This window comes from Seriola dumerili, unplaced genomic scaffold, assembly GCF_002260705.1.
Source record: "Seriola dumerili isolate Sdu_G_001 unplaced genomic scaffold, Sdu_1.0 BDQW01000668.1, whole genome shotgun sequence".
NCBI lineage: Eukaryota > Metazoa > Chordata > Actinopteri > Carangiformes > Carangidae > Seriola > Seriola dumerili.
In genome coordinates this window covers 656,852-796,114 of record NW_019174923.1, presented here as the reverse complement: position 1 = coordinate 796,114, position 139,263 = coordinate 656,852, and the positions used below count along the sequence as shown (strand labels likewise).

Here is a 139,263-nt window from a genome sequence, read left to right as displayed (position 1 = left end):
GATACCAAGGCTGAAGAGAGAAGCAGGGCACACAGATAATTGATATATTGCGATCTGGTTACATAATGTGTGTTGTGAATTTTGATTCCTAACTTTAATCCACTGAAAACAAGTTGTCTTAGGTTTACAACTCTAAACAGCAGCAACAACACTGTGTTCAGTACCCAGAGATCCTGCACAAACTGTCCACAGCACACTCATGCTAACCACCCCCATGAGTAAATGATACTTTATACAAATGATGGGAGACAGTCAAAACATGATGATGGTGAATCCAGCTTTTTCTGGACAAATCTGTCGCCGTCACTCACTTTCTGCTAAGACACAGTTTATATATTTTTTTTGCATCTCTCTTATCAATAAAGATATATAATTTTGGGAAATGGGTAAATTTTGAAAGTCTCTCCTGTTGTCACCTGTCCTCATGATTTGGCTCAAGATCCCCACTGGCTTCCCACCCACTAAAGCCTTCTGTTCCCTCTGAAAGCACTACAGCCAGAGAATGAGGCCAGGTCACTGAAGGATGCCTTCCCCCGTGTTACATCAGCCTTTAGTGCAGCTTTAAAATCAAGATGTGATGCCACGTGTGAGACACAGTCATACTCACTGAGCACAGGTCATGAGCAGGATGGCGATGCAGCTGATGACTGACAGGACCACAGCATATTTACAAGACGTCTGCACCAACTCAGTGTCACTGCCCCCCCTGGTGCGGGTCTCCAGAGTTTGGATCCCACAGCGCTCCCCGTCATAACCCTTCATACATCTGCAGAGTGAAGATTGATCAAGTATATGTTAACATAGAATAGGGTGAGAGTAAATAAATGTGCTTCAGATGTTAAACTTTACACAAAATAGTGAATATGTCCATTTAGTCAAAATAAGGAAAGATAGCAATAAACCTATCTTAAAAAAAAAAAAAAAAACTAATATATAAATTTAATTATGTATTCATGTCATTTTTTGTTCTTGCCTGTTGGAAAGTTCAGCAAAAAATGATGTGGATTATTTATTCTGATGATAAATCGTGATCAACTTGCCTCTGACTAAACCACGTGCTCATATTCACCCACATGCAAACACCCAAAGTGAACTGATGCCGTACTTACATGCACACTGGCTCCTGCAGGCCCTCTATGTGCTTTGCAGTAACCATGAATACAGTAGCCCAGGTGGGTGGAGGTGCAGGGATCCTCTGCGGTGGTGAGAGTTGCCGTGTATCCGTGGGTAAGACCATGTGCTCGGGGTTCAAAGGAGTCGTGCTTTTGCTCTTGTGCCTGCTCCTCCTCTTGCCTTTGCCTTTCCTTTTCTTCCTCTCATCTTTACTGGGATTTAATTCTGTAGCAGGAGAAAGGTTCATTTTAGGAGTTTCTCACATATAGTTTCAAGCATGTTTACGTGATGAATTTTTCACATACATACACAACATCCCTGACTGTGACTTTTTTGATCAACAGTGTAAAGCAGATAAGGAACAGCGAAATTCTTCACTTTCTCCATTGCATTCAGAAAAAATATATTTACTGATCACAAATGGCCCAGCATTTCAACAAAACAAAAATCAAGTTCAAGAGGAAAAGAGCTTGTTTTGATTTGTCATACCATGAGGGCTGAAATTTTCGTTGTCCCCTCCTGAAAGCTCTTCATCTATTTCCAGCTCGTCATCGTCGCTCAGCAGAGTCTGGAGGCCCTCCCCAGAGGCCGGACCCCCAGTCACTCCAGCTAGTCCACTGGAGTACGTGGCCTCAGATCCCTGAGCGCCCAACGAACTGCAGACTACTGTAAAACCAACAAACACACAGAAAACAAACAGACTAATGAGTGAGATCAAATATACATAGAGATATATATATTTTTTAAAAAAGATAAGCAATAGGGAGCAATTAGAGTCAAAGTTTACATCATGCAGTTTAATGTGGTGACCCCAGTATTTTATATCCACAGATTTGGAAAGATCAAGAACGTTTTTTTAAAGCTAGATACCAAACTCAGACTAGAACCTGTTGCCATGAAGGGATGAAATGAATTATAATTATCTGGAAGTTTTATTTTTCTGCAACCAGAAAAAGGACAAACATCTGAGATTGATGAAATGGCATCCAGTTCTTTATTCCTATTCTATGGTCACCAGGAACCTAAGCTTGCCTGGTTACTTTCTATTGGCATTGTATTCAGAATCTTTGTCCCATTTACATCTGACTTATCCATTCATCTTAAAATATCGAGCGCAATCTGAGCCCGCTAATTACATACATGCTGTATTGACACTAAAACAAGTACAACCAGTCCACATCCTGAACAATGCTGTACCTGAATGCATCATTCACACACGATGAGAACAACAATGAATGAAATTCAAAGACTAATGAAGAATTTGAAATATGTTGACCTTTCGCAGCATCTGGTGCTGTTGTATAATGATCTGGCCTGGTAATGATTCAGATCCATCCTGAGAACAGAGGCGCTGCACTTCTGAGACGAATTCTTTTCTCTAAAACCTGCCTGACAAGTCCTCACTTGCAGAGACATTTCTTCCTTGCTTGCCCCCCACCCAGAGCACCCCATTCCTCCTCTGTCCTCATGCCATTTTACATTTCTCCTCTTTCCATTTCATTGATTTTCCTGGCCTGCACACACGCCAAACACACACATACATAATAAAGGTACAAGTCCAAACTTACCGAAGCACAGGAGACAGATCAGATGGACAGAGGAGAATGTATACATGGATGAGAGTGGTATGAATGTGTGCAAATCTTGACGAGGTTGGGGGGCAAGCCCAAGGAAGAAAATGTCTCATGCAAGTGAGGACTTGTCAGCAGGTTTTAGAGATAAAGAATTTCGTCTCAGAAGTGCACAGCGCCTCTAGTTTCTCAGGATGAGCTCGAATCCATTACCAGGCCAGATCATTACATTATACAACAGCACCAGATGCTGCGAAAGGTCAACATATTTCAAATTCTTCATTAGTCTTTGAATTTCATTCATTGTTGTTCTCATCGTGTGTGAATGATGCATTCAGGTACAGCATTGTTCAGGATGTGGACTGGTTGTACTTGTTTTAGTGTCAATACAGCATGTATGTAATTAGCGGGCTCAGATTGCGCTCGATATTTTAAGATGAATGGATAAGTCAGATGTAAATGGGACAAAGATTCTGAATACAATGCCAATAGAAAGTAACCAGGCAAGCTTAGGTTCCTGGTGACCATAGAATAGGAATAAAAGAACTGGATGCCATTTCATCAATCTCAAGATGTTTGTCCTTTTTCTGGTTGCAGAAAAATAAAACTTCCAGATAATTATAATTCATTTCATCCCTTCATGGCAACAGGTTCTAGTCTGAGTTTGGTATCTAGCTTTAAAAAAACGTTCTTGATCTTTCCAAATGCTGTGGATATAAAATACTGGGGTCACCACATTAAACTGCATGATGTAAACTTTGACTCTAATTGCTCCCTATTGCTTATCTTTTTTAAAAAATATATATATCTCTATGTATATTTGATCTCACTCATTAGTCTGTTTGTTTTCTGTGTGTTCTGTTGGTTTTACAGTAGTCTGCAGTTCGTTGGGCGCTCAGGGATCTGAGGCCACGTACTCCAGTGGACTAGCTGGAGTGACTGGGGGTCCGGCCTCTGGGGAGGGCCTCCAGACTCTGCTGAGCGACGATGACGAGCTGGAAATAGATGAAGAGCTTTCAGGAGGGGACAACGAAAATTTCAGCCCTCATGGTATGACAAATCAAACAAGCTCTTTTCCTCTTGAACTTGATTTTTGTTTTGTTGAAATGCTGGGCCATTTGTGATCAGTAAATATATTTTTTCTGAATGCAATGGAGAAGTGAAGAATTTCGCTGTTCCTTATCTGCTTTACACTGTTGATCAAAAAAAGTCACAGTCAGGGATGTTGTGTATGTATGTGAAAAATTCATCACGTAAACATGCTTGAAACTATATGTAGAAACTCCTAAAATGAACCTTTCTCCTGCTACAGAATTAAATCCCAGTAAAGATGAGAGGAAGAAAAGGAAAGGCAAAGGCAAGAGGAGGAGCAGGCACAAGAGCAAAAGCACGACTCCTTTGAACCCCGAGCACATGGTCTTCACCAACGGATACACGGCAACTCTCACCACCGCAGAGGATCCCTGCACCTCCACCCACCTGGGCTACTGTATTCATGGTTACTGCAAGCACATAGAGGGCCTGCAGGAGCCAGTGTGCATGTAAGTACGGCATCAGTTCACTTTGGGTGTTTGCATGTGGGTGAATATGAGCACTGTGGTTTAGTCAGAGGCAAGTTGATCACAAGTTTATCATCAGAATAAATAATCCACATCATTTTTTGCTGAACTTTCCAACAGGCAAGAACAAAAAATGACATGAACACATGATTAAATTTATATATTAGTTTTTTTTTTTTTTTTAAGATAAGGTTTATTGCTATCTTTCCTTATTTTGACTAAATGGACATATTCACTATTTTGTGTAAAGTTTAACATCTGAAGCCACATTTATTTACACTCTCACCCTATTCTTCATGTTTAACAAAATATACTTCTTGGCTGATCAATTTGTTCTGTTGCCTCTCACTCTGCAGATGTATGAAGGGTTATGACGGGGAGCGCTGTGGGATCCAAACTCTGGAGACCCGCACCAGGGGGGGCAGTGACACTGAGTTGGTGCAGACGGTCTTGGTAATCATTGCTGTGGTCCTGTCAGTCATCAGCTGCATCGCCATCCTGCTCATGACCTGTGCTCAGTGAGTATGACTGTGTCTCACACGTGGCATCACATCTTGATTTTAAAGCTGCACTAAAGGCTGATGTAACACGGGGGAAAGGCATCCTTCAGTGACCTGGCCTCATTCTCTGGCTGTAGTGCTTTCAGAGGGAACAGAAGGCTTTAGTGGGTGGGAAGCCAGTGCGGGATCTTGAGCCCAAATCATGAGGACAGGTGACAACAGGAGAGACTTTCAAAATTTACCCATTTCCCAAAATTATATATCTTTATTGATAAGAGAGATGCAAAAAAAATATATAAACTGTGTCTTAGCAGAAAGTGAGTGACGGCGACAGATTTGTCCAGAAAAAGCTGGATTCACCATCATCATGTTTTGACTGTCTCCCATCATTTGTATAAAGTATCATTTACCCATGGGGGTGGTTAGCATGAGTGTGCTGTGGACAGTTTGTGCAGGATCTCTGGGTACTGAACACAGTGTTGTTGCTGCTGTTTAGAGTTGTAAACCTAAGACAACTTGTTTTCAGTGGATTAAAGTTAGGAATCAAAATTCACAACACCATTATGTAACCAGATCGCAATATATCAATTATCTGTGTGCCCTGCTTCTCTCTTCAGCCTTGGTATCACGTTTCCCAATAGTTGGAGGTATACTAAGAAAGAGACCTGATGCCAGTGGTTTTGAAATAAAGTCGTCTTATTTATCTTTATCCTTTAAAACTGTTATAGGGCAGATCACTGAAGCTTTAAGTGGATACGGGTGAGGGCCATCCACACCCCGGCAAATCCCAACACACATTAGAACCCACACATTAGAAATGCTTCTTGGCACCCAGACACACTGACACATCAGAAGGGCACATAACACACCCAAACACACCCACACTATAAAGGTATTGCTCACCACCCTCAAAAAGAGGCCTCAATATCCTCTATAACTTTCATGTCTCATTCTTACTTTTATTGTAGACTAATAGTGAAATCTACAATTTTGCCACAAATGGTGAAACATAGATGAAAGCGTGTCTTACTCATCCTTTATTTTAAATGATCTAGTATTTCCTGTAATAGTTTGACAACTCATTTCCTGTACAATCACAAGGTCTGTATCAATATGTAACCAAATCACAGCTATTATTTGAATGTGGGACAAAGTCAATAGTCCAAGAGAGTGCAAATATAACAGCAGCAGTGCAATTAAAGCTTTACAGCCCGTGTGAGCCAGCAATACTGAAGTCGGGGGAGGGTGGAGAGAAAGTGGAACTTATTAGTGTGAGAGCGAAACTCCATCCAATTTAAATTCTGATCAGAAAACAAAAATAGAGTTCATTTTAATAATCAATACATACCCTTTATGGGCTGTAATCCTTTGAAATAACTGCCAAAACACAACAAAAACACACCTTAAATTTCATTTGTCTAGACAGGATCAAAGCTGTAACTGATTCTGCACTCCCGCCTTTCAAAATAACTTTACTGCGATCATCTGATAATCACGAGAGCTATACTCAGCTTTTATACTCACGATGAATGTGTTTTTCAGTTACCGGTCACATAAAAACTACCTGGCATCCTACCTGGGAACTGGGACAGAGCAGGAGAAGTTACAGAAACCTGTTGGTGATGTCGTGGTGTGAGGGCGTTGAGTTCCAATGAGGTAGGTGTCACGTTGTTGAGCTTTTGACCCACTTGTGTACTTCGTTCCAGGTCAGCAATTACACTGAGTTCACACTGCGTCAAATTAAATGACATCCATAAACATCTCAATACCCCCAACAGTTCGCTTAACTTCACCCCTGAACATCGTTCGCCCTGTCATGGCTTAGCAACCATAAAGCTATCAGCCTTCAGGTTAGCCCTGTTAAAGTAGTGTGCATGGGGTGGTAGATTGTGTGTAAAGAGTTTGAATGATGGTTTTATTTTTTACCATCTTCAAAACAAGAGAGACAACAGCAAGGATGTAAGGATTAAACAGTGTTTGTTTGCTCTAACTAATCTTTAAACGTTAGCATGTCTGGCCTAAACAACAAACAAGGACCCAACAACAAATTTTTGACTCAGGACCCCTGGAAGGTTAACCTGGCCATAAGCTTTAGTCTTTAAACATTTTATCATTTATGCAACCATCAAATGCATATTTGACACCATTCTCAATGTAAAATGAGTTAGCTTAGCCATTAAAAAGTAGGTTTATGAGATTTCTATTTACATTAGCTTAACTAGCTTGTTAGCTACAGTTAATTTACAGTGTAAATATGAAGTTCTAGAATGGAATGCTTGGCAGGATAGCAACAGTAACTAAGGGGGCAGGGCCTATTGAACAGTGAATTGCTTGACTCAAAATGGAAATCCAAACCTTCACCAATCACTGTGTTCATGTCATATGTTATGATGCTGTAAAATGACATGTATTTCCCCGGGGTGTATATTTTGCTGCTGTATTTCTCCCAAAAGTCTTGCCTCGGACTTAATCCTCAGAGGGTGGTGTCTAGCCTCTGCTCACGTGAATATTAAGCCAAACAGGAAAGAGTGGGCTCAGAGAGTGACAGAGGAGCCCGTATACGCTTGTTGTTGTTATTGAATACAGCAAGTTGCATCATGAAGAGAGGAATCCCCACTAGAGAAGAATTAGTCAGGATTAGCCAGGGGTGTCTCGGCCTATCCCATCTCTGCACTGCATACCAGCGTAAAGAAAAACCACACGCTCGATCGTACACATTCACCTGTGTGTCCAAACAATAACAGTACTGACACACTGACTGTACACGTGATGACCTTGCTGTAAGAGCTTACTCCATTTAGATGTGGTCAGATCTCACTGAGCAACACACACACACACACACACACACACACACACACACATACACACACGTGCAGACTTCACGTGTTTAGATACACTGAAATTTTTCGCCTCAAGACAAATAATGCGGTCGTTCATCTTTCTCCACAAAGCCTGCATGTCGCTCACTGTCAACCCTAAAAAAAGCAAGTCTGACTCACACATAGGCTACAGTGTTATTTACATGCTTATTCATTTGCAGGCTTTAAATTCTTTTATTCATGTGTTTAAGGAATAATTAAAAAAAATTTTTACAACTTTTCATAGTTTTCATTGTAGTAACCAAAGCAATTACTGAGATATGGGATAAGATATGGGAACTGGGAGACCAATAGACAGGTTGCAAACAAACAAAACAGTTAATCCAGATTATTTAAACTACTTTATTTTGCATTAAAGCTAAAATGGAGAAAGGAATTCTTGACTTTTACTTTCAATGTTTAAGCATGTCGTCTGTGCAATTATTTTAAGCTGTTTTAAATTAACATCTACATGGTAGTTTTCTAACTAAATGGTTTCACTTTTACTTTTAAAATGTCATTTCTATGTTTTCCTATCTGTTGACCTTTGATTTCTCTCTATCTGTCCTCAGCCAGCTGCACGATTCAACCACGAAGCAGACCAGAGGAATCTGAGGACCTGACAAAGAAGTAGAAGTGATAGACTGCTTCATTAGATGCTGTGTAAAAGAAACACTGTCCAGTACTTGTTAGAATGTAATTTATTCAGTGTGATTATTTATTGCTAACGACTGTATGAGTCTTTGTATGTTGGACTATTGTTATGATGTCTATTATGTGCGAATGCTGAGCATTCAGCCCTTTGATGATCTGTAGGTTCGGTTTTATTTATTGCACTGCTGTTGTTATAGGTCAGAGAAATGCTCTTCATCTCAGTCTGGAAAAGGGATGGAATTTGATCGCTAATAAAGTTTCTCAGTGTTATATGAAAGTGTTATTTATTCATGCGTCTCTGCCTGACTTTTCTGTTTACATTCCTATCTCTGGATGCATCCCATACCTTAGCAGCCTGCTCACACAAACACCTCAGCCTTTTAGCCAAACACAGATTCCGCAGACAAGAATAACCCTGAGACAGGCTCTCAGAAAGCTCTGTGACTTCACTGAGGAATTCAAAGAATCATAAGAGCAACACAAAAGCATGAGAGACTGGAAAGTCTTTTGAGGTGTCTGTGTGACAAGCTGGACCATCAAATGAAATTGTACCACTTCATTGCTTGAGTGTAATTTTTAACAGCTGATTTTGATGAAAAACACAGATATACAATATGCTGTACACAAGGATTAAACCACACTCACAGACACACCATCCATTGTGTTTTTGACACAATGGATGGACACTGCAGTGTTTTCAACAATCAACTGACGTCTAAAGCTGGATGTGTAGACAATATACTGCTGCACAGGTGGATTGGGTTAAGAAGCGGGGGCGTGTCTGGTATGAACTATTTTGGGACTATTCAGGTAACTTAAGTTCTCAAAGTCTTTGCAAACAAAGACTTGAACATGTTTAGATGCTTCTGGACAAAGGAGCTCAGAATAGACTGTACACAAAGGAGGAAACACAGTTTCACAAGCATAGCATTGAAAAAAGATTGAGATAAGAGCTTTAATGAAGAGTGTTAACACCAAACAAACTTCTGGCTACGCACTGTTTGAGTATGAGGTTAACCTCACATGACCCTATTCATGGAACTGTGTGGGATATTCATCTCCAAAGATAGCTGACAGGTGTCACTACACTGCATGATTTACATAGTGTTTATGAAGTCACCAGTCCATATTCTGTCAATATTCTTATACTTTTTGCAATTATGGGTAAATATGCATAATGCATATTTTGGAAAAAGTAGTTTGAGGAGAATGTGTTAGGTAGCCAGTTTCCTTTTTCTATTTCACCATAAATAGTTTTAACTTTAACGTAATAAAAATCATCCTGTTCCACACTGTATATATATATATATATATATATATTCTGTATAAGCTTGTTTCACCTCTTCATTTGAGCTGGATGATGTTTACACTTTTTATGGCTGCATCATTATATAAAATGAGAATATTCTAAGTGTCTGGTACATCATTCTATACTGTACACGTTTCCTTAAAATTTGACCTGACATATTTGGTGTCTTTGGGAGCTTCTGGGTCTCCAGTGGTATTTAAAATGAAGTTCTGTGGGTTTAAGTGATTCACCATCAGCACGTCAGTGGAATTTACAGTAGGATGTTAAGAAAACTCTTAAAGGACAAGTACAAAGTACGACCCCTTAAGAATATAGGAATAAGTTTAAGTCATTAAGAGCAAGAGAATAACTTTAGGTCAGTTTTCACATGTTGATATTAGTGTTGAGAAACATTGTTGTAGGTTGTATCCCTCTGCAGCAGCTCAGCAAGGAAACACAGTGAGGGAGTTTGGACAGATGAAACCTCATATTAGCTCCACCTGAACTTTTTGCATATTATTGCACAGTACGAGGAAGGTGGATTTTGACTCATGTTTCTTACAGTCAAGTTGCATCAGGAAAGGCTTGCTTCATGGCCAGTAAGGAAAGGAGGAATGATTACAGTGACCAAAAACTCTCTCAGCATATATACTGTACTGTATTGAAAGATTTTTTTTTATATGTCTTATAAATTTGGCGTGCCATGTGCTGGTGCCTTTAAACAGAGCCAGACTGTTTCCCCCTGCTTCCAGTCATTGTGCCGAGCTAACTGACGCACTAAATTAAATGTATTTTCCAAAACAATTCATCTAAAAGTCTGAACCTTTCCTTTGAGTCTTTATCTGAAAACAAATGTAGCAAAATGGACAGTTGTCTCATAATCTAACATTCGGGACAATGTGATACAAGACTAAATTGCCATACAAAGACTCTGACTCACCTGCCAGGATACAACAGTTTCCAGTTACCTTCATAAAACAAGATTTCACTCTGTGTTTGTGTGTGTGTGCTGTTGCGTCACTAGTGAGGGAAAGGTGAGGCAAGGTGGGCAGCTCATCCAACACACACAGGTGATGCAAGTCCAGGTAAACATTTACTCTCGCGCGTATGTGTGTTGGTGTGTGGGACAGTGATCACCATGGCAGAAATGGTTATTTAAACACGCCAAAAACAGTCATAAACACTCGTGCATTCATCCATTTGACAAATATAAGTTAATATGGGTGTGGTGAGCTTTGATAGTTTCGGTGGCACTAAGGTGGGCCTTTGAGCTTTTGTGGGTGGCTATGGAAACAGAGTAAACACACAGGCAGATGGTTGGTCAGTGATAATTCACTTACAGCTCAAATAAAGGACATGCTGGAATTTCCTGGGCGTGGTAACATTTTTTCCTTCACCTTTACAAAGGAGCAGGTCAGTTGCCAAGGACAGAATTTTTTTTTGTCTTTTGTCTTCCATTTTTGTCTCTTATGCGGACCTCTAATTCAGCAAAATGACACAGATTGACATTGGTTTTTATCCATGCTAGGGGTGTGGCTGTATGGACAGCAAAGTCTGTCAGCCCACCACTTTTGTCCAGATTGAAATAGCTCAGCAACTATTGGATGGACAGTGTTGGGGAGTAACAGAACATATGTCAAAGTGTTAAGGATATAATAACAGTTTAAATAGGTGGCAATCAGAATACAGTTACATTATTAAAATCAATAGATTACATGAAGCGATTACCTGTTTCAAGCGTTAACTTATTCACTCTGAAATTTAAAAGTATTGTATTTGAGTTGAACACTTGGTTAAGTTGAACACTTGCCTACCTAGCAAGCTACCGGCCGAGCGAAATTCCTGGTGACTGTAGATCTGCCTGTTAGCACTGTTGCCATGGTAGCTAGCTTGTCTAGCTAACATACAAAGCACAGAGTGTGTGATTTATGTTACTGTTATTTACATCTTTTTCAGCCTTTTCATGCTGTGGGAAAACAGCGAAGGTAAAAAAAACGGCCTTTTGTAGTGCCATTCTTATTTTAAGTGGATTAGTTGCAAGGCGACAAAGTGAAAACAAAATATTCTATGGAACTATAAATTTGTGATGTGTGTGTATATATGTATAGGTATAAGTATTTGTATTTGACTTGTACTTATAAGTATTTGAAATACATTACTGATGAATCCCCTGACTTTTCTCCTTCCATTAAGCTGGCATTGTAGTTCTTTGATGGATTGCCGTGAAATTTGAATTAGACAGTCATGTCCCCCTCAGGATGAATTGTAAAAAAAACTTTGGTGAAACTTCAGCCTTGCCTCTGGTGCCATCACTTGGTCAACATTTTAATTTGCCAACCTACATACAAAGCTAATGACAGTCCCATCAGAAGTTCTCAGCTGTGGATTGTGATTAGCGTTAATTATCAAATGTCAGATAGTAGAACATGTTTACACAATAAATTGGGTTGTTCCTAAATATAGGATTTGTTTTTATTTTCTTGGAAGATGTGACGTGTGATGTGATATGCTTTATTTGTGATTAAGGTGTCAGTGACTTTGCTGAGAACTTGGACTAAATTTAGTTTGCAGTTTGAATGACATCTTTCTCACCTGCCTAAACAAACTTAAAAAGAAAAAAGACAGCTCATACCATACTGTATGTGCCTGAATCATGTTGAGCCAATTCTTCAAATGTAGCTCTGTAGGTTGCAGCAAATTTGCTTCACCCAGAAGTAATAGTAGAGTTTAACAACCTGGGGTCACATAATACACCTCAAGTGTTGCAAGATGATCACGAGGATAGAAAACTTTGTTTTTGTAGGAGATGTGTTTTCTACTTATGTCATTTCTGTCTCAGTTGTCATTAGTTTTTTCAAGTCTTACTCTTTATATAGTCTATGGTCTTAAGGTTAGATTCTGAATTTTATGTGCACCCTTTTCACTGCAATACTGTAAAAGGTGGACCCAAGGAAGAGTATTCATGCCGTCCCAACAACCAATAGGTGTCAAAATAAACAGGAAACATGGTATGTTTTCTATTTATCTACCTTATTAATCAAAACTCATTTTTAGTTTTACTTTTAGCTGAGTGAAATGATCCTAACCCCCGATTGGAATCTCCTTTCTGTAAATTACTGCGGCACTAGCTACAGCAGAGAGCACCACCTAGTGATGTAGCATGAAATCTGAGTCCCAGGTCATAAAGAGCGGGTGTAAAGACATGATTAGTAAGCTGAGCTGACACAACAAAACCACAAGAATTTAAAGTGGAGCAAATAATGCAGAGGGAGCAAATGTTTCAGGGAGACAAATGGGCTGCAGTCAGCTCACAGGAATGAAGGAACAATAGTATTTAAGATAAGGGAGACAAAGAAAATGATGAATAATCCGCCCAATAATGTTACTGTGCCAACCTTAATGACAATGGCAAACATTTCCTTTTACTGGAAGTGGAAGTGCTGACATGTGGTCACTGATAATGTCTCCTATAGAGGCATGTTTGCAACATTGCGACACTTTGCACGTTTCCTGTATGGGGTCTTTATATATGGAGAGTTGTGGTTCAGAGCTTCATGTTCTCTGCGTTGACATTACGGTAATTGTCTCATGCAGGGAACAGTTAGAGCTTTATCGACAGATGACCTCGAGAGGAGGAGGGAAGAAAGCACAACACAGAAAATATTCTGTTTTTAATTTGAACACTGATCTTGCACAACATGAAACCAGAGAACTGAAACACAAACACAAAGAGATGTGAGGTGTGAGCTACAGAAATGAGAAGGTATTTTGAAAGAGATATAGTTCTACAATATCAAAAAAGAAAGAACAAAAGACAAGAGGCCTTTCATATTTCTGACTCTGCCTTTATGACAGGAAAATGTCATTGTGTGTGGTTTTCAGGCAGTAAAAACATCGATCAGTGGTGAGGAAATAATTCAGCCTGAGAAGTGACCTTTAAGACAAAACCTTTCCAAGAGACTTGAGCTGAAGCCTCAGTATCAGTTTATGCTTTCGATGCAGGAAGTGGTGAATCTGTCTGGTTGACAGGTTGAATAATGCCGCTGCGTTTATGCTAAAGATGGCTCATTGGTCTCAAAAAAAAATAAAAAAAATAAAAATGTTATGTCTTGTTTTATTGCAGCAGACGCAGATATCTATGAAGAGTGTAAATCTATCACATGAATTATAGGATAAAGTGAATAGAGCACAAAAGAAGTCCAAAGATAGAAGTGGTAAATTTGCAAATACAAATTCATTAACAGTGGGGGCTGATTATATTTCATTTCTTCTTCATTGTCTTTTTGATCCAGTTGATATGTTTTTCTGAGAGGAAAGTGTACACCCCGGGCTTTTTAATCAGGCCACACTTCTTTCCGAAAGAAGTGACTCCAATTAGACCTTCACTGCACAACAGCGGGCCTCCTGAATCACCCTGTACAGACAGAATAATGCATGACAGTCATTTCCAGGCAGATCAGGCAGTGATATGAAGGGTGGCAGTCTGTTTTACTTGTGTACTCACCTGACAGCTGTCGGCATGGTTTTTGCCGTCTGAACCAGCACATATCATGCCACTGGTGATGACAGGTTTGCGGTTGTAGTAGTCGGGAGAGTTGCACTTCACTCTGTCGATCACAGTCACATTGACAGACATGAGGACGTCTGACATGTTTTTGACAGCGTTGTTCGTTTTCCCCCATCCAGCCACCAGACAGCTGCTGCCAGCTGCTGGATCCCTGACAGTGTTACCCAACTTGAGATATTTCACTGTCTTGGTTTGCTTCACCGATTTGTCAAGCTGAAATTTTAAAAGAAAAAACATTATTTATTGATGCTGACTTTATAGATACATATACATAAATGGATGGCTGTGATGGATTGATGTGTGAACATAAATGCTTTCTTATCTAGTATCCATCTTGAATAAGATTTCCACTCATAAATTTTGAACATCAAAGTATCTATAATAACATGGGGGGGGGGGGATTCAAGGTTTAACCAGATTATTGTTTGTATCATTCAGTGTTTGAATCACAGCACAAATAAAGTAGGCTGTTCTGAATGTCAACCTGTGCTACTAACAAATCAGTTTCAAAACAGAACAGACTGAAACTTTAAAGGTCTCATATTGTATAAGGTGAGATTTACATGTCTTTTCTGATAATAAAGCAGGTCTAGGTTCTTTATTAATACTGTGAAAGTATCAAAGCGCTCAGTCCACAGAGAAATGCACACAGCCTGAAGGCACTCTGCTTCTGCTGGACCTTCATGATCTCTGTATTAAAACATCTTTTAAGGATTAAAACAGCCACAGACAGTCAATTCAAGGAAAGTGTCTTGATCGGTAAAGCACATTTAAAGACTACACAAATTGATCGATGTGATGGATGGTTATCAGGGTTAACTGGGAAACAAAGGATTGGACATACAAATTACAGCAGTGAAGGCAACAAGAAATGAAACTTTCTCCAGTTCGTGGGTTGAGAAGAAAGACTTGATTTTGGATATTGTTCACATTTGTAGGAAACAGAAGATAAGCAGTGAAGATAAGCAACTGCCTGACTGCACGGGCAATTACTTGATTTGGACCAAATGTGGTTTGAACGGCATCTCTCTCTCTCCTGCCCAAACAAACTAAAGAAGCAAATATTGATTTCAAACAAAAGCTGTTTGAAATATGCGTCACAAACAATCTCACGCCACTTTCTTACAGTTCTTCCTCGAGCTGGTAATTCACTGCTGGTTACCATAATGTCACCTTACCTTGAGCAACATGAGGTCATTGACAAAATCTTTTGCATTGTAGGAGGGATGAGGAATTGACTTCTTAACCTTTCGGACCTGCCTGGATTTCTTTTCATTTGCTTTGATGGAGTGCACCCCCAGCAACACCATCTTGATACTGCAAGGCCAGAAACACAGTATTGCATTAGCTTACAGTTCACATAACTGTGACTTCATCACAATTGCCTCATTATAGATTCCTGATCACTGTCATGTAATTGGCTTTTAGTGAGTGAGCCTCAGAGACACATGTAGACCCACAGTGTTGGTAGTTGATTAGTGTTGAATGGAGACTTCGCCCTCTAACAGAACTGATATGACTGTGTTCCAACTGTTGAAGGTGTAAAACGACTCATGGGTGTGTACTGAAATAAAAGTGTAATGTTTATTCTCACTCCTGCTGAGTTACACTGAGAAAGACAGAATTGTGCATTAACAGATACTTTCATTTCCGATAAGCAAATCTTCCTCCGACGAGGCTGCAGTTTCTGCCCTGAAGCACATTTTTCCATGTTTGCCTCTTTCAGTCTGCGACCAGTGGTTCTCAAATGTCATATTTTTACTTGTTAAACCTTGAATAGTATTTTGTAAAAAAACTGTACTGTACATTTGTCTTACATGCAAAACCACTGGCAAAGGATCAATTATCCATTATTTCTGGATTATTATATATTTTATTAACATGATAAGGATGTTTTTGTTTTTGTTTTTGTTTTTGTTTGTTTACAAAAATGTTCAGTTTTGCGAAAATCTGCTTTAGTGACTCAGTTCCATGTAACAATGTGTGGACATTTTTTGTGATGTCACTAAAACTCTAAATATTGGAAGATTAAATAATCAGTAGGCTACACAATATCTTTTACACCGTCCATTGAGAATAAACATTGGTTTTAGTGCATATTCTGAAATGTGGTAATTCTAAAAACATGCAGACGGGTGGCAAATTGAAAGAAAAACAAGTGGAGGAACAGGATGTCAATGCCCCCGTCACTGAATGGTTTGATAAGTATGAAAATGATGTGAATCATATGCTATGGCCTTCACAGTCACCAGATCACAATCCAATTAAACACCTGTTGGAGATTTTGGACTGACATGTTAGACAGCGTTCTCCACAACTATCATCAAAACACTAAATTGTCATGGTTTGCCATGGAAGACACTTTTTGTTAGTTTGTTTGGCCTTTTGTTGGATTTCCTCTAATTTGTCCCCCATGTGTATGTATCTTGTTCTTACTTTTTACAGTGGGCAACAGTCAGGACCCACGATGGATTGATCAGTATCCCTCCACAGATCGGTTTGTTGCTCTGCAGCAGAGCCATGAAAGACATCGAGTGGGGCAGCACCTCGTTCCCACCAATAATCTCAGAGCCATGGCCTAAGACAAAACATATTCAGATAATTCATTTTAAAAAAAAAAAGAAAAAAAAGTGAGTCAGTAATTGGTCGAGCAAACAAAACATAACACTCTGCACCAGCTGCACAGTGATTCTGAAAGACAGCATTACTTTGCATTCTGCATGTTTACATGAATGAGCAGGATCTCACAAAGTAAATCATTCACATACAGTATATATTTAAAAAACAAATACTACTCACTTGACTGGACATTGAGGAGGACCATGAAGGAGAAGAAAACGGTGAAACCCCTCAGACACAACATGTTTCCTCGTCTCTGTCTTTGAGGTGGTGACATGAAGTGAAGCCCACCTTGATGCACATACTTGTATTTATGTGTTAAGCTCAAAGGATGTGGTTTGACCGTGGAAACGCATGACTCAGCATAATGGACGCAAGCATGACATGAGAGCTAATGCGAATTATCTTCATGCAGAAGTCTGTGGTAATGGTTAATGTCATTTACGGGTCGTCATACCCAGGCTGTGAGGTGGAGGTTTTTTTTTTTTTTAAGTGATGCAGCTTGCATCATCTGAAAGTCGAGGCTGTTGATATTTTCTCAGCGACACTTATGAGTGATTTGAATAACTCTATGTTATTAGTCAGAAGAAGGAAAGACTGATGGAGAAAAGTGAAACCTCTGAATTGAAACAGAAGTGGTAGAAGTGAAATATCAAGAAATGCAGAACAAAAAAACCTCAGAGGTAGGGTTTATTACTGGAAGAATTGAAAGCTTTATCTTATGCTATATTAAATAAATACTTATACCCTTTTGGAAAATATGCTTACTTGATCTTTGGCAGATCCATACAACTCTCATGTCCGTGCACGAAATATGAAACTTTAGCCAACAGTGGGTTAGCTTAGCTTGCTAGCTTGCTCAGTCCAGTGGTAAAAAAAAATCCACCAGCACCTCTATATCTCACTAATTAATGTGTTATGTCTTGTTCATGTAATCAGTTAATTAATCAAATAAACAGCTAATTGACATTATGATAAAACTTTAACAGATGTAAAGTGTCGAGTGTTAGAGATGCTAGTAGACAGACCAGCTAGCTGTTTCCACTTGTTTTCAATGTCTTTCTGCTAAGATAACTAGCTGTGGATGACTGTAGCTTCATATTTATGGCACAGGTATGAGCAGAGGCCGTCTGAAGCAATAATTCAGGGCAAGAATTTGACTCCATCCCCGCCCACTCTGTTCACACAAACCTGGCTAATTTTGAAGGCTAACCCTACGTGTTTATTTGACTAGTTTCACATTTCTCGCATCATCTAGGGGGGAAAGTTATCCAGATTACAAAGTACAAAAATGAGTGACTTCCCAACAAACATGAAAAAAAAATGCTCAATTATAATTTTTTAATGATAATTAAAGGAGAAGGAGAAAGTGGAGGCTATGAAACCCAATATAGGCTGTAATTATATGATATTAAACATTATAGTTGAAGGGCAGAGGCCAAAACTATCCTCAGGTCACCAGGAAATGTTTCACGCTCTCGATGTGATGTCTGCCACTGTGAGGTTAATCTTCTCAACTAACTCTCCACCAGAAAGCAAATAAGCATAGTTCCTGAAAAATGTGCATCTTTTGCTTTAAAATTCTTCAAATGAGCCAAAAAAGAAACTCCAATCATGTCAGCTGTATTACAGTATTCATTTATTAATGCACAGCCAATAAAGACAACTACAAGTTGTTTACAATCAGGGAATCTGCAGGTCTTGAAAAGTCTGTATGAAGCATTGAATTCAGTTTGCTCATTAAAAAAAATCATTTGCTGTAGACAGTAATATTGGTTATAAAATGTTTTGTTTCTCTTGTTGACCTGTCGTGAATCTAAGAGGATGCTCTATTCTTTTTTTGTGGATTTCCACTGTCTAGCTAGCTACAGTCGTTAGGAATCTTATTGTCTCATAAGTTTAGTGTCATTAATTAATCATTTCAAATCTTTTAATCCGTCCATCCATTCCATTACGCCTATCCAGGTTCAGGCAGCATTAATTAAATTAATTACAGTGCATTCAGACAATGTTCAGACCCCTTCAATTTTTTCACTTTTTTTTTCTTTTTTTCGAAATTCATTTCCAAAAAAGCACCTAAAAGACTCTTAGACCGTGAGAAACAAGAATCTCTGGTCTGATGAAACCAAGACTGAACAGTTTGGCCTCAATTCTAAGCGTCACGTTTCGAGGAAACTAGACCTGACACTCAGAACTGATTGTCCCTCTGGTAGTTTCTCCCTTCTCCCCACACGATCTCTGGACTGATGAGGGAGAAAAATATATAATTTCTTTTATTATTTTTGCATAAGACTGCAACATAATACAATGTGAAAAAATTAAAGGGGTCTTAACACTTTCCAAATACAGTGTATAACATTATGAATTATTGTTATACACTGCTGGGAAGGACTGCAAAAATTTGATATATTAATAAATAATTCTAGGTCACATTGTCCCTACTGGTTTTCCATCTTACTTTCATACATTGAATGGCATTGCATTGATTGCTATTGATTGGGAAATAGGTAATAAATTGCATTTTAATAGATGTGGTATTAAAAAGGTCTTAAAACATGTTGAACTTCACAGGAATCCTGTACAGTACATTTCTACTGTCGAACAAAGTGCTGTTCAGAACAGAACGTCATGTAAAATCCCAAATGCAGCACTTAAGAAAAATTAACGTAAAGGCCTGAGACACGTGAGCTGCAAGATTTGTGGTCAAAATACTTTATGTAGAACGTGTTCATTGCCTAAATCATAACTCCTGTGTTGTAGGCTGAGCTTAGATCTCAAAGCTGAGGCCCCTAAGGCCTAGCTACATTTGACACATCAGATATGGTTTATTGACACTGTCTCCTAAATATAATATTAGAAAATATATAGAATTTTATCTGATGTGGTCAGCATGCATTAAATCTAAAACCAAACAAACATAAACATAAAATACAAAGAAAATACATGTGTGTAAATCCTAAAGTTGTGTCTCTGTACTTTCAGAATTTGCTTTGCTTGTCACATTAATGTTTCCCTTTAAGCCTTGATTTGAAATGAAATTTTATCATAGCATAGTTTCACTAAAATAATGTTTTTAGTCAAGGCTTTTAGGCAGCTTTTAAGTAACGTCTGGCCAGGGACACCAGATGACGTTTTCACATTTGCTAACCTCCTGCATTTAAAATAAACTTAACTAAGTAACGGGATAATCCCTGTGTGAAAAAAAAAAAAGCTTCACTCACACAGAGTCTTAATACTCTGATAAAACTACATTTAGAGACCATATTTCTAGCTACCTTTGTTGGGTTTACAGTACTAACCCAGGACTTAACTCAATCTCGAAGGAAAGAAAGCCTCATAATATAGATCACACTTACAGGTAAACCTTTGTGAACACTACAATCAACCGTGTGTTCACTGTAGTTCATTCAAGCTAACACATTAGCTTATGCTATGGCATGGTACATTATCTCAGTAATGACTAACTTGGGTTCACTCTATTTTAAGATCATAACCCTTTCATTTCTGAAGCAAACTTAATAGAAAATCAAGATTAAAATTAGAAGAGAATAGTTATTAAATAAAATAAATTAAATACTGGATAGCAGAAATTACACATTTGATATGCTGATATGTTGGGCCTTCTCTGAAGGTCTGAAAGGCACAGAGGGTTCCCCACTGCTGTGTACTGTGTGTACAGTATATACATCTAAACTATAAATCAAAATTGTAACTATCAATCTACAGCTCAGTGGAGTAGTGCGTCATTACTTTGCATATTGTGAGTCACCTACTATGACTTCACGTGCCGTATACTCATTGGTCTAGTTATCAGTCGTGTGCCTTAAAGGTTCTGTAAACGAGATTTTAAACGATAATATAACAGTAAAAAACTATATTTTATGTAAATATATGGTGGAATAATGGCTTCAGTCACACCCCCTCTGCTAAAGTGCTCCAGCTTGACTAGGAACTGGCTTTTCTTCTCCTCGAAGCATAAGTAAATCAATGCCTACACAGTGTTACATGCCTGTTCTCATTAGTGACCGGCTACAGTAGGCGTGATAACATCAGCTAACTTGTTGTTACTGATACCATGAATGTGTGTGGCAAATGTTGCTATCGCTAGCTGGCTTACTGCAAGCATTGCTGTGGAGCATATCACAGCAATGCTGGTGTGCGCTAATGGTTGTGGCTGGTTTGTTGTTCTGATGACTCTCGTGTACACAGAGTAACTTTATTTAGTTGTGCTTCTTGTTGTGTGTTTAGTTGTCGCTTCCACTGGGCTTGCTGACTGAGAACTATGGGGGGGGTGTAGTGCGACATCTAGTGGCAGTGATGAAAATTTACAGAACCTTTAAGCACCTGAGATCAAAGAACAAACAATAAAAATGACTTTTATTGATACACGTTCAAAAGACGTGTATCTATGACCACGTTCCATCTGTTGTTTTTGTGTTTATATTCCTTGCATATTAAACTATTTAGCTTAACTTAAACCTTTAGCTGATGACAGGCACCAGGATCAGCACGATTAAAGCATGAAGCATGAAGCATTTTCATGTCTGTGTTCTCATGACTTACCAGGTGACTTCACCTTCTGATCAAAAATTTGTTTTCCTTAAACCGATCAGTTGTGTCCAATTCCATATTTTTTCATCAGCCCATCACACCATTGTGAACAATGTTAGTAAAGGGTTGAACAGCCTTTCTCTGCCCTCTAGACCCCAGTCTCAAGGATTCCTCGATGGCGGTATAGAATACAATTTTTCCCCTCCTTTAGTTGATTCCTCTTGTTTTCTCAGGGATCAGCTCAATAACTGTGTCCACAGTTAATAAGTCCACTGATGAGACCTCATGATCTGCATCATCATCATCATCATCATCTGGAGAAGGAAAAAAGGCCACGTGAAAGACGTATATTTGAAATGCATGTTTGTCATGAGAAGTGTTTCAGTATGTTCATTTTCTTACCCAAGAAAAGAGGTTTGTCTTTTCTCAGGATACAATAAAGAATCCACAAGGGAGGACCCAGAGACATGAGCTTCAGTGACTTCAAAATGACAGTGATGACTTTGGACTGCTGAAAAGAATCTGCTGTGGAGGAGAAAAGATGTCCACATAAATAATCCCAACAGAGGCCTACTCCCATTTAAGAACAAATGCCTATTGTTAAAAACTAGAGGCATTCAGTTTATAATCACATGTCAGAAAGGGTTTATATTTTTGTTTGATTAATTATTATAAAGCATTAATTGATTATTTAATTTCTTGGTTATCAAATATATCATAGCATACGAATCACGCAGCAATACAAAACAGTCCATACAAAATTAATTACAAAATGAATTAAAATAAATTACATTCGTACCTGTTTTCACTTGTAAAGCTGTGGGGTTACTTTGAAAGATCATTTTTCCACTAGTGACACTGTCGGGCCGAACAACAAAAGCAGCGATCTTGATGAAGTACTCAGTGGCTGAAGTTAAGTTGGAGATGTTGATGCTCATGGATGCAGAGCCACCAGTGTAGGAATAAAGGAGTGTGTCACAGGTGCTGTTGCATGCCGTCACGTTGTAACCGTGTGGTGTCATTTGCATAAAAGCAGATACGTTCCAGCTAAGATTCAACTGATCAGTGCTCACAGAGTCCACCGCCACTGGCTGTGGGGAAACTGGACCTGTGAGTGAGAGTGAGCGAGTCAGTCAGATTAGTTTCACACCTGTAGTCAGTTCATAATTTCACATGGAAGTCTGTTTCACCTTGGGGTTACACTATGGCTGTTTTAAGATCCAGTATCACAAAAGATGAATGGTTTGGGTTCAGGCAGGTGGGGGTAAACACAAACACAGGTGTTACTAATAACATCAGCTATGGCTAAATGGAATTCGGCCATCTTTCATTTTATCATTTACACCTGTGCTTTTCCTGCTCCTACCTTCCTCCTCTACCATGAATAATGATGACACTTAAACAGGAAAAACAAAGCATCTTGTACCACAGATAGATTCTCTGTGTCATGCTACACTATCAAGAAGCTCAGGTAGGACAGGGTTTTTTTCAGTGTGCCATATTCAAAGAGTTTTATTGTTAATGTAGCGGTTAAACCACAACAAAATCACATGCAATCATGATGTCTGCCAAAATTAAAGCCCTAAATACGGGGAATTGTTGTATGGGTGCATATGCATGATGTTTCTAACTTGTAAATAATAACAATGAAGTATTAATCACCCTGACAGACGAACATGTGTGGCTCATCACAGTAGCGAGCCAGCAGCTTCTTCTCTTTCTTCAACATGGCCTCCAGACTTGCACACAGGCCTTCATAATTTCTCCTGTACCAGTATTCATAGCTCAACACCTCTCCGTTCACCCAGGTCCAGCCACTGAATATGCTCTGGCGCTGCAGACCAAGCCAAAAGCTGGCTTGGTTTGCATGTGTGGCATTGAGGAGAGTGAAGTATTGCTCTTCTGCATTTAGGACAGCGAGGTCCACATGGTGCTTCTGACAGAACTCCCGGGCTTTGGACCAGGGCATGGGTGTCTGGATCAGGTTGTAACGTGACGCGGTCTGACCCACTGCAAAGCCATGGCACACCACTGAGTCAGGGGAGGAAAATGGATAAGTTATTAACAGCTGTGTTCTGACCTGATTCCATGGCTGTGCATCCATTATTGAATCGGCCTGTTGAACTGTTGAGTATATTCCAACAAAATGCAGTCCAACATTTGTTTTTGGTGATACAAATTAGTACTAAGACAATACTAATATTTTGTATAGCATGCTGTAGTATAATGTCTGTGCAGTCTGAACTAAATACTAAAGTTCTTCACCTGCACACTGTAACTTAAAGAGACACAGAACTACTAAACAGAGAAATTACTACTAAAGAGATAAACACAACAACAAAGAGATGCAACATCTTTTGTTACGTTTTTACACTGGAGCCCTTTAACATGTGTGTGCCCAGGGGCCTGTTGCCTCATACAGTCCCCTGTCCTTAAGTGCACCTCTGTCTGTAGTTATACAGTTGCTGTCAGATTACACTCAGTCTGCTGCTGGTTAATTTTTGTCCAGAGCTGCTCTGATAAATCATATAGTCAAAAATAACACAACTAATATAAATTACAACAACTGTTGCACTTGGTATTACATCGTACAGGACTTCTTTAAATTATGAAACATAATACCATATTACAATAATCTCGTAACATGCAAAGATAAAGATTGTTTGGAAAGAGTTACCCAGAACAACCAGTCGCTGTAGAATCGGCGTCTCACAGGCAAACATAAAGAAGAATCATGTGTTTTTTCCTGGAAGGTGTGATTTATTTTTTTCATTGCTTTTCCATCTGGCAGCATTTCTCCAAATCTTACTGATATACTGAATACTGCATATTCTCTGTTATGTCCAACCCATCCACTCTTCCTCTCTCGCCTGCCTCAGACTCCCTCTGCTTGGGAAGTTTATATCACTGTGGGGTGATGCAAGGAGGTGGAGGAAGTGGGAGTGCCCATGTTGCATGCTCACCTGTTTCCTGAAGTGATCTCAAAGAGAAAACATGTAGAAAATGTGTCCACTCGCTTAATTCTTGAAATACTCAAATTCCTGCTCATTTTATTCCATTTAAACATTTCTCTAATTCAACTTCAGGAAAATAATTCTATCTTACTTCCTGATTAAAGTGGTGAACAGAAACAACAGACTGTGTGAAACAAAGCGTGTGAACCTGCTGAACAAGGCAACTGTAACTCAACACCAGGTGAGAGGTGCTGAGCTTTTATAGGAGGTGCCAAAATACTGTTATGTAGCTCCACCCCGCAGCCTATTTTTAGACTATGTATGACTGCACTCTGTAACTTTGAATTTCCAAACTGATGATTAGCACAACAATCTGCAGCTTCTAGAGGTGCAAGAAGAGGAAAAAGGACACTTAAGTTTGGGGTGATCTTACACCGTGTAAACCAAAATGACACTTAAAAACTGGTTTGGTGTGAAAAAGAAGTGTTTACAGGAAGAACAAGCATCTTATCAGTTATGAGTTGTGCACCCTCTCATCACAGGTATATCACCTTTAAAGCGACCTCATTGCAAACAAACCATGTAAGTGATATCTCAGCAGCAGTCAGGAGACTTGTTTAGCCAAGTTATCCATGAGCTGATGCCAAGTGTTTCTCAGGATCTGGCACGGATGGTGAATGACTCTCTCTCTCTCTCTCTGTGCTGTTGGTTTAAAGGTTTATGAACTGCATGTTTAGATGATCATAAAGTCAGAAGCTGTTCAGGAGTTTGTGTTCCAGATTTAGGGCCGCAGCAGACACACAGAGATACACACTCGGCAGCTGCTGCAGGCCTCTCAAAGCGTGTTTAGCACTTGGATGACTTTCTGTCATTGTTTCACTTTTGCTCATATGTGAATTGCTCATGTGCATTCAGTTTGGATTTATTGGATTTTGATTTTACTTATTTGTTTTTGCACTTGCAAGTAAGAGAATCCAGATTCACAACTGCGCTGTAAAAACAGTCACTGCTTAACTGTTAAAACATTCTAGTTACTTAATAATATGATATGATTATATGATTTGTTTTCTGTAAAGTTGCATTTCTTATATTGTGGCCGCTGCATTTAACCATCTGTATCTTGGTGAGAAGTGTGGTGGTGTTGTCTGAGAAACAGATGAGGTGACAAAGTGTAAACCTCACGTTGCACCCACTCTCTACACTTTAGTGTCTGTGAACATATAAAGCCATAAGACATATCAGGTTAGATGGGGGTCTTGCTTTTCTTTTCTTTTTTTTCAAAGGAAGTTTTCACCACAGGAACAAAGTGTTCTCACAGGCCTAATCATGTACTTGCAAGTGCAGCATCTCTCAACAAACAGGTCTTTGCTAGGAGAACTGTCTTCTAGATACTAACCGTAACAAATGTGCTCAGTTCAACGTGGTGGCAGTTCGGACACATCTGGCTCGCCGTGGGGGATGACACACATCATCAACAAGTGAACAAGTACGTTCACATAAGACTGATAAAGTGGGAGTCACAAAGCAATCAACCTCCGCTTTTAATTCATGCTTGAAAACACATTTTTATAGACTTGACTTCCTGTCTGCTTTGATTCTTACATTATGGATGGTTTCATGGATGATTGTGGCAGCTGTGGCTCAGGAGGAAGGAGGCGGGTCGTCCACTAATCAGAAGGACGGTGGTTTGATCCCTGGCTCCTCCGGTGCACATGTCAAAGTGTCCTTGGGAAAGATTATGGACCCCAAAATGCCAAATTGTGAATGTGTGTGTGTGTGTGTGTGTGTGTGTGTGTGTGTGTGTGTGTGTGTGTGTGTATGGTAGAAAAGCTATATATGTGTGAAGGGAAAAGTTCTATATGAATGTGTGTGTGAATGGGTGAATGTGACTGGAAGTATAAAGTGCTTTGAGAGGTCGTTAAGACTAGTGTAGCCCTGTCTAAAATCATTCAGACTACAGTGCATAGAATCAGTAACACAGCAAAAAAAATAGTTGTATAAAAACCCAAAAGTTCATAATACTAAAACTGGTTAAAATATGTACTGGAAAAATGCATAAATATCATATGTACAGTTTAAAAAGTTGTGCTATTTATAGTTTAAAAAGTTAAATAAATATTTGTAAAAAGATTTATGTTACTTTAAAAAATCGTTATTCAGGAGAAAAGGAGTTTGTTTGGTCTAAAATCTGTGTAATCAGCCGTGCAACCTAACCTGTTACCAATTTAATGTATGTCAATCTGTATTGTCATTGGGGCGGGACAAGTGGCGCAGGTCAGGGTAGTGTTGGGTTTTCGCTAGAAGAAAGACAGACGTACTGTTGTCCGGAGAAAGGAGAGACGAGCAGCGTGTTGCTGAGAGTATTTCAAGTTTTATCTGCAAGGTCGACTACTCGTGGTCCTGATAAAACAACAGCAGCATAATCCGAAAAAAGGTAAATAAGTGTGTGCCTTCTTGTTGTGCTGTAACTAACCGTTGTAGTGATAAGACATGATGTGTGATGCTAGTTAGCGACCTGCTGGTTAGCTTAGCATACCATGTAAATGTGCCTTGATATCATATTGATACTGTAGCATTGTAATGCTTCCCAGTTAAAACGGACTTCACGTTAATTCGCCATGAAATAGCGTTTGGTTTTGTGGCTCAACTGAGTTAATATGCTTAAAGGAGATGTGGAGAGAGAGAGAGGCCGGAGCGGGTTTCCCGGTCTTCCGGATTCTTCGATGCGGTGTACTAACTGCTCAGCTGTGACTGCCATTGCCCCTGTGACTGCTATCCCCACTAACAACTCGTTTGGGATTCGTGAGTACTAACTGAACTAACTGAACTTGTATGCACGTGCTTTTTGTTTCTGCTCATGTCAGAGAGAAGCGGCCATTAAAGTTTTTAGGCCTCACCACACCCCAGTTTCAAATCAGGCCTGCACCAGGGTTAAATCTGATGATTAAGAGGTGAATGGGTGTGTGGCCCCACAGGTATACATTGAGTGATTTTGATTTTTTGTATGTGATTGAAACTGTGTTTTAAGGTCCTTATTCTACTTGAAAGAAAGTTAAAAGGCGTTTTGGTGTAACTTAGAAGCCCAAAAAGGCATTTTTGTTGAATTTAAAGGAACAAAAGGGAATTTTTTACTGAACATACAGATATAGAAGAGAATTTTGAAACCAAAAGGAAAAGGGAATTTATAACATATTGAGTATTGTTTATATTTTATTTCACAAAGAGAGTACCAAATTTTATTTTATCTCATTATGTAAATAAATACCTGTAAAAGGATTATTGCATTTAAAGTACAGTTGTGTGGTGTCCTTATTAATTTTGTTGAGGAAGTTTTGAAATCAAAATTGTGGTAACAATCGAAAGAGATAAACTAAAGGGTAATGTTACACATAACAGTTCAACAATGACCCTGTCCCATTGTACTATACACTCAATAGATAAATATAACATAGCTACATGGGACATGGGTTACACTAGAAAAGCACTTTATAAATGCAGTCCATTTACCATTTATATACTGTTGTGAATTTTTGTTCGACTCTCTCAGCACTGGAAACTAAAGTAAAAATAAAATCATTCCCCCTAAGGGAGCCACAGAAACCTTTACATTGTGGTGTGTGAACTATGTTAGTGTGATCGAAGAGTTGATTTGGTGGTAAACTGGCTTGGTAATGTGGTTAGCTCAGAGCAGGAAATGTGCAGGAGCACACAGTGATACAGCGGCATTACCAAGAAAAGTGAGCGGACACCAACTTGCAATACAAGTCGGACCAAATAACAACGTTCAATACAGGTCTGACCACAACATTCACCGTCTATGTTGCTGACGCTGATAATCAGAGGTCCCAGATGTGAAAGCACTGGTCCACTCCAGCAGAGAAAATCTGAGTGCTGTCAGGGTTCAAGGCCACGTGCAGGACTCGACGAGAATGACCTGAATAAAACAACAGCAGCATGATTGAACTTTTAACCTTTAAAGACCTTGTTTCCCATATAAAACAAACGGTGTCTTCATGTTTATTTGCACCACTATTACCGAACACAATTAATGCAATTTGTGTATAATGTATAACACGGTTACATCATGAGTGTTTTGAGGAATGTCTCTGACAGCTAGCTTTTTGGGTCTTAATTCACAATACATCAGGAAACTGTGACATCTCATATCACATGTCATTTTTGACATGTTTCATTCATAGTTTCACAATGACTGGAAGCCCAGGACGTGAATGAGTCGGCACAAAGCGGCCATTGAATATCATATCTCAGGGACAGATGACAGATCGCAGCAATGGGTCAACTGTCACACCCAATATTACTCAGCATGCATAGTGATGCAATACATTTATTCCTATGAGGGTGATGAGAAGTTGTTAAATCATGAATGGTATTTCCGGCTCTCCAACCTGTGAGCTGGTAGACTGGTGTGAGGGAGGGAAACTCTGAGGTCCAGCAGATGATTTGGTGATGAGGAAGGCCGTGACCTGTGACCAGATATCTCTTCTTTTCAGCCCATCGTAGGGAACAGATCTGCAATTGGAGTCATCAGGAGTCGTCTATCCGATGTGTATACACATAATAAATAAAAAAAAACCTTGGCTATAATTTGAGCACCTGTGAGTTTGTGCTGGCAGAAGTCACGCAAGTCCCCGATTGTGTGTCCCAGATTCTCACTTCTCCGTCTTTCCATCCACCTCCTGTAGCGATCGTCTTTCTCTGCCACGGACACCATCCCATCGCCTTAACACGCAAACACAATGAACGCACAAGCAGGCGCAGCAATGGTCAGCAGATTGTCTGCTGGTTTAAACAGACCGCCCGGCTTATACTTGCAGGATCAACCGACAGTATTTCACCAACCGGTATCACGCTGCTTAAGTTTACACAAGCTTCAAGTGCACTGACCTTAACGGCACTGGGTTGTGTCATTGTAGTCACTGGTTGTTTTGACCTTGCGAGCCCTGCGACGTCACCATCCCATATATGGAGGAGGCCGTCCGTGGAGCCGCTGGCCAGCCAGTCATCTCCTGGCGACCACTGAAGGCTGCAGATCCCCTCCTTCTGGACAGCTGCACCCACTAGAGGTGCAGGAGTCCGAGGGTCAAGGTGATGGATACGTCCGAGAACAGAGCCGCTGTTAGATTGGGGACACTGTTATTTTCCAGCATAAATACTGAATTTAATAGAAACATTATACTGATAGTAACCTTTCATACTTAGGGCTAATTTACCATCATTTATTTTAGCTGAGGATTAAACTTTTCGTTTCGATTCAGCCTAAAACGACAGAAGGTTTTGTGTCATTCCTGCTTAAGTGAAGTTTATGAAGTTAAAAATGATACTGTGGATTGTTTAAATTAGTCCTTTTCTGTGTAATATGTAGTATATATGTAGTATACTGACAACACACACACCAACTACCTGCTGAGTAACTGATGTTTCCAGGAAAGGGCTCCGACCACAGACAGGTGTGATGGTAAACACCTCATATTCTGCTTCTTTTCAACATCCCACAACTAAAGAGTCAGAGAGACAAGTCAGAGAGACAAGGCACCACAAACCGTCATCCTGCCGATTCCGCTCGCTGTTGCACTTCCCCCAACAGAGGCCGCCCCTTCACCACAGCCTGTGTGAATCACTTCCCACCATCTGTGTTCTCATTTACTTGAAGCTCCAAAGCACTTACCTGTATCTCCCCTCGCCTGGTCCCGATGCAGAGGGCTCTGCCATCCCTGCTCCAGCACAGAGACGAGACTGACTGATGGCGGCGTGCTCGTCCTGTTTGTGGACTCGGGTCCAAATATCCCACCAGAGCACGGGTCTCTAAATTCCAGAGGTAAACAGAAGAGCCCAGTGCTAATGCAATCATACCTTTACAACTGCAGTCGAGGACGTTAGTGTCTGAAAGGGAAGAGAGAAGGACCACAGAAGTGTGACTGTGTTCAAATACTCACAAACAGACTCAGCCTTAATTGACAGTATTTTATTTCTTTGTTAAAACTCCTGATGTGTTTCCTCCAATCAGGAGATATATTTGCTGTCAGCTTGCTGTGCCACGATGCGTTCATTCATCAAAACAAAACTACAGTATGGGGTGTTTTTAGTGGATTTTTTTTTGAAGCAGTGGGGTTGTGTGACCTTATGAAGGTCAGGCAGATAGGAGGAGCTTGTAACTGGTTCTTAAGAGCTCACTGGCAAAAAATACAAGGCCAGATTATATAGAAATACCCAAGTCCCCCAAACACAAGCCTCAACACGCTCACATATTTTTTTAAATCAGAAAGCAAAAAGGTCTCTTAATTTTTAAAAAAACTAATGTAACTTTTCATATTTTTCTTGGTTATACTCAGTGTGTATGTGATTTTCCTACATGAAGCTCTAAAGCCGTCTCCAAACCGCCATAAGGCTGATTATAAGGAATAATGCAGGAAATGATTTAGCCTCTTTTAGAAATGAAACTATATTTGTGACCCATTTTTCAATATTAACATGTTGAGTAGGAAGAAATGAGCTTGGTGCTGAGTGGCACAGAAAGCATAGGAAGTACAGAGAGACTGACTAACACACTGTTCTTTACATGGGATTTGTTGACCAGGGATTTATTGTAGAGTTGTTTTTCCTCATGTATTTGTAAGTATGAAGCAGGATTTGCATCTTCTCTTACAGTAGTCGTTCTGCAGTGATGGTGCTGCCAACCTCATCACTGACTTTCCCTGCAGACTCACAGCAGCTTTGTCCAGAACAGCAAACGGCTGCAAATCATGTCTTCTCGCATCAGAACCTGCAGTGTAAAAATATTATGAACACAAACGCACACAGCTACACAAAACAGGTACGCAAAGTTTCACATCAGAAATACGTCTCTGGTTTACTGTTGATGGTGTCACTTCTCTCACTCATCTGAAGTTTAAATAAAACAAACATTACTACAGAATCGCAGCGAACACCCACATTAAAAATTATATATTAAACATTTGTTACATTGAATTAATGGTTATTGACCATATTTACTCTCTCTGCTACACTGCGGCTAAGAGACACACACACACACACACTTTAAAGTAAAAATGGAAAGTCTGTCCATTGATGACTTAATTACAGACTTAAACTATGATTTCTGTACAAGATTAATGTCTGATTATCACACTCCAGATAACAATACAATCATATCAGCAATCATAAGCATACAGTAGAACCTCCCCACTCCTGTTTGTGTTGCTTAAAAATAGGTAAATGAGCCATTTGTTCTCATTTCCTGGTATGACATGCAGTATTGTGTGTGTGTGTGTGTGCGCGCGCTCTTGTGCGTGCGTGTGTGCGTGTGTGTCTTGAGACACTAAAAGGAAAAATATTCATGCTTGTACCAGTCTGTTGTGCACTGTCATGCTCTTGAACTGCAGCTGTCCACATCCATCCCTGCAAAAGAATTTGATTATTGTTATTTGATTTAGTGTTTTGCTCAATCTTTGTATTATTTTTTCAAACGTCTAATAATAGGATTTCACCAGAGTTAGCATTAGCAATGATTGTGCACAGTTTTTATGACAGCGATAGACCATATTTACGTATTTATGTATTTTGCAGCATAATGACACTATACTCCTTTAGTAATTACTGATGTTACACCTGTTTTAGCTTTATGTGGGTAAAGCCGGGTTATGTTGTTAACTTTTAGTGATCTTGCTTTTCTTATTTCACTTAACGACAGATTTTTATAACTCAGCCATTTCTAACTTTAAATCTCCAAAGAACTTTAAGAAACCAGGTCCTTTATCGTGTTTCTCATTTTCTGTCCTGTGACACAGTTTGGCGTGAAGGTTAGAGGAGCAAGCTTTTGACTGAAAGGTCAACAGGATTGAATCTGGGTGGGAAAAGTGAATGAGCAGGGCTCAGTGGCCAGCAGGTCATACTGTGGCTCAGCGAAACTATCCTGAAAAAATAAAGGTTAAAAAAAGATTGTGGCACAAGTACAAGTTCCTGGAACAAACCTGTTCTGAGAAATTTTGTGTGGTAGGATGCCTCATTGCAGAGATGGTGTGTGGCGTGTTCGATGATGTGACAGCCCCACAGTGGGACACGCCTCTCTCCAACGCTGTCTCAGATTAGGACAGATAATATCACAGAAAAAGTGACATTGACATCCATCATAAAACAGGTATGGAATAAATCTACTGTGTCCCTGTGGTGAGGCCTGTGGACTTCACAGTAAGGAGAGCAAAGAATGGAGCGTGAGGGTTTGTGGCCATGGCCCTGCAGGGACAGGTTACCTACAGGTCTTTGGTACTGGAGCACGTACAATAATCCTTTGTATTCCAACAACAAAACAAAGAATAGGGACATTGCTGATATCATTAAAGGGGATTAAACTACCTCTATGTTCATTATTCAAATAAAAATAGGTGTAGATTTCAGTTTACAGTCAGTACTCAGATTGGGGGCAGCTACCGGTTGAACCACAAAGTGTTACTCTGCAGCACTCAGCTGTGATATGCAACACTGAGAGCTAGGTGTTGTCCATGGTGGTGTGAAGTGCAGTTGAATGTAACGTCTGAAGCAAGTTGCAGGGCACACATTGCACTTACACATAAATTACCTAAAACTTTTGAAGCATTACTGCATTTTTTTCATATTCAACAAAAATTATAAACTGAAGTTAAAGCATATTTTGTGTGTTGAGCTTTTATCAAGGCCTCTTGCATGCGCAGTGGGAGGAACGTAAGGAATGTATTTCTTTATGCCACTTGAATTAAAGTTGGCTAAATATTTCTGAGGACTGTATGTCTGAATGCAAATCTCTCCTCCTCAAAAATAGAAAAGTGAGAGTGAGAGACAGAGAGTGACAGACAGAGAGAGTGAGAGACAGGGAGAGGGAGCGACAGAGAGAGAGATCAGTATCAGAGACAGACAGATCTTCTACATTCCTCTACGGTGTGTCTGTTGTTAAAGTCATACCATGAAGGTTTCCATGCAGGACTCTCTGGGCCGGTCCTCGGTGTCTCGGTGGAGAGTCCAGCTCCAGTCTCTGACAGACTGCGTCAAACTCAAAGCTTAGCTCACAGTGCCGCCCGGTGGCCAGAGGTGTACTCACAGCAGGGGCCTCTCTGCTGCTCCTCCGGGTGATCCGCCTCCTGAAGCGCTTGTATAACACGTGATGAGCGTCGTTTTGGCCCTGAGAAGACGAGGAAATAATTAATTAATTAATTAATTAAAAAAAAAAAAAAATCGTCTCAATAGTCTCGATCACAAAACAAAACCGACACGAACTTCATACTGCTGCAAACGTAAAACCACAAAACTTCACTGGAGTCAAGTAAGCCACACAAAGAGCAAAACTTCCGATTAAAAATTTCAAAACAAAAGCACTAACATTAAGCTCTGACTTAATTTTCCCTCTTTAAAATACCAGTCAATGTCTAAATATATCATGGTGTACTGTAATTGGGCTGCAACCAATGATTATTTGCATTATTGATTAATCTCCTGATTGTTTTCTCAATTAATGAGTCATTTTGTCCACAATATGTCTTTAAGTAGGGGGGGGGGTCCTTTTGTTATTTCAGTCCAACATAATCTTCACTTTTTCACAATTTTTGCTTAAATACAGCTAAATGATTATTAAATGATCAGAACTGTTACCAGTTAAATTCTGGTTGATTGACTAATCAATTAATCAACTTATTGTTACAGCTTTATAGTTCAGTGCTGTATCAAACAAATCCACACAGTAATTTATTTTTCTGAAGTTAATTTGAATGCATTTTCTCAATTAGCAAAAGTCATTAGATTATTGCTGATAACTTACTATGTGGATAGTTACATTTTCAAAACAAAACGTGTTGCTGTAGTAACTAAAATATTGCTGAAAAGGTCATTAGGTCTTTTGTGTTCCTTCAGCAGTTGTTAGAGTGTTGAGCAATTCATTACTAGTGTTTTTTTATCATGAATATCATAATGCGAAAGACCCCTTAAATATTGTACAAAAATTTAACTTGACATCAATTTTTGACCAGACAAGCAGCAGGAAGGAAGTCCAATTGTGTTTTTTTAAGTTATTTTAATTTTGCAGAACAACTTGAGTTTGTTTTCATGGTGATGGTACAGAGACCTGGTGCTTTCTCACCTCACTTCACTCAGTTGTCACAGTGATAATCCTGTTTTCTTTTATAAACAAAATTTAATTTGAAAAAAAAAACGAATTTCGGCAAAGAAATGGTAAAAGGCTTTCATATATGACTTATATGATTTAATATGACTTGAATTGTTGTGCACGCGTTTCAATACTGGTTTTACTTTTGAAAGAATCAGCGCTCAGCTTCCGGTTCTGTCCCGGTTTTCTTCAGCAGGTTTAACGCAGCTCCCTCCTCCGGTCCGCCCCGAGACTTTTGGCAGGAGCCCCCCCACCATCCCGTCACCGATCACGGCTTGTTCTTCCCCCTCCAAGATGGAGGCCTTAGGGGGCTACCCTGCCAAGTCCTCCAACCCGAAAGCTAAAAAGTTAACGGTGCTGTTGAGCATGACAGTCGGTGTGGGGTGTTTATTCCTCCTGCAGACCCAGCTGGTGAAGCCGAGGAAACCCGAGGATTTTTATTCTTTCGAGGTCAAAGACGCGAAGGGGAGGTCGGTCTCCTTGGAGAAGTACCGAGGAAAAGTAAGTCCACATCATCACCAGTCCTTTCACTTTGAGAAGAAATCTGAGCAGACTTTGTCCAAGTTATCCACTGTGTGTGTAGTTCGGGTTTTGTTGGATAATGCGTGTCTCTTAAACGCATTTTAAAAACACTTACACCCTGTTTTCCCTCCTGTGCAGGCGTCTTTGGTTGTAAACGTGGCGAGTCACAGCGAGCAGACAGAGGCGAACTACAAGTCTCTGCAGGAGCTCCACAGGGAGCTGGGCACCTCTCACTTTAACGTCCTGGCCTTCCCCTGCGGCCAGTTTGGGGACACCGAGACCGGGACCAGCCGGGACATCGAGGCTTTCGCAAAGTCCACCTACGGTGTTACTTTCCCCTTCTTCAGCAGGATCAAAATAATGGGCTCAGAGGCGGACCCGGCCTTCAAGTTCCTCACAGGTTGGCAGAAAGACATCCAACATCTGTGTGTTGCACACTAAATAACATGCCTGCACAAATATATTTGAAAGGAAAGTTCACCACCACTATGTTTAAAATCTAGATTTTTCCAGTTCCTTAAGGATAAAATGATGACTCCTGTATTCATGGCCACACTTAGGAAGTGCAGCCTGAACCTAACTTTCACTGCACCAGACTTTCCCAGATCTTGTAACTAAATGTTATTTTTATGATCGAGTAATATGTCAGATTATAAACAAATACTTTAAGTTCAGACCTGGAGGCAGTAGTATTCAGTTTATAATGAAAAGGTCTTTGCATTTGGGAAGCTGTAACCAGCAAATGTTTGATATTTTACTATTTCTTATTTCTTTTATTAACACCTGCCTTCCTTCCTTCCTGCCAAAATACACAATTACATTTTCTCAGAGAAGAAAAAGAAACACATGTTTACCACTGTAAGATTTCACTTTGCTCATTTGTTCCAAAATTGTTAAATAAATATTTATGGACATCCGTCCCAAAGCACAGATGGAGAGCTGTGAGCTCCTGAGGTTACTGGAGTGTAAAATCTGGTACTTCTTCATACACACTGAATGGACTTTGCTGACTCATGATTTTGTGTGTAGTTGCTGCACACAAATGTATCGGTTAGCATTTCTTAAGTACATCTCAGTTTAACACCTTAAAGCTCTGCTAAACTAACAGTCAGCTATACTGAGGGATCTTTGACTTTGGCATCGATGTGATTAGCAGTACGTCCGAGACCACTTTCCCATTCAGATTAATTAGAAAGTGGTCTCAGATTTTTGGACCCCACTGTAAATATAGTATTTACAAGTTGATTTATGATTGATGACTGGTGGAAACAATCAGAGCAGCATCAGAGTGAATGACTAAATTCAGGCTGTAAGATGCACCATAGATTACTGTAAAAGCGAATGTGTTATTTTCCAGATTCTGTGAAGAAAATCCCAAAGTGGAACTTCTGGAAGTTTCTGGTGGATCCAGACGGGAAGGTGATCCGGTTCTGGCGAGCCGACGAGCCCATGGAAAGCGTTCGTCAAGAGGCCACGGCGCTGGTGCGAGAAATCATCCTCAAGAAACGGGTGGAGCTATGATGGAGCTTATTGACAGATACCGGACATGCCGCTGTGTTATGTCTGTGCTGCCCGACAGCCGGGAATAACCAGTGATCGGTGACCAGTGGTGGACTGTGAACTGTGGTTGGGCGACGTCTCGCTCCAGACAAGATGTGTTTGTATTTGTCTGTTTGTGTGTGTGTAATTGGGACCATCCTGTGGTTAATAATGACAATGATGATGAACATTCCTTATAATGACCACTGCTGCGGCCGAAGGATTGTTTGAAGTGTTGGATTTTCACACGTTCAGTTTGGCGTAGTCTGTACTTTGTCTGTACTCTGCATTGTTTACATTAAAATCCATTTCTTGAGGTGAAGCACAAGATTTTAGGCCATGTTGACTGATTGGAGCCCAGCAAATTTTGAAACATCCATCCATCCAGAAATAAAATGATTTGATTTAGATAATGAGCCCAGGATTTTTGATGTTTTAAAAGCAAGAAAAAAAGCTTATAGCTACTTAATTAACGGATAAATGAATCCACATTAGTATCCAGAACGTTGATACTAATAGATATTGGTGCTGATTTCCTAAATATTACAGTTGATTTTTCTGTCTGACATTTTAAAAGTTATTTCGTTGATGACTGGTTGAAAAAAAAAAAAAAAAAAAAACGTCAACAGGAACTCTCAGTCTCAGAAGTCCCCCCGTGTTGCTGGTGTGGATTTAAATGGGCAGCTGGAGGGCAGCAGCAGGTAAGCTGGCACACACACAATCAACCAGCTAACAAGACACTGCCTACCAGACACCCACAGTAAGAGAGCTGAAAAACAATAACATCTTTTTTTTTTTTTTTAATTTTGGGTGATATTTTCCGTCTAAATTGTTCTGTTTAAGTTTAGTCTTTGTGAAACCAGAAGCTCAAACATTGACATTAATCCCCCACCTCAAGATAAACCTCGTTCTCCGCTGTCTCTAAACATCTCCAGGTATGATGTCATTTGGGAATCAGGATGCTGGCATCTCTTTGAGCCTGAGCGTGCAGGGAATGAGTAATAAACGCATGCATGCAGTCAAATGTAACTGTTAAGGTAGCAGAGCAGTGTGAGCTGGCAAAAGACACGTCAGCTAACATTACACTGCCTCCCAGCCAGTCACAACTCACAGGCCTGTACTGTATATGCAAATGCATGGATTTGACTATGAGGCGCTGATGTTGAGCTGTGTTAAATGTACAAAAAAAAAAGTTTTCTCATTCATCTGCTGCCAGCTTTATTCCTCTGTTGACTTCTTGTTTTACAGGTGAATGAAGAGGAATGTGTGGCGACTCTTTGAGGTCCGTTGGTAGCAGCAGTGAGGAGTGCAGCTGGCAGCTGTCAGTCAGATAGTGCCACAGCCAGCAGCGGTACACTGCCACACTGTCGCCACCAGCTCTGGAGCTTTTGGGGGTGGGGGGCAGTCAGCATAATTAGACATATAACTATTTCCCTTCTTACCTTAAAGGGGCTCTGCCTCCTCTTTCCTACAAAATCTCTGAACATCTCCCTCATATTGTCCTGGTCGTGAAAACAAACAAAAGATTCAGTCGAGGTGATGCTCAACATTATCATCATCATCATCATCATCATCATCATCATCATCATCAGGAACAACTGTCTCACGTGCTAAATTACAGCTTAAACAAAAGTGGAGTTACTACTTTCAAATAATTATTCAGCTAGTTGAGGATTGTTAATATATTTTGCTGTATACTTTGGTTAAACGCATGTTGGAAGTAAGGAGGAGCAGTCATGTGTTTGGAGTTTGAGGTGGTTGCCTGGTAGCAACAGCAACAGACCATAAGTGAAAGCAGGGAAATACTATATCTCCATATTAGACTATAGGTCTATAGCTTTTTATGTTAAACGAAAAGCTCACCCATTCATTTGGACCTCCAGTTGTGAGTTTCAGTCGCATCTTCTGTTCCCATGAGTCTCGTTTCCTTCCCCCTGAGCCTGTGTGAGGAGGCTGACCTGGTCGTGCCCGGTGCACCTGTTGTCTCCTCTCCTGCACGGGCTCCGCTCCTAAATACTCTCCCCGGGCGGACTGCAGAGCGGGAAGCGACGTCCTCTAATCTGCTATTGGCGGTTAGATGTAGAGTTTTTTTTTTTACTCTTATTCAGGGATTCCCTCCGCCTCCTGGTTTCTCCTGGAAACAAATAGACACAATAAGAAAAGAGCAACGCGCTAATGTTTTAAAGGTGAAGGCGGCAGCGTTATCAGTTAATAACCCCTACAAGGACAGTTTGTTATGTCAGACTCATCCTGTATATTATAGCCTTTGTCATTTGGCTGAAGACAATTACTCTGAAACATCAATGATCGTGATTCGCTGGTATAAATATTAGAAAACTGTATGTAGCACCTTTCAAACAAAGCAAGGAATTAAAACGTTTAAAAGAAAATAAGAAGGAAAATCTAAATGCTACCATAAGGAAATTTGTACTTCATTAATAACAATAGGCAGAAAAATAGACAACAATAACAACATTATGATAATGATAATGTTTATGTTTTAGAAACATTTTTATTAAGCAAACTAAAACAAAATAAACGCGTTTCAACAAAATATTTTATTTTACAGCTTAGTTTATTTCAGTAAAACCTAAGTGAAAACAAAATTAATTTACGATAAATAAAATGAAATAGAATAATTCCAAAAACTTCAGGACATTTTTATAATAACAAATAACAAAAGCCAACACCATTAGATAAAATATATTTGATTTAATAAATATTTTGGATCAATCTTATAACCCCTGCCACAGCTCTTGTCTGACAGGCCGCCGTGTACCCGCGGGCCGCACCGGTTTAATGACGAGCTGCTGTGGCGCTAAGTGGGCTGAACGGCGCGAGCGGGCGCACGTTCTCGCCACCTGCCACTTCCATATGCGCTCACACCGCGAGCTCGAGCCTGACTCAGTGCGACAGGTGCGTGCTCTCAATGACACGGAAGGGAGCAGCTCCATCAGTGTGCACCAGCAGGCGGCCATGTACCCAGGGCTATAGCCCTATAATAATAGAAAAGAGCCATGTAGCCTACTCCTCAATTTTTCCATTATCAACCAAAATCTATAGGCTGTACGTCTGACAGTTGCATGTCACTTATGACCCTTGAAAGGCCATATATATTTAAATTGTGATACTAAATTATAATTTGCTATTAATCCATCTTTAGAGGGCTTCTCCAACTGGCATTAAACAACTAAGCCTATTATTAAACCACATTTTTGTTTACAAATATTAATAGATCTCGAATAAATGTTAATGATTCACTAATGCAACTATGTGGGTTCTGTACCCATGTCTCTTGTTTCCTTCATTTTATTACCTCAGAAGATTATAAAGTGCTGCAAAATGTGAGCCTGTGCCTACATGAGGAAAAGGCTGATATGAAAACCCTAACTTTGTTGTGGAGGCCTCGCACCTCTCTAATTCTGCCCACCATCCTCAGCATCCCTCCGCAGGAAAAAAAAAAATAGGTCTAAATTATTTTTTTTTCTCCGCCCTGTTTCCCGCGGGACTCTGTCTGGTTTGTAGCCTCCACCCAGGTTTGGGCTTTAGTCACCTTAGAGACTCATTGTGTCTGTATTTTCCTTTCCCCCTCCCGCACTGTCCCCCCGCAGTTTGGCGGTAGCTTAACCGGTCAAATGTGTCAGAGCCAGGCTTAAACAAAGCTTCGCCCCCTGTGCCCGCTCTCAGCAGCGCTGCTGGTCAACGACAAACGGATTTGTTTGCAGTAACAGCGGCTCAAGGCGCGGCTGGCTGTCGAGCTAAGCTGACGTGAAGGTTCGTGCGGTTATACGAGGGCCTGAGGTTTGACATTAGGCGTCCTGTTTGCTTTACGATGGCAGCAGGAATTTAAATTGTTAACGGTGACAACCAGTGGGGTCAGGGTTTGTCAGATATGGTACCTGCATGTAAGCTACACACTGTCTGTTTATGGTCGTTTTACATCTCTTTAGTCGTTCTGCATTTGTAGGCCTATTCATTTAGCGTCTGTTGTTGTTTTGCATATACTTTTACTTATTTTGTGACTCTTTGTCTTAGTTTGATTGACTTCCCAACCATAAATATTAACCATAGATAGATAGATAGATAGATAGATAGATAGATAGATAGATAGATAGATAGATGTTAATAGGTTTGTGGATTCTTGTTCAGACAGTACTGCTATAAAGTATCACCAGATCATTTCCCTTGTACAGGCACATGAAGAGTGTAAATATTTTAGTATGAATTATAGCCTATATATATATATTATATGTAGACTATATAATCACTATTGTTGTAAAGATAAACGTCTTTACGTCGATGAACATAACATGTACCCAGCTGTTGGGTTGTCTGTGGAGTCTTAAATGCATTATCCAAATTTTATTACTTAACAAAAAATCCTAACTTCCCTCTGTGATGTACCCTTCCATGATCTTACAATGAAATGTTAGGCACACTCCCAGCTCACTATCAGGTTCCTCTTATCTTAGTTTGTGTTGTTAGATGCAGTGTTCACCACAGCAGCAGCAGCAGTAGTACTGTAAATTGTCCCCCGTGTGAGGGGCTGCAGCGCTGCCTTCACTGCTCTAAAGTAAACAGACTCAGGTCTGGGGAGTTTAAACAGGTGTCTGAACTGAGGTTCAACATTGTCCTCTGGACCACTCTGCCTCACACTAACTCGCTTTTTACAGCTAAAGCCCTCAAGAGTGAGGCTGAAGGAAGATCGCATCACAGATACAAAGGTCAGAAGGTCACATCCTCTTAAGATAAGTTCATCTCTTCTTATTTTGATGAAGTTTAAAAAATACAATTCTTTAGGAAAGATGTTGCAGCATTAGCACACATAGGCTAATCTTTTTTCACTGGGGAAGTTTATACAGCTTAAGTACTACCAAATAACAAGTCATGCAGTCTGGAAAAAAAAAATCGATTTCAATTTCCAAAAAGAAGGATATAAACAAGGATGTTGGCTGCGATACATCATGACTCAGGGCCCTTACTCCAGACCACACAGTCACCCAGACAAAGACAAATGGGAAGGAAGTCACTGTTTCTTAAAGGGGGTCATGGGGTCACATTTGTTTCACTGCTCAAACAAGGAAAACTGTTTCTTTCCATTTGTTTAAATATCACCTAAATGTTCATTCCATGATTAAAAAAGATCTCTCCAAGTCAGCTTTATAGGCTTAAACGTAACTTTTATTCAGATGTGTGAAATCAATTGTATTTTACAAGACAAAAACATGTTGTGAGGTGCAAAACTAAACATGACATTGAGGCATGTAAACAAACACAATGTAAACAACAGCTCTGGCAGTATTATTTCCTTTGTTAAGCACCACCTCTGACTGATTATCTTAGAAGCTACCTGAGGAAGACATAATTTAATCATTTACAGATATCACTACAGATTATTAGTTAAGCATTAACAGTCGTTGCCCACCCACACTTCCCTCCCCAGTTTCGAATAGACCTTCAAATCACTAATTAGAAGCATAATGGATCCGGTTTTCTGGTTTCAGCTGTGGTTGGGAACCCAGCGAAAGCGGTATCCACCTTCCTGAGTCCTCGAGGTGAAGGCGCGTCCATGTGGAAACACCCGAGTCCTTATGGTGCAGTGTTCTCTGATGGAAGTTCTGAAAGATGAGACGCTCTCTTCAGCCTCTGTTCCGTCAGTCCTCATGCTGCTGACTTTAGAAACATTCGTCTGTAGGCCTGAGAATGTCCCAAACATGCGTATAGTCTCTGATTCCTGCCGGACTCCCGTTCCAGGAGCAGTGCCGTGCAGGACAGCGTTGCAGCGTGTGCTGATGTCCCTCAGCATCTCTTCCACTGAGTCGGAGGATTCTGTTTCATATCCTTCATCCAGTCGCTGCCGCTTACAGGGACTCAGTGAGGTTTTATCACCACAAGGAAGCACTGCTTCTCTTGCCTTTGGGTCTCTGACTGTCATCAGTTTCTGAGGGAAAAATGGTGGAAGTACAAGGCAAACAGAAATAAAGGTTAGATGAAAATTATGACAATACTGGCATGAGAGATTATATAGTATCCAGGATGAGACTGTGTGCACTCACTTCGAGCACTGAGGCCAGGTGCTTTGCTCGACTGGCCAGCTGCCTGAGGTGAAGGTTTCTCTCCTGAAGGGAGTCGATCTCTTCCTGTCGTCTGTGAAGAGTCTTGTGGAGCTGCAGATACAAAAAACTAAATCTGTTCACTCATGCTTCTCAGGGTTGAGATCACATTTAAATATGACCTTTTCGTATGCACTGCAGTCATCAAAAAACCCCAAAGATTTACCTGATGGTTGACTTCCATGGAATGATCCAGTGCCCTGACGTGACAGTGGGCGATGCCTCTCCAGAGAGCTCCATCCTGGGCAGGTGGGTTGCCTGTCTCTGTGGATGAGTTAATAAGATTGTCCTCTGGAGAGAAGTCCTGCTGGGGGGTGAGGGGAGGTATGACACATCCCTGAAATGGTACCAGTTCAGCTGGAGACAGACTGCTCTCCAGTGTGGTGGGAGACTCTGACAGAGGAGGCAAACATCCAGGGATTCAGCCGACATGACTTTAGAGGATCTCTTCAGGTGATGATGATGATAATCATGATGATATAGTAGCAATAGTGGCTCAGCACACACATTCAATGCTGAATTTTTGATGTAGAAATGTTTTCTCACCTGCCATAAAATCCAGCGCATAATCTCCAAAGTCATCTGCATCAGATTCATTCACCTGTGGACGAATAAAACTGACGATTAACACACACATAGATGTATTATGAAATAATCGTTCGATTAAGAAATCATAACAGTTCTACCTGGAAATCCCACCAAGCATTGAACTGTGGCTTTATAACTGAACACGTCCAGGTGGTCATTTCAGTGAGTGTTCAGAGGCGTAATGCGTTACGTGCGAACGGTGATCTGTGCCAAAGAGGCAGTTTGTGAACAACACTCGTGAGGGTCCAGCCAATTAGCAGTAGCCTGCGTGTCATGAGTAAACTACAATGCCATTCGTGCAGGATTCCAGCACAGCATGTCAAACATTAACAGCCTGGTGATGCAGATCTGGCCCCAGATTTTTTTTTCTCTCTGGTAGATGTAAAATGTTGGAACTGCGTGGATTTACACGGTGATTATTATTATTATTACTTATGAGGTGTTTCCCCTCACCTGAGAGCCGAGGGAATCGCTCTGCCGTCTCACGACAGAGGCGCAGTCCTCTAAATCATCCCATGCGATTGTTGAAAAAGCTGCAACACAAGAAAAGTGTGACTGAGTGATTCAATCCCTCGAATTTATTTCTTCACACGTGATTTCTTTTTACGTACACGCATAAAGATGTTGCATGAAGTTCAGCCATAATGTCAGAGATGCGCATACCTTGTTCAGTGATGCAGGGGAACTCAACGTAGACAGTGAGTGGACTGCTGCTCCGTGGCAACAGCGCTTTATCCTACAGGTAGAAAGCGTTTTAATCATCTTTTCAGCTGCACAGAGCTGTGCTGTGTGCCTCATTACAAAGACAAAGAGTTCATACCTGTTTCACTGCAGCTCTCCTCCGCTGCTGGGTCATTTGGTTGTAGCAGAAAGCGCCAAACACCTTTCTGTCTCTTGGCATCTCCATCAGTTCAACTCTGAACGGAGCTCAGAACTGAAGGGACATGATTTGATATAGAGCTGATATAGTCGACATTCTCCCGGTTTGCATCTCTCCATGCCGCGGTTTCATACTTTTGGCCCAATCAAACGCACCTATTTGGTCTCCAGGGAGTGACAGCGTCCTCGGAGATTGAAGTGGTGCAGATTAACGGTTTTCTGGTCTGAAGTGTGAAGTGGTACCGCGCATAACGGCGCCGTTGCAGCAGGTGTTCCCTGCGTCAGATCTGCCCTCCCTCTGCCTGCGGCCAAGTATTCCCAGCGCCCTGGCAGAGGCGCATGGAGAGTTTGCCATGGTCTCTTCAAACCATATGTTTTATTTAAAAGAAAAAACTAAACATTCATCGTCATGGCCTACATAAGCACCAAGACAAATAGAACAGCCGATGAGTTTGTGAAGACTGGTCGACAATTTATAAAATCACGGATAACACCACAGTGATTTTATTGCTTCCAGACGGAGCAAGGCATTTAATGTATATGTCCATTTATTATTATTAACACTTTGATAATCAATCCTGCTTCGTTTCCGATATTAGGTTTTAAAACGCGGATGGCCATAGAATTAGGTGCGTAATTTCTGTCCAACTGTGCGTAAAATGTTTACCTAAAGCAGGTCAGGTCGATGCCTGTTGCCACATTTAAAGCAAAGTGGAAAAGGAAAAGGGTCATTACAGCAGACAGCTCGGTAAACACTCGTGACAAATGCCTCTATTGGTAAACAAACAAGACTAAGTCCCCTTGCACTTAACGCTGAATGCACCTGTGTGGTCGACACTGTGTCAGCAGCATGTAGGTGCAGTGCTGCCGGAGCACCGACACTTTTTTCACCAGTGTGAAGAAACAGAATTGTTGTTTAAGCGCTTGAAGATCCAAACATCTAAATACTAAAGTGTGTATCACGCAAGAGGCAATACAAAGACATTTAATGGTCAAAGTTGTCATACTGATATTTGCGGTAAACTAAAACAAAGAGAATTATCTTATTGAAGTAGGATAAGATTTTTCTGCATAATGCCTTAAAATCACCGTGAAATTGGGAAATTTTGCAGCAGTTGCCCCCAAAACTCTAAAAGTTATGCTATAGAATTAAGACATATGCCTGTAGCATCATTTTGAAAATATTTCACAATACGAATTAAAAATTACACCACCACTCATTGATTCTTTTTTTTATTAGCCTATTATAATTTTCAACACAACATGCAAGTTCTTTTGGTCAGCATATTAATTAAATTAATTAATTATTGTTGTTTATTATTTATTATCAACTATTGTTTTTACTAATGAGCTACTGGACAGATGAATTTCCCCTAGGGGATAAATAAAGTATCTATCTATCTATCTATCTATCTATCTATCCATCTATCTATCTATCTATCTATCTATCTATCTATCTATCTATCTAAGAACTCATTAGCAGTGGCTTATAACACTTTTTTAAAGTGTCAAATCAAAGCAGTGATTGATATAGCTGCTTTTTTTCATCAATTCACTATTTTTAAAGTTGACAAACCAATGTCTAAAATGTTTTTGCTGTGAATACAACAGCTGTTATTTTCTGCCCCTGAAAAAAATACTATGGCCTTTTTGCTATAACATTAATAAAAACATAATATCAAACAACCCAAGATACAAATAATAATACACAAAAACTAAATAATCTACAGTATATCTTTGTAGTGCTTCTATCTGACTATGAGCTTTGTAGCGTGTTGTAGCAAATGTAGTATGTTTTATAAGATTAAACAGTCTCCTAAAATCATCATTGAACTCTCTTTAAACAGAGGCAAGTTCAGAACAGGTTTCTCAAAAATAAAGCAATCGGTGAGGCTACTTTGCATGATTAAAAATGATAGTAAACTTTTTGAAATAACCTGTTTATTGATATCTGTGCAGTTTTAACATATTCTGTCTGGTGCAATGCGTTCAAAGGCCAGACTGTTGCTTTGATCCGAGCATTAGGCCGACATGGCGCCAGCATAGTTCCAAAACCCATCAGAAGACAGGATGGTCTTTACATGCTTCAGTGTCTTGGTTTATGTGTATCCCACCAAGCAGGTGAAGTTATAGCATATGTCATGCTATAGAAGGAGGGGTTATTAATCGCTATATGAGGCTGGGATTAGAGCAAGAATGATAATCAACATTAAAAGTTGTATTATCAACACATATGTAGGCTATTTAGGTCTATGGTGTGAATACAACCAAAATCCCATTCAAGAAACCCATCGATTTCGTGATAAGGGAACCGAAAGTGCAAAAGAAGCCACAAGAATCAGTTACACTTTGAGAAAAGTAGGCCTATTTATTTTTGCTATTATCACATAGGGGGCCCTATAACTTCACATTTACAGCACGTACCACGTACTGTAGCGTTGTTTATTATGTCACTCTTACAGGATAGGCCATCTGCTTGAATTATTATCTCCTTGTAGTTTACCTTCAGCAATAAGCCAAAGTGAGCATGATAAGATTTTCTATGTCATCAAGACTTCCTGACACACTCATTTCAAAGGTTGTTAAACATCAGCTGAAATTAATTTCATATTTCATCACCAATTCAGACGAACAGAAATTCATTTACTGATCATTTATTTCATAACATCAATCAATTCATCACAGTACATTTTTTCAGGTCCTTCATTAACAGGTTGCCACAGTAACATAACTTATAAACCTGCAGCAGGTCAGTGCATATATAGTAAATGACAATCTTGATTTAGAATTAATTTAAAACAAAAACAATAGCTATAACAAAAACTTACTATCAATAAATATAAAATAATAATAATAACACATTGTTAAACATTCAGTGGCTGGTATCAAGTATGAGTGATTGTCTGTGAGATATACAGTACATGAAGTTTAGTGCACAGGACTGGATGAACCCCAGACCCTACTTCTGAGCATCACCTTCATCTTAACACATATAAATGGGGCACTTTATTCTCACTTCTGTGTTTCTTCTGTGTTTGTTAAAATAACCCCTAGAATAATAAACCCCAACAGTGGAGGGGAATTTGGCATTTTGCCAGTTGTGGCATGCTGCAGTCACATAGTGGACATCAGCTCCAATATCTCGTGGTTTAATGACACCAACAGCTTCAGGTTGTCCTTGCACTCCCGGGCCAGGTTGTGGTTGTAGTTCTCCTGACCTACAGGCTGGAAGTGGCCCTTCACTTTTAGAGAGTGGTTTTCAGAAACCTCAGAGCTCTCAGGTGGTTGGACAGAAGCTGCTTGGGTACATAATGCATTCACAAAACTGTCCCACCGGTCTTCCTGTGACTGGGTGGTTGCATCAACAAGCCCTTGTTCAGTTTTCAGTAACTCACTGGCTAGCCTCAGTGCACAGCTAGCAGTCAGAGATGGTGGGTATTTGTTAAATGCATAGTCTGCTAAACTCAACTCGCATACCTTTCGTGCAAGGTTGCTGCACTGCCTGGGGCTTTTTGTGTCTAGATTCATTCTTGCAAACCTGTCGCCACCTGCGTTCTCAGTCAGAAGCTGCGCAGCCTCAATGCAGTTGATGTAATAGTCCAGGAAAAAGGCCAGGGTGGGTGCAGCGAGCTGGAAATCGAGACGGAGGAGGATGAGGCACTCCAGGTTGCAGAGCTGCTCTTTAGTGAAGGCATCGCAGCACAGTGACAAGAGATGGCTGATCCGTGGTGAGCAAACTTCCACCTTGGTGATGCAGAGAAAGGGAGATAGTTTATTTGAATGAAATCCAAAGGTGCAAACTATCTGTTTACCTCATTTACTTCACTCAAAGACGCACCTGTTTACTGGCGAGAAGAAGTGCAGTAACACCCAGTAGCTGGAAGCAGTCAGCAGCCACCGCGGTCGATGCCAAGAACCTGTCCATGATGTTCACTGCTAGGCAGCAGCACTCAAAGGACAGACGGAAATGTTTATGTACAGGGATGAGCCAGCTCACAAGCTTACACCGTGCCTCTTCATTCAGCTGCAAGTAAACAGAATCCATTGCAATAAGCACCAGAATGAAAGTAGTAATTTGCTAGTATTTAATACATTTTGAATTATTTTAATTACATAGAAATATATGCAATCTTTTCTGCAGCCTTCATTGTTATAACAGGATTTCACAAATATTTCCATGTCATTGATTCCAAGTATTCATGCATTCAGCCACGTCATGTCATGTGCTTCTTTGGTTCCACAAAACAACAACAGTTTTGTGTCAATTTCAGTAGACTATTGAATCTTATTGACAAGATTTTGATAATCAGCTATGGTAAAACTATATGATTAGTTATCAAAAGTTCATAGTCTTGGTATTACCAATGACATCATATTGCAGATGTTGATCTCTTAATTAGTGTAAAATGTGAAAATCAGGCCTCATTTTTGGCAGACAACAAGTCAAAAATGCAAACATGTAGCCTAATTCATACAGAATGTTTTTTTGTTTTTTTTTAAATCACATATTTTAATATTTCTATAGCCTATATTGTGATTTCCATTCACCATGTGTAATCTACGAGACCCAACACTGTAAAGTGCCTTATAGCTTACTTGTGGCTGGCGTGCCAAGCTGTTGCAGGGATGAAACTGCGCCTCCCTCTCCCTCTGGATACTGTAACCGATGTCTCCGTACTGGAGGTACCAGCTGGACAGCTGCTCTGCAGGAGGCTCCGGTTCATCTAAACGGAGCGGGGACACATTTGTCCGAGCCGGAGGTGAAATCGGGGAGGATCCCAAATCTTCCTCGAAACCTGAGTCACTCAGTTTGGACATGAGTTTCTGTTTTCTGTGCCTGGCTGTCTGCCGCTGTCTAACCGGTGTGAGCGCGTCTGGAAGAGAGAGAGACGCGCCGTGCGTCCGTCTCCGTTTGTAAACAGTCTTGAATCCGCTGTCACCAGATGACACCATCTCCACTATCTCTCACCGAAGCCTGCTTGCGCATCGGCTGCCCTTCTACTGGCTGTGTGTGACTGAGGCCAGGTCACACAGCAGCAGTCTCCTGGGGGCTGGATGTGGGATGGTGAGGGGAGTTCCGTCAGCTGACGTCAGTTTTCCCGGGGTCTTCCCCGCTCTTGCAGCACGCCTTTCTCCCGTCGCCCCGGGCGACCGAGGCTAAACAATCCCTTAATAATATGATGGGATTTGACCTGTGTACGCTTTCTTTCATTTGTAGAAATATAACCACTCAAGTGTAACTACTCTTATATTCATAAAGTCAAGTCTCGTGTAATCCTAGAACACATAGCTTACATGTGTGAAAAATTACATTGTTATTGAATTACATTTTCATTTTTAACTTGACTGACTTCTATAATGACTTTAATATTCAATAATAATAAGTTATTTTTCTGCACCAGATGCTTTGAAGATGCAACACTATATTCCAATTATGGATTGTGCATTTAAAGGAGAACCCAGCCCTTTTTTAAGAATTCACACTTCTCATTCCTGTGCTCCAGAGTGCAACATTTATTTTCTGACAACCAGCTAAAACTGTGCATACATTGCCCTGCACCTTTAACTGCTCCAGCCTGAAGAAGGCAAGCAAAGTTTATCAGCGTTTATTATGTTCTTACAGCTGCTTTTACACCACAGCCGTGTGTGTATTAAATTCACACACAAACATTAAAGTTTGAAACCTTTCTCTGTCTCTCTCTCTCTGTCCAGGTGACAAAGAAGGCTGCTGGTGCTGCTTCTGACACGGCTGCCTAGATTACCAATGTTGGTATCGTGTACGGGCCAGGTGCTCACCTGCTCTGAGGGCTCTGAGGGCCTTGCAGGATGGCGGTTAGATTGATAAGGGTGCATCTTTGAGGTGGACCCCAGAGGTATCTGCCATCTCATTGAGGCATAGTGGTCCCAACTGGAGGGGAAGCACAGGATGTTTGGCTTGACTGACAACCACAGTGATCCAGAGGATTTCCCAGGAGGAGTGGAGGGAGAGTCTCCAGAGGCGAGATTCACTTCAGATATCATTGTTTCCTCTAATGAGTATCAGATCTATATTAACACACACTCCTCTCTATGATTATCTTTCAGCCGTATTCTTGGACTGAACTCTGGCCCTGCAAACTGGCCGAGTGCCAGTCGCCTGGTGGAGGCCATTTGCAACCAGTTCTGCTGTCTTCACCCAGTGGCCACGTGTCCAGAGGGACCATGAGGACTTCGTGGTCCCTCATCCTCAAGGACTACGTACGTCTCTATGTACATTAGAGAGGCAGTGCTGGCCAGCCTATGGTTGATGGCTCAGGCCATCAACATCCAGGTCTTTGAATTGAATTGAGTACTCAGTTTGTCATAAAGCTATGTTGGTGTGTTGTAACCTGTACTGTGATTTATCTTTTAATGAAAGATGAAAATACTAAAACAGTCTGTGTTTGTATGTGTGTTCCAGGTGCTGGCCAGACTCTCCTTTCAGCAAAGGATCTGTCCTTGGTACAGGTGGAAGAAGGACAGCCCTTAAACTTCAATGTCCCCAAGGGGCAGCCTGGGCCCTCCAGCAGGGGTCTGCCTTCTCCTCCTCCTTTTCCCCCAGACAATGAACAGCCTGGCCCCTCATCCAGTGCTGTTGGTCCTCCCCCTCGCTCCAGTGCCACTCCCCCTAAAAATTCAGTGTTGATTGGAAATGTATTCCTGATCAGTTGTGGCCTAGCAGAAAAAACTATAGTAGTTATGAATTATGTTAATTATTTACACAGTATGTTTATTTATTTAGCTTAGCTCTCGTTAAATTGACCGCTGCAGCCTTTACTTTGAAGACGAGCTGTCTCTGTTTCCGGGTCTCGACTTCCTTGTTCAATTTTCATTTTTCATTATATAACGTGAACAACTGCCGAAGAATTAAACTTCATGCACGGACCCTTTTCACTGCCAGTATGTGCATCTGTATTTTCCTGCAAAGAAAATGTTCAAATAAAAGAGGAAGCTTTATATCACGAACACATAGTCTGAATGGATAGGTTTAGTGACTGTCCAGTGAATCTGGGTTTTTACCAAGTTCCTTCTTTGTGAATATTAAAATATCTTTATCCGACATTCAGTTTAGACAAATATTAATTTCAAAGCGTGGATATGAAAATGCCTCTGTATGGTTACATTTCAACACAAGGAAAACATCAGCAACATTTTTTTCTACGTCACATGACTGGGTCGTGTCGTAGCGTCATCGCCCCTCACGGAAGTCAGCAGCATTGGCGATGGTGGCGGCCTCGTCAGCCTAGCAGCAGGAAGAGGATGTTTGCTTCCAGTGAAAGAATAATATCACCTGATTACAAGTCTTCATAACAGAGTAAACCGCCCTATAGTGTTTCTGCTGAGCTTGCTGGGATTTTGACAGCTCTTTCCCTCGCCCGGAGCCGGCTTCTGTGAGTCTGAAGCTGGGCGGATAAGATGTCCCTGTTCCAGTCGGCACTGGATTTTCTAGCCGGGCCCGGCTCGTCCGGAGCGGCCAGCCGGGACCAGAATGACTTCGTCGGACAAGTCGTTGAGCTCGGTGACATGAAACTGAGGATCAAGAGGGTGATCGCAGAAGGTGAGATGGCGTAACTCTACGTGAAATGTTGATAACGGCTCGCGCGGCTTGGCATGCTAGCTAGCTAGCTGAACGGGCTAACAAACCTCTATAGGTAGTCAGTGAAAATAGCTTTAGCAAGTGCAGAGCTATGAGTCACCAAGTAAACACCAGTTGATAATTTGGTTTCGTATGTCCAACAGGCGCCAAATCAATTTCCAGATCATGGAGTGAGAAGGTGATGCGGACAACTTTTAACTTGTCTTGTCTGTTACGTTACCATCTGTTGTTGTTGAGCTGCAAGTTAAGTCACAGCGAGAAACATGAATGTACGCAAGACTGCATTTTACTTGTCTATCAGCTCTCAATCTGTTGTTAGCTACACACCTCAAGCCTTATTTTTTTTCTAGGCAGGAAGACATGTTTGACTCAAGAGAAAGATCACTGTAGAGGAGACACGTCGACATGCAGTGATAGAATAAAACTATCTGTAATGACAGTGTTGTTACCCAGACTCTTCGTTAACAGGCTGTGTTCAGGACTCTGTTAGTTTTAATGTGAATGAAACTAACAACCAAATCAAAGCATCTACAGAGCTTTGTCAGACTCTTCCCTCTGTCATCAAGCGAGAGACTGGTTTGGAGCCAGTACTCCTCTTTCCCTGATCCCCCCCCCCCTTTTTTTTCTTTTATTCATGTGTTTCTGGCTTGAGCTGCAAAATAAACAAATGAAAAGCGAAAGATTAAATGACCAGGAAACCTGGTTTTTAAATTTCTGAATTAGTCCTGGGACGATCAGCATGACACTTTTAAAGTTTGACTTCTTTGACTTTTCAATATATAGTTTTCTAAAGCAAGTCTAAGATGAATGATCTTACTTATGAGCTACATATTAATTACAAAAAATACCATTACGGCTGTCCCCTCATCATGTGCTGTAAAATTCAAAGAAACAGCTACTTCAGCAAAATTGGTTTATAATAATGTGTGAGTTTGAATCTGACACAGCCTGTATTTGTCTTTATGCAGTGACTCTGGTTACAGGACATGTGTAAACCCACGGGTCATGTTTCCTCTCTGTGGCAGCAAACAGTGATTGTTGCTGTTTCATGCCCCCTGCAAAGTGGCAAGACAGTCTTGCTATACTATCGTACATGGTTAGTTACTTGCCATAGTGGCTGGTAGAGCAAACAGTAAATGATTAATGTAAACAATTAATATAATGTTAGTCATTATACGCTAAAGTAAATTGTTGTTATTTAACTTCCTGTAGGTACACTATCAACTTATTGTTTCTGCAACAATCCTACTCTAATCAACAGTATAATCAGTGTTGTGATTGCACATCATCAGCCATGATAGTTGGCTGGAGAGAGATAAAACTTGTAAAGTTAGAGCAGATGCCAAAACTCAAGATCATTTTACACTAAACTACTGCCTTTTCAATTCCCGTCCTGCTGTTTGAAGGCCTGTTCTTTGTTGCCGTCCCTCACTGAGATCTTTGGTGAGAGAATACAATGGCTGGCTGTAACAAGATGGTTGTATTTTTTTTTTTTTTTTTTTTACAGCTTTGACTAGTTTTGCTGTGCGTTGTACCTGCCGCATGGGCAGATAGGCAATCAAGGTTTGTTCCACTTCAAAGAATCTTTTTGGTTTGTCATCATTGTAGTACTTAACTAAGCTTGACAACCACAGACTCTGTCCTCTTCAGGTTAGTGAGGCAAAGATTGGGATCTTCACATTCACTTCACTTTCTTTTGCCTTTCATGTCCCCTTTCTGAGCAGGTGAAACAGTAGACCAGAGAGCTCTCTTTATTCAGAGCTAGACTGGATAAGGATAAGATCTGCTTCTTTCATTTTATATTCCTGTAATTATTTAACATGCGCACAAAGATTCTAACCTGAGTAAGATTTAACAACATAGGGAATGATAAAGAAGGAGTGTTACCCCACCTCTCAGTATTTCTCTTGGAATGGCTTGGTAATTGGAGCAAAGGAAATTGAGCTTTTCATTTCTTTTCATTCCCTCCCTTTGCCAGAACAAAACAGAGGAAGACATGTGATCCCCACAGGGACGGGTGTGAATTCTCAAAGCAAAGTCAGTGGCATTGCTCACAGATGTTGTTCCAGTGGATAAGAAATTATGTACTGAAGTGATAGCTGGCTGAATGAAAGTTCGGATAATACACCTGGGTAATCTTCCCTGTGTAAATAAAGACCTGATTGGAATCTTGAGTGTCCTCTTTTGGGTTTTCACAGAGCAAAGGAAGGCTGGTAGTTGATTTACTCATTGCTATGGTAACCCTGCCCTGGCCTTGTTTAAAGTGTGGCTTGCTCAGTACATATACCTGTGAGCACAAACACTTGATGAAAAAGTTTCTTGTCTGCCAGCCACAGTGACTTAAGTCTCAAAATTCAAAATGAAGCCAGTGCAAGAAAAGAAATGTTATGTACTGATGTAGGAAGAAATTGTCATAGTTGACATATTGTAAATGTCACGGACCATAAATTCCACCCATAGTTCAACATCTTTGTACAAGACCTTTGTTCACAGCTGTGAACAGATCGATATTTAACTCAACAAGTACTTACCCATCGTTAATTATTTAAAATTGTCCATATAGAAAATGTTTTTAAAAAGTTTCATCTGTGCATCTATTGTCATACTATTGTGACACTTAAAATTCCCTGTGTGAGATCAGTAAAGTTTAGATTATCTTATATTATCTTTAAGTGACTGGGCTTTAAGTAGCACAGATTTCCTCCATGAAATACATTGTAGTGAGGGCAGGGTTTTGATCTGTATGCCTCACTGGTGTAAAAATGCATGTCCAGTTGTGTGGATGTTTGTGTAAGGCTGATCATACTGGTCATGAAAAGCTGATTCTCCTTCCTCTCTGATAGCGTGCTAATGAATACAGCAGCGCTTGGCAGATTATCACCAGTTCAGGTTTCAGCCACACCTTCAGTGAAAAGGTGGAGGTTCAGCCGGGCTTAGCGGTAGCCTAAATGTTAAGGAAGTGATCTTGTGACAAGAGACGTCAAGTGTGTTGTGGTGTTCTTCAGCAAAGCATTTAAGCTCCAACTTCTACAATGTGGCCACTCAGTGGCCGAAAGATAAGACAGTGATTATTGTACTTGGCAGCTTGTAGGTTTGACTGTTTGTGGTTGTGTAGGGAGCAGGGTGCTGCTGGAATGTTTTGTGCTATCTGAGGTCATGAGGTAAAAGTCACTGAGTTCAGTATACTGTGGAGTGGGATGTATGGTGTTCTGGGGGCATTGAATATGTTCCCTCTCGTTTGTTTGTTTTTTTTTATAGCTGTCCTTAGTAATCCCAAAGACGAGTGACATATCAAGTGTGGATGTGTTTGTTTCAGTACTCAGTTGTACCATAGACCCACACAACCAGTGCTTTTTTTGTGAGTTGTCATTTTTACAATTATGCCATAACAAATTCAACATTAATTCAAGGCAGTAGCTGCATTAGACCATATTACAGCACATCCCACACTGCACCACATAGTTTCTGCAGTGCACTGAACATCTGCGATTGATGAATTGATGATCATGTTTCATTTTAAGAGCTTAAGAGTCATATGTAGTATTCATGTAGATAGAGACAAAGTGAATTACATCCTGGTCGCTCTTCTCTTCTCTTTTCTCAGGTGGATTTGCCTTTGTGTATGAAGCCCAGGACATGAGCAGTGGTAAAGACTATGCCCTGAAGGTAAGATAAAGAAGTAACCACAAAGGAAATTGTACCCGTTACTACTTATTACATGTTGAGCCACTCTTACATTTTGGCTGTACCAGTCAGTATTGCACATTCCTTCATTAATTCACTCCCTTCTTATTAGGCACGCCAATGTCTATAAATGATGTACTGAATCAGCAACATTAGCTCTGTGCACACTGATTCTGCCTTCTACAAAACACACTTGTAAAACACATTATTAGTAAATACCAGTCAGTGTGTAAATTGCTGTGTATGCACTACATTACTCCATATGAGTGGACTTTATCATCTTAACCCTTCGCAGTATAACACAGAGAGGACTTTAGCCCTTTTCCTATTTAGACACTATGCTATGCTAACTGCATATTAAGAAACTGTTTAATGTGCTAATGTGGGCTGCTAATATTCTGTCGATCCCTTTGCTCAGGAAACATTCCTCAAGCATGTTGTTTCTTATAATTATGGCAAAGTTTTGATTATGCAGGGACTCTATACTTAATAAATTCTATACTCTATACTGTACGTGTTGTATGTGTAATCATGCTTTTCTCAACTAAAATTAAACACTGCAGATTGTGAAATTTCTTTATTGTTGGTGTTTAGTATGAAGATTTTGGGCAGATAGGTTCAGTGGTCTCTTCTCTGTAACACTGCTGGTTATGTAGGGTTAAGATGCTACCAGAGGTATTAAATATCAAGGTGTTAAATACTGACCATGTTTGATTGTGTTTGCTTGTGAAGATCCATTTTAGTTTGGTCCCTGCGTCAATGGTGGCCACTGAGCCGGTCGGTCTCTGTAATCAGCATGAGCAGTTAATGTGATAATCTCTTATTCAGTTTGACTTGGCCTTGAAATCCTTTTTCTCATCTTCAAAGCGAATGATGTGTAGACTGTTGATGAGCAACAAACCAATGGTCTGTGTCTGTGTGTGTGTGCTATTGTTTCAGAGGCTGCTGTCCAATGAGGAGGAGAAGAACAAGGAAATCATACAGGAAGTCTGCTTCATGGTATCCATTATCATTTCCAGACCAGCATGAAAAGACAGTTTTTTTCTTAAGATCACTATAGAGCGTTTCTTTTTTAACACACAGCAGATGGTGACATGTGACAAAGGCAAGTTAAACTCTCACCCATGACTTCATAAGGTTGTGGAATGCACCTCCAGCGTAATAAACTGTCATTACTACTGTTTATTGGCAACACCACACAATGCCAGGGACTAGCATATAATTACAGTGTTTAACTTGTGGTTTTACACAAACACAGACTGCTATGTATTATGTGGTTCTGTGCTTACAAGCTTGACATTTGTGAATCTTTTCTCAGTTTTCTTATCTCTAAAGGCCTGAAGCATCCACTGCACTTCAGTGCTTCTGGAGCTGTTTTATTTTATGAAGCCCCAGTTTTTGTTTTTTTTTAATGAGAAAAACTGAGTCAGTGGAGGGGACCAATGAACCTTTTGGCGAGCAGCTTTGAAAAATGCTGGGACATCTCTTGCACAGTTGGGCAATAGTTGATTCATGCTGTGAGGCACATTGTGGAGGCACAGGCTATTGGTAAATGACACACTATGTTCCTGGATCCATTGCAACATTTGTCTTTTCAGAGCGTAGTTATTTGCATAACGTTTGATGACTTGAATGCTGATGAAGCAGAAAAACAAACTTTAAAGTCACCGGGTGAACTCCTCCTATCACCCCACTATAATCTCTTCCCAAATTGACCGAAACAAGCTGCAGTACAGTTTAGGAACAAACTGCTCGTTTGAGGCTATGCATCAAAGTAGAATTGGTTAGAGATTTCTACCCAAATCTGTGGCCACAATGACTCATTAAACTCAAAGTTTAATCAGTGACTGTGATCAGTGATTTCTGTTTGAGATTCTGAAATAACTGACCCGAGGCCAGGCCTGACACCACAGTCGTGTACATGCTGTATGTTCCTTGACCCACTGGTTCCATAGAAAAAGCTGTCAGGTCATCCCAACATGGTCCAGTTCTGCTCTGCTGCCTCCATCAGCAAGGAGGAGTCAGACACTGGACAGGCCGAGTTCCTTATCCTAACTGAGCTGTGTAAAGGTAAATACACACACACACACGCACACACACGCACACATACACACACACTTCCAAAGACATTTTCCCAATACTTGTACTTCTGTTCCTCATTCTCTGTCTGTTCCGTCACTGCTGAATCAGTGCTTACTCATTCTTCCAGCTAAAGTGCTGTAAATCTGAGGTGCCACTACTGTTTCCCAGTAACTTTAACTGAAAGGCGTTTGTGATGAAACCGTTTCCCGTCTGTGGCCTTTCCGCTTCCTTTCTGTTCGTTTTCGTTCAGCAGTTTTTCAGCTGTAAAAGCAAACAGCTCTTTACTTACGCTTGAAAATGATGTATCAGTACTACTTTCAAACATTTCTATGATGTATGTGAAGCATCTTTTAATTCCATTATTTGATTAGGTATTTTAATCCATGATGCAAGGCTTCCCCTTTTATCTGCAGGGTCTTATATTTTCTGACAACTTACAATCAACAGTCAAAAAAAAATCCATGTGGTTAGTAGCAGGTGTCACTTTCACTTTGACTGATGTGTTTTCATTCATTCATCTCTGTGTGTCTCCTCTGCCTCAGGTCAGCTGGTGGACTTTATAAAGCGGGTCGAGCAGAGAGCTCCCCTGTCATGTGACACTGTACTGAAAATCCTCTACCAGACGTGCCGCGCCGTGCAGCACATGCACAAACAGAAACCTCCAATCATACACAGAGACCTCAAGGTCGGTCTGTCCTTGGTGGTAGTATCTATAATATGTGTATGTGTAGGTGATTATATGTATAAGATGCTGCAATTTAAAGCAAAACAATTGGTAATACTTTAAATCAGCAGCTATTACGATCACTAATTGCTAATTATAAATGTATTGATTGACATGCTTGCTGTTTACTTGATGTGTTGCAGATTGAGAACCTCTTGATTAGTAACCAGGGCACCATCAAGCTTTGTGACTTTGGCAGCGCCACCACAGTGTCACATTACCCTGACTACAGCTGGTCGGCACAGAAGAGGTCCATGGTGGAGGATGAGGTGCGCACACACTCAAACATCAGTTCAGGCTAATGTCAACACATCCCTCCTTATACAATACATTGATTCTTCTTTTTTTTTGCTTCAAGTTTTGTTTATCTCCAATAATATTGAAATAATCTACATGTATATATTAGTTTTTTCATCCCTGATATTGTCAGTATATTTCATGGTCTTGATTTTAAGAAGGTTGTTTTACACCAGGTGTCTTTAGTACATGTTTTGAGAAATACAGAAAATATAAATATATAAAAATATAAATATTTCACATCAGACAAAGGTTTTATTTGCACTATAAGTTTTAACATAACAAAGAACAGCCAGTTTTCTCTGAATATTATATTCTCTAATTTCATTATGAAAGTCAATTTTTTAATTGAGAGAAAAAACAACACATCCAGAAGTCACAGTGGATCAGTGGTAATACTAATATGTTATTGGACAGGAACCAGAAACCTTCAATCGAATTAACAGCTGGAGGTCCAGGAAGGACTGATCAATGAGGTTAATTATATTTATACCATAGCCACACAGACACACACTCACACACAGGAGCTTTGCCACAGATGACCTCAGTGTGCAGGACCCCAGAGATCCTGGTCTCTTAATGTAATAACATGGGTGTCCATCAGGCGCCTATTTTCAGGCTGGTGGCACAAACAAGATGCTGGAGGAAAAAGCTTTTTATGATCGGAAATCTGAAGTGGAAAAAGCATGCTTACTTCTTAATGTGGGGACAAGTAATTATTTGTCCTCAAAATAATCAGAAGGTTTTAAGATAATTTGTTCTAAAATCAGCTGTGTTTATTTTGTTTTTTTCTTTCTGTGTAGATCACAAGGAACACAACTCCAGCATACCGAACGCCAGAGATGATTGATCTCTACTCCAACTTCCCCATCAATGAGAAACAGGACATCTGGGTCAGACCCCTTTACTTTTCTCTCTTTGCATTTGTTCTGCTGTCAGCTACCATGAGGACAATAGTGTTAACCCGGGTCCAGTCATGTTACAGATCGTACCTTTGCCTCATCTGAGGTAGCGAGACCCAATGTCTATAAGACTGGTTCTCTGTGAAGCCAAGACAATCAAAGATCCAACCACAGCAATTTCTGATTCAGGAGATGCTGTGACTGTTTTGTTAAAACAGCAAACAACATTGTGTACTGTCAACAGACCATAGTCACAGTCTGTTGGTGAGGAATAAAAGTTGTGTTTTCCTCTTAGGTTTGGGGAAAGCGGTATTTCCTTTTATCAAACGAGAAATAATAACATTGACCTTTCACACAAGAAACCCACAACAGCAACACAACAACACGACTTTTTAGGCTGATGATCACTTTCTGCACTTCTGTTCATAAAATGACTTGGGAGTTTATTATTTTTTCTGCTCTTCCACACAGGCCCTTGGATGCATCCTCTACCTGCTGTGTTTTAAGCAGCACCCATTCGAGGAGGGGGCCAAGCTACAAATCGTCAATGGGAAATACTCCATCCCTCAGAACGATGTCAAGTACACTGTGTATCACGACCTCATACGTACGTCCTGCCTGTCTTTCTGCCGGCTCGTCCGTGCTAGTTTATTCTCATCAATCCGTTCATCCGTTTATTCATTCATTTATCTGCTTCTGTGCTTGCCCATGAGTCACAGTTGGCACCACGAGCCAAATATACTAATGTTTAGGACGGCACCTCTAGACGTAGCGTTCATATACTGTAAAAATTGAAGGCAGGTTAATTGGGTAAAATTTCTAAACTAGTAAATCAAGTTGAAAAGCTCCATCTGGTGGAAAGTAATGTCCATTTCCTGCAAAGTGTCACACATGAAAATGTAAATTTAAAAAGTAATACATTTTTTTATCATTTTGTTTGAGTAATGAAAAATCAGTTACTGATTAACTGTATATTTTCTTAAGTTTCTTGATTTTTCATAACTGGTATTACCATTGTATTATCCACAAACCTGACCTCACAGCATTTATAATCGCCTTCTCCAGCAGGCTCATTTTTTGTTGCACCACCTCTTTAGATTTTAACATCCCCCTTCAAATTTCCTTCCTTCCTCCCTCCAATGCACCCCTCTCCTCCTCCTCCTCCTCCTCCTCCTCCTCCTCCTCCCACTCTCCAGGATCCATGTTGAAGGTGAACCCAGAGGAGCGTCTGTCTATTACAGAGTTGGTCAACCAGCTCCAGGAGATAGCAGCAGCACGCAACGTCAACCCCAAGTCTCCCATTACAGAGGTAGGTGTGTGTGCATGACTGCATGCAGTGCTGTTGTGAAAAAAATACAATGGCGCTAGATTAAAGAAGTTATACTACAGTAAAAGGTCTTCTTCACTATCAATTAGTTATTCCATCTTTAGCTTGTAGTTCATGATGACTATGCTGTGCTGTTTTGTTGCAAGCAAAACCTGAACTTTTTTCTATGTAAGTCCTGTTGAAATTGAAGTCACTGCCTTCCCAAATACAGTTGAAACAAACACAGATTGGATTTTGAGGAAATATCAAATAACAAAGAAAATATCAGCACTGAAATGGAGCTAAGTTTTGGTTCTGGCTCGTTAATTTGTTGACTAAGGGACAAGAGGAAATGACAAAACACCTAGATTAGAAAGTGCCTGCAGCAATGAAATAAGTAGACTGGTAACTGATGAAGGAAATTAGACTTTCCATTTTGTTTAATAGTGTGTGGTTTCTGAGTTAGTCTAATTTCTAAATGCGAATTCTTGAATTCACCAGACACCGTGGGTAGCAGTTATAATGTGTCTGCTTCGGTTTTCAATTTTGAGTAGAGGATTACTTTCACAGTAAAAGTGTATTTGAGTAATGTGGTGAGTAAACGAGTTGACTGGCTGAGCCACAGAAGCACATCCTCAGTGTCTGCGAGCCTGTTAGAAGGGTATTGACGGGGCGACTGCACAGCTTCCTCCACCGTGTGCGTAAACGTGCACGCACACTCGTACGCTCTGAAATTGCAGATGTGGTGACACTTGTTTAGCTTCACAAACAACACACACACACACACACACACACACACACACAGAGTGGCTGGCACAAAGGAGTCTGTATTCTCTTCCTCCAAGCTCCTTTCTTCCCAGCTGGCGTCGTCCTAGTGGGTCCAAAGAAACAGAGAGACGCAGAGGTGGAAAATGTGTGAACTGAAATTCAAAATAAACATGAACCGATACCAGCGCCTCATTAGTAAAGCAGGATTGTGGCTGGCAGAGTCACTGTTGTGTTGAGGCAGATACTTCTTCTTTCATCTACCACCCACAGAGGCTAATTCAGCACAATCAGATTGAAGATTTTAGCCGCGGTTTTGCAGCAGAAAAAAAGCCAGGACCAACTTAGCAGCCACAGCTTCTTATGGTTCTTACCACAAATCCACAAATCCTGGTACTTATCACCAAATCCTCAACCACAGTTGTCATATACATAAAGCTGATTTCAATGTCAAAAATCTCCAGGTTTGCAGTGACTCTTCTTTCTGCTGACAACTTTCTGTTCTGCAACATGTGCCTGGTTGATGGAGTCAGTGTTTGTATCTTGAACTAAATTTCTACTACAATTAAAAAAGAAATATGAATACTTAAGTGCTTTTTTTTCTCCCTTGGGAACAAATTAGTTAATTAGGGAACAGTGTTTGTCTATATCCCAACCAATTTCTTACTGAAGGCAGTCCTGATAAGGCTGGTGTGCAGTGTGAAGGCAGATTTGGCGATTGCTGATCTGATTAAGGTTAAGAAGGGGTTTCCCTGCTGGACATGAGGAGATTATAATCCTCCTACTTCTCCTCCTTCTCCTCCTCCTCTCTCTGCTGCTTCTTGGCACAGACATATGGAGAGGCAGACTGTGAGATGGAGCACAGAGGAGGAAACTTGTGAAGGAAGAGAACAAAGATGGAAGTGAAATACTGAGAGGGAAATGCGCTAGACGTCCCAGAGAGGAAGAGAGACACAGTCTGGCTGCTTTAACACAGACCCAGACGCTCCAGTTCTCATTGGAAAATTATTTTTATCCAACACATCTCAGATGAGCAGTTTTACGTTATGTAGTGTCTGCTTTTTGGAAATCTTTGGAACTGATTGGAACGGATTTTTTCTGTTCCTCTATTTGTGATCCTCTGACCGTTATTTTCTATCAAGCTCCATTTTTATTCTTTGCTGGGATGTAATTTGGTATTTTAAACCAAAAAAAAAAACATTTTTTAAGATGACATTTTGTAGGAAGGTTTTTGTCTTTCTGATGATTTTCTTATCTCCCTCTTTTTTGTCATCTTAGTTTTAATTTTGTGAACTACCTGTTACAATGTTGAGTGCGTACTACTGTTGGCGTCCAGTGTATGATGGCTATGAATGTCTGCAGCTGCTGGAGCAGAATGGAGGTTTTGGCAACAATGGAGCCCAGCCGCCGATGCAGGTCCATAATGTCCACAACAATGCAGGTGAGGGAATGTTTAGGTGACAATGCAATGCTCTCAACAGGGTTGGGCCCGTGTTTGTTAGAGAGATTGTGGGTTTGTGTATGTTTTTTTTTTATAATGTTTCTTTGTTTCAAGTGTGGATACATTAGCTATGCTGCACTCCAACAAACTGACAAAATAACTACATGTTATGACTTAGAAACAGCTGTACAGCTGTTTTTCGAGATACGATTGAACAAAAGACCTAATTTCACTGAACTTATCTTTTCTTACAAGCCCTAATTTCTAATCAGCCAGGAGCACATGTTCACACGCACATATCCATACCCCCGAGACACCGCCCGTATCTCTGGAAGTCACGCATGGCAGTAGGTAATCTGGTTGGTTCGCCCGTGACCACCCGACTGCTGCCACACAAAATACACACACAACAGTTGCTTTGTATCCAGGGTCCTGTGAGGAAACTGAAAAGTATCTTCCTCCTGAGACAGGGGGTCATGACTAACAGTCAGTAGGTCAGTTGTTTTTAACCAGATCCAGATCCTCATGTGTGATTGAAATTAAAATTATGTAACCGAGCCTTTGCATGGTGATTTATAGAATGACGATCAATACAGCGGACATTTCATAATGAGATATTTTACTCTCAATCTCTCCATTCTCAGGATTTCTTTTTTTTGTGAGTCAACATGGTTTCCACTGCACTGTTTCATTGTCAATGTTATATTCAGTCGCTCTGTAACCCTCTAACCTTGACTGATGCGTGGCCATGGTGAAATGATGAAAAGCAAACTGTAAAACAAATATACAGCCGCAGACCAAATACTGGCATTTGGTACGATGACCGGTTGATTGTCCACCCTGCAGTGTGTCTGAAGCAGGCTGAAGCAAAGTACGCAAGCTCAGGAAGCAGCTCAGTCTCTTTCTTTGGATATTAAAATGAGATCGTTAAGAGAATGAGCTGAAGGTACTTGGTGACAAAATTATATTTTATCTTTACATTTCCTTTAACCGAGCTTAACGGGCTTATCATTTTCCCATGTATACACACAAACAGCTATACAAACGCACGTACAGGCTGAGTACTGGCCATTAAGAGGATTGCTGCACTGTCAGTCAACCATCTGTCGCAAGGTAGAATGTGTTTGCTCTTTCCCTTGAGAGTGACACCAGTCCTCGTGTCCATTCATACCTCCAGACCTGAGCAATACATGATGTTGAATCAGTCTGAGTCTTCTGCCTGTTGTTGTGTCTCAACATCAGGTTATAAGATAAGAATTTGAAAATGAAAATATTACAGATTTTTTTTATGCAAATATTTTGTCGTCATTGTTGTATTAACTGTGTCAGTGCTTAAACTATGGCAACAAACGCAAATGCATCTTATTCAGCGTTCTGTCTCTTTCCCCTGATGCCCATAGGCATGTACGATCCTGATCAGTCGGGCAGTGGCCTCCTGGACATCTTAAGGGGGGGAACAGAGCGCTTCCTCACCAACATAAAGGACACTTCCTCTAAGGTGATCCAGTCAGTAGCCAGGTAAGGTGCTTCAACCATGTTACCATGAATATCATTGTTGTATTTATTCATATTTTAGTTTAAGTCTTTTCAGTTAGTCGTTATTGTAATTACAAATCAGCTGACTGTGCTTCATTCATATAACCAGACAGTCAGTTTTTTCCTTACTTGGCATAACATGGACATGTGTTGCTGAATTGATCTCATGATTTCCATAATGATAATGTTTTTATAAACTGTGGAGCTGACTGAACATTCAGTTGAACTTTCCACATTTTGCACTGGCTACTTCACATCGGTCTATTTAATACTTATTTAACCCAGACAATTCCACCTCCATGTTTGTGGTGCTGTAAGGAAATTTGAATGCAGGCATCCACCAAATAGCGTAAACATTTTCTAAACAATATGTTGTAATTGTCAGTCATCCTGTTTCACCTGCCTGACGTAAATGTCGATGATTATTATTATATTTCTACACTTGCAAACTGTCTATATAACCATTCATAATCATACTTACCCTGCCCCCAGATTTTCCTTTTAAAAGGAACATTTTGCTACTTGGCTCTCTGCCTGAAATGTGGTTCTCCACTGTGACAGCAGGGAAAGACAAATCTTATTGCAGGTTATCTCCCTTTGTAGTTCTTTGACCAGCCACTGGCATGAGAAGAAGTCAGTGGACGATGGGAGTTATCTAGTCGGCCGGCCTAGATCCAGTCGGCCTCTGTGACTGATACGTATAAAAGGGTTGAAAATATGAAGCAAAGTGTTCCTTAAATAGCCACTCCATCCAAACCCGTTAACGTTTGATGTTTCATTTTGTTATTCTATCATCAGTTTGTTACATTTGTTTGGTCGTTTTTGTTTATTTTTTTTGTTGTTTCTTTTTTCTGTCCCAATCCCTCATGGTCCCTCTATGTGTCCATCACCTAGCAGCCCAAGGTAAATATGGGTCGGTGAAGTGCATCAACTCATGCGTCGCTCTGTGTGTCCCACAGTTTGTGTTTGATTTAGAGGAAAAATTGAAAACAACCAACTATGCATTTTTTGTTGTGCTGTGTCCGTCATCACAGCTTGCTGATCCTAACATCACACATTCAATAATTCAGTTGAATGAATGCAGAGCGTGATGTGAATTGGATAGATGGATAGAGTATCATTTTTAGAGTGAAAATAAATTGGAAAATGACATCAGCGAATAACAAAACAAGTGAAACGTATGCTCTATGCATGATAAAGGAAACTATTGGCCCAATTAGTACCAAGGCATTGAAATTAAACCTAATCGTGCAGCAATGTTGGCCTTTGTTTGACAAGGTAAATACCAGAAAGCAGTCTAAATTATACACTATACTAATCATATAATTTGTATGTTTAATTTATAAGGAAGGAATGAATGAGTGAATGAATGAATGGCAGTTACGGTTTTAATATGGCTCCACTGCTTACTAAATCACCATTTCAGCAGCATCTGTGTCTTAACTAGCATCACCTGTGTGTCCTAACACCGTACAGATAAAGCCGAGTGTCATCAGCATAGATCATAGATCAATTTCTTTGCTTGGCCTCCAGTTTGTTTGTCCTTAGGAAACGTGCTGTGTTGTTTTTGCTGCTGTCATTGTTCCAATATGATTTTGTTAGCCGTAAAAATCCAGTGTAACCTCATTTCTACTTTAATTATATGTTAATATAAGGCTTAACGTGAAGGAGTAATGATTCTTCTGAGAGTATTCTCATGTGACAGCAAGCATCTGCCAGATGCATGTGCCACTTTAAAGACTCAGAAGAAGTTCAAAAGATGAACTGGGGACTGTCTTTGTCTAATTTCCATATCTTGTGGGACAGCCTTCATCAGAACTGGTTGAAATTCTGTATTGTGTGGTAGCCCTGGTAGAGATGTCCATTCAGGCATCACTCATTTACCTCTCCATCCTGCAACATTATGGAGTCATATCAGTTTATTGTAATACAACGCTTTCTTGTTCCTGAACCGGCTTGTGTCACTAAGCTGTTTGTTAATGGCTGTATTTGTGCAGGCTCCCAGACCTTAGTCTAAACTGTTTTCTTTCTCGTTTTATTTCTGGTAGAGATTTGTGTTTTGTCCTCCCTACCACTTTGTGTATTTTATCCTTTTATAAGTGTAGTTGTAATTTCTCTTACAGCTATGCCAAAGGAGACCTGGATATTTCGTACATCACCTCTAGAATAGCAGGTAGGCACAGCACCCTCCATAAAGCTTTCTTACTTAATTATTTTTGTCTCTTTCTGCATAATTTTGACATTAAGTCATTATTTTACATGTGTACATTTTACATCACATACATTTTACGTGTGTGTGTGTGTGTGTGTGTGTAGTCATGTCCTTCCCAGCGGAGGGGGTGGAGTCAGCGATAAAGAACAACATTGAGGACGTGCGTCTGTTCCTGGATTCCCGTCATGCTGGCCACTATGCTGTCTACAACCTCTCCAAACGATCATACAGGCCTTCTCGATTCCACAACAGGGTATGAAGTGTGTGTGTGTGTGTGTGTGAGAGAGGATGGTTTGTTTACTCTAAACCAACACAGTGTAAGTTGGCACTGTGATACACAAGTTTAGTTTTCGTCTGAAGAGGGTTATTTTTTCACTAATGTGCAGCTAAACAAGATTCGTGTTATTACAGGTGTGTATCTTTATGTGTGTGTATGTAGGTTTCAGAGTGTAACTGGCAGGTGCGCCGTGCTCCCAACCTCCGCAGTCTCTACAGTGTGTGTAAGAACATGCATCTGTGGCTCAAACAAGACCAGAGGAACATCTGTATAGTTCACTGTCTGGTAAGTAGCCTCTCGCCATTAAGATGACTGATGATTTAGTCTGTCATGCATGATCAGGCGGAGAGAGATGATAAGAGGAAGACAAGAGCAAGACATGAATGGATGATAAGGGGGAAAAAAAATAAGGAGGAGGGTGACGGCTGCCATATCTGTAACTGTTACCTTCACCTTTTCTCCCTGCAGGATGGCAGGGCGGCATCAGCAGTGGCCGTTTGCTCCTTCCTGTGTTTCTGTCGCCTCTTCACCACAGCGGAGGCTGCTGTCTACATGTTCTCAATGAAACGCTGCCCACCTGGCATAGCGCCCTCACACAAGAGGTAAAACAACACCAACATAGAAATCATGAGGTGTAGAAAAGGTTGTTTTGTCTCAGTTTTCAAGCTTTTCCATCTTTCTACAGCAAAACATTCAGTTGTTAAGCAAAAACCAACAAGACATGACCTTGATGTTGCTTTTGATTGTTGCAGGTATATTGAGTACATGTGTGACATGATGGCAGAGGAGCCCATCATCCCCCACAGCAAGCCCATAACAATTCGCTCCATCGTCATGACACCCGTGCCGCTGTTCAACAAGCAGCGTAATGGGTGCAGGCCGTTCTGCGAGGTGTACGTTGGAGATGAGAGGGTCCTCACCACATCGCAGGAGTACGACAAGATGAAGTAAGTTAATACACGCAAAAGGATAACTTTCAGCTTTCCCTTGATCTGAAAAAGATGTTTAAAAACTGGTACTCTATCATTCATTCTCTCTCTCTTACTCTTTTGCTCTTTACAGGGATTTTAAGATGGAGGATGGGAGAGCAGAGATTCCCCTCAATGTGACAGTCCAGGGAGATGTACTGGTGGTGATCTATCATGCAAGATCTACACTGGGAGGACGCCTACAGGCCAAGGTATAAACACACGCAAGCTTGAGTGCAATTGATCCTAAAATACCCGCGATGACAACTTAAGCGGACACAGCATCTCTGTGGAAAATGACCCTTCAGAAGCCCCGTGACTGTGCTGTTGCATTCGTGGTTTACTCACATTTTAAATTCCATTCTTTTCTGTTTCAGATGGCGTCCATGAAAATGTTTCAGATCCAGTTCCACACAGGTTTTGTGCCCAGAAATGCGACCACTGTCAAGTTTGCCAAGTATGTATAGAGTCTTGAGCCTGTCTTCTGAATGAACATCATCTCTTCTGCAAATTTCATATTTACTGTTTGATTGCATCGACTTTTCTGATCAGCTCACTCTGTTGTTGTGGAGGTGTTAAAGTGACTTTCTAACTTTTATGGCAACATGAGTAGTTCTGTTCATATGGCCTCTCCGTAACTTCTCCCTTTTCCCTCTCTTTTCCCTTCTACCTGTTCTCCTGTCAGGTATGACTTGGATGCCTGTGACATCCAGGAGAAGTACCCAGACTTGTTCCAGGTCAACTTGGACATTGAGGTGGAACCCAGGGACAGACCCAGCACTAAGACTCCTCCATGGGACGGCTTCCAAACCAAGGGCCTCAACCCCAAAATCCTTTTCTCCTCTCGTGATGAACAGCAGGAGATCCTCAGCAAATTTGGTAGGTGGACTTAACTAAAAAAATAAAAAGCTAGACTCTGGGGTTGGGAGTGGTGGGGTTTGGTTTACTGTATCTACAATAATCCATCTGTTTATCAGTTCACTTATAAATCTATATGTCTTTCTTCTTTTCTTCCTTCACTCCCACTGGTAATGTGTTTTTCTCATTCACATATAACTAAACATTGAACCTCAATCACTTCAGGTAAGCCAGAGCTGCCTCGTCAGCCAGGTTCCTCGGCATTTTACGACTCAGAGACGCCCCAGCCAGTTCAGACCCCCGAGGGCCCCAATGCAACAGAATCAGAATCTCCTGTGAGCACCGATACCAACGCCAACAACTTCTTCCAGACACTGGACTGGGAAGGTACTGTACTTGTGTTCTTGTGATAATATTTTGGCTTTAAAATTCCTCCTGAGTATTCTGGTTAATATCCTCCTTCCTAAAGAGCAGGAGCGTGCTTTGCATTTAGTTTACTTCCTTAATTTTACCATATAGGATTTACACCATAAAACATTCTCTAGCCTCCTGATTTACCACCGCCTTCACTGAGGGAATGTGCCCTTCAAATTTCCACTGAGCTGCTTCTTGTATCTGTAGATGTGAGCGGCCCTCAGGATGCCTCAGACAGTCAAGGAGGGGGATCCGTGAATGACCACGAGGACTTGAGTGATCAATCAGAAGGAGAATCCTACTCTTATTCTGCCCCCAGTGGGGAGCCGCTGTCACGTGACCCCAGTGAACCGCTGTTTGATGCTGACTTCGAGGTGAGGGAATTCTTGGATATGATGCCATCGAGACAGTATGACGTCCTATTTCATGCACCCTGACAGTGTTAAAAAGTACAGCCAAAATGCTTCATTTTGCTCCTCCGTCATTCCATTAATGTCCATATCTTCTCTCAGACCTCCCCTCCTACAGCCCAGGAATCTCCCGTTGGTGACACAGCTGATCTCTTGGGGTTGAACTCTGACCCCGGACCTCCTTCCATGTCCTCCAACTCCTCCTCTGCTCCTCATCAAGGAGTCCAGGGAGGAATGAAAGCCGCATCCAGCAACAGTGACCTCCTCAACGACCTGTTTGCACCCCCTGCTGGCCAGACAGGAGCAGTGCAGGAAGACTTGTTCTTCAGTGGGCCGACCAGTGGGGCCACACCAGACTCAAAACGTAAGGGTCAAGGCTTAATACGTGCTGATTGTGTTATCTTAAAAAAAATCTTCCAGTTATATTTCCAGTTATATATCACTGTGTCTGTGTTGCAGCCATGGACGACCTGTTTGATCCGTTTGGGATGGGGGCTGGCTCTGGTGTTGGCTCCAGTGTGGGTTCCTCTCGACAGGCCTCGGGACCGGACCTGTTTGGAGACTTGTTGGGTTCTGATAGTTCAGCCACCAGCGGGTTCAGTTCAGGTCACAGTAACCCAACTCCTGCTTCCAACACCAGCCTCTTCAACCTCAGTAAGTGCATCGGCTGCTGTGACATCACTCGGCGTTATATCCCAACTGTCCAAAGTTCCTCCGCTGCCTCATCATATCTCACTGTCGGAGACCTCCGTACAGTGTCTTAAAATCTCAGTTTTTGGACGTTTGTGTGTTAACAGATAAGCTAGTAAATGATGCCCCTAAGATGACATCATCAGCCAGCCAACCGGACCTGCTGGGTGGGTGGGACAGCTGGGCAGCTGGCACCACCACTGGCATGAGCGCTACCACCAGCAAACCCAACTATACCAACACAGGTATGTGGAGGAAAATTATGTAAGGGTTTGTTAGCTGACAGAAACATTACTGAGCTCTACGAATGTCCAGTATTATCTAGAAAATTATGAACCCCAAAAATTCTAACTCACATATTACTCATTATTACTCTGCTTGTAGGTTCTGGTGTGTCGTCTATGTCAAAGGCCAAGTCTCAGACCTTTGATCCTTTTGCCGACCTAGGAAACTTGGCTTCCACTTTACCAGGTAAAAGTCCTGGTCACATATTCAGTTTCCTGTAACTGTGCAACAACACTGAGCGTGAGCGGTGTTTCAAAAGGTGAAAATAGCTTTAAGAGAAAAAACTTAAAGATTCATCTCAAGTAACTGACTGTCATTCCTCCGTGTTTTCTTGCAGGTTCCTCCAGCAGTAATTTTTCTGGGCCTTCGTTTAGCACAAAGGCTCCTTCCTCCTCCACTTCTTCCTCCGCTTCCTCCTCTGCTAAGCCTCAAGCCCAGCCCTGGCAGTCTGGAAGACCCACCTCAGCCCAGGGCAAACCTTGGATGCCGGGATCAGGATCCGGATCTGGATCCGGATCCGCACCCAAAGCATCCTCAGCTTCTCAGCCTGCAGGCTCACAGCCCTCCAAACCAAACTACAACCTCAACTTCTCCAGTGTCATCGGTGGGAGGGAGGAGAGAGGAGTGCGTGGGCCTGGATTTGGTAAGAGACACCGAGTAGATGGAGAGCTATGGATCATTTTAAAGTTTAAATTTCCTCAACTATCACTCAAATATTTTCCAAAGCTTGTGGAAATGAATAAACGTGACTAGTAATAAGCACTGGAATTTACCAGCTGATTAAAATTGAAGTAACTGTAATATTCATTGTGTTGATGCTAAATCTTCTTGGGAATGGAGCGAAGGTGCTGAAATAATCTTCAGTCTTATCCACAAAGGTCTCATCTTGTATAACAAACTCTGCTTGCATCTTTTCATTCCCACATATTTTCCATTATCGCCCAATTAATTTCTCTGTGCTGTGTCGAAATGCAGGCCCCAAGCCGAAGGTGAAGGAGGATGATTTTGAGGACCTGCTGTCGACTCAGGGTTTTGCCTCCAGGCCTGATAGGAGGGGACCGAGGACCATCGCTGAAATGAGAAGACAGGAGATCACCAAAGACATGGATCCACTTAAGTTGCAGGTAACAAACTAAATACATGTGTGAAGGACTAAAACAAACACTATTCAAAATAAATGAGTTGATGAAATGTAGATATAACTGGCTTAACACACCGGATGATTTCACCAGGCCTAAATGGGATCCTTAGTCACCTTTTAGTCAGTGGGTAAAATTAGATAGACCAACATGGCACTTTTTGGCAGGTGGTACTCAGAGCTTTACTTCACAAAGTAGCTTCTTAGCGCTAACCAGTATTTGCCCTTTTCCGTGCTAAAAATAGTAAAGGCTTGCTTCATTCTTAATGCTGCAGATCTTGGACTGGATTGAGGGGAAGGAGCGAAACATCCGAGCGCTGCTGTCAACCCTGCACACGGTGCTGTGGGAGGGTGAAACCCGCTGGAAGCCCGTGGGCATGGCTGACCTGGTCACACCCGACCAGGTGAAGAAGTACTACAGAAAGGCTGTGCTGGTTGTCCATCCAGATAAGGTACAGTATAACCTGCAGCTTAGGCATTAAGCCAGGTCAGTTATAGGTCAATATTTCTACTCTCATCTTGACTGTTCTTTATTAATTCACAAAACGTATGCTCTCGCTGTCTCTGCAGGCAACAGGCAAGCCTTATGAACATTACGCTAAAATGATCTTCATGGAACTGAACGACGCCTGGTCAGAGTTCGAGAACCAGGGATCCAAAGCACTCTTCTAAAACCCTGGTCTGGATCCCAGCTAGACCAGACCAGACCCGACTGGACTGGATTTGGCCTAAGCAAACAAGGGGTTAGACTGGGCCAGATTAGACAGGACTGAGCCCACATTGGGCCTTAGGGGGCAAAGAAGCCTCTGAGAGGTGTCCTCTCTACCATTCCCTTCACTCCCTTCTCCTTCTTCTCTTTACGTTTTTCTGTTTCTACAGTCAAGGGAAAAAGACAGTTTGCCTCATGCCTGACTGTATTAAAAACCTCCTCACTGGTTCATGAGCCGCCAGTTAAATGTCGTGATCGTTCACTGCCTACCTGTACGACTGCCTGATCGGTGCTGCAAAAGAGGGAGGAATGGGTGACAATCACAGGAAGAAGACAAAGAGGGAAAGACATCGGTTAATACAAGGACTTTTGAAATTACCAAAACGATTATCATGGCGGAGGTATTCACATAAAAAAAGATTTCATGATCCTACACTAATAAAATGCTGTGGCTGGTAAGTTTGTCATTTGTGGCTGGCACGTTTCAAACAACCAGTCATTTAGCTGACAGGTTAAAAAAAAAAAAAAAGAAAAGAAAAAAAAGAAAATGGCTGTCAGACTACATGGAAATTTACAAAACTTAATTTAAAACTTTTAAGCTCAGCTGCCTCAAAAAAAAAGAAAATAACCAACACTGCTGATGAATATTGGAACATAGCAGCCACAGCAACCAATGGACAAGAAAACCCCTGAATTCCTAATGCAGAAGCAGGATTTTGAAACAAGATCTATTGATGATGCCCAACGATACATTGAAATGCTACTGCTGCACCTTTTGGGGTCAACAATGAGTTGGGTTTGTTTCTTGAGCCTTTTCTTCTCCAGAAGGACGAGACTATTGCCTGCTGAACACTACTAGTGCTGCTTCTACCATTGCAGTTATTGCTACACACACACACACGCACACGCACGCACACACTCCTCAGATCGACGTTCAAACCCACATCCTAAACTTCTAACTTCTGACAAAGGAGCTGAACTCGTTTCGGAGCCCCATATAAACCAGAGCGGGCCGGCTGTTTGTTGTTTTTGAAGTGCTCTTTGAAATCCACCCACTCGGGCTACACTGTGTAGCTGACTGCATGCTCTCCCACACTGAATCTGCAAACATCAGGAGGTGGGGTGTGTTTGATTTCAATCCAGGGTAGCCCAAAGGGGCGGCGGCTCTTTTATCGAAGTGCTCTTTTTCTTGTAGCAGAAACAGAGAAGAGTCTACACCGGCCTGATTTTTTTTTTTTTTTTGCTGAGTGGCAGCGCTCATACTGCTCATTGCTCCATCATCACTGTCATCATTAACCCCCCCTCTCTCTTTGCCTCTGTAAGCCCCACCCACCTCCAGCACCTACTTCAATGGACATTTTTTTATGTCAGTGCATAGGAGGAGATGAAAAAGTGAAGGAAAGAAAAGAGAAGATGGTGATTTAATGTTTTCTCTTGGTTTTACTCTTGCTTGTCTGTTTTTGGGTTCGTTCTGTGTTTGTATTGAGCTTTTCGTCAGTTAATCATCACTTCATTGTAAATATGAATATTATCATCCATCAAGTGGCTTTGTTAAGATTACAGCCTGGGCAACTGATTGGTTATTGAGCTTCACGCTAGACTGTGTGAATGGTTGTGTGATTGTGTGAGTGAGTGAGCGAGTGTGTGTGTGTGTGTGTGTGTGTGTGTTTCTTTCTGGGGGAAGACAATGAAACCTTGTCATCATGCTTTCTTGTCTGTAATCACAAGCTTTTCTGTATTAGTTTTTCAGGCCACACTTTTCTTTTTGTGGAAGTTTGTCTTTTCCAAAATCTTTCCAACTTTTGCCCTTTCAATCTTTTTTTTTTTATTATTATTATTATTATTTCACATTTTACCTCATGGACCAATCAAATCTCCTGTTTTCATATTTATTATTATGTTTTGTGTTAGGAGGGTTGGGGGTTATAATGACATGTATTCATGCATATTAATGGCACAAGTAAAAAAAAAAAAGAAAAGAAAAATCAGATAATATATAAGTGGAATGTGCTGAGTGCAAGCGGGACAGTTGTTGGTTGATCACAGTGAGACTCTTTGTTGCTGTTTTCATTCCAAAGCATCTATTATTAATACGAATGTGCTTTTACAAATATATATATCCTCTCTGTTGTTATGCGGTATGTGTTTATCATTTGTCTGTCCTGTCTGTCTTTTTCTGTTTTTTACTTTTCTGTTCCTTTTTTTTTTTTCTCTTATGGCAGAACTGAAGTTGTTGCTTCTGTTTTGCATTTTGACATTTTGTTAAAATTCCAACACGAGGGGCCAGTAAACATAAGTAAGAAAAAAAAAAATAAAGAAACTGATGCTTGACATTCAGTTGAAACTCCTGTTGACAGTGTGATCATAGTATTAAGAGGGAGGATTGCAAAACCACATATTGGCAGTGTTTACTGAACCAAATTACATCATACTAATATGAATGTAGATTTCAATGCAAAAACAAATGATTAAAAATCTTTTGATCTGAGGCAGATATTTTGGTCTCATTGTCTTTATTTTGGAGATCATTATAAGAATGTATTGGAGAGTAATTATCTGTTCTCTGGTCACATTGGGAACGTGCTACTTTTTTTTTTTTTTTTTTTACCTCCGCCAAGGAGGTTATATTTTCACCCGTGTCTGTTTATGTGTCAGCAGGATTACGCAAAAACTTCTGAACCGATTTGCACCGAACTTGGAGGAGGGATGGATCACTGGCCGAGGAAGAAGTCATTCAATTTTGGTGCATATCCAGGTCATTCAATATGAATTTTGTGTCTCTGAAGTCTGGTGTATGTTGTTTACTGTTTGCCTTGGTGGAGTTATGTTATGTGCCCTTCTAGTCATGTATGTCATTCCTGTTCTAGCTTTTATCATCTTACTCTAGGGTTCTGTCTGTGACCAGTAAGTATTCATTATTTGATTGATTAGCAACTTATCAAGTATTGCTCATTTCTAAAATGAACAGCCGAGCTAAGTTGAACGCTAACTGAAGATAATATTATCAGTGGTTTGAAAAAAATGACTGAGGTTTTTTTATTCTCTGGCAATATGTTTTTGAGTTGTTGAGTAACAAGCCCAATTCTGTGCCCGTCCCTGTGCTCATAAATAAAAGCATATTTTACTATCGTTACATAACCTTCTAAAATAAAATCTCTACAGCTTCAGCCAGATTTTTCTTTACCTCGTTCACCTAGTTAATTATCAAAAATTTATTTTACAAATAATTTCCCTTGGATTAGTCATAATGGCAAAATGTGAGATTTAAATTGGCTTCACATTCACAACCAAAGATAAATTAGAAAAAGATGATCTTTTACAGAGGCTGCATCTTTGAAAGCAACCACTGCCAGGAAAGTTTCTCTGTTGCCGAACGCCTGACGCGTTTCTGATTGACAGTTTCCTTCCTGTCTCTGTTATTCTATGAGTGAAACAGTATCAAAAGTGAAACACGTACTCCAGCATCACGATGAGTTACAGCTTTATTTCAAAGTTGGATTAAGTCAGACCGTCAAACAGCCCACGAGTGATCCTCATCTCAAAGATCACATAACATCACATCTCCCCTCCGGACACATTGAACACAAAACTGTAGCGCATCATACGGTCTATACAAAACGATTTAAAAAAAGGAGAAAGTGAGGGAAAAAGAGAGACAAAAAAAACAAACAAAAAAAAAAACAACCTCTGAGTTCGTCCCCTTCATGTCCGCCATCCTCCAGAGGCCACTGGTGCTGTACAACCTAAAACTCTCGGGAAGTGTTTTAGCATCAGACTAATGTAAGCTCTGGCACTTAGTGGGGGCAGTGAGGAGAAGTGGGGGACAGAGAAGGGGGCAGAGACAGAGGCTGGGGTGAAAGTTTGGAGCTCTGACTCTGAGTAAAGAGAGCCTGTCGAGCAAAAAGCTGTGATGTTGAGATGTGAATCTGAAAAAACAACAAAAACATTTGTCCCTCCCACCCGTAAGTATGAACATAGGCCCGTGTACAAACTATAGCCTCTTTCACTGATGCTACAGTATTCACATGCATTGAGTGTATGCAGTGTGGAGGCAGATGTTCTGGAGAGGTGAGAACATGTAAGAAATACCAGGCACTGCCATTCATCTTGTTTTAGGACTCTCCACCTCTCAACAACCTCTGCTTCCACTGCTGATGCAAATTCACTGTACATGCCTTTGGAGAGAAATACAGATTAAAAGGAGCCACAATATGTTTGTTTCTACATCTGCAAACTTATGACGAGTCCTAGTCTGTCCTGCTGCCTTTGAATGCAGCGCGTTTGGCATATTGACATCTGGTTTGGTGTTTTGACAGGAACCAAGACAGGAAAGGCACTTCAAAGTGTGGATGTTCCTTCGATTTCCTGTCCGTTCTGTCATAAGCCCTAAAAAAAATTTAAAAAAAATAAAAAATAAAAAGTCAGCTGGTTGACTCCCTTTAAAGCTATGAGTCCTCCAAATGACCAAAGGGGAATCTGAAACACAGAGAAGAAGAAAGGTTAGTGGCTGCTGAGTGGTTTAGAGGTGAACAATAAGGTCAGAGAATAAAACGGCTACAAAATGAGATGTAATGTATGTGATAAAGAACTGATTCAATACTGTGAGGCTCTTACAGAGACAAAAACTGGTCTTCAGAGCTGTGTGACGGGGATCTAGCCCTCGATGGACACCTCTGGAACGATGTGTCCATTCAACGCTGCCTCCACTGACATCTCCTGAACAACAGAAGGCATCAGATCAGGTAAGTGCAATGTCACATCACAACTATTAATAGCAAACAAGTTAATTAAGTTGGCTCTTAAACATATTTTGAGTATCACTAAATCCATATTAAATTTTTTTAAAAATCTGTAAATGACCAGGAAACATGATGTACACGTGACTCATTCAACTCCAAGAAAAGGTTTAAAGCTAAAGCTATGCCTCTCGTCTTAAATTCATTTTCTTTTACCATCGAGTTGAGCTGCACAGACTCAACAGCGAGCTGCATCTGACATGGCATGTCACAGATTTCTGACTTGGGTTCTTCTGACAGCACATCCAGACACGTCTGCTCAGCAGTAGCATCCTGGAAATGAAAGGAAGGTGGTTAGGAGACAGAGAGACCCACATATGTGTTTTCAAAGACATGTACTGTGCACTGTACAACACACAAAGCTACAGGATATGACTACCAAAGAGAAAGTCACCAAGACGGTAACTTACAACAACCATTTCCACTGCAGGGGCAGCAGCAGCAGGCTCAGGCTCAGGCTCAGGCTCAGCCTCAGCCTCAGCCTCAGGCTCAGGTTCAGGCTCAGGTTCAGGCTCAGCAGGGGTCACATCCATAGATTCTGTTTGGGTGATGGGGGTGTCACTCATGGCCACAATTTCCTAAATGCAGCAGAGACAGGAATCGGTCAGAACAGAAAATGGTCATACAAATGGACCATTTGAAATGAACATGACTTGATTGTACTGATTTAACACATTAGTTTTACAGTGACACTGAGCGCCCACCAGGCTGCATTGCATTTGTTTGTTACAACCTGCCCCCTGGTGGCCACAGGTCTGAATTAATCTGCATTTAAAATTTAGTTGCGACCAAGTAATTTGATTGGACGAGAGTCATTCCATGAGTGCTGATCGGTGCTGAAATAGAGTACAACAGCTTGGCAAAGATGAATATATTTCCAGAAATAACATTTGAATTAAATGATGTATGGTCGTCAGAAGAGGATGAAGGGAAGAAGTTTGTATAGTTCTCACCTGCTGGACAGCAACAGACTCAGCTATGGCGACCTCCACTGCTGAGACAGATTCTGTGACAACAAAGTCGTCAACCAGCGTGTCAGCAACGTCCTGAGCGGCAGGAGCCTAGAGAGAAGAGGAGAGAACACACACAGGTAAGTTTATGTGGATGATCTCATTGACTATCACAGCACAGAACATTTCACAGAAGGTTAAAGATGAAACTGATTAAAAAACCTTGTGTTTTACCTCTGTGACTTCAGTGACGGGAGCCTCTTCAGCCTCTTCTACCGGAGCCTCAGGGACAGTGTCTGGCACCTGGTGAGACAACAGGTACACAACACACGCCGATTAATAACATTTCTATTTTTGAAGTGTTACTACTCATGCAAAAGTTACTTGACAATCCAAAAGAAAGGTAATAGGTAAAATGTACTGAAATTTCTTGATGCGGGGGGGAAAAAGAAAAAATACTCACCACTGGGATTTCCACAGTCTGGGCAGGAGCATCCTGGTGTAAACAAAACAAATTAAAGGTCACAGTGCTGTTTGCCATTACATTAGATTTTGAAATAAATTATGCAAGTGACAAAACATGTCATGAAAACAGATCAGAGACTTCAGCTTTTGAAAACCTGCTTGATCCTACTGATGAAACATTTAAGCCACATGCTACACACAAGCAACAAATCACACGCTAGAAACGTTTTTTAAAAAATCACTTTGCATTTCTGGAAAGATGGAAAAACACAAAAAAGAGAGAAGAGGGGAGTTTTTTTTATATCAGTGTGGCACCTCTGCATTTGTGACAGGCTCAGCAGGAACTTCAGGTGCACTTTCTTCAGCCAACACTTCCACTTCAGCTTCGTCCTCCTCTTCCTCCTCAGCTGGAGCTGCAGGACTGATCGCCGCCTCAGTCACCTGCTCAGGCTCAGGTATCTCTGTGATAACCTCCTCCACTGACTCCACCACTGTTTCCGTAACCACCTCTGCCGCAGCAGCTTCTGCCTCAGCAAAAACCTGCTCACTCGTATGTTCTTCTACCACCGGCTCCTCAGTGGCTTCGGTGACGGGCTCTGGTGCGGAGATATCCTCTGTGACGGCCACCTCCACTTCCACTTCCACCTCCACCTCTACGTCCGCCTCAGTGACTGTCTCTTCCTCTGCCAAGGCCTCAGCCTCCACCTCAGTGACTGTCTCTTCCTCTGCCAAGGCCTCAGCCTCCACCTCAGTGACTGTCTCTTCCTCTGCCAAGGCCTCAGCCTCCACCTCAGTGACTGTCTCTTCCTCTGCCAAGGCCTCAGCCTCAACTTCAGTCTCTGGCTCGCAGACATCAAGTGTCTGCACATGCAAAACCAACACGGCACACGTTAGGAAAAAAAACATGCAACATGCATCTCCCTGGGTAAACATTCACTGATTTTATATCCATGACTATAATGTGAAGCCATGCTGTCATAAAAAGCTCAGTCTCACCTGTTCAGTCTCTGTGGTTACGATTGTTGCGTCAACTGACTGAACCTGGAAAAACACAGTTAAGCAAACTCTTTATTGACGGGACAGATAATTCGATCAATAGATGGATGGACAGATGAAAAGCAGAACGAACAAACAATGGTTGTTTATCTCTTTAACTTAAGTGCAAACTTTTTGCTGGTGGCAATTGTCTGAACAGACAGTAATCTTATAATCACACTGAACTGAGCGTTGTTGCTGGGCTTTTTAGGATTCACATCAACTGCAGCACTTAAATCGCATCAAAACCCTTACTAACTACAATTTCAGGCTGTTTTGATTCTTTGTTTTTATCAGTAATGAGAATCAGCAAGATCTTCTATGTGCTGAGTTGTTTGCAGAATCAGTGCAACTCATAAAACAGATGTTTCTTTGTTGTTTTTTATTTTGAGTATGAGAGCCAGACTGTGATGTGAGAGCTCTGTTATTTAAGAGAAAGAGACCTGAGGCAAAGTGTGGTTCTTATTCATAAGGTGTGAAGCTCAAGTTAAGTCACAGAAACTTTACACGCGTTTCCAGTGAAAGGTTTGTCTCTTGTCCAGTTGCTGCTGCTGTAAACTTATAAAACACGAGTGGAAACTCTGAGATACTCTTGTTTTGTACGTAAGCCGTCACTTCCACAAGCGTTCTGACACGTGAGCAGAAACACCACATACACTGAGAAATGTGAGATTGTTGTACTTTTAAAAGGGCAAATTTAAATGGCGACTAATTAATTATACCAGTGATCCCCCCCCCCCTTTTTTTTTCACTTTCGTTATCTTGGAAAAGTTAAGGGAGCATGTTTTTGTGGTTGTGGGATTTGTTTTTTGAAAGGCATCTGTTTAATCACACTGCTCGCGTTGCTCTGTTCTACACAGAGCCTCTTTAAAGCCGTTTGAAGTTGTCTCTCAAATGTGCTGTTCAAAAATCAAAGTGCTTGAAAAGTGTCATGGTGAGTTATGCTTCACTCGTACTCATTCACACCCGTGTTACCTGCCTGCGGCTCACACCACAAATATATACTGCCTGAACGAGTTGAGGTTTGAGGGACAGAAAAGGGGTTGTGTGTGTGTGTGTGTGCGTGTGTGTGTGTGTGTGTGTGTGTGTGTGTGTGTGTGTGTGTGTGTGTGCGTGTGTGTGTGTGTGTGTGTGTAAAAAGCAGGTTTGTTTTACCTCAGCCTCAGCAGGAGCTGCCACTGGAGCCTCAGCTGGGGGTGTGATCTATAATGGAAAGAGGGAGAGTGTTTATTCAAGAGTCAGCAAAACAATCATGATCATATATGTGTATTTAATAAGACAGAGTGTAGTTGGCAAAGAGTGAACCTCGTTAAAAATGCACTCTGGGATACATTAACAATCATTTATAGGCCATTAAAAATATTTGGTTCATTTTGTGCTGCTGCCATTCTCCTGTTTTCTGACCTTTTTTTTTTTTTTAACTTTAAAGGTCGAGCACTGGAAGCGCACAAACAGCTGTCCTAAAAATGTGCCCAGAGCCAAATAATCTTCTACACAACAACCAAACTGTAGCTGTGATGGCCTCAAGGCGAAAACCCAGTGAGGCTCTGAACAGGTTTAATGCATCCAAAAAAACAGGAAACGTTTGCCAAAATGAGAACATTTTGTAAGTGTGGACTGGCAGTCCACACAAACACAAGCAGAAGACGCACACACTCTCCCTTGAATATGCTTTGTGTGTGAGTATAGCTGTAGTTGGGGGAGAAGGGGGAGGAACATTATACTATCTACGGGAAGGTTACAACCAATTGGACAATGGGAAGCTGTTACGCCCTCCTCTGTAAAATCCACCTCAGGTTCAGAAAACTGAAATATTCACCTCATTAAATCAGCGTTTGCTGTTACTCCACAAAACCCACATAAATTTAAAACCCCCACATGTTTAATTACATCTTTTACCATCTCATCGGCATTCATGATACCGCAAGTGGGCGATGGAGAGAGAAGTTGACCATGAGCAAGACGATTTTCTGTGGTTTGCAACGCTTTAGGACCATTTCTTCTTATTATTCAAGTTATAGTATTATTAGTGTTACAACACAGATGCCAAAAAATGGGCAGATAATGATCAAAGTCATCATCGAAGATCATATTTTTCTATTTTACAGCCGTGCCGTCGTTTTGCTGGAACAGCTGCCAGTAGCATAAACGGCCACTGTTGGTGCCCACTGTGCAGCCGTGTGTGCTGAGCCATAGTGGCAATCACAGGGAGCGGCACATAAATATTGTAAATGTTCATGGTCCGACGGTAAATTATTTATCCTGTTTTGTACCAGCTCTTCTTCAATATAGGACAAGTCTAGTGCACTCAGGCTCAATGTGCTGCTGCTGCTGCTGCTGCTGCTGCTGCTGCTGCTACTGGAACAGAAACATCTCATGTCATCTATCTACAGTTGTTAGAAGAGAGTTGAAACTGTCACAGAAGACAGTTCAGACACATGTGGTTACACTTGTCCATCTCTGTCTCTGAGAGGTGAGGAATCCAGTCCTGCAGCATTTTACACAAGTAATGAACAAAAGCAGTAAAAAAGTAGGCAAACATGCACGTATAGTTGAGAGGGGCAGATATAACCTTGGAGGGATGGTACGGGGGGGAGGGGGGGAGGGGGAGCTGGATTATAGGCCTTCCTTTGCTTGATGGTAAAACACACGCAGCCTCCAGCGTGTCCCACCACCAGAACACTCTGTACCAAACTGATCTGCACACAGATCCCGCACCACAAGTCCTACTAAAAGACGAATTTAGCACAAACCAAAGCTGATCTAGGAGCAGCTACGTTTTACACAGCCCATTTTAACACAAGAAGAATGACATAGTGTACCTAAATGCACTGAACTCTATGTTCCAACCAACTTTATGCACACACACACACACACACACACACACACACACACACACACACACACACATATACAGATTTTGGAAGGACCAATCTTCTTTATCAAGATAACTAGAAATGAAATAAAGAAAATGTATAACATAGGCTCTGTGAAGTCATTCTCAGTATAAAAGGGAAGTTCTTAAAAAGCAAAAATTAAAGCAGAAGTCGAGACATTTTGACTGTTCTCTGTGCAAAAGTACACGTGTCTCACAAAACAAACCCATAAAAGTTGCGAGAAGGTGTGGGGAGGGTAGTATATATGTGTGTGTGTGTGTGTGTGTGTGGAGGAAGGCTGGGGGAGGATTGTGGGGCCCATGTTTTGCCACAAGGTGATCATTTTTCTAACTAAGTCTGAAATAAGTATCACTTCACACATCTTTGTCCTCCACTACTCTCTCTCTCTCTCCGGCTAAATGTCAGATGTGATAAAAAGAAAATATGCTCACCGATCATTTGCTGTTTTCATTGTGAGCAAACTGAAACTGAACGTACCCCGAGTCATCCCTTCACTAGAGATCCGTCAGAGACTTTAAAAAGGTTGTGACAGCTGTCTGTAATCTCCTCTTCAGCACACAAATACCAAAGGCTAAACTACAAACATGCTTCAACAGGCAGATGTACCCCCCACCACCCAACATGGAACTCAATATCCCACCTTTCCCAGTGCAGCCCCCTCCCAGTACTCCCAGTAAAGAACTAACAATAGAAGGAAGACACATGTATGGACGCGTGCATGTGCTAATTAGACCAGCTAATAGGGGCCCACAGGTTGCCCATAGGAGGGGAAGAGAGAAGGGGGATGATGGAAGAAGGGAAGGGGGACAAGAGAGGAGAGGAGAAAAATTAAAGAGTGGGGGCAGAGGAGGAGGAGGGGGGAGGAGGGAGAAAGGAGAGACAAGAGAGGAACAAGCGGTGGGAGGGCAGGAAGGTTGACGAGGTAGAGCAAATTTACAAGGGAAAACTGTGAGGGACAGAAGGGGGGAGGAGTGGAGGGCTGCAGGAGCACAGAGGGAGCAAGCTGGTACAAAATGTTCAGCCTCAGCAGGAGCCGCACCCACCGTCGCTTTAGGCCACAGAAAAATGAAACGCATTCAGCGGGTCTGTAGATTGAGTGGTGGGTTTATACTCACCTGACTCTCCGTGCCGGCATCCAGAAGTTGCGGGGCCACCTCTTTTTGGCCCCAAAGCCAGCTGAATACGAGCCCCATTTATGCCTGCTCTGATTCTATCATCTGTGAGCGAACGCTTTCTTGCACAACTGTGGCCGCAAGTGCAAGTTTACCAAAGCTCAGGGTTCACAAAATCTGACAAAAAGTTCACAAAACGAAGCAAGTAAAACATACAGCTGTACGTGTCTGCAGCTGCAGTCTGCACTGACTAATTTTCAGTTTTACAAAAGAGTCTGCGTGTGTTTCTGTTTCTCAGCTGAATCTGGCACATCTGCAAGCAGTGGAGGAGCTGACAAAAAGTGAGGCAAGAGGGGAGGAAGGGGAGAGATGGGTGGTGTGGTGGATGGGAGGAAGGGAGGGAAGGAGAGAAGGAGGGGGGTAGGGATGAAGGGACAGAGGGGGTTGATACTGCCGCAGCTCAACAACTACACGGTGATGGGCAGTCAATCTCCTATAGAAACGTCTTCACTGGCCACGTATAGATCAGTGGGTAGAGCAACACTTCTGGGTCAGAGGTCACAACCCAAACCTCCAACTAAATGACATCTCTGTGATTACTGGAGCACAGTGTAGCTCTGAGTGAAGTCAAAGGAAATGAACATCCCATTAATAACACCTCATGTCTCCTCTTACACTGGGCCTTGTGTACATGTGCACACTAACATACATGTGAGAACATACATGTGCACCATATGTGCTCATGGCTCAGTTACTGGGAGCGAAGACCAGGAGTTTTGTGTGTGTGTGTGTGTGTGTGTGTGTTTGTTTAACTATATTTGTGGGATCTATGGTGCTTCGTGTGGACAAAGATGCTGAACACCACAAGTTTAAAGGATTTTTTGAGGGTTAAGACTTGGTTTAAGGATTAGGGTTAGAAATATGTTTAGGTTAGGGTACGGGTTGAAGTTAGGCATTTAGTTGGGATTGTTAAGATTAGGGTAAGGAGCTAGGAAATGCATTGTGTCAGTGACGAGTCCCCACAGAGATAGCTGTACAAATGTACGCGTGTGCGTGTATGCGTGTGCATGTATGCGTTTGTGCGTGTGTGTGTGTGTGCGTGTGTGTGCACGCATGTTAAGGCACATGTACATGTATGTGCGGTGTGCAGCTCGTGTGTGCGTCTCCACATCGCCTGCAGTCTACTGGTTGAGACAGAACATTCTGTTCCCAGTATATGTGAATGAAGTCTGCATGAAACTACAAAGACCACTATTTTTCAACTTGCTAATAAAAATGTATTTAAAGGGCAAAAACAACCTAGTGAGACATTATTTTGTGGTATAGACCAAACAGGTATGAATCTATGTAAAACTGCAGTATAGACCAAACGCTTGTATAAAACAAAATCACTTCTTAAAGCCAATCATTTGTTCATTTAGCTTAATCGACTTCAAAACTCAAAACAACCTCCTTGATAGCATACGTTAGAAGAAAAGAAAAAAAAAAGAAAGACGCGTCCTTATTGGCAGTTTAGATATAGGTGATGAAAAACCTCTGCCCGGTCTCCCACTGATGTAACCCACAATCCCTCTCCTACTTTCCACCTCTTTGCTAAATGGAACATGTTGTTCCCTATGCCTCCCACCCCCCACCACTTCCACCTCCTTTCTCCCATGAGGACCGAGCCACAGCACATTTTGACCAAAGAGCAGCTAAAAAAAGACCCAAACCATTTCACAAAAGCCAACAAAACTCACGCTGACAAAATATAAACTCAAACAGCCCATAGTACGTATATCTTTCCGGCAAACCATATGCAAAATGGAACCTTATGACGCTAATTTCTCCAACATTTGAGAAAGAAGCATGTAAATTGGCAACTGCAAGCACTTTATATGAAGGTACATGCTGAACCCAACTCGCCAGCCAAGGAACCTGCTTGGTGAGATGTCGCAGAGTTGATTTGTAAAACTAATGGCGACAACAAAATACATTTTTTACTGGGAAGTTTTGAAACATGGCTCCGCCGACGAAATCTATTTCAGAGTTTAAAAAAAGCTTTCTTACCTCAGGTACTGGTTCTGTTTCAGGAATGACGGGTTCAGCCTCCTGTACGACAGGAGCTTCAACTACAGGGGGCGCCGCTGGTGGAGTCTCGACGACTGGTGCTTCTTCAGTGACCGGTGCTGGGACTTCAACCTCAACTTCCGCTGGAGTCTGTTCCAGCACCACAGCCTCGGGCTCTGGTGCTTCTGCTTTGACTGGGACGGGCTCTACGACAGGTTCTTTCACAACTGGTTTTGGTTCTGCTTTGGGGGTCTCAACAATGGGGACAGCAATGGGAACGGCCTCTGGGATCTTTTCTGGAGCTCGCGCCGGAGTTTTAGCGGCTTTTTTTGGGGTTGCTGCAGGGGGCGCACTTGCGGCAATCCCAGGGCTGGCTTTGACGGGCGGGTTGGACGCGTGCTGCTCTTCGAGGGCTCTCCTCTGAGCTTGCTGCAAAGGGGGAAAGACACAAAAACCTCTGGGTTAATGATTGTTGTTTTGTCATTACAATGATGTCTTACTTGTAAATTAGTGCAAATTACCAAGTGTAATTAAATATTAATATATTAAAAGTCAATTAGTTTAGGGTAGTACACGTTGATAATTTCTTTCAAACAACTGAGATTTTAAAATCTGAAAGCTGAGGAGTGTGAAACTTGATTCCTCTTGAGTACTTAATGAAACTGAAGGTAAAATGTCTTCAAACAGGCGCTGAGTATGTCAAGCAAACTGATAAAAGATAAAGGCAAAGTACAAAGGAACAGGCAAATGTGAGGTTTAAGGTCTGAATGCTTTTGAGTGCCTCAACGTGCTCAAATACTTATGTTTTTGTCAGCCTGAGCTTCATTCTAGCACATTTCTGTCTGCAGGAATACCTAGCATGCCATCCCAGCCAGGTCCGACATGTTTTTCAGCTCCGGACAAAACCCCCTCGGGCTTTAATGGCGGTTTTTAGGAGCCCAGACCAATGAAGGGAGGGGCTGAGTAACTGGGAGTGGGCCCAGCAAAGCTAGTTAGATAATGGGAGCTAATTAGTTGAATCAGAGCGGTCCTGACAGGTCTGGTGAAGCGGGAAGGGAAACCGTGCGAGTCAGCAGCACTGATGGGTGCCCCGCGGGCCAGACAGTGGGCCTAATCACATCATAATCAGGTTATAATCAGGTTACAATCACTCCCCGAAAATGCTTTTGTTAGGCCGACAGCCAGTTCGGCATTCACAGTGCTAGACCAATGCTGTAAGCCAGCGGAGCTTGTGTGTGTAGGTGCATATGTCTACGCCTGTCCAGCTAGCCACCATCAAAACAACCCTCCCCCCCCTCATCTTTGCCCACAAATAGCTCGCTGTCTAGAATCCAAACCTCACTAGCAGAGTAATATATAAACTTCAATTAATCAATGTTGATGACTGTGTCCCTCAGGCTGCATCAAGGAGGCCCGGCCTTCCTCGGAGAGAAACCCCTTTTTTTTAATCAAAGGTGCATACAAAGTTGGTGTGGCCGACAAGGAGCACTCAGCTTGATGGCTTCAAGTGTTCAGCAGCTCCTTCCCTTTACTGAGCTCTGATATCTCTGAGGGAATTGGTGATAACACCACACTGTAACTGACTTCAGGTGCCATTTTTATCTGAGTGTCACTAGTAGACTAGCAGAGAGAATCAGAGAGACTGTGCAGACTCCAGTCTGGCAAAACTAAAGCAAGACATTCCTCCGGTCAAGACACTACCAAATACAGTTGTGTGGTGTTGAGAGTCACGGACCGGCCAGCCAGCCAGGCACTTAAGGGAGGGTGGGGGTTGAGGAAGAATGCCACAAACTCCATACTGAGAAGTCTTACCAGAACAGCAGGACTGGGCTATAACTCAGCCTTTAGTGGTGAAGCAGGGGATTATATTTAAGTTAAAATTAGAAAATAAAACATGGTTTGAAATAATTAACTATTGTGATTAAACAATGTCAGAAAAAAGTGTTTGGGGATGGAGTAACCTTTGCCCTCGGAGAAACTGGAGCTTCTGTGTTACTTTCTCACTCATCATACACCCCTCCCCTCTCTGCCACACCCACCCCATCGCTTTGGGCACTGAATGTTCAGAAGTGAAATTTCTCCCAGTTACCTAAGACAGATGGAGTCACATATGTCAATTATCATGTCAGCGACGTTGCTGCGTCAGCACATTGAGTTGCATAAGAATGACAACAGTGCAGCTCCATAAGTCAAGGTATCGTGTACTATGAGTGTATGTGCATGAGGGGTGGAGAAGTTAATATTCTTTTTCATGTTTTTGAATGTGGCGCCTTTCACGATTAATGACTATAAATCACAGAAATACAGAAACCTAAAATCTCCATCCCTGCTTTTCCCATTTGACACAGATCCCACATGGCGCACGGAGTTTAACAATCGTCTTTGTCTCTTGTGCCTCAAACTGGAACCAGAAGTGTCGCGCAGCTGTAACTGTCGGTATAATTTCGATATTTTATCCATATGTGTAATTTTGGTGCAGCCTTCTTACATCTGCGAGATTTTACGCGCGGAGCTCGGAGCGCTCCTCGCAGCAGCGCGCGTCACAAGAAAAGCAACAACACAGCGTGAATGTGTGCAGTCCAATAAGTCATGATTGATAGTAACAGAATTAACACAACACGACGTACCAATAGAAAAGTTAAAAATAAATAAATAAATAAACACCTGGTCTCTTTTCTTTCTGTTGAATTTTGGATTCAAGTTTTTGTTTAGAAGCTTAATCTGATCAGAAGTGAATATTTACAAGATTTTAAGCCGTAGCCTATTCCCATTTTTAGGCATCGGCAAACACTGTGGGTTAAGTGAACAAAGACTAGTTTTTATTTCTTTTTCAGGAAAAAAAAAAAAAACTATTAACAGACGCACAAAACATCAACCAACACAAATGATCAAAATGTAATATTTCGAAGAGGAAGGTCCCCACTAACTGACTTAAATTCATAATCTAGAGACTTTATATATGGTCGTGATGAGAATAAAAACCTAGCGAGGGGGGGGGAAAGTGCGCCTGCTACTGCTTACCACTCTCCTCATGCGACGCTTGTTCTTCTTCCTCTTGCTGGGCATTTTGGTGTGAGCTGTGCGGAAACGAGAAAGACCGAAAAAATGAAACGAGCAGCGAGACCGAGTGAACAAAGTGGATCTTTATAAAGCCCCCGGTCTTTCCGTTACCTTTGCAAAGAACCTATGAGAGGACTGGGATGAAAGATGGGAGGGGGGCGTGGAGAGAAAAAGAGAGAGAGAGAGAGAGAGAGAGGAGAGAGAGAGAGAAAGATACACACACCCCTCTTAACACGTGCACGTGCACAACAGCTCAGTGCGATGATTGTATCAGAGTTGGTCTTCTATCCACAGGCTGGATGGTGGGTTATGTTATGTAACCACTCCACCAAAGCAAAGAGAGAGGTCCGTGGGCTCACAGAGTGCCACACCCCCCCCACCACCACCACCACCACCCCACCCCCCTCTCCTGGATTAGTTATACTTTTGGATGTGCACATGCTCTTAGTTTTCTACCTTTTCCTCTCCAATTTTTCCACCTTTCACACTTTCACAGAGTCAGATTTGTAACATAGAGCACATAAAACATGTTACCTTGATTCTTGAGAGAAAACCAACAAGAAAAAAACACACTCAACCAGCCACGCATGTGATGCAGTACATACAAAACAGTGAGTGCTTCTGTTAACTTGTTTTGAATTCATTAAAATCGTGAAGCCAGAGAATACTTTTCATTGTGTATGTCTAAACTAGAGAATAAAGAGAAAGAGAAAGCTTGTACATGTGTCTACGCCCACCGCCCCCCTGCACTGCATCAGCTGTGAGCACCCATTGTCTCCCAACTCCTTGGGTACAGCCGCACTCACACAGCAGTGAAGAAACACATGCTTTATTCTGTCATTTATTGTGCTAACCGTGAAAGAGCGTCATTGAACTTCCATAAACATGTTGCTATGCTTCACATAAGTTGTGCATGTGGGGAATGTGTGAGTTAGGTTTTTATCTTTAGGAGGGATTTCAGCGTTTGGCGGAAAATATAGAAACTAAGTAAGGCAGTCTCATCTGAAGGGCTTGCAATTTGATTTATGCCTCACCAGTGTGTGTGTGTGTGTGTGTGTGTGTGCAGAATAAAGTGTAACTCTGCACGTATTACAGTTAGAGCTAAAGAGGAGTTGAAAGATGTTGTAATGAGTCAGGAGTGTCAGTTTGAGTCAGTCAAAAAATGTTAATGGTTCGATGGAGATGAAGTGGAGAGAGTTGTAAATGCTTGTTGTTTAGCTCGACAGTTGTGGTTGACTATGTTGAAATCAAAAGGCTTATCCTCTGTACAGTTGTCCCTTTAAAACATGACTGTAATTAGCCTTAGCTGCCTTGGCTTGTCAGCTTAATGCTAACAGCATCATCATCTGTTTATGGCTGTCGTTAATCACGTTAGCATGCTATAGTTAGCAAGCTAATAGAAATTTGGTCATTACTTTTTGAGGTATATTAAATTAAAGTGTTGGACAAGTGGGAAATTGTGACCTGTTTTTACTGGAACACCTAAGTATTTAATCGTTCTTCTCTGTTCTCGCTGCTCTCACTCTCTCTGTTCTGTGTCTCCTTTTTTCTTTTAGGCAGTTTTGTTTGGCTTGAGTTGTAACTGTTTGGTTTGGATAGGCCATGTCGAAATCAGTCCCTTTAAGACATGACAGGGATTAGCCTTGGCTTAATGCTAATATAGCATTTTCATATGTTTAATCAGAATCAGAATCCCTTTTATTCGCCAAATGTACATAGTACACAGGAATTTAACTTGGTGCAAAAACACACGAGTAAAACAACACAAAAAGAAAGTGTTAAGTTCGTCTGCCAGACCAGGGGATGGGGTGATTGCAGGGCTTCACTTGTTGTTATTTGTGCGTGCCCTGAGTGTATTTCAGCCGGCTGCAGGGTTGTTGTTTGAATCACACTTCAGCCTGGCTTTGTAGTCCTCCTTGGCTGATCTAATGTCCTTCTTGAGGTTCTGTCTTGCCGGTCTGAAGGTATCCATGTCTCCCTCCCTGTATGCCTGTTCTTTTTGGCGCCTGAGTTCTCTCAGCTGTTTGGTGAAGGAGGGCTTGTGGTTGTTGTATTTAATGATTGGTTTTGGTTGGGAGGCATATCTGCTCACAGAAGTTAATATATGAACAGACAGTGTCAGTAAACGAGTTGTTGTTGTCCTCAGGGCGTCTCATAGTCTCCCAGTCAGTGGACTCCAGTCCTGAAGCATCTCCAGTGCTTCTGGAGTCCATCTCCTTGTAGTAGTCCTGATTGGTTTGGCCCTCTTCAGCTGTTGTCTGAGTGTCGGGACCATCTGGGCGCGGGGGATGGAGCGGTATGTGTGTTTGATGGTGGAGTAAAAGTGATCCAGTGGTTTTTTTTTTCCATCGCGCGTGGAAAAACACTGGATCACTTTATGTTTACAGTTATCGTTAAGCATGTTAGCATGCCATAGTTAGCAGTTATAATTAGTCATTCGTTTTTAAATTCAATTCAATTAAATTTTATTTGCATAGCATCAAATCATAACTTACATTATCTCAAGGCGCTTTAAATGCTGGTCAAGACCTTACAATATTATAGAGAGAGACTGAACAGTTCACACAATGAGCAAGCACTTGGTGACAGTGGGGAGGAAAAACGACCTGGTCTGTTGTTGTCATGATGAAAACTCATGGGGTCTACTAACTCATCAGGATTCAGCCTCTTGGGACCATGAATGTTTCAACCGAATTTCATGGAAAGAAGTCACATTGTTTTTGTACGTGAGTGATTTCGGGTTTAGTTGTATGTCCAGTCTGTGTCTGTGTCTATGTTCGAGGAGGCTTCAGTTACAGAATGACCGTCAGCCTGTATCACTGTCACGCAGGATCAGATGCCACATATTCTAAATGTCTCTGTCTATTTGGTCTACAGATTGAAATTTGCAGCCATATGCAGATTTGACAGAACACAGTCTATCAGATACTTGCTCAAGCATCTCTGAGACGTGATTCCATCTAAGAGTGTCTGAGATACGACTGGTAAATATCTCCGTGTAAACAGCCAGTGCTTTGAGATTTATGACTCTAATCTTATTGTATTATATTTAACTGGTTAAGGTCTAATGAGTGGGACGTGTTTGATCCAAGAGCATTTGTCTCACTGTCTTTCTTTAATATGTCTTAATTGTAGTCTCTTCCTTTCAAATACTGATTGTATGTTTAGCAATCAATAATTAATCACACATATTGTTCTGAGTAGATCAACTTAGAGTGCAAGTTTACTCAGTGGGATAGGATTAGTTGCTGAGGACAAACAGTCTCACAGGAGATGTATCTTAAACATTTAAGTCTTCTTATTTGTTGCCTCTAAATGGAAATTTCTTTACAAACAGTTATTTAACAGAAAAATTATCATCCTACAATAACATCACACCGGTTTTCCACCTCTTAGTTATCAGTAAATTGATCAGTTTGTTGGAGAAAATGTAAAAGTTTGTCCAGTGTGTTGTCCAAAGTTTCCATCAAGCTAAAGCTCAAAGAATTTGCCTGAATATTTAAGGATGAAATATGGATAAAAGTTGAAAATACCAATACTGTTTTCAGTGTTACGTTCAGCTCCAACTTGCACGACTTGGTTTTTCTATGCATCAATCCCCCTGTACCTTGAGCATGTGTGTGCTTGAGATACATAAAAATTTGCTGATGCTGAGCAGAGACGGTTGAGCAGGTTTGTCAGGACAAATAGCTGAAGGGTTAAAAGCGTGTGCTGTTTCAAACCAGTGGACGTCTTTTAGTGTTTTAACATCAGAGAAAATAAATACAACAATCTACAGTCAACCTCACCCTTGAAATACAAAGCAAAGTGTTGTCGCTGTAGGACAAAGTGAAACCAAGCTAATTGTGTTTAGAAATGTTTTCCTCTGGTGCCAGAATAAAGTACAGTCACATCTATGGGGCGATGATGGACAAACCTCCCCATTCTCTCTTGTCTGTAATGGATCTGAGAAACAAATGGAATTTGCCTGGAGCCCAGCAGATGTTGGAGAGGAAGCTGGTTTTCGTCCAGTATGGTGTGCTCACTTGTGAAAGTGAAAGGTGCACTCACTCAGACATGAATGATTAAAACTATAAAACAAAAAGCTGATGGAATCTAAATAAGAACAAATAGTTGCAGATGTGTTTCGTAGACAACTGGGAGTTTTATAAATCTGTAGGAAAAAAGGACGATAACCCTCCTTTCAACACCGTGAAACACAAGATAGTGCTTCCAATATATGTGTGTGTCCACTGGGGGTTTCTGTGGTCAGAATAATGTTGAAGCCTCCTCACAGTTTAGACTGGAGGGAAACAACCACAGAAACACTTTGGCTATCAGCTGCTCACAGAGAATCACCCTCTTTAAATAGACACACGATCTTTACCTGTGCCGAACTAGGTCATCACACACACACACACATGAGGCACACACACATGAGGCACACACTGGTATGTTGTTCGTCAACAAACACCCCTCCCGAGCTCAGCTCTATGGTTACCACCCCTGTTCCATCAATGCAAACACACACACACACACACACACACACAAAGACAAACTAACTCTACCCTAAAAACCTATTTTTAGTTCTGCCAGTACATGGCAGATTTTCACCAATACAGAAATCTATACAGATAAACTACAGGAGCAGGAAGTTTAAACTAAATTAGTTTCAGTTCAAATGGCATTTAACTACATTACTTCCTGTAACGACACACTTTGGAGAGGACAGTTTTCAGCACAGTGCAGTGTTTCATAGATGCAGGAGAAAAGAGGCTTGTTTTCACTCAGCGGTGATGCCACTTTTATTTGGTTTTCTTGTTTATATTTTGTAGCTTTTTGTGGCAAAAAAAAAAAAGTTTTCTTTTAAATTCTCGAATGATATTTTGGGAGAAGACCTGAGAAGACCAGATACTGTCTCATTGTACCATTGTGAATGTAAGTAAATAACATTAGCAAGTCATTTATACAGAACTTTTGAATGAACAGGAGTTGGAAAGTACTTTAGGAAGAGGAACAGACAATATATTCACTACTTCAGATTATTGCTAACTGCAGAATTTCAGTGCGCTACAGATACGCAGGCGTAGGACTACACAGCAGCTACGCAAAGGAACCTTTTGTCAGACAACAAAATCAAATCTCTTAATCATGGGAGTAAGTCTTAAGCAAATGGTCATGATTCAATGGGCCATGCTTCATGAGGAAAGGCTCCTGAAGTCTCTGACCATGCAGCTCATCTTGGAAACATGATATCTAACGACCTCTGACCCCTCTCACTCCCTCCAGAGCCACCAACTCCCCCTCTTTTTTTTTTGTTACCCCTGACATTCCTGAGTCCCACCAACAGCAGCCCACCCACATACACAGACAGAAAAATTACATCGAATCAGACCAGATCTTTAAATGAATAAATAAATGCAAGTATTTCCCTGCTATAAAGTCTGTATATAAATATTTGTCTAAAGTTTAAAAGCATAAAGTGTCATCAATCTGTTTTAAAACCATCCTTTAAAATCAATATTTTATTCTTTTGGTTGTTTTCGTTAAAACTCCATGCGCTTAATTTTGTTAATGAAATGACTGTATATGTGTAAGCTGTGAGCAATTATCATTTTATTTCTAAGTTAATCGTCATTGTTGAGACAGCTACGGGAATCCCATAAGCATGAGCTGAGGGGTAAAGCAAGTTTTACCAGCTGAGTGCCTAACAATTGGACCAGCATAATGCAACCCTAACCGGTATGATTCAGCTTGTTGCCAGCTTGAGTGATCAGCCCAACCAGCTCATACCAATCAGACTAATCAGCCTGAGTTGACTTGTAGAGACCAGATGTTAAACTAATATTAAAAATATTCTGGTTCACTAGTTGTTGTTGTGGAAGACTCATAAAAGTGAAGTTAAAAATCGCTGCACAGTGGATGAGTATGATTCATACAAGAAATAGATCCAAAAACAAACCAAAGCTTCAGCAGCTTAAGTGAGAAAACTAAGATTAAGACGAGGAAAAGTGCAGCATGTGTGTGCCGCATAAATCGGTCTGGATAGTGCCAATCACCTCCTATCACATGAGTGAAGGCAGTGACAGATATACAAGCCACTAATGCACAGACAATGTGGGAGTGTTAATAAAGAGTCAGTGGCGATGAAGGCCACACAAAGATGGCAGCTTCGGGGGAAGACTCAGTGAGAACGTCATCGGACGGTGTGATGCCAGGGACTGTCCAGTGTGTATTCATATCACAAAGCAGAGAGGGGAGGGGGTAAGATAAAGAGAGCGGAGGGAGTGAAGGATGGAGGTTGGTCATCTTGGTAATAAAAGCAACTGTGCTCAGCCGTCATTCATCAGAGAGAGGACTTATACACATAAACACAGACACTTTCTCAGCAGCTCTCTCACTATGACACTCTTTTCTTTGACCGACATGCTCACATGCACAGACATAAACGAATCCCATCCATTCCATCCATTTCCTTTCATATCAGCTGTTCTCTCTTGTGTGTGCAGCCCTCAGGGGGTTTCTTCCTCTTAATCTATTGCAGGATCCCACATTTCTCCTCCAGAGCTGCAGCATTCAAACGCTCAGTGAGGACTCGACACCAGAAGGCTCAAACTGTTCACCGAAAAATTTCCAGCTTTACTGGTCTCTCTCTTTGTTTCTGTTTCTAGTCCTGGTGGTTAGCTTGACTGTCTGCCAGCAGGATCTATTCAACAGTAATGAACAGGTTTAATTGGCAGCAGGGATGCAGTGCTATTTGTTACTGGAGTGCATCTATGACGAGTACATTTATAATTATCTAAGGTTATATAACCACTGTTCCTACGCTGGCATGTTTGCATATATTAGTCAACTGTAACTGACCACACAATCAAATGTTAGACTGACGTAATGAATAGTTAGTAAAGAAAAACAAATTCTTTTAACTTCAGTGTCACACAGTGTGTGGGAACTTTGAGCGCTGAGTTTAACACTCACTTTTCTGCTTTGTATCTGCACACAGATGGTCACAAAAGCACCTCTTCTTTCACAGTGTGTTTGTGTAACCTCACCATCAAGGGGGTAGATTTGCATATGGATGGTGGGGACATGTCCTTACCAATACTTTGGGAAGACAGAATTATCCCTACCAATATTTGGTGAACTCGCTTGCACTATGTTTGGAGTGACGTCATTAGATCAAGACTCCAAGGACAAGACTCCACATGATTTAGGCGTGCTAGCATTTGATTGACTCAAAGAGCGGGGGGCTTTATGTAAATAAGCTGACCTTACAGACATGTGGTCAAACAGGATGACAAATGGATCAAGAGTGTAGAAACAAAAGGTGTTTTCATTTAGAGGCCTCACAGTGTAACACCTATAATCAACTTCCCAGGGGGCCGGGAGGGACCCCCAGACTGTATTGGTTAGTAAGGTAAGGGTATTGTAAGATAGTGAGGAATTTAGCAAGATAAAAGGAAGAGGGCGCTGCATGCAGACAGACAGGCGCCAAGTCCCAACTACCCAAATGTGTATTATAAGTATGGAAAATAAAGATAAGTTCAGTTCTGCTGCTTCAATTTTGATACTTTCAAAAAATTGTGTGACACAGGTAAAAAGGCGTCTTATAAATGATCACATTTTAGTTGTAAGCACTGAAAGACACACAAGACTCTCTGTTTGTAAAGCATGATTTTATTTTTGCATAAATACAGTTTGCACAGTAATAATAACCAGGGATGTGTGTTTAGTATTTTTCAGTACTTTGTTCAGTTTACCTGTTTAACACAGATATTTCTGCTTTTTGAACATTACAGTTTTATACAATCTGACAAAACTTCCCCATTTCTGCCATGTTGGATCTTTAAGAGCTCTTTCTCTTGAATTCCTGCGTCTTCCAACGCCTTAGAGAACACAGACAGATAGAGGCAAAGAATCACAAGAGCAGACAGACACCTGAAGAGGTCTACGGTTTGTTCATGAGGAACTGAACCAGCAGCTTGATGACACTGTCATTCAGACCCACCACCTCTCCGTCCTGCACTGTCTCGTACAGTCGCAGGCTCTCTGTGCCCCACAGGAGGTTCTTCCTGGGGTTGTTGGCGTCTGTCTCCACGGAGAGAGCCACTGTGTTGAGCTGGTAGCAGAAGAAGGAGAAGAAGTGGCCATCGGAGATCACAGCCTGGGACACGAAAGGCCTGGTGACATCCTCGTGGTCCCAGAAACCTACGAAAGTGAGAGGGAAGTATAACCACAAGCTGTTTCTTCTCTTTTCAGTAAAAAGGTCATTTCATTGTAAAAGACTTTGGCATGGTTAAAATATAACAGGGTTTCTGTACTTAGAATGACTCTTTCCTGTGTTGATAACTCACCCTGGTACAAGGCCTGAGCCCCCGTCCAGGCGAAGAGGCTGGCCAGTCCGTTAGCTCGGAGAAAGACCTCCACCTGGTCAGACTTCTGCTGCCGAGCCATCCGCTCTCGGTGGAATTGGTCAGGAACCAGGTGGAACTGAGTGTGACCGTAGCATGCTGGGTCTGGTAGCTTAGCGCCTGTTAATGAGAGGAGGGAGAGTGTCTTATTTCAAAAGTTAGATCAGAGGAAACGTGAAGAGCAAAACACCAAACAGTTATTTGTTTCCAGTAATTTCTCCAAGAGCACGAAAAATAACCATCTCATAGGCTATGACTGTATCCGTCTGCATGTATCTGACTGAACAGACATTGAAAGTTGCATGCTGGTGTCCCCTAGTGACAGCAAGCGGTAACTGAATAATGAGAAATTTAACTTTCTTGTCATGACATGTAACTGGCACAACACACACGTTTACCCACAGCCCTCCACCTAATGTTCTGTTGACTTATTGACATGTGTTACCTGTGAAGATGTTGTTGTCGTACTGCCTTCTGAACAGGGGCATCACATTGGGACAAAGTGTGATCTCTGGTACTTCAGCTGCATATGAAGCCTCCAGCGGGGTAAACTGACAGAAGGTAAGTGATAAGTGATTTTATAACACCTTTCAGTGCTTGTTTGTTTAAATGATTTGTGTCCTTTAATAATGACTTTCTCCAGTTTGGTAGGTTTGTCATGTATGATTACTGCATCCAAACCAAAAACAGATGAATGAAAAATATAAAACACTGTGCAACAGCCACAATCCTAAAATCCTCCTCCCATTACTTAAAATGAAAGACATATTATAATGTGTTGCTCTATTTATTTAGTACATAAAGTCCATAGTGTGAAAATTATTATACTACCTGTGGCAGTTGTTGAGTGGTCCGAATCTGACAGAGTGGGTGGTCATCAATCTGGAACCTGGTTGACTCTTGCCGGCCTCTCCGGTGTCCCTTTGGGATGATTCTCTCTCCTCTCCTCCAATAAAAATGCACCTGGGGATTAATATCTGATGAAGAAAATAAACATTATACACATTATAATATATATATATAATTCTGAATTGGGACATTCAGCATGAATATTTTGACTTTTGGTAGTTTGTGTATATCTTTGGTTGGTTTATATGGTTTATGATGAACAATTATTAATTCTGTTTTTTTTGTATTGCGTTTACTGTGATATAAAACATACATTTTATATTTGAGAGGCTTTTTCTCACGCTCGACTAATCGATCAAGACTAATCACTTCAGATCTAGTATATTCAGATGCTTTTGTACCTCAAAGTAAAATTCTCAATGCAGGACTTTTGTAACAGAGTATTTCTACACTGTGGTATTGCTACTTTTACTTCACTAAAAGATGTGAGTACTTCTTCCACTTCTGGCAATCACCCATACCTAGACTGGACAGGAGGAGCACTGGGTTGTATTTAGTCAGACTGTAGGTGAGTCCCGTTAACAGGTTTCTCAGAAAAGGCCCGACCATCATCTCCTGCTCTCGGTACAGGAAAGGTTTGCGTTTCTTCGTGTGCCAGTGCTCCTGTAAAATCACACGAGTGACCATGGAGCGGATGTCAGCGAACGCATCATCTTCAATCCCCGGCACTGCGATCTGAGCCGCCGTCGACGGAGAGCCCTTCTCCCCGGCGGCCTCCTCCGGGACCGGCGTGAATTTCTCGGGCAGGCCCGGGATGTAGGCGGTCTTGGTGAAGTGCTGATACCATCTGTCTGCGTTCCGTGCGAAAGTCTGAGGGTAAACCACGAATTTCTCCCGCTGGATACGAGTGATGAGGGAGAGCTTCTCCTCCACCGAAGAGGCACATATCTTTTTTATCTGCTCCTCAACCTGCCGCCGCCGAGCTGATTTGCTTTTAGCCGTGAGAGAGGGGACGATGGGGGGGTACACGGGCTCCTTAACTGCAGCCTCTGTGTGGACGAGCTTTTGATGTCTGAACGGAGGCAGGTTTTTAGGGAACAGCAAGGGCAGCCGTGTGCGGGCCGCCATGTTTCAGGTGTTTCTTCTTCTTCTTCTTCTTTTAGTTTGGTTGTAAACCACCTTGCAGGTGCAGTACCGCCACCTATCGAACTGGAGTATAAAACCATCATCAGCTTCTTCCGTTGCGTTGACACATGAACTAGTAGTCTCCCACAACAGCGTCCCCTGCTGTACAGAAAGTCACGATGAAATATATTCAGTAAAACAATATTTTAGGTTTCTGAAGATCTGCCCGTATGTAGGTATTCTAGTTTATTTCAGCTCAGTGCCATATTATATGATTTACTTTGATAGCTAATGCTAGCACCGTGGTTAGCATCGCCGACCGTTGACGCTCTTGAATGACCCTTCTAGCCATAAAGTGCCCCCTTCACAGACACTACAAATGTCGTAAGTTTGAGTTGTTCAAACATAATAAAGGCGATAATAATACTTTGAGAACCTATATGCGCACTGCCAGTTGTAAAATGAATTGACAATGAGCACTGAAGCCATATCTAACAACTAATAAGAAAAAGGTAACTTTTTTGGCCATTTAATTACGCTATACTTCAGTTTTGCACTTGAAACTATTCTTTACGTTTGCTCCCAACATTGTTAATTACATTACCCATATACAAATCGATTTCTGATAAGACTAGAACTTCTTACTTCTGTAACGTTGTGCGATTTTTCTGTAGCCTACTGTAAACGGAGACAAGGCGCATTCATGACTAGCCAAAAAAACGTTTCAGGTAGATACCTGAAGGCAACATCAACGTAGTGCGCGTTGGGTGCAGAGTTTTGGTTTGTGAACAAGATTTTTGTACTGTGCAGTTGTGTGTTAAAAGTATGCTAGTTAACTAGTCAACTAGCTATGTATTTTCGCCAGTTTTTGCGGATACGTTACGTCGGGACCGGAACAGCTCACCTCAACCGTTTGCACCGTGTTTGTCGAGCCGAGGTAGCTGCTCTAAAGATAATCACTCTTGTTTTTATCGTCATAAACATTTTCTTTCCTTTAGCTACATTGGAGCATTTAGACAACACCTGTCCTTCCAGCTCTGGTGGTGGCTGTGGGAAACCTGCAGCGGCCAGCCACCAAGAGGTTTGGTCTATTGTGGCCCTCGTACGTTGTTTTGATGTTATGTTTGCTTTATTTTGTGTGTCATGTGTCTCGCTGACCCACAGAGACCACTGTGCACCAAGAGTGACGAGGTGAGACTTGCAGAGGAGGCGAGCAAGAAGTACGGCTCCCCAGCTCCAACCATCTTCTCCAAAGTGATTGACAAAAGCATCCCTGCAGATATCATTTATGAAGATGAGAAGGTAAACATCACAACACGTCCCCAAAACAAGTGTCTGTAAATGGTTATCTCTGCTGGCCTATTCCACGTGGAGTCTAGAGATAACTTAGCACAGACTTGTTGATAAAGTTGTGAAATGTACAGTTGTGTGTGTGGGCACCCTAGGACAAATGATAAATTTGTTTTGTTTGCTTTTTTTCTTTTAAGTGAAAAGAAGCAGCAAACAGGTATTAAAATGAGCCCTTGTTCAAACGTTAATGCACTGTTACTTATTATTTCATGAATTTATAAAATAGAAAAAATTAAACAGTAATGGTGGCATGTACAAAAGTTTGGTCATCCTTCTACTTGTGAGATAATTAGAACTTAATTAACTCATTAGGCTGTAATTGACTTATTCTAAGGCAGGTAAAGAAGTGTCATTGGGAAATATCATCTGATGACATTTCCACATTGATAAATTGTCTAACTCTTCAAACCTTGCAGTAACACTCAACAATCATGGGCTCCTCTAAGTAACAGACTGAGGATCTGATTGACACCTACAAAACAGAGGCTATAAAAATGAAACCTGAAACACGAAACGAAAACCTCCAGATAAAACTAAACGTATGCTGGGCAGAAAGGCAAAGCACGACCCCCATGTGACTCCAAAGCACCTGCAGGAGGATTTAGCTGACACTGGTGGGGTGAGAAAGAAACAGCCACATTTGATGAAAAGTGTGAGGGTGGAAATATACTGCTTTTGGGTTGTGTGACACAGGAAATACTGCACAGATAGAGGGAAGAAGTCACCAAAGTTTTGCTTACAACTGTATATATATATATATATATATATATATTTATTTATTTATTTTTTGTGTGTGTGTTTATCAGTGTTTGGCATTCAGGGATATCAGCCCGCAGGCCCCTGTTCATTTCTTGGTCATTCCAAGGGTTCCTATTCCCAGAATAAGTGAGGCCAAGGACGATGATGCTGAGGTAAGTTGGACACACTTTTTCTGTGTCTGATGATGGTTCTGTTCAGGGGTTCTGATGGGGGGTCTGGAGCCCATGTTAGCATGCTTTGAGTGGCCCCTGGACTGGACAGGTCATCAGTGTATCACAGAGCACAGAGAGGCAACTACATTTACATACCTCTACTATATGGCCAAAAGTATATGGACACCCAAACAGTAAACCCATACGTGGTTGTTCTGCATTTTCATTTCCAACACTATGGGCAAAATTCTGCTGCTATAACAGCCTCCACTCCTCTGGAGCTGTTTTCAACACGATTACATAAACTGGCTGCAGGGATTTGCTCCGATTCAGCCACAACAGTATTAGTGAGGCCGGACGCTGATGTTGGGCCAGCTCATGCCAAGGGTGTTGGATGGGGTTGAGGTCAGGGCTCTGTGCAGGCCAATCAGGTTCTTCCACACCAAACTCAGAAGACCATCTCTTCATGGACTTTGTTTTGTACACAGGAATATTTTCATGTTCAGATAAGTATATTTCCCAAACGGTTGGCACAAGGCACCTGGAGGCACACCATAGTCTAAAATATACATATAACACAAATATATATTGTATTTACCATTAAGTGTCCCATAATTGAAATTAAGTGGCTTAGCCCAAACCCTTAAGAATATAGCCCCAGGCCAGAAGTTGGCAAATATACAGTAGGTCAACAAACTTTAGGCTGTGTAGTGATACTACACTAGTACTACACTTTTTGTTGTTTACCTAATTTGCATTTCTGTGGACTTTTGGGAGCGGTGTTAAAAATCATCAAACAAATACTGTAAACTCCACACAGCATTATTAAAATCAAACTATAATTGTTATTGTTAAGATTAAAATCTTATTTACTGTCACTGTCGCCTCAGTCTAGCTTCAGAACAGATTCACACTAAACTGAGGAATACTATAGAAAGGCGTTGCCGTAACTTGAAACAATGTGTATGTTGAACTTGTTGGACATCAACATCCAAAATCATCAATCGTTAGGACTTTAAACTGAAACCAACTGCAGCTGATGTTTTTTACTAATCTGAGGGAAAATACTGTGAATGTGTGCTGAAGTGTATTGTTTTATTAGTTGTTAACAGTCATTGACATGCAGGACCACAGTCCTGAATCTAATATTAAAGTGTAGTATCAAGGCAAGGTCATTTTATTCATGTAGCACATTTTATTAAAGGTAAATTCAACATACATTTATAAGCACACAGCAACAAGTGGTAAAGATTAAACCCAGAATTTCCAGGATATAGCTATGGTCCAACATGGGTCCTTTGCCACAGAATTTCCTCCAATGTCCATTCACACTCAAAATTTTAATTTTTGAAAAATCATAACTGCTGCACCTCCAGTTCACCCATCATCAAGTAATGGGTAACAACGAATGGTGGACACATCCAATGAAAATCATGTCTTGAGCTCTTTGTTTTCCCAACTTTCAGCTCTTGGGACATTTGTTGGTTGTCGCCAAAAATGTGGCAAAGCAACAATCTCTAGATGAAGGATACAGAGTGGGTAAGTTATATAGTTGATATTAGTAACGGGCCTACAGCCATTTATGTGAAAATACAGGCTGTTTATTTACTTCCACACTGAATTCTGGGTATGTTTCTGCCCTCCACAGTGATCAACGACGGAAAGCACGGTGCTCAGTCAGTTTACCACCTTCACGTCCACGTACTGGGAGGAAGACAAATGACTTGGCCACCAGGATAATGGTGTCATGTTCATGTTAATGTGTACTTTTATGTGTTTAATCCCATGAGCAACATATGATGGGTGTAGTTCATGCAAAAGTTTGTATTCTCCTGCACAAAAAACTCACTTCACCACACAAAATATGAAATGTAAATATGTTGATTTTAACAAATGTAAAAAAAAAAATTAAAAAAAATTGTAAAAATGAAGATATGGCTGCAAATAAAGATGCTGTTTCCAAAAATGGAAGCTGAAAACTCAACCCAGTTCTTTATAACTTCTATCCATTTATCAACTGCAGACTTATTATGGTGTATTAATGGATTATAACTGATCTATAAATGTTAGTAACTATAAATATTAGTAAATGACGTATTAACCATTAACAAATCCATTACTTGCAGTTTATAAACTTTTTATAAATGCTGTTTTAAGGCAGAAAATCTAATACTCATCACTTACAACACATTTGAAATGTTCTCAAGTGTAGAGCTAACACTGATGAACCCCCTCACTAATCATTCACCACCTGCACGGTCGGCATGTGCCCACACACTGGCAGTGAGGGTTGGAGAAGGGAAAGCTGTGGTGTGACTGGGTGGTATGATTTCAGTGACCTTGGTGCCCGTGAGTGAGGGTTACTGTGTGTCATTTGAGGGGGGGGTGAACTTTCCTCTATATTTAATTACAAAACAGTGTCTACTTTCTTGAACGTCGCTGTGAGATATACATAGATCGGTCAGGAGGAAAGAGGAAATGAGACCTGGATTAATGACATGAGAGAGTTTCATTTTTTTAATTTATTTTTTAATTTTTTTTAGATTTTAAGCTGATTCCATGAAGTGCACTGGCAAATGATCCCAAATAAAAATCATATCCACTCACTGATCTTTATGCACTTCATACCAATCACAAAAAACAGGTGTAGGTTGAGAGGAGTGCAGAGGTTCCTCCAACATGATATCAGAGAAATATTCCTAATATTTAGTGTATTTTAACTCAGATTACCAACATCTCGACTCTTCTCTCCTGATGTTACAATCTGGTTGAAAAAGCTGAAGTTGCACAAGTTTTGTTCATCTATTGAATAACTGTTTTATGGGTCAAAGTCTCATGTATCCTCATAAACCGGAGAGAACTTATCTAGTTTTATCATTATTTCCTCTGACAGGCCCTGTCATGTATATGTGATAATGACAATCTTCATTTGTCAATTTGGGATAATAAAAGCCTCAATAACATACACCTACCTGCTAAGCATTGCTTTATAGGATACTTAAATCTTTACAGTGTTAAATGTTTTGGAACGTCACCAGTGTCAACAGCTGACAGCTTCTATATTTAATATAAACAAAGCCGGTTTGCACCAGCTGCCGACTGTTTGTGTGTCAGGTTCCAGGTCTTCTTCACCTTGAGGAGCCATAACCTTTGGTCAAGTTTGTTGGTGGATCTTTAACTGGTCGACACGGCCTCAGCAGCAGGTGTTCTTGGGATTGTGCAAGTCTACATTGCTCTGGACAAGGCGTGAGTGAATGCCCTCACACAACCCCCCTATAGGCTGATATTTCCTCCAGGGAGTAACAGTCGAGTAACTGCGACGAGCAAAGGTTGATCCAGGCCTGTCCTGAACCTGACTGCTCCTGCCATTCAGCGCTGTCCCTGCACAAGGTAGGCTTTCATTTATATTTACCACTTCATGCTTTTTGATATTTAGGTGTGTAAAGACTTGGGTAGGATGTCTCTTGTTGTCATAGATTGCTTCAGGGCCTGCATGTGTTGTATGAGGATTTCCACATCAAGTTACACATACAAACTCTTTGTTTATTGACGTGTTCCAGTTCTTTCTTTTTTCTTTTTTTTTTTTACTTCAGCTGACTGAATTTCACAGTTTAATTGATGAATTTAACACTGAGTAAAATACTCCACTGTGCACACAGTGGTGGAGTCTGCCATGTTGACAGAGGCAAACTGAATTCACCAGCCCTTGGGGATGTACTTTATGGTAAATATATTTGAGACAAACACATGACTATGAGATGAATACAGTATAGCCACCATTTGATATGAGCAGGCTCCTCGACTTCTGTTGTTTAGTCAACAGAGACACAGTCTTTGATTGGCTTGAGTTAAAAGCCAAACGAACAGCTGCAAACATGACTTGTCCTTACCTGGACCTCATCGTCACATTCTGAGACTAAACATCTGTAACTACGCTGGATTTTCACTTTTTCCCATGGGACTGTAGAACTCATCTTTCTCTTCTTTTTTTGTTCACTACTTTCAATTTAATGCACGGCTTTTTTCGACATCTCCTTTCTGGGTAATGTACAAGTCCAAGCTAATAATGAGACTGAAATCTACTCTGTGTGCACTTTAATTGATAATTGCTTCATCCAGAGCAAAGACTTTGCTGGTGCCACTTCATATTGCCACACTGTAGTTTTGTAAGTCGTGTGAACTTTGGTCCACAGAAATCTTGACCAAAGTTATCTTAAAAACCAGAGGTCACACTGAGATTCTGCTGGGTTGACTGATCTCAATCTTATATGATCTTATTACAAATCTAGCTTTTATATCTGTCGGAGAATGTGTCACTAATTTGTTTTGATTGATTGATTACTTCTGACAGTTGAAGACGTATGGAGTGAATTGTTTCTACTGTTGCAGAATATACACACCAGATGGCATCACTGTCACTGTCTGCAGCACAGACACAAGAGAAAAGAGTTGAGGACAATAGCTTAACAATATTTACATGTTATTTAATGCCTTACACCCTGGTTAACCTTTGTTATCTTAAGTTAATATTAATACTAATAATAATAATAATAAACTTTATTTATGGAGCACTTTTCATACAAAAGATGTTGCTCAAAGTGCTTTACAATAAAACATGAAATAGGACAATAAAATAAGGGCGAATAGAAGGACAATGAAATTAGACAATAGAAAGACAGTACATGATAAATTATGAAAATGAAAATAAAATCAAAAACCAATAAGAATAGTCAAATAAGAGAGAATTCATTAAAAGCCAAGTTAAATAAATAGTTACCAGCTGTCGTTTAAAAATGTTCACAAAAAATGTAGTTAACCAGTGATGACAGAGATGCAGCGTATTCTGTTTCAAAGTGTGACTATTTGGATCAAAGTTGAGTATCAATAGTTCATACAGATGTCCCAATGCTGTCTGGCACAGTATTCACAGTTTCAACATTTAGACCACTGCTGTACGTGATTACTAGCATTGTCGGTCATCGGCTCTGTTGCAATGACATTAGTGAATGTCAGTCTGGTATAAATAAGCAGAGCCATGCTGTTTCATAATGGATGATCTTATCTGCATGGAGGGTCCTCAGCTGAGGACATCTGAAGTGTTTTAATGCAGATTTTACTTCACGTCCACTGAAGATAGTTTTTCTCTGTTTCCAGCAAACGCAAGATGAGCGGCCAAGAAGATTCACGTGTGAGCAACGATGTTGCGGTCATGGATGATAATACTGAGAGGTATGGAAAATAATGCATGTCCCAAAGTTGGAAACAGATCTTTAACCAGCTTCAAGGTGATTCTCATGAAGATTTGATCCACTTAGCACTATTTTGGGTTTAAATTATGAATCTAAAATTCACGTTTATGCATTATCAGTTCTCATTCATAACCTCTAAATGGCTTTCTTTCACAGCATCCCTTCCCAAAAAGCACAGACTCTGCCAGAGTCCACCAACTTAAAGACCCACTCCACTCCCATCGCTAACGGAGAAGCCACGGCAGCTGAGCTCAGTGCAACATCAGCTTCGGCGATCCAGGAGACTCATCCTTCCAGGAAGCCTGAGGCACCGACCGAAGCTCCCAAGTCTCCTGAGCTGGAGGAAGCTGTTGAAGGACTTTCACTAGGTAACAATGTTAATCAGTGTAATGTCAGGAGAGAGGAGCTAATCCGAGCCGATGAACTGCTCCAGAAGTGAAAATTTCTACTTAATATACGGTACTTAACACTTGACTGCAGAGTTGTTGCTCCACAAATACTGTGTATTTTCTTCTGACTTGTTTTCTATTGTGGAATTCTGAATAGTTTTATCTCTTCAGGCCTGTAAAAACTATTCAAATGATACAGTCTGAGAAGGCAGCATCACTCTTTAGTTCAACATGTACAAACATACAGTATGCAGCCTATAAAAGGGTTGTGAATAGACATTTTGTCACTTTAAAAAGTCAAAAAACAAAAAAAGCTACTGTATCAGCAGCTGAATGAACGATATTAAGTATATAAGTGTTTTAAATCAGCAGGGTTTTCAAGTTAAACCAAAAGGAACATGTAGACAGCAACAATAAAATGCATCACAGAAAAAAGAAAATCTAAATGCAATGATTGTTTAACACAAAGCAAGGTTTGAAAAAAATATTTGTGGGGCTGAACTGATGAATTGGTTCCATTAGGAGTGAATTAGCTGACGTTTTTTTCCACAGTCACAGTCAAGATTCATTTTAACTTCAGTCTTGATTATGATGCAGAGAAGTGCAGCTTAGGGGCTTCTTTCTCAATGTTGTTGTAAGTTTAAAGGTTATTTCAAAAGGCTTGTCACCATGCTGTCCCTTTGAAACTATCAGTAGACTGTATGAAGCTAAAGTTGCATAAAAAAAATAGAGATAATTGCATTCATTTAAAGTATTAAAGACAAAGGTGAAAAATGACATGTTTCGACTTTTAATTTTGTTCTAAGTGGCAAAAAACAACCTTGCAGGGAATTTTAGTGAACAGTTTACACTTTAACAGTTTACACTTTACTTTGTCTGTGTTCTTTCATACATTAATCCACTAATTTAACTCTGCTTTGGAAAACCCTGATACTTCTTCTAACCAAACCTGATTGGTAGGTAGGTGGAGACATTCCATAGCTTCCTGTTGAGTCTCAGGTAACAACATAGCTGCTCCCTGTTCTCTGCAGACCATGCCGCTGAGACAGCAGGTGTAACACACTCACAGGTTTCTGCAGTCCTCTCATACTCCTGGCTCTTCGCTGAAAGGGCAAACTTGCTGTGTCTTGGTGCGGTGTCATCATCTTCTGAAATACACTTGTCATTCATGGCGGGTAAATGTGGCTGCCCCTGTTGTCCCAATACAGAAGAGCCCAAGGCAGTTCCACTGTCCACGGCGAATGTGGCAACGACTCTGGCCCCAGCTGACCGGCTATGGAGCACCAGCAGAGACGAGGCAGTCAGGCTGAGGATGGAGGGTTCGGGCAAGGCCTCGGAGACTCCCATGACCATCCATCAGATGTTCCTGCAGACGGTGGACAGCTACGGGGATACTCCTGCCTTAGTTTCCAAGAAAGAGGGCCAGTGGGAGACCCTGACGTGGAGGCAATACTACGAGCAGTGCCGGGCAGCTGCTAAAAGTTTTCTCAAGGTTTGTTTGCAAATTGACTTATTCTGAATATATTATGCAAAAGTCTATAATACAGTGTGCTAGTGTGCTTCAAATACAGGAAGACAATCAGGAAGTATTTGGGCAGTTCATTTTTTTAGTTCTGTTTCCTCCACTTCTGCACATTTTTAATGAAACAGACTGTGAAAATACAGTGCTGGCTTTTAGATTTAATTTAAGAAGATTTTTAAGAAGATAATTTTAGAAAGTTGAGAAAAAATAATAATAATTAGAAGAAAAAATAACTTTTGAACTGTGTGACAGTTATATAACTTATAAAAACCTTAATTTTATGCTGTCTATGCTGATTATTAATCATTGTCACAGCAATTACATGAAACCTAAAGTAACATTTCGATGCTAATGTTGCACTTAATGTTTGGACAATCGAAAGGGAAAACACAGTATCTACAAATAAAATGTGTTCTTGTTCCTCTCTCTCATCTCTCTTGTACATTTCAACTAATGACATTGATTAACATACAATTACTAAGCCTCTAAAGCATCAAAATATAATAGGGGAAAGAGAGCACCTTTGTTTTCTAGTTCTTTTTCTCCCCAAAAATTGAAAAATTTGATGTTATAATAATTTCTATGAATAGGTGTCAGATTCTGGTCTTAATTCAACTTTCACTAAATATGCTGTTTTTGCGTTGTGCCTCTGTAGGACAGTGTAGTCCAACTTTCAGAAGCAGAGACTATACAAGACAAGTCAGTTTCAAGCAATTACTATTCAACTTTAAAAGGAACTGAGACATCAGCGAGTGATAAAAACTTCACCTCTTGCTTGCTGTTGGTTTTGTGTGCATAATCAGCAGGTCATGGTTCACCAACAGGTTATTCACAGCAAATGCATAATACGTCAGACTGAGATCAGGTTGCCCTGTTTCTATGATTAGGATAATTATCCCTTTTGCAATGTTATTCTACATGCATTGTCTTACATTTGAGGTACTGGGAATAAAAAACCTGTTCTGAGAGTTCAACCCAATATGCATGTGAACACCCACAGAAACTCATTAACACTGCATTTGAAAGTTGTTGTAGCTGTTTTCATTCAAATGCAGTGTGTTGAAGTGGAGCCAAAATCAATGAAAAATGAAAATATATAAAAGTGTTCACTATAATATGTTATTATTTTCTGCCTTTATAAATAGAGGAATTCAGGTGGCATGTGAATGAACTATGGGTTAGACAAACCCTTGAATTCCTGGCTCCTGTTTTGTAAATAGTACAGAATTTACACCCTCTCTCACTGTGATCTCCTTCGTGTGAGAATGGGCCGTTGAAAACCAACACTTGGGTGTGTGAAATTCACAGCTTGTGTTACGTCTCCTGTTTCATGGCCATGTTCACATCTCATGAGGTGGAGTGGCTTCTGAAACGAGATGTAGGTTAAAAGTAATGGAGGCACTGTGCCGCTGTGTCATTAAAGATACATGTTCTTAAAAAAAACAACAACAAAAAAAACACTTGTCTTTTTTTTAGTTGGGGCTGGAGCGTTACCATGGTGTGGGGATTTTAGGATTCAACTCCCCTGAGTGGTTCATCTCAGACATCGGCTGCATCTTGGCTGGGTAAGATCATATTTAAGGAACTGAGGGGCAGATAAGACTTCTTGTCTTTCTGACTTCAGATTCCACTTTTGTGCTTGAGATGCTTTCAGTATTGTTTCACCTGACAATGCGCATTTATCTCTGTGCATGCTTATCTCAAAGTCTGTCTCCGTGTCTCTGCCCTCCCCTCCCCTCACCTCTCATGTCAAAAAGTTGAGATTTTTTGGTTTTCAGATGCTAATTTGCTTCTATGATAATTTCTTTTGTATGATTGTGTTATAATTTCTTTAATTTCGACTTTGTGGCATACCCTGTGTAATCTGTTTGTAACTCAGCGTTAATAATGCCTACTTTGGCCTGAACAACAATGAACTGCGTAGCTGCAGGTCCTGAAAAGTCACTTCATTCATTCATTCAAAAAAAAAAGGCATCACAAGGTTTTAAAAAAGTCTTGAATTTCATTTACCAAAGTAGCACTAAAATGTTTCTGTATGTGATTTCAGGCAGGCAGGACACTTTATATACTGAGAAACTGAAACTGAACCGATTGTGCTACATGAAGCTGTTCAATCCCTGAACATGATAAATTAATCATTTTTAATTTTGTTAGTCCATGCATTAATTTTGCACCGCTTATCTGAGTCTGATTAAATTACATCAGTTGGAATTATTCTTGTATACTGCTAGAATTTATTGAAAAAATTAGATATAATAAATAATTCTAGGCTATATCATCCATGCTGGTTCTCCATCATACTTTCATTTCACTCTGGCCTGTTTGACTGTGAAACAGGTAATAAAATGGATTCTATGTGTCTTTAAAAGTCTTCAATTTAACTCGGTGAACCCTGCAGACACCCTGTTGAGGAAGAGGCGTTTGTAATTTGCACCAATTTGTAAAAAAGACAGCAAATGTGTGGATTCACCTGAGCTTTTTATTCTGATTTGTGCCATAGGGGTCTGGCAACCGGCATTTACACGACCAACTCACCCGAGGCTTGTCAGTATGTGGCTGCCAACTGCGAGGCCAACATCCTGGTTGTGGAGAACCAGAAACAGCTTGACAAAATCCTGCAAGTGAGTAGCATTATTATTATTACAGCACCGGCCCTCAGTGTCCCTGTAGTAACTATGTGCAAAGAGGAAAAAAATCTGCCCTCACATGCCCTTGTTTTATTTGTCTTTCCCAACAGGTTAAAGATCAGCTACCTCATCTGAAAGCCATTGTCCAGTATAAAGGCGAGCTGCAGCAGAAAGCACCATTCTTGTATACAGTACGTTTACTCAGCAAATAGATGAGTCACATACAAAACATCTGACGTATTGCACCATTGATTTTTAGGGCAAAATTATTATCTCTCTTACTTGTGGTACAGGAATTGCAATTAGATAAATGTGACTGAGCCACACAGATGCATTGTTGTTAAGTTCAGTCTGGGAGTGGAAACATTTTCTTGAACATTATGTTTGTATTTCTGTAGTGGGCAGAGTTCATGAAGCTGGGAGAGGACGTGCCCAACGAGCAGCTGGATGCCATGATCAACAGTCTCCGGGCCAACGAGTGCTGTACTCTCATCTATACCTCTGGAACCACTGGAAACCCTAAAGGAGTCATGCTGAGCCATGACAATGTGAGTTATCTAGACAAGAGAATTTCCTCTTGTAGCTTTTATTGTTTTGACACGACTTAACTGCTTTTTAAATGTTTTCATCAACGACTAATCTGCTGTATATTTTTCTGAAGATTTTGGTAAATTCTACAACACCAATAAATCATTTTGTTTATTCAAAAGTCAAGAAACTGTCCCAGAGCGCAAGATGGCGTCTTCAAATTCCTTGTTTTGTTTGACCTAAAGTCCAAATTAATTATTAAAATAGTTGCCTATTATTTTCCTGTTGATCAATTAAACAACTAATAATTTCAAGACTTTTCTTTTACTTTTCCTTAACCTTTATTTAGACTTGCTGGAGGATGTAAAGACACCTCAAACAGCTAAGCCACACTACTGATGTCTCAACTAGAAAAACTCTTGCAGTTTTATGAGATCTGACGACCTTCTCTGCCCTTTTTTTCCAAATGTCTTGTTGCTATTATTTTATGCATGTGTGTGACAGAGGCTGAGAGTGATGTTGGTGTGTGTGAGTCTGTATGAGCAGATTTGTATCATGAAATTTCAAGAAAAACATTTGAATAAAAAAAAAAACTTCTCTGATGACTCCTCTTCCACTTTTCAATGTGCAGCTGACATGGACAGCACATACGGCAGCTAGCTTGGTGGATTATACCTTCGCTTCGGAGGCGGTGATCAGTTACTTACCGCTCAGCCACGTGGCAGCCCAGATGTTTGACATGTGGATTGCTATGACTTTTGCTGCCACCATCTACTTTGCAGAGCCAGACGCCCTCAAGGTAAGGATGCCTGCAGTTGCACAAACATGGGATGATAATGAAGGTTTCCCATCTTGACTATGATCCTCATTTTCACCAGGGTTCCTTAGCAACAACAATGAGAGAGGTACGCCCGACTTATTTCCTGGGGGTCCCTCGAGTGTGGGAGAAGATACAGGAGAAGATGAGAGCGATTGGTGCCAAGGCATCCCCAATGAGGAAGAGGGTGGCCGACTGGGCCAAGTCCATAGGCCTGCAGTACAACTACAGTGCCATGAACGGGTGAGACAGCAGCAGGGATCCTTTGCAAGAACTCAGGAAGAACATGTCAGCTGTCGATCTGTAGACAACGCCCATTTTTATCCAGTGGTGATATATACCACTAGACATTTTCTCTGTTAACACACTTTACCACAGACAGATGTTACCTAAATATTAGAGACTGTTTAACTCATTTATATATGTATTCATTTGAAGTAAATACTCCAAAACAATATGCATAATTGATCAGGATGAACAATAATGAACAAGACATCTACATCCATGCTAACAAATCTGCTAATGCTACTGCTAATGCTAATGCTAATGTCAGCATGCTAACATGCTCACTATGAGAATGCTAATATGTTGATGTTATGCTGCAATGTTGGCAGAAAGAGGACAACAGGTAAAACACCTCCAGCTTGGGAGTGGATCACCAAAGTGATTTTTCATCCTGAGGGAATCATCAATGTTTTTACCAAAGTTTCATGCCAGTCCATTCAGTAATGGTCCTTTGACTAAAAACAACAAACGTAATCACTTTAAACGTCCGTACATTTAATCATCTGAGGGACATGAATGTCTGCACACAATTTCATGCCAATCCATCCAATAGTTGTTGAGATATTTTAGTCGGGACCAAAGTGTTGGGCCAGCACACAGACTGTTTTTAGAGCCATTCTGCCAGCATGGCTAAAAATCTGTGATTTTTCATTTTGAGCTCAGTTCTTCATTGCTAACAAATCTTCTCCTCAGTTTTGGCCCTGGTGTAACTTTTATTTCATCTTTTGTGTTACAGAGAGAATCTGGTGCCGTGGGGTTTCATGCTGGCTAACAATCTGGTCTTCAAGAAGGTGCGTGCTGCGCTGGGCTTAGACCGCTGCAAGATCTGCTTCACAGGCGCCGCCCCCATCACCAAAGAAACTCTGGACTACTTCATGAGCCTGAACATGCCGCTGATGGAGCTATACGGCATGAGCGAAAGCTCCGGCCCACACACCGTCTCGGTTAACAGCAGCTACCAGATGTCAAGGTCAGCAACAAAGCACTATCGAACATGGCAACTATAGTTACTGTGTGATGATTGAACATTTGTCTGCCTACAAGGACGGACGTATCAAAGCGTCTAAACAGCTTTAAATGACAAGAGAAAACTGACTTGTTCAAAAAGCTTTACATAACCTGGTGCTCTTTTCACTTTACGCTCCAACAAGAACTCTCAGTATTTTTGAAAACAAATTAGATGATGTAATCTCATTTATATGCACTAAACATCAAAGAAGAGGTACCGTTGTAGTGCAGCTTTCAGTCAGCATCTGTTCACATCAGATCTAAATGAGCATGTTGTTGACTTGTGATTTGTCTCTCCAGCTGTGGGAAGGTGATGCCAGGCTGCAAGACAAAGCTGGAGAACCCAGACAAGGAAGGGAACGGAGAGATCTGTTTCTGGGGTCGGAACGTCTTCATGGGCTACCTGAACATGCCTGACAAAACAACAGAGGCTCTTGACCAGGACGGCTGGCTGCACTCTGGAGACCTGGGAAGAAACGACCAGCAGGAGTTCCTGTACATCACAGGAAGGATCAAGGGTAAGCTGTGGTTAAAGAAAGCTTCTGTACGTGTTCTTAGTTTAGGACACATTTTAGGGCAATTTTGGATCAAACATGGATTTTTACAGGTTCACTTACCTTTGTCAGCCTCTCAGAGTTTGGTCTAAAGAATGATGTGAGCAGCTGTCACATACCAATAGTATTTACTGGCACTAACAGTCAGTGGGGGAAAGTAGTACATTCATTCTGCATTATTTATATATTTATGATATTTATTAGAGGGACTTGTACTTTACTTTAGGATTTCTATTCACCACATTTCAGAAGGACATATTGTACTTTTTACTCATCTACATTTATTATTTATTTCATTTATTATTTATGATTTGACAGCTGGAGTTACTTGAAATACATAAAAAATTATACATAGTATAAGCTTATGAAATACAGCGTTACTAATAGTGGATTTTTGAGGCCACTACTGATTTCGATGTTTGGGAGTTTAAAAAATCAGATTATGATATCGCCGCCAGTAGTAAATCTTTGAACATAGTCACATAACAATCTTGATATAGATCCATTAGATTTGTTGCTATTGTGATCAAGATACGTATTTATCAACAAACTACGTAATGGTGACACTGTTTCTAAATGACCTAGTTCAACATTTCTGTACTGCAATTTCTCATTACCTATCAGCTGACATATACACGATACCTACCTGTATTATGAAATACTACAACACGCAGTGAAAGGTTAAACTAAAAGTGTTTGGGCTTGGGACCCCTTAAAGCCTTCTCTGATGTCATTGCCGTGTCATTAAAATTTTGCTTCAATACCAAAAATCCAATCCGATCCAATCTGTCACAAAAAGCAAAGATTAAAGAAAAGTATGAAAAATTAATAGAAATTTTTTCTCCTTCCCTCTACCATTCGTCAACTCACGACCCCTCACGTTTATCTTGTGACCCTTTAGAGGGGCTGGACACCTAGGTTCAAAGCCTCAGACCTCCACCACCTAACTGTATATAAGGTAGTGAAAACTGTCTTTGACCTCGACCAGCTACAACAATTAGATGCTGCTAAAACAGTATTCACAATTTGAAAATGGCAGATATAATAATATATCAGTCACAGGAGCCATTTTTCTGCAGGAGGAGTTTTTAAAGTAGTAAAGGATCTGAGTTCTTCTTCCACCACTGCTGAGAGTTGACCTTCTCTCACACTTCACCGTCACACTTCACAGGAGCTGTTATAAACATGTCATGCTTGTTCAACTGGTTCAGTTTTCCTCGTTGTGGGAGACATTGTTGTGGAAACACACTACAAAGGTTTTCACATACTTGAATACTTGAAGAATGTGTTTAATGGTTTTGAAGTTGACACTCACTGAGCTTTTCTTTGTCCTTAATGTAACTGCTAATGATCCGAGGAACATGGCAGTGAGAAACATTTAGGGCTGCAATCAATGTCTGTTTTCATTATATAATAATCTGCGTTTTATCTTTGCAGTTGATGGATTAATCTTTTTTGTTTGTGTTGTTGGACCAACGCTCCAAAGCTAAAGATATTTAATGCTGCGTTCACATCATATGAGATGGACAGTAGAACTGGGAAAGATTGTTCATGTCATCGGATGAGACACTAAACTGTACGATTGCAGAGTTGGTCATGTGAGGGTTAGGATTTTTGCTTGATATATGATTGTAACAAAAAAACAACTAATCAGTTAATTTTTCTATAAATTATTCAGCTGATCATTTCAGCACTTTAAGCATCATCATCTCACTTCTACAATTAGAAAATGGCACATGATGAAAAAGTTATATAATCAAATTCTAAAATATAAACTTTTATAGAATGTGTGATGACAAATCAAATACTATGCACTCTGGTCTTAAGTTTTAACTTAACTTTTTTTTTTCATCTTTTTAGATTAATTTGTAGTGAAGTGTAGTTTGCTTTAGGAGTTAGGAGTGGTCACTAACTTTTTCTACTGCTACTTGTTCTTACAAAAACAAAAATTGTATATAAAATACAAGAAAACAACACAATGCAGTGTTGTCTTGTCAAAACACTGGCGAACAGGTGACACACTTTTGAACTTATCTTTTTTGCACAGAGCTGATCATTACCGCCGGTGGAGAGAACATCCCTCCTGTGCCCATCGAGGATGCACTGAAGGCCGAGGTGCCAATCATCAGCAACTCCATGCTGCTCGGAGACAAGCTCAAGTTCCTCTCCATGCTACTGACCCTCAAAGTAACCAAGCTTCCATTTCTGCAAAACACAGCCACTAAATAAATAAAACAAACACAATAATGACCCTTCTCTCTGTGTCCACAGTGCGTCGTCGACGACAACGGTGACCCCACGGATGAGCTGAGCCCTGAGGCTTTGGACTTCTGCCAGCAGCACGGCGTCACAGCCACCAAGGTGTCAGAGATTATAGCCAATAAGGAGCCAGCTATTTACAACGCCATTCAGGAGGGCGTTGAGCGTGTCAACGCCAAAGCAACATCCAACGCCCAGAAGGTGCAGAAGTGGGTCGTAGTGGAGCGAGACTTCTCTGTCGGTGGAGGAGAACTGGGTGAGTGAATGGAGTTTTGTTTTTCTTCCTGTCTTGACTATTTGCCCGCACCATGGGGATGTAATGAGCGCAGGGAAAAGAGAAAACAAAGGTTTAGCATTTTCTTTAGGTTTCTTCATCGATCGCAAGCCAACAAAAAAACAAAGAAATCATGGCTCCTGCTGCCTCTCTTGACAAATAAATGCTGGTTCTATACCTGCTTACCTATATAAAACTTAGGGTGCCTGCAGTGCTGCACACCTGTTTCAAAACAGCAAATAGACTGAATTAAGAACTACAAATAATGCTAACTAAAGAAATAATTAATAAAGAAAAATGTTAAATAAATCTAGTCCAACTTAAGCAGAGAAATCAGATACTCAAGATAAATAAATAACAAACAAAAAAAACTGATAAATGTCTCAGAAACTCTCTGTTATGACTCTTCCTTTTGCTTTTAAAACTGAAGCAAATGCCAACATACAATAATATTATTAAGGAAAGAGGAACTATTCACCAATGCTTTAAATTTTTAACTTCAGTGTAAAACCTCATCAGCCTTTATTCAAGGCCAGGTGGAAATCAGGTGACAACTTGTGACTGTGTGGCATGCCAGACAACATTCCTGTCGAGTTTGTTCGATAGTAATTGAATCTTTCTCTGACAACATTTATAAAGCAGCAGCAGATCAAATGTTTGCCATTGTGTCACTCACGCAGATCGAATTAACCTGCTTGTCTTTTTTGCCTGTGCAGGACCCACCATGAAACTGAGGAGGCCCATTGTTGTGAAGATGTACCAGGAGAAAATAAACGAAATGTATGGAGTGGCCACAGACAAACAGTAGACTGTAATGCACAGAGATCAGATAATACTGAAGAGAGACAGTCACGAGAAACATGTGGCATGTTTATGAACATTGTGTTGTGCCCAGACGTATGAACCTCTTTTTACCTGAATGTTAAAAGTGCACAAGAGGTTTATAATTTAAGGGGGGAAAGTCTTGATTCTGATTGTGTTGTATTTAATGAAATAGAGGGTTGTGCTGCTACGTTTTAATATGTCGAGTTTTCCAGAAGCTGTCTTGTCTGTTTCTGTTCCAAATTGATATTTAAGCTGTTTAATGTATATACAGTTTCACTGCAACTGTGCACTTTTTGTAAATAAAACATCCAAATCAGAGCCAAATCTCGCCATTTACTGTATGGAATATACACACTGTGACTCAGCACCAAGGCGACGTGCACGACGGGGAACACTGGATGGTGTCAGTCATCATTTAGGGAAGTAAACTTTTACACTTGTACCGTTTTTAAAGGACATTCTGTGAACCATAACCTACTGTGGCCTGAAACATGAAATCCTCTTGTGTGATCATGAGCATATGTATTTTATTTTTGAAGCAGCAGTATCTATGTTAATGTTTTACAGCATTAATTGCCAGTTTTCAGTCTCATATTTTGTACATAAAATAATCCCCATCTGGCAAACTGCAGATATTGCCTCTATAGATTGGAGGTGATGCTTGAATAAGTGTTTTTTTTTTTAATATGATAAGAATATTATTAGTCTGAATTTCAATAATCACTAATCAAGCATGTGCAAAGCATACATTTGAATTTGTGCTTCTGCAGTTTGACAAATATTGAAATGTTTATTTTGTGATAGATGTTCCATGATTGTCAATAAAAAGTGAGTGATTTGGACAAATTGACCAAATGAGGTTCATGAGTGCGTTTTAACTTTTTTTTTTTAAACTTTTTTATTTTTTATGTACAGTGTATATAGGAGGGCTTGACCTGCTGCTATGCCACATTTTCGTTTCAAAATATGATCCAGCATGGTGCAAAATAGAGGACAGACTGCAAATGGTCACATTTGAGAAGCTGGAATCAGCAAATGTTTGGCATTTTTGCTCGATTAAACAGTATGAGATCAAATGTTTGACTAATTATTTCAGCTTTTCAAAAATGACTCACTTATTCTGAAAAGGATATAACAATACATATGACTGAAAATACTACTGTTGGGGTGCAGCCATTCACGATCAACTAAGGAATTCAATTGTAATTTAGATTTTAAAAATCGTAGCATTTCAACTAGTTTGTCTACTTCATATCAAGTCACATTTTCAGGTGGTACAAGAACAAATATCTAATGATATTCGCATCAGCCTGAGCTGTAGCCTACTTTGTTTTTAGTGAAACCAAAGATGGTTGAACATGGTATATGCATGCTGACGTTAGCATTTAGCACAAAACACTGTTCCTAAATAAACAAAGTCTTGTTTCTGGATCTATGGCGTAGGTTTGTTTATTTAATGCCGTACTATACTATGAAGTTTTTATGCTTTATTATACAACAGTTAGTTCCGACCAAGTGATTTGATTGGAGGAGAGGCATTCCATTGAGTGTTGATATAGAGTAAAACAACACTGGGACTTTTCACTGCATGTATCACGCCGCTTCACAGGTGTTCTATTAATCGTTAATCAGCGTTACATCAACGGTCGTGATCTACCTTAGATTGCAACAAACTTCGCAAAGCTGAATATATTCCCAGAAATAACATTTGAATTAAATTATGTATGGTCGTCAGAAGAGCACGAAGGGAAGAAGCCTGGATACTTCAGCGCACACCTGAGGTAACGTGTAGACAAAGTAGCTAGCTAGTGTGCACTGTGCAGGTCAGGAAAACGTTTATGTTTTGCTAGCAACAGTCCAGTACCATTCCAGTTGCGGAACTATTTGTGTTGGCGTAGCCAAATAAATGGTGATATAGACAAAGAAATCATAATCTGTTGTTGCCTATTTAACTAATGTGGCGCTTGTAGAACTGTTGTATAAAAGCAATCGAGTGTGACGGCTGTGATTCGGTCATAGGTACGAGGCAGCAATGCCGATTACCGAAGACAATCACAGCCGTGCTGATATTCAGGACAACATCACGACCTCGATTGTGATATTGTTTAAATATACTATGATTTATTTATGGGGCGGCATGGTCGTGTTGTGCTTAGAACTGTCGCCTCGCAGTGAGAAGGTTCTGGGTTTGAACCCCGGGCCTGAGGCCTTTCTGTGTGGAGTTTGACTGTTCTTCCGGTGCCTGTGTGGGTTCTCTCTGAGTCCTCCGGCTTCCTCCCACAGTATAAAGACATGGTAACTAGGTTAATTGGTGACTCTAATGCCTTACTATACATGACTTTTTATGCCCTAGTATACTATGACTTATGACATATCTGACATATATGTCCCTATATCAAGAATGATGTTACCATATGTGTCACCTATAATAGGATATATTATAATGGCATACATCCTCCGGATATATGAAGATATAAGTTTATAAAATACATGAAATACTCATAGTAAAATGCAACTCTTTTAAAACAACATGCTTGTCAAAATTTTATCTTTATGTATATGATTTTCATAATAATTTCTTATTGAATTTAAATAACATGTCTATCTTTATATTTACATATATAATGTTAACATATACTGACAGGCTTTGGGATGGATATATATTTATGTAACATATGTCAATAATATAAACAGACATACTAAAATACATATTTCTATTAGCTAGACATATTTGTCAGTATATGATATTGGTCCAAATTGTTTTCATGTCATTTTTACATATATAGGCTATACTTTAAATACATATGAATTTACTTCTTATGTACATATATTTCATATATGGAAATTCAACACATGTACATTTATTACATTACATTTGCGTGTGGGTATTCCTAATGATAATTTAGACTTTATGTTCATAAACCGTTTGGTTGACGGCATTAAAAATCTCTTTGTTTTGGAGGGGTGGCAGGGTTGTTGTGTTCCTACCAATGACCAAACCTACGCCCTTGTTCTGAATAAATGACTTTGTATTTATTTTCCATCATTCAGTCATTCAGATAAATGGATTAGCATTTCAAAGATTAGCATGTCATATATTTTGAAAAGAATAATGAATTATTGAATCAAAATTTTAGCACAGATCACTATCTCACTTACTCTGTAAAGGATGTCACAAAAAAGTCATTAAGTGCTGACACATACGTGACTTTGAAAATAGTACAGCTCTTGCTCCACATCTGTCAAAACAGGCATTAGCTCTGAACCAGTTTATGAACCATTTTTTACATTATTTTGGGGATTTTTAGGGAGTTAGAGGTGGTAACTCCATGGTGGATATTTTTCACTTCTTGTTTTCCAAGAAGCCAAACTTGGCATACAAAGAACCATGTAATCTATTGTCAAAAACTACAATAATTTCTAAATCAAACACTGACAATCAGCTGAAAAATTTGAACTTTTCATGAAGCTGCAAAACTCTTTTGTCTCGCACAAACCTATTCTTTTAGAAAAACCAGTTGGAAGTAAAAAAAAATCCCTCAGGCTGCAGTTTAACCCTTTAATTATTTACAACCTCACTAGTCAAAACATCCAGCTAGCTAAGGCCAAAGGGTCAATTTAGAAAATGGATAGCTGGTGCTCTGTGTGTGTGTGTGTGTGTGTGTGTGTGTGTGTGTGTGTGTGTGTGTGTGTGTGTGTGTGTGTGAGACAAAGCCAGAAGCAACAACTAAAAGTAAACATGGAGAAAACTACATTGAAGGGCAATGTCTTATTCACAGACACCTCTTTCCCATTATTAATTATAATATATTATAAAAAACTTGGCTTCATCACAGCACAGTTCATCACTACTCATTTGTGTGGAAAACATACTGTATCTGTATCTGTCGTTTAGTTTTGTCATCACATCTTGTTTAAAAGAACAAATTCACAGACGTATCGGATTGCATTCTTGGACAACTGGTTGAGTTGCTTCTCCTGTCAGGTCAGTTCTTTAGGTAAAGTCAAGATGACATTTCAGGTAAAACTGTCTCAGGTTAGCCATAGTTTGTGAGAATGTATCAACATCTTATCCTCTAGCATTGTTTGACTATTTAAACTGTTTGTACAGGGTTGGGCTGATGGCCACACATTCCCTACAGGCGCTCTGACATCTGACAAAGTGTACTGATAAAGATAATATGAGGTTAAATGCATCTGGTACATCTATACGCTCACCACTGAGTTCCTGAACACAGGGAAACAGATCTTTACCTCCGTACTGGCTGGAAATAATAACCTTTAACCCATTTTCTGTGGGTCAACTCAGGACCTTCAAAGACATGAAAATCTTCCACTGTGTCTCTAGCGGACACAAACACTGAGGAAGCAACCCAGTCATATGACCTCTCCCGCTCTGTTTTCGTTAAAAGTCACTTCCTCGGTTGTCTCTTCTCATGATCCAGAGGCCAAGTGTCTCATCAGCAGGGCCAAGTCTTTCCAGAATTGTTTCCATATTGAAGAAATATCATGCAACTCCTGTGAGAATGTTGTCTGAGTTGAAGCTGCAAATGTTGAACTGGTATTGTTTTGTTTTTGTTTTTTTGACAAAAACAACATGACAATCAATTTTCAATAATAAAATACGTGATAAGGCAACTCTTAAAAGTTTCAAGACTATTTCTAAATTTATTGTACATGACAATAATTACAGTGCATGCATAAATAATGGTTTGGTAATAGCAATAAAGGTTTTCTTAATCGACAGTTAAAACATCTTCATCTGGTTTGATTTGAAGAGCAACACAAGATCTGGATCAGTCTGGACCATGACAATACACTGCTGTCTGCTCTTGAAATAATAGTCTCCATTTAGCAGCAGGAGACGACGTCTTCTTAACCTTTAAACTAAAATGCAGTATTTCATCATTTTAATGTGTTCTCTCTGAACGCCTGGCTCTCTCACACCCTTCTGATGGATGGATTTTCCAAAAAAATGTTATTGTACAGGTTTTAATTCATCTGCTGTATATATCACCACAGCTGTGTTTTCTTCCCCTGCCCCCAGGAACCAGTCAGCATTTTAGTGGTGCCAGATTCATGCAACAAAATTACATTGTAAATCACAAAATTAATTTACACTTTTTCTTGCTCCATGACAAGCAAAATTCCCTGCAAATCAAAAGGTTTCTGAAAAAGTTTTTTTTATTCCTGCTTTTAAAAAACTGGTGGAAACATAATATAATATCAGTCTGTAGAGGGGTAATGGACTTGAGTCTTGACCACTTTAATTAATTTCTATTAATGCATGAAGCTCACTCTCACATCACCTCCTCACCTCAGTCAACAATTAACAAATACAAGGACAATATATCTCTATTTTCTCTCAACTGTTCATGTATTTGTTATCATGTTGCACTCCTAACCACACCCTGATCACTGGAATCAAATCCAGCCAGATGTTTTATCTTTGACAGATGATACCACACACACCGGATTTTACACCACTGCACAATTGTAAATTTAAACTCATCAGTGCAGCAAACGTCTAGTGTGTGTGATTAAGTGTCCATTTGCTATTGAAAGACTGAAGAGTTCTGCAATGTTGAAATCTGGTATAAAAAAAATATATATATCATAGGCAATAATTGGTATTTAAGATCTTATTCTGTGGATAAATCAGTCAAATCAATTATTTAACTTTGGCTCAATAATTTTCCAGGCTTTCTAAAAACTTCCAAAACCCTAAATAGACTGACTTGTTTTGTAAGTTCCCATATACAATGCAGAAAAGTTCTCATTTTGTACCTCCAGCACAAATGATCCTTCATCAGTTTCATAATTTATAGTAGTTTATTTCAAGGAACTGATACAGCACAGTTTTTTAATATAAAGTACTCCTGTGAATACACGGTGCAACATTTTCTCTGAAAGTCTGAATTCTTTCTGAGACATCTTTCTTGAGGTAAATTCAGTTGCCTTTCACTTCCTGCTGCTAGATATGACACCACACTGACCTCATGTGGCTGTAATCATGTCATACAACTACATCTTAGTTAAACAAGAGTAAATAAAAAGACACATAAGGCATTTATACCATCTTATCCATTAGTAGACTGTCAAGGTCAGGAAGGCAGGAAGTAGACATTTCACACACATTTTGTTAAGGGCCAGTTTGCTCCAAATAAAGAAGAACACTCTTTCTTATCTCTAGAAGTATTTCACCATGAAGATTAGTTAGGATTTCTAAATCAGCATGATTTATTGTCCATAACTGGAAAGGCAAAGTTAGATCTGAATATAGAGACTTGAAGACATAATAAGCACTAAAATTGAGTTAATGATAGCCAACTTGCATAACCATAAAAAATAATACAGTTTTTGTAAAAGCTTTCATAAAAGGAGAAAATTATTATTATATATTTCTTTTTCTATAACATACAAAAAGAATGGATGGGCTCTTGTATCTTATTTTTTTCTGGTTTGATCTGTGTTTATGTGTCACTTGGCGTTGTTGCGATGAAACTTATTTTTAGGTTTAGCTTCTTGTTTATATGTTGATTTATTGAATTTTATATCTTTTTTTCTTTTTTTCCAATTCTCTTCAAAAGAAAAGTAAATAAACAACTTTAATGATAAGTTAATTTTGGCCTTGGTATTCATTTGGATTATTCCTGATGTCACTCCAATACAGTAGAGGTGAAATTAATTTTGTTCACTGCTCTGCAGAATTTGATTTAGAAACATCTCTTTTTAGAGGTGACGTCTTTGTCAGTATAATTCCCTGAATATGCAATTGACAGTTTTCATAGGGGACCTGTTCTTTGATTAAAAAAAATAGTTCTAGTGAAAATTCTTTATGCTAAAGTCTGTGGGCTCATCCAGAGTAATGGAGACGGGTTCTGAAAGAGGTTTTTCTGTTGAGAATCATCACAGTAAGAGATTTTTTTTGGCCACTTCAGTTGTAAACACAACACTGACATATCAAGCTTAATTTCACATTGAGCAGTTTAGAGCTGAAGCGATTAGTCAATTAATTGATTAGTCAACTGACAGAAAATTATTCAGTGACTATATTGATAATGATTAATCAGTTAAGTCCTTTTTCTAAATCAAAAATGTAAAAAATTCTTTAAATAAATTTAAGCTTCTCAAATAAGGATTTGCTGCTTCTCTTTGTGACGTGTAACATGACTAAATATTTTTGGGTCACATTTAAAAGACAAAACGCAGCAGATTAGCTTTGATCACCAAAAACGTTAATTTACTTCTGTTGTATTAGGGTGGAGGTAAAAATATTTTCATGGCTCGATACTATTAGAGATGTGTGAGTAAACATAGTTTTTATACTTATTTGTTTTGTACTTCTTTCTCATTTGGTAGTGATGGCAACTCCCCTCTTCACCCAGGCGTTGCTGTTGAGCAGAGAGAGCATGAAGCGAGCCACATCTCCTCTTCCCACCGCGCTGCCTGCGGGGTTACCGCTGCCGTCAGGCACAAAGTATCCCTCGTGGGTCAGAAACTCTTGAGCTGTAAAGGTCACAAGGAAGGAAAGCGGAGTTCGAGGCATTACAGCAACAGCATTTTTTATTTGGTCCTTCAGGTAACAGAAGGCACTAAGAGTTTCCTTGAATACATACTGAAACCTCATGGAAAGGATCTGTATTTACGAAAAATGAGGCCCATTCAGTCTTATTAACATGACTTTAAGTAATGAGAACACGTGCTAATAAGCTTGAACCATGACAAAATGAATCCTGAGGCACTGCACTCTTTAAACACTTCACTCAATGAAGCTAGTCTGTTCTTGGTTGTGTCACCCCAGCTCCAAACCGACTTCCTCCTGCTTGTTAAATGAATGCACCTTTCTTGAGTCTATTTACAGGTTTGTTTCTGCCCGTGTTGCCCGCTGCCTGTCTGCTTTTACCTGAGGCCGGCAGGTTCTTGAGGCCAGGCGGGCGGACCACAGTCCAGCTGATGTCCCCGGTCTTCTGCAGAAACTGCTCCATCTCAAACATGTTGGTGAGGACGCTTCGGATCATCGGCAGCAGGAGGAAGCGGATGAGGTAAGACGACTGAGTTCCAGAGTTAGCTGACAATGTAAAAACAAAACACACAACTCAGTGAAACTCTTTTTTTTTATTATTCTCTTAAATCACTAAAAAAAATGTGCATTGAAGAAGAAACTTTTCATGCTGATAACAGTCCTTTTAATGTGAAGAGCACATGATGCTTGTCCTGTCCTCACAACTGTCTAAAACCCCAAAATATTAAATGTACTGTTGTATATGACAAAGAAAAATATCAAATTCTCTCATTTGAGAGGCTGGAACCAGACAAACATTACCATTCCTACAGCCATGCAGCTAGTGTGGCTGCAAAGCTACTAGAGATGAACGTGAAAGGTCATTCTGGGCCTTGGTAACAGTAGGTTGACTAAAGGTCCACTTACTAGCTCCTCTACTAATTTATTTTAATGTCTGACACCATATTAACGGTGATTTATATCTGAAAAGTCAACCAAAGGGAAATCCCTTACAGAAAATGAAGTGATATCAAAATTCAGCAATTAAAGCCTCAATGCAGAGCAACCAGAAGTACCAGTGCAAACCAATGTTCACAAGTGATTTGAATTAAAAACAAAAGCTTGACACGCGTCCTCTGGAGATTGTGGAAAGACATTTTGATTTTTAACTGTAAGAACAATGAATTGTGGATTTTTTTTTTCTAACAACAAAAAGGCCTTGAAGGCATCATCACGTGTACTGGACTTACGCTCGGTGTACCAGGAGGTCATGGTGATGACCCTGTTTACCCGGGCGCCTCGCATGGCGCTGATCATAGCGTTCATGGACATGGTGTAGCCCGTCACTGCTGAGAAGAGGGAGGCCGGGAAGCCGAGGCAGGACATGATCACATCCTGTCCTTTGAAATGAGTCTTCAGACTGTCAGCTGAGAAAATATCAGCTTCCACCACCTGTAAGTAGAAAAGGAAACATGAATAATTAATCCTGAGGAGAGTTTTACTTATATACATACATACATACATACATACATACATACATACATACATACATACATATATATATATATATATATATATATAGGGGCAGCGCATTGTCATGAAATGCTCTTAAATGGTGAGATTACTGGGCTGCATTTTAAAACTATGTGCACATGGATGCTTTTTAATTTAGAGATCTGTTTCCTTATTAATTGATTTTATTATTTTTATAACTGATAGATGGAAGGAGAGCCATTTACATGCTTTTAGGACACAATTAAAATTTCTAAGTGATGTAAACATGCAGTTGATGTTACTGATGAACTGTTACTCAAAGGCTTTCCACATTTAAAGTCGTGCTAAAGGACAAGGTTGTTCTTTTGCATGTTTTACTTCTTGTCAGTAAATCCTATGAAAAGACCAAAACCAACAATGTATTAGTTTGTCTTTAAATACTTTCTGACTTCTGGAGCCTGTCTGTGCCCCTCAGCCTCAAGCCCACTGGTTTCTATTTAAGACTAAATCCAGACTAAACAAGTCTTGTATCATGTCCTTGTTTCCAATTTTCCTTCAACATGTTGCAGGATTTCCACAAAGAAGATTTCTGTAACAATTACAAGCTGTTGCCGTTGTATCGGGAACTACTTTCCTCCAGTTCCACAAATTAATACAAATATATACCACTTCCCATTACACTTTCTTGATGGAAATTACAAAGATAAAGTACCATACAACACATAGGGATCTTATATCATATTTGTTTAGCACTTTAATACAAAACACATTTATTTTCTGACATTTCCAGCGAAAACTATATGCATGTGGTCTTCATCAAATGATATCCAACATATCTGACGTTTATGTCACTGCTTTACTTTTCACTTCGAGTGTGGGCACTGTAGTTTTTTGGCAAATGTTACTGAAACTGAAGTAAATAGTGCATTTGAGGGGGACTATTTTCAGCTGCAGATTAATACACATTTTGTACTCTTGTGAGTATTTACAGCAGCAGGACGGTGTATGCGAGGCTCATTCAAAATAAACTACAGTTCCCATGTTCATGGTAATTAAGGAACATGTCTCCCAGTGCAACGGTGTAGCTCACATTAGTGTTTTTAACAGTTGTTGGACAATGGAGCTGTATGGCACAGAGGAATAAGATCTATCAGGGGATACCTGTTAACATAATTAATAATTTTTTTGTTTTTTTTTCATGGGTTTTTTTTTGATTAAATAAAACCAGGCTTATCTATGCAGTGCTGCAGTTAAGTCCACATTGTTATCTGCACTGTTGTGTGCACAGAATCACACCTACTGTGGAAACTGTTCAGAAACATAGAATACTTCAGGTTGTTCCTCATATACCCTCATTTGGAAACAAGACAACATTTATCATGTGACTTCACACTGACTGAACTTTGCACCCAGCGTGCAGTGAGCAGCAGTAAAATCATGCAGAACAACACAACACACAGTGTCAGTGTTACATTACCTTGAGATTGTCATGATGCACGGCGAGCTTTCCCGGGTTCCTGACGATGGCTGTGACTGTGTGACCCTGCTGCAGCGCCTGGTTGACCAGGTACTGACCAGTCTGCCCAGTGGCTCCCAGCACAGCGATCTTCATCCTCACACTCTGACACACAGGGCTCAGTCACGGCTGAAGCTGATCAGCGGACGTGTTGAATGCTCTGACCTCTCAAGCTTAACTGCAGGGAAGTTCCCTCCCTGTTTCACAAGTACAAGTGGAAAAAAAATGATTATCACGGTGCAATAAAGAGTCTCTCTAAGAGATTTAGGTTAGTCATCTGACAAATTTTGAGTTTAAAATGCAAATAAATATTACACTGGATTCTTTTAGTCACTGATCAAACAGAAATACTTATATAAAAGAGGTCATGTCTATTAAATGCCGGAAAATAGAGAAAACCCTTTTTTGGTCCAACAGGCCAAGAAAAATAAGTCATAAAAAATATACAAAAAACCTGTTTGAAAAATGTTTCACAGTTTTACCTAAAAAAAAAAAATGATTAACTATAAAAATTGTTGTAGACTAATTTTGTGCTATCTATGGGCTATTAAATTACATGATTTCACTGTTTCATAATTGCAACCTGCCATCAACCCCTTGTTTACACCTGCATTCTTTGTAAACATATATGTAGCATGAAAACAAGCCAATACTTCCCATCATGATTTCCAGATAAGGACAAATCTTCTCTTTTCAATAACATATGTGAATGTACTCCAAATATGTCAAAGATTACACATGCTGCCTTTAATCACTGGGATTGATTGGCGCATGGGATGCGCAGTTTATCTGTAACTGGTCAAACATTTTGTTAAAATCATCAGCCCCATTTTTTAAATGCTGGTGTGTGGAGAAAGCTGTCAAGACTCTCCAGACTCAGCAGTAGGGGATATAACTTTGATTGAACCAGGCGAGCACAACAAACTGTGTGTCTTTGTTGGATCCAGACTGGGCCGAATGGATTATCTCTGCAGCAGCAGAAAATGACGAGCTTGTTGGTCAGATGCTCGCTGAGGATACTAAGCGTCTAGTGACTCAAACTCAAATGATGTTGGTTAGAAATCATTCTGAGGATGTATTTATGTAGCTGAGAGAGTGGCAGCTATGTTCAACCTCCCTGGTATTGTATGTGAATGCCATATGTGTGCACCAGTTCAAAGAATGACATTTACAGCATTGGCTTGGATTTAAGACAAACCCCCGTTTTTAAAACAAAAGCATCTTTTTAATGTTTAATGTATTTTGAAATTTAAAAATAATATTAAATAAACCTGTAAAAATGCTAGTACTGCATTCATATGTTAAATTGTTGTTTACATTTAAAAGAGGTTACAACAAATCAGACAATTTTTTTTTTTTTAAATCATCACCTTTTCTACAGTAGCTGTTTTCAACTAATTTCAACAACAAAAAACTCACAAAAAAATGAATAAACTTAAAATTTTGCATCTCCTGGTTCCCACAGTTCTTGTCCATGAGTGTGCCAAATTTCAGGCTGTTGAAGTACTAATGTTTTACAGTGCAATTTATATGCTGTGTACCCAGGTGTCCTTTTGTGTGCCAAATATTTCCCCCCACGGTGAAATGTCCTTCACTGCAGGGATGTGTTAGCCAGGTGTCTGTCAGAAATAGTGTTTAGAGTTCCTCCCAAAGTGCTTCATTTATGTCCCATCAGACCTTGTTTCATTGGCAAACTCCAAGCACGCTGTTCTATGCCTTTTACTCAAAGTGGTTTCTGTCTAGCCACTCTACAATAGAGGTCTGATTGATGGACTGCTGCTGAGATCATCATCCTTCTGGCAGGTTCTCCCATTGCTTCTGTTACTCAGTTTGGCCAGACGGACAACTCTAGAAGAGTCCTGGTTCAACACTTCTTCTGATTCAGTTATTGAGGCCACTGTGCTCCTGAGAAAACTCAAAGCTTTAGAAATGGGTTTATATCCTTGCTCTGATCTGTGTCTGACCACAATTTTATCACAGAGGACAACGGAGAATTCCTTGGATTTCATGGCTCGGTTTGTGTCTTAACGTGTAGTGAGAATTGTGGAACCTTATATTCACAGGTTTGTGCTTTTCTAAACTATATCTGTGCAATTCAGTTTGCCACAGGTGGACCCCAGTTGAGTTCTAGACACATCTCAGGGATAATTAAAGCAAACAGGAAGTGCCTGAGCACTGTTTAGAGTGCCACAGCAAAGGGTCTGAAAACGTGACAGACATGTTTTCACTTTGTCATTGTGGGTTGCTGAGTGTAGATTGAGGGCAAAAATATCAATTTCATCAATTTAAAATTAAATCTACAACACAATTAGGTGTGCAAAAAATGAAGGGGTCTTTTTTTTTTTTAAAGCATTGTATGTCTCCAAACCTTTCAAAACAATATGAGGCAGTATTGTCCATTTGTAACTATTTACAATCATTTAAATCATCTATTTGGCATGGCTGAAATACAGTTTACAGTCCTCCTGTCATCTGCAGATCATGCCACTCCGTGAAGCAGAGACGATATGGGTTTATACACAGAGGGACGTTACAAGACCTGCACAGTTTTTCTTCTCCAGGGCACAGCAGAGAACACAGCGCATCCATTTTTTTTTTACTCAAAAACATATATTTTTTTATAATAAACATATATTTTTTTTTATCTAAATGAGGTTTATTGACCATAAAATTCCAAAAGAAAGTGTAAAGTCATAGTAATGAGTTGGAATGAAGTTATCTGAAAAGGTGTAATGCAATTATTGAGTTATTACTTTATACTTCATGTTTTATAAACAGTCAAACAGATTGGGTCCATTTTGACATGGAAGGACAAAAGTAAAGGACATCCTCAGGACATTAAACCTATCACGACTTTTCATTTAACGAAGGGTCGAAGGTCACTTTGTTCTCTGGTGCTTTTGCTCTTGTCCTAGCATTTAAAACACACCAGTTCCTAGAAAAAGTGAGAAAAACATGTTCTGTGACCTTTACTAAGATCAAGAATGATTCTCATTTAGTGTTTGAATGTTGTTTAGTGTTTAATGACTGCCCTAGGTATGGCCTTTCCTGGGAAGTGATTCAAGTTGATCTAGAAGTTGTATCAGGCAAAGATAGAAGCAGCCAAATTTCATAGAATAAAAGGAAACCTGTGATAAAAACAAAACATGAGGAATATATTTTGGCTACAAAACCATCTGGTCTAATACAACACTCCTGCTACAAACCTCCGTCATTAAACTTATAATGTTCAGTTTTTATTCAAATTGTTTTAGAAAGGTGTTGGTTCAACTGTATGATCATTTTGTGGTGCAGAGGTGTTTCTGTAGGATCATTGATATTAATGGGGTGGACAAAATAATAGCAACACCTACAAATCAACAGCACCACAAACTGCAGCCTACAAAACGAACATTTAGATGAATCTACACCTCTCTGAAACCGTTTCAACACAAACTGCATTAGTTTTCGTGTATGTGACCTCTAAATCTAACCAAGCTGAATCCGCGTTTGTATTTTCCATTGACTCCAACACGCCCCTGTGTTATCCAACCGGCGGAAGAACGTGCATATATAGCCTGGCCTACAACATTTTACCACATTGCTCCAAAACATTACATTTTGCGTTAAGTACTACCCAGATAACAGAGAGGACAGCTGGTTTTCGCCGTTAAACGTTGCTGTAGTATAACAAACCCCGATTAGACAACTCACCTCGCGTCAGATACACGTCCAGTCAGTGGGGAGGCGTTCAAGAGCAACAGCGTTCAGATGTGTTTTTAAAGCAACGATTTTCAAAAGTTTCACTTTTTTTGTTTAAATTTGTGTTTTGATGACATCCCCAAAGTGTATATTTTAATGTGAAATTAGAATTTAACATGTTAACCAAAACATTAGCCACATGTAGGCTAACTGATGAGTCAGTTGTCAGAAAATGAAATAATCATTTCAGGCGCTCATCAGTTAAAATACTCAGATCTGCTGGTTATAGCTATTTACTTCCTTTACATTTTTAATATCAAGTGTTTCATATAAAAATAGGTTTCCTGGCTATTTTATCTTATAGACAACACATAAAGTATTCAACTTTTAAATCCCATTCATAGTTTTTACACAGTGACAGTTAAAGTTTCGTGAACGTTTCTGGACTTTACCAGAATTTTAAATTGTGGCGCAATGTTGGCAGCTAGAGTGAATGACATCACACATATGTCTCAGTTTGAGTTTTGCAAAACATACAATAGGGTTGTTTTTTTTTTAACAAATCTTGTCAGGTACTGACTTGTAGGATAAAATCTGTAATAATTTAAAGGAAACCTCTTTTATTTTGTTATTAATCAAGAATCTGTGCAGCATCCAAACCTTTTCCGACAAATATTAGTAAGAAATTAGAATAAGTTGAACTGAATTTTTGTTGTCGTTGAACCCTTGAAAAGAGATATTTTTGCATAATGATATGAGTGGTGAGGAAACATAAAAACAGTCTTTTGGGGGTAATTAATTAATTACGATATGTGTCTTATTGTGAAAGTCTTGATCGGAAGTCGCTATGACGTTTTTTTCGGATTGTTTGTTTGTTGCTATTCTTCACCCACAGTGCTGCCTTTTGTTCACAAAGTCTGTCACAAGCAGTCACACTTTTTGCTTAGTTCATATGTAACATTCGTTTGTTATTTATTTATGAGGTGTTATATTAAGCGTTTTGATTTGAAAGTTCAGTCGCTGCTAACTAGTTAGCCCCCGCTTGCCCCGCATTAGATTGTTTCTCTACCGCGGGCGGACTGTACCTCCACCATCTTGGACTGCAGCTGGTGATACAGCTTCTTGTTCTGCTCAAGCAAAGAGCTGGTACATGTGCCTCGGCCTCCTACCCGTAAACAGCTGTCCAGGCGAGTAGCCTTTTCTATCTCTCCAGTGGAGTGTTTCGGCTTCCGCCTTAAACAGTTCATCCCAGGTACATGCGTGTGTCTCATATGTTGTGTATTATCATTTCATGCAAACATAAAATTCATTGTTGATCCAAAACCCTTTTCCTCAAGCTAGTGCCAAATACTTCCAAGCTCCTGGCAACAGTGAGTTGTTTACCCTCCCAGATACTGGGAGAGGCTTAGGCGACAGTTCAAGGCAGCTATGGGGAAGAACACCTCCTGTCCTGGGAAGGAGAGTCTCCAGAGGTGAGATTCACTTCAAATATCACTGTTTCCTCTAACGAATATCAGCTATATATTAACACACATTCCTCTCTCTGATTATCTTTCAGTCGTCTTCTTGGACTGAACTCGGGCCCTGCAAACTGGCCGAGTGCCAGTCGCCTGGTGGAGGCCATTTGCAACCAGTTCTGCTGTCTTCACCCAGTGGCCACGTGTCCAGAGGGACCATGAGGACTCGATGGTCCCTCATCCTCAAGGACTACGTGGCCATTAGAGAGGCAGTGCTGGCCGGCCCGAGGGTGATGGCTCAGATCAAAATCCAGCCCTTTGAATTGAATCGAAATGAGAACTCAGTGGTAAGAGTTTGTCATAAAGCTTTGTTGGTGTGTTGTAATGTGTATTGTGATTTATCTTTTAATGAAAGGTCGAAATACTAAAACAGTCTGTGTTTGTCTGTGTGTTCAGGTGCTGGCCAGACTCTCCTTTCAGCAAAGGGTTTGTCCTTGGTACAGGTGGGACAAAGACAGCCCTTTAACTTCAATGTCCCAGAGGAGCAGCCTGGGCCCTCCAGCAGGGGTCTCCCCCTCCTCCTCCTCCTCCTCCTCTTCCTCTTCTTCCTCCAAACGATGAACAGACTGGCCCCTCATCCAGGGCTGTTGGTCCTTCCCTCGCTCCAGGACCATTCCCCTCTTCTGTTCAGCCACCTCCTCTGCCTGGACTACTTTATGCTACTCACGTCACCGTGATCTCATGTTTTTGTGAATGCAATATATCAGGAACGGCCAGAGGGAATTTCATTACTTCTGGTACACTGTGACCTCTCAAAACACATTTTCGGCCATAAGGATAAAATTAAGTGATAACATTTCATATTGAAATGTTCAAAGGTCAACTTCTGTAACTCAGGAAGGGAAGATTGTGACCATATTTCCTGCAACCTGGCTTACAACCAGGCACAAGACCACGAGGTGGTACTTGTAGTTGGGTTTACATTGATATAGAACAATATAACTTGTTTGTGTGGAGGGTTTTGTGCTTTTCTTTCAGCCTGGCCTCAACACAGTCTCAACTGAACAGACCTGTAACATCAGCCCAGTCTCTTCAGCTCATACTGCTGCAGTGAAACACGGAGGTGCCCTCAGTTGGCTCAACATTATCTAAAATGTCATAAGAAAGTCAAGAATTCCTGTTGAACGATGTAATTGAATTGTGCTTCAAAAAGTCACTTGAGTTCACAGGTAAACACCAGCCTGGCCTGCAATCAAACACACTTCCAAAACCAGACACTGACCTGCCTATTTCGAATCATGTTTACTTCTGCACTTTGCAGACCTCCTATATAAAGACCAGTCTAGTCGCATCAAGTCATTAGCTCAAGTAATCCACTTGGGGCTTGGTGGCTTGATTATGCGATCACACCGAGTGACTAAAGACTAAACCAGCGTCAGCACAGATCGGGGGTAGCTGCACAGAGGGGATAGACTCACACATGAGGCCTCTGTGGTGAGTCAATGGACGCTGCTGTCATTCATCTAACCGACATCCTGCAGTTCTTGACCTGATCCGGGTGGACCGGTGGAGGATGAAACAGAGTAAATGGCTGTTTAAATACTTACTGACACAAGGCACTGACAGCCAAACAACTTGGGAACTGGAGACTGGAAAGAGGAGGTGACCACGTAAGTAAACAGCTGATTTAAGTCTCTTAGGAGTGTTTTTTTTTTTTTTAGATTTCTCCAGCAGGTAAATTAATCTCGTAAAACTCCAAAAGAGCAGGTACAGGACATGCCATGAGTCTCAGTTTTTGTCCTTTTCTGAATTTGATTAGTTCAGAAGAAAGCGTGAAACATCTTAAAATGTTCCAGACTCGGTTTAAATAATTGTTTGAAGCACATGTTTATTTTAGTCCACTGCCTCATAGTAATATTTTCTTTTGGATGATTATCATTCACAGAATCTGATTGGATGATGTTGGCTTGCTGTTAAATATCTTTACATGTGATGAAAGCCTTCCATCTGTTCTTTTAAGTAGGTCAAAACCAGCAATGTGAAACAAGAAAGTTATGTGCAAACACAATTTAATGAGATCTGGTATGTTCAGACTTTTATTGGTTTTTGTAAACTATAAACAGTAATTTAGGCATCATTTATTTCGCCAAAACAACAAAGGGACATTTAAAAATGTTGTTTCCTCATTTTAATTATTTTAATTATTCCATTACATCAAAATAACCAGAGGTATTTCCTGCCTCCAGGGCTTTGTTGATTGCTCAACATAGCCTATGCCTTCGTAGAACTTGGGCAAAAACAGTCCTCTGCTCCAGGATTGAGGCCAATCGCAGCAGCCAGGAGTGAACTAGTAGATAACAAGATTAAAAGGTCATTAAAAGTCGAACTTCCTCCAACCCCAGTTCTCCTGCTGGTGCCCAGCCATGCTCAACTTTCTGCTCTTTGTGAACGAAAGAGCCCAAAACTATGTGTGTGAATAAGTAGTGGATGTGTGCATAATTAAATTCAGTAGATCCAAGACTGAACTTATATTTAGGAGTTTTTTTATGCCACATTTTCAGCTCGATTCTGTGTAGTGATTTAAGATTTGTGTGGTGTTTTGAACAGGAACAGTCATGGGATGTGGCGTCACAAAGTCCGACCAGTTCCACAAACAGTCTGGAAAAGGTAACTGTGATCCTGCAGACAGTTCAACAGAGACAGACAAACCTCCCTCTTACATGTGTCGTATTAATGTATCTGTATTTCTTCTTGTCTTTCTGTTCTGCTGCGTACAGCCGTCACAAGTAAGACACACCTATCTTACCTTGTCGTGATAAATTGTTGCTGCTCTAGAAAAAATGCATGCAAATAAAAATGTTTCCGAAATTGATCAACTCATTATTCTCTAATTGCTGATATTTTTTATGACTTGTACTTTCTCTGATGGAGGGCATGTCACATCATTATGGGGTGTACTGTCTAAACAGTCACTGATTTAAATAAACAAATGTTGTAAAATCTGCCATTTACATGGGATGATCATTATTTATTTCCTTCCTTGTTTTGTCAGTAATGGTCTGTGACAGTTTCATCATCTCAGTGGGACAGGACAATACAGCAGAATATCACAGTATTTTTCCAATGTTAAAATAATAATACATAATGTAATAATAATACACCAGATTCCACCTATGAATGTTCACAGGAGGAGTTATAGTTTGGTTGATTTTGCTTTTTTTAATAAGAGTTTTCTTTGAATCATTAATTTACATAATAAAAATGATTGATTGAGTCATTCCAATATAATTCTACTCTATAAGTCTTTTTCTCTACTGAGGAAAGCCATGTACAGCTTTAGTGAAACTGTGAAGAGTTAGATGAACATGAAAACTGATCCACCTGCATCTCTGCAGTGTTTGATATGTTCTGGTCACCTGTTGTCTGTGCTTCAGCTCTGAAAGCTGCTGTCCTGATTCAGCGATGGTACCGTCAGTACGTGGCCCGCACAGAGATGAGACGGAGATACACCTGGCACATCTTCCAGTCCATCGAATACTCTGGAGAACAGGCTCAGATCAAGGTGACAAACTACCAGAGACGATCTAGTGTAATTCTGTTCATTTGCTATAGAGTGATAATAAACCTACAAGCTTAACGTTCTGATCTCTCTCCCCTGTGCAGCTTTATAATTTCCTCGGATACCTCATGGACAATTTCACACCGTCAAGCAATGAACGTAAGATTTCACATTTCAGCTGACAAACTGTATTTCTTGTGTGAAAGTGAATCTCTGAGTTTGAACCGTCGTCTTCCAGGAAATCTGATCTCGCACATCTTCAGAGAGAACGAGGTCTGTCGGGACGCAGAGTGGGAGAGGTACTTCTGCTACAAGAACATCGAGGTGCCAGAGATTTACTCGGGACCTCATCTCACCTTCCCTCTGACGGTGGAGCAGGCAGTCGGGCTGGTGGAGGCCTTCAGGAAGAAGAAAGTAGGTGCACAGCAGTACAGTGCTTCTAACCAGCCTGAATCACGATGCCTGGGCTCATATCCAGTGATTGTTGTGTCACTGTGATGGGTAGAACTCACTTAAAAACATCAGGCACAGCGGGTTTCTGTATATCATGGGGCAAAGATAACATAATGACATATTTTAAATTATAGATACTGGAGGCTGACACTAATTTGGGACTTTAAAATATTTGATAACAATGGATTGGCAACAAACAATCATGATTTGTGTTGTGTACTTGTCCTGCACCATCTGCAATACAAATATCAGACACCCTCAGTGCAGCAAATTCTCTTTTCTTTTTTAAAAAAAAATAAAGGTTGACATCTTGTTAAGCTGCTGTTACAATTCAGCTCTTACACTGTTGGCCAAAGAAGCCAAAGGAGAAAAAACTCAGACTTTTCTGTATAAAACTGACCATTGAAGTCGTGTGTAAGGGCTTAAGGTGTGTGAGGTGTCTCCTCAACAAGGTTTTTTTTTTCTTTTTTTTTGGTGTTTAGTAGCATTTCTAAAAAACAAATTACCTGCATCTTGGAGACTGGAGAAATGAAAAGCAATCTTTTTCAAGATCTGAGCAAGCAACCAGGACAAAAAGCTTGCATGCATAAATCACAACATCACAGCAGTGGTCAAACACTGCGGGCTGATGTATGTTCACGTGTTTGTCTCTGCACCTGAAATCCTCCTCTAACAAGTCTCTCTGCCAGTAGCAGCTGCACTCGCGCTACGTCCTCCAGCTCCTGCTAGAGACATGGAAACGGCTCCGGATGTTGCCAAATATCAACCGCATCTCCACCTGCCACAGCAAAGAAATCACTATTTGTGGTGAGCTGAAAGAAATCCTTGATTTTTTTGATTGATTGATGATTGATTGATTTCTGCCTTTAATCGATAGAGACAGTAAAGAGGTGGTTGGAAATGAGGGGAGAGTTTTCGGTGACAATGTGCAGCAAATGTCTTCAGCCAAATTTTAACTGTGAACACTGTGATTACATGGTCAGCGTCTTAAACACTTAAAACCATTAGTCATTGATGGAAAATGAATCAGCATAATGATCAGTTTATAACATTTTCAGCAAAATGCCTAAAATTCTCTGGTTACAGCTTCAAAGTTGTGAATATTTGCTCGTTTTTTAAAATCACCCATATTCAATTGAATCCTTTTGGGTTTTGACGTGTTCTCTGTTTTATAAACCAAAGATTATTAGACATTAAAAATCTGATGTTTTATACATAAGAGAAATGGGTAGATCTCATTGTTTATATAATAAAATGAATGTAATTTGTTGCAGCCCTAAATTTAAGACAGACACCTCTCCATCCCAACAGGTGTTTTTGTTTAAGCACATCCAGACAGAAATGTCAACAGTTTCTTGTCATTGATTTATTTTTATTGTTATTTTTATTTTTTTTCTACATATGTCCACTTCATTACAGGTGACTTGCATGGCCAACTGGAGGACCTGCTGCTGATTTTCTACAAGGTCGGGACCTCATCTTCTGAAATCTTAAAATTTCACTACTGTTAAAATAATCCTCACTCAGAGCCACAACCATAGATTTAGCTAGTTGTGTTATTTTTTTTTAAGAGTTGGACATTGTTAAAATCATCTGAAATTATTATTTCAATGAAAAAACTTTTCTCCAGCAGAGCTCTAAAATATATCACAAGCTAACATTACCAGGGCTGCAACTGTTGATCAATTAATTAATTGACCGTTTTCTTAGTCCATGAAATGTTGAAAAAGTTCTGAAAGCCCAAGTTTGTTTTGTCCAACCAGTCCAAAAACTCAAAACATATTCCACCAGCAAATTCTTACATTTAGGAACAATTAACTTTTAATCAAAATTGTTGCTGATTAATAATGTGTTAATCAACTGATCGATAAATCACATAATTGTTTCCCTTCTAAACTTGAGTTTTTGGCTGCAACATGCTGCGTTTTTTTCCCAATC

The 139,263-nt window shown here is 40.5% G+C and overlaps 14 protein-coding genes across 19 annotated transcripts in view; 6 read left to right on the top strand and 8 right to left on the bottom strand.

Annotated features, from left to right (window-relative positions):
• The first annotated feature begins 2,725 nt into the window (after window positions 1-2,725).
• On the top strand, window positions 2,726-8,481 carry areg (amphiregulin). Its single transcript, XM_022765185.1, has 6 exons — window positions 2,726-2,738; window positions 3,558-3,734; window positions 3,997-4,225; window positions 4,600-4,761; window positions 6,286-6,399; window positions 8,174-8,481. The coding sequence occupies exons 1-5, from the start codon at window positions 2,726-2,728 to the stop codon at window positions 6,377-6,379; spliced, it is 675 nt and encodes a 224-aa protein (XP_022620906.1). The 3' UTR covers window positions 6,380-6,399; window positions 8,174-8,481.
• A 5,162-nt stretch (window positions 8,482-13,643) lies between these two features.
• On the bottom strand, window positions 13,644-17,001 carry LOC111236503 (granzyme A-like). Its single transcript, XM_022765256.1, has 5 exons — window positions 16,910-17,001; window positions 16,547-16,688; window positions 15,289-15,427; window positions 14,048-14,323; window positions 13,644-13,957 (listed from the first exon to the last, which is right to left on the bottom strand). The coding sequence occupies exons 1-5, from the start codon at window positions 16,971-16,973 to the stop codon at window positions 13,805-13,807; spliced, it is 774 nt and encodes a 257-aa protein (XP_022620977.1). The 5' UTR covers window positions 16,974-17,001; the 3' UTR covers window positions 13,644-13,804.
• A 2,731-nt stretch (window positions 17,002-19,732) lies between these two features.
• LOC111236501 lies at window positions 19,733-24,148 on the bottom strand. The gene is made up of 5 exons (XM_022765254.1): window positions 23,958-24,148; window positions 22,943-23,311; window positions 22,080-22,388; window positions 21,683-21,805; window positions 19,733-21,594 (listed from the first exon to the last, which is right to left on the bottom strand). Exons 1-5 carry the CDS (start codon window positions 24,001-24,003, stop codon window positions 21,488-21,490), a joined length of 954 nt encoding a protein of 317 aa, XP_022620975.1. The 5' UTR covers window positions 24,004-24,148; the 3' UTR covers window positions 19,733-21,487.
• A 3,655-nt stretch (window positions 24,149-27,803) lies between these two features.
• Window positions 27,804-39,420, bottom strand: LOC111236450 (cell division cycle protein 20 homolog B-like). The gene is made up of 12 exons (XM_022765184.1): window positions 39,208-39,420; window positions 38,306-38,473; window positions 33,187-33,403; window positions 32,223-32,326; window positions 31,599-31,650; window positions 30,899-31,015; window positions 29,921-30,135; window positions 29,656-29,750; window positions 29,140-29,368; window positions 28,849-28,974; window positions 28,641-28,764; window positions 27,804-28,168 (listed from the first exon to the last, which is right to left on the bottom strand). The coding sequence occupies exons 1-12, from the start codon at window positions 39,418-39,420 to the stop codon at window positions 28,071-28,073; spliced, it is 1,758 nt and encodes a 585-aa protein (XP_022620905.1). The 3' UTR covers window positions 27,804-28,070.
• gpx8 (glutathione peroxidase 8 (putative)) lies at window positions 34,591-36,826 on the top strand. The gene is made up of 3 exons (XM_022765264.1): window positions 34,591-34,882; window positions 35,042-35,303; window positions 36,261-36,826. The coding sequence occupies exons 1-3, from the start codon at window positions 34,676-34,678 to the stop codon at window positions 36,422-36,424; spliced, it is 633 nt and encodes a 210-aa protein (XP_022620985.1). The 5' UTR covers window positions 34,591-34,675; the 3' UTR covers window positions 36,425-36,826.
• A 2,522-nt stretch (window positions 39,421-41,942) lies between the features above and the next one.
• Window positions 41,943-44,044, bottom strand: mcidas (multiciliate differentiation and DNA synthesis associated cell cycle protein). The gene is made up of 7 exons (XM_022765183.1): window positions 43,964-44,044; window positions 43,807-43,879; window positions 43,597-43,676; window positions 43,102-43,156; window positions 42,722-42,948; window positions 42,499-42,609; window positions 41,943-42,383 (listed from the first exon to the last, which is right to left on the bottom strand). The coding sequence occupies exons 1-7, from the start codon at window positions 44,042-44,044 to the stop codon at window positions 41,943-41,945; spliced, it is 1,068 nt and encodes a 355-aa protein (XP_022620904.1).
• Window positions 44,045-46,993: 2,949 nt separating this feature from the next.
• On the bottom strand, window positions 46,994-48,975 carry ccno (cyclin O). The gene is made up of 4 exons (XM_022765182.1): window positions 48,619-48,975; window positions 47,861-48,046; window positions 47,323-47,766; window positions 46,994-47,247 (listed from the first exon to the last, which is right to left on the bottom strand). Exons 1-4 carry the CDS (start codon window positions 48,973-48,975, stop codon window positions 47,137-47,139), a joined length of 1,098 nt encoding a protein of 365 aa, XP_022620903.1. The 3' UTR covers window positions 46,994-47,136.
• A 2,297-nt stretch (window positions 48,976-51,272) lies between these two features.
• On the top strand, window positions 51,273-72,889 carry gak (cyclin G associated kinase). 3 transcript variants are annotated; one of them, XM_022765199.1, is made up of 30 exons: window positions 51,273-51,598; window positions 55,242-55,303; window positions 56,261-56,320; window positions 57,277-57,391; window positions 57,946-58,088; window positions 58,271-58,396; window positions 59,228-59,317; window positions 59,798-59,933; window positions 60,523-60,635; window positions 62,760-62,838; window positions 64,239-64,356; window positions 65,272-65,277; window positions 66,498-66,547; window positions 66,691-66,839; window positions 67,026-67,148; window positions 67,332-67,465; window positions 67,616-67,810; window positions 67,926-68,043; window positions 68,209-68,288; window positions 68,517-68,710; window positions 68,915-69,076; window positions 69,311-69,477; window positions 69,616-69,877; window positions 69,973-70,167; window positions 70,311-70,448; window positions 70,588-70,674; window positions 70,826-71,131; window positions 71,464-71,612; window positions 71,902-72,078; window positions 72,197-72,889. In XM_022765199.1, the coding sequence occupies exons 1-30, from the start codon at window positions 51,457-51,459 to the stop codon at window positions 72,296-72,298; spliced, it is 3,978 nt and encodes a 1,325-aa protein (XP_022620920.1). In that variant the 5' UTR covers window positions 51,273-51,456; the 3' UTR covers window positions 72,299-72,889. The 3 variants fall into 3 exon arrangements, with proteins under 3 accessions (XP_022620920.1, XP_022620919.1, XP_022620922.1); XM_022765198.1 differs by having other exon boundaries at window positions 65,269-65,277; XM_022765201.1 differs by lacking the exon at window positions 65,272-65,277.
• Window positions 72,890-75,806: 2,917 nt separating this feature from the next.
• LOC111236513 (calphotin-like) lies at window positions 75,807-88,780 on the bottom strand. Of its 2 annotated transcripts, none has more exons than XM_022765269.1 (13): window positions 88,661-88,780; window positions 85,640-86,068; window positions 80,737-80,784; window positions 79,543-79,587; window positions 79,252-79,407; window positions 78,862-79,209; window positions 78,545-78,577; window positions 78,316-78,384; window positions 78,085-78,192; window positions 77,542-77,709; window positions 77,288-77,404; window positions 76,950-77,051; window positions 75,807-76,811 (listed from the first exon to the last, which is right to left on the bottom strand). In XM_022765269.1, exons 1-12 carry the CDS (start codon window positions 88,703-88,705, stop codon window positions 76,989-76,991), a joined length of 1,629 nt encoding a protein of 542 aa, XP_022620990.1. In that variant the 5' UTR covers window positions 88,706-88,780; the 3' UTR covers window positions 75,807-76,811; window positions 76,950-76,988. The 2 variants fall into 2 exon arrangements, with proteins under 2 accessions (XP_022620990.1, XP_022620991.1); XM_022765270.1 differs by having other exon boundaries at window positions 79,294-79,407.
• Window positions 88,781-96,335: 7,555 nt separating this feature from the next.
• mrps30 (mitochondrial ribosomal protein S30) lies at window positions 96,336-99,123 on the bottom strand. The gene is made up of 5 exons (XM_022765266.1): window positions 98,460-99,123; window positions 97,921-98,066; window positions 97,535-97,640; window positions 97,033-97,209; window positions 96,336-96,886 (listed from the first exon to the last, which is right to left on the bottom strand). Exons 1-5 carry the CDS (start codon window positions 99,064-99,066, stop codon window positions 96,627-96,629), a joined length of 1,296 nt encoding a protein of 431 aa, XP_022620987.1. The 5' UTR covers window positions 99,067-99,123; the 3' UTR covers window positions 96,336-96,626.
• A 682-nt stretch (window positions 99,124-99,805) lies between these two features.
• On the top strand, window positions 99,806-103,308 carry LOC111236516 (uncharacterized HIT-like protein Synpcc7942_1390). The gene is made up of 5 exons (XM_022765273.1): window positions 99,806-100,000; window positions 100,228-100,365; window positions 101,220-101,324; window positions 102,791-102,863; window positions 102,973-103,308. The coding sequence occupies exons 1-5, from the start codon at window positions 99,914-99,916 to the stop codon at window positions 103,062-103,064; spliced, it is 495 nt and encodes a 164-aa protein (XP_022620994.1). The 5' UTR covers window positions 99,806-99,913; the 3' UTR covers window positions 103,065-103,308.
• A 1,321-nt stretch (window positions 103,309-104,629) lies between these two features.
• LOC111236483 (long-chain-fatty-acid--CoA ligase ACSBG2-like) lies at window positions 104,630-117,977 on the top strand. 2 transcript variants are annotated; one of them, XM_022765225.1, is made up of 15 exons: window positions 104,630-104,714; window positions 106,479-106,553; window positions 106,730-106,941; window positions 108,171-108,454; window positions 109,961-110,049; window positions 110,985-111,105; window positions 111,222-111,302; window positions 111,510-111,659; window positions 112,271-112,438; window positions 112,518-112,699; window positions 113,478-113,711; window positions 114,050-114,267; window positions 116,351-116,490; window positions 116,575-116,818; window positions 117,553-117,977. In XM_022765225.1, exons 2-15 carry the CDS (start codon window positions 106,489-106,491, stop codon window positions 117,642-117,644), a joined length of 2,280 nt encoding a protein of 759 aa, XP_022620946.1. In that variant the 5' UTR covers window positions 104,630-104,714; window positions 106,479-106,488; the 3' UTR covers window positions 117,645-117,977. The 2 variants fall into 2 exon arrangements, with proteins under 2 accessions (XP_022620946.1, XP_022620944.1); XM_022765223.1 differs by lacking the exon at window positions 104,630-104,714 and adding an exon at window positions 105,296-105,366.
• Window positions 117,978-124,744: 6,767 nt separating this feature from the next.
• LOC111236507 (flavin reductase (NADPH)-like) lies at window positions 124,745-131,899 on the bottom strand. Of its 2 annotated transcripts, XM_022765261.1 has the most exons (5): window positions 131,869-131,899; window positions 128,137-128,372; window positions 126,416-126,617; window positions 125,568-125,732; window positions 125,013-125,170 (listed from the first exon to the last, which is right to left on the bottom strand). In XM_022765261.1, the coding sequence occupies exons 2-5, from the start codon at window positions 128,269-128,271 to the stop codon at window positions 125,013-125,015; spliced, it is 660 nt and encodes a 219-aa protein (XP_022620982.1). In that variant the 5' UTR covers window positions 128,272-128,372; window positions 131,869-131,899. The 2 variants fall into 2 exon arrangements, with proteins under 2 accessions (XP_022620984.1, XP_022620982.1); XM_022765263.1 differs by lacking the exon at window positions 131,869-131,899 and having other exon boundaries at window positions 124,745-125,170; window positions 128,137-128,271.
• A 3,033-nt stretch (window positions 131,900-134,932) lies between these two features.
• The window catches only part of LOC111236447 (serine/threonine-protein phosphatase with EF-hands 2-like), a 12,269-nt gene continuing 7,938 nt past the window's right edge, over window positions 134,933-139,263 (top strand). Inside the window, exons 1-8 of the mRNA XM_022765180.1 lie at window positions 134,933-134,983; window positions 135,921-135,980; window positions 136,091-136,099; window positions 136,748-136,875; window positions 136,977-137,031; window positions 137,111-137,286; window positions 138,018-138,132; window positions 138,745-138,791. Of these exons, the coding sequence (XP_022620901.1) occupies window positions 135,929-135,980; window positions 136,091-136,099; window positions 136,748-136,875; window positions 136,977-137,031; window positions 137,111-137,286; window positions 138,018-138,132; window positions 138,745-138,791 (582 nt within the window). The 5' untranslated portion in view covers window positions 134,933-134,983; window positions 135,921-135,928. The remainder of the gene's footprint in view (window positions 134,984-135,920; window positions 135,981-136,090; window positions 136,100-136,747; window positions 136,876-136,976; window positions 137,032-137,110; window positions 137,287-138,017; window positions 138,133-138,744; window positions 138,792-139,263) is intronic.

Excerpts from the sequence above, each read along its gene's own strand:
- areg (XM_022765185.1), top strand. Across the intron at positions 3,735-3,996 it reads CGAAAATTTCAGCCCTCATG|AATTAAATCCCAGTAAAGAT; the intron begins GTATGACAAATC and ends CTCCTGCTACAG. Across the intron at positions 4,762-6,285 it reads CTGCTCATGACCTGTGCTCA|TTACCGGTCACATAAAAACT; the intron begins GTGAGTATGACT and ends TGTGTTTTTCAG.
- LOC111236503 (XM_022765256.1), bottom strand. The coding sequence starts at position 16,973 with ATGTTGTGTCTGAGGGGTTTCACCGTTTTCTTCTCCTTCATGGTCCTC. Across the intron at positions 16,689-16,909 it reads CCTCCTCAATGTCCAGTCAA|GCCATGGCTCTGAGATTATT; the intron begins GTGAGTAGTATT and ends GTTTTGTCTTAG. Across the intron at positions 14,324-15,288 it reads ATGACCTCATGTTGCTCAAG|CTTGACAAATCGGTGAAGCA; the intron begins GTAAGGTGACAT and ends TTAAAATTTCAG.
- LOC111236501 (XM_022765254.1), bottom strand. The coding sequence starts at position 24,003 with ATGTTTGCCTGTGAGACGCCGATTCTACAGCGACTGGTTGTTCTGG. Across the intron at positions 22,389-22,942 it reads ACACATGTTCGTCTGTCAGG|GTCCAGTTTCCCCACAGCCA; the intron begins GTGATTAATACT and ends TCTCACTCACAG. Across the intron at positions 21,595-21,682 it reads AGACAAACCTCTTTTCTTGG|ATGATGATGATGATGATGAT; the intron begins GTAAGAAAATGA and ends TTCCTTCTCCAG.
- gpx8 (XM_022765264.1), top strand. The coding sequence starts at position 34,676 with ATGGAGGCCTTAGGGGGCTACCCTGCCAAGTCCTCCAACCCGAAAGCT. Across the intron at positions 34,883-35,041 it reads TGGAGAAGTACCGAGGAAAA|GCGTCTTTGGTTGTAAACGT; the intron begins GTAAGTCCACAT and ends CCTCCTGTGCAG. Across the intron at positions 35,304-36,260 it reads GGCCTTCAAGTTCCTCACAG|ATTCTGTGAAGAAAATCCCA; the intron begins GTTGGCAGAAAG and ends GTTATTTTCCAG.
- LOC111236450 (XM_022765184.1), bottom strand. The coding sequence starts at position 39,420 with ATGGCCGCCTGCTGGTGCACACTGATGGAGCTGCTCCCTTCCGTGTCA. Across the intron at positions 33,404-38,305 it reads CTGGAGGTCCAAATGAATGG|GGCCAAAACGACGCTCATCA; the intron begins GTGAGCTTTTCG and ends TCGTCTTCTCAG. Across the intron at positions 30,136-30,898 it reads ATCACTGCAGAACGACTACT|ACACTAACGTCCTCGACTGC; the intron begins GTAAGAGAAGAT and ends CTTCCCTTTCAG.
- mcidas (XM_022765183.1), bottom strand. The coding sequence starts at position 44,044 with ATGCCAAGAGACAGAAAGGTGTTTGGCGCTTTCTGCTACAACCAAATG. Across the intron at positions 43,677-43,806 it reads CCCCTGCATCACTGAACAAG|CTTTTTCAACAATCGCATGG; the intron begins GTATGCGCATCT and ends CTTGTGTTGCAG. Across the intron at positions 43,157-43,596 it reads GCGATTCCCTCGGCTCTCAG|GTGAATGAATCTGATGCAGA; the intron begins GTGAGGGGAAAC and ends ATTCGTCCACAG.
- ccno (XM_022765182.1), bottom strand. The coding sequence starts at position 48,975 with ATGGTGTCATCTGGTGACAGCGGATTCAAGACTGTTTACAAACGGAGA. Across the intron at positions 47,767-47,860 it reads TTCTTCTCGCCAGTAAACAG|GTGGAAGTTTGCTCACCACG; the intron begins GTGCGTCTTTGA and ends TGCATCACCAAG. Across the intron at positions 47,248-47,322 it reads TGAATGCATTATGTACCCAA|CCTGTAGGTCAGGAGAACTA; the intron begins GCAGCTTCTGTC and ends GGCCACTTCCAG.
- gak (XM_022765198.1), top strand. The coding sequence starts at position 51,457 with ATGTCCCTGTTCCAGTCGGCACTGGATTTTCTAGCCGGGCCCGGCTCG. Across the intron at positions 55,304-56,260 it reads GTAAAGACTATGCCCTGAAG|AGGCTGCTGTCCAATGAGGA; the intron begins GTAAGATAAAGA and ends CTATTGTTTCAG. Across the intron at positions 69,878-69,972 it reads GGCCACACCAGACTCAAAAC|CCATGGACGACCTGTTTGAT; the intron begins GTAAGGGTCAAG and ends TCTGTGTTGCAG.
- LOC111236513 (XM_022765269.1), bottom strand. The coding sequence starts at position 88,705 with ATGCCCAGCAAGAGGAAGAAGAACAAGCGTCGCATGAGGAGAGTG. Across the intron at positions 79,408-79,542 it reads TAACCACAGAGACTGAACAG|ACACTTGATGTCTGCGAGCC; the intron begins GTGAGACTGAGC and ends TTGCATGTGCAG. Across the intron at positions 78,385-78,544 it reads AGACTGTGGAAATCCCAGTG|GTGCCAGACACTGTCCCTGA; the intron begins GTGAGTATTTTT and ends TTGTCTCACCAG.
- mrps30 (XM_022765266.1), bottom strand. The coding sequence starts at position 99,066 with ATGGCGGCCCGCACACGGCTGCCCTTGCTGTTCCCTAAAAACCTGCCT. Across the intron at positions 97,641-97,920 it reads CCACTCAACAACTGCCACAG|TTTACCCCGCTGGAGGCTTC; the intron begins GTAGTATAATAA and ends ACCTTCTGTCAG. Across the intron at positions 97,210-97,534 it reads CGACAACAACATCTTCACAG|GCGCTAAGCTACCAGACCCA; the intron begins GTAACACATGTC and ends TCTCATTAACAG.
- LOC111236516 (XM_022765273.1), top strand. The coding sequence starts at position 99,914 with ATGTATTTTCGCCAGTTTTTGCGGATACGTTACGTCGGGACCGGAACA. Across the intron at positions 100,001-100,227 it reads ACCGTGTTTGTCGAGCCGAG|AGACCACTGTGCACCAAGAG; the intron begins GTAGCTGCTCTA and ends GCTGACCCACAG. Across the intron at positions 101,325-102,790 it reads CCAAGGACGATGATGCTGAG|CTCTTGGGACATTTGTTGGT; the intron begins GTAAGTTGGACA and ends CCCAACTTTCAG.
- LOC111236483 (XM_022765223.1), top strand. The coding sequence starts at position 105,335 with ATGCACGGCTTTTTTCGACATCTCCTTTCTGG. Across the intron at positions 106,942-108,170 it reads TGTTGAAGGACTTTCACTAG|AAGAGCCCAAGGCAGTTCCA; the intron begins GTAACAATGTTA and ends GTCCCAATACAG. Across the intron at positions 114,268-116,350 it reads CATCACAGGAAGGATCAAGG|AGCTGATCATTACCGCCGGT; the intron begins GTAAGCTGTGGT and ends TTTTTTGCACAG.
- LOC111236507 (XM_022765261.1), bottom strand. The coding sequence starts at position 128,271 with ATGAAGATCGCTGTGCTGGGAGCCACTGGGCAGACTGGTCAGTACCTG. Across the intron at positions 126,618-128,136 it reads TGCATCATGACAATCTCAAG|GTGGTGGAAGCTGATATTTT; the intron begins GTAATGTAACAC and ends TTCTACTTACAG. Across the intron at positions 125,171-125,567 it reads CAAGAACCTGCCGGCCTCAG|CTCAAGAGTTTCTGACCCAC; the intron begins GTAAAAGCAGAC and ends TGACCTTTACAG.